This window comes from Myotis nattereri (assembly GCF_964212035.1).
Source record: "Myotis nattereri genome assembly, chromosome: X".
NCBI lineage: Eukaryota > Metazoa > Chordata > Mammalia > Chiroptera > Vespertilionidae > Myotis > Myotis nattereri.
In genome coordinates this window covers 107,768,022-107,912,200 of record NC_138078.1, presented here as the reverse complement: position 1 = coordinate 107,912,200, position 144,179 = coordinate 107,768,022, and positions in this window count along the sequence as shown.

Below are 144,179 nucleotides of genomic sequence, written 5' to 3'. Positions count from 1 at the left end.
TGTAAACTGAGGACGCCTTCTAATTTTATTGCTGAGAAAATTGAGGCAAAAAAATTAAGAGTGATTCTTTAAAAAATAATACCACTATATAGAGATAATACCACAAGAATAAAACCATGGTATCCTTACTCTTTGCCCAGTGAAGTTCATTGCATGGAGTACCTACTGTGGACAAGGTAATATATATACTTCTAAGCCATGAGCTTACTGTTTGTATGTGTGTGTCTAATCTTTATTGTTGAGATTATTATAGATGTCCCTCTTTTTTCCTCTCATAGCTCCCCTCCACCTGGTTCCCACTCCACCCTAGGCCCTCGCCACCCTATTGTCTGTGTCCATAAATGATGCATACATGCATATAAGATCTTTGTCTAATCTCTTCTTGCACCGCCCCACACCCCCCTTCCTCTGAGAATCATCAGTCTGTTCCATTTCCATGCCCCTGATTCTATTCCATTCACCAGTTTATTCTGTTCATCAGATTTTTCATTCATTTGATTTTTAGATACACTTGTTGATAGATATGTATTTGTTGTCACTTTTTTGTTCATAATTTTTATCTTTAACTTTTTTTTCTTCCTCTTCTTAAAGAATAACCTTCAGCATTTCATATAATACTGGTTTGATGGTAATGAACTCCTTTAGCTTTTTCTTATTTGTGAAGCTCTTTATCTGATTTCAATTCTTAATGATAGCTTTGCTGGGTAAAGTAATCTTGGTTATAAGTTCTTGCTATTATCGCTTTGAGTATTTCTTGCCACTCCCTTCTGGCCTGCATAGTTTCTGTTGAGAAATCAGCTGACAGTCGTATGGGCACTCCCATGTAGGTAACTGACTATTTTTCTCTTGCTGCTTTTAAGATTCTCTCTTTGTCTTTTGCCCTTGGCATTTTATTTTTTAAAAATTGTTTTATTGCTTAAAGTATTACAAAGAGTATTATATATGTCTCATTTTTTTTATCCCCTTGACCTTCCCCTAGCCTCCCATACCCCCCCGTGGCTTGTGTCCATTGGTTTTGCTTATATGCATGCATACAAGTCCTTTGGTTGATCTCTTACCCAGCCCCCAAGCCCTCCCCAGTCTTCCCGCTGTAGTTTGACAGTCTGTTCGATGTTGCTCTGCCTCTGTATCTGTTTTTGTTCATCAGTTTATAATGGTCTTAATTATCCATAAATGAGAGAGATCATGTGGTATTTTTCTTTCATTGACTGGCTTATTTCATTTAGCATAATGCTCTCCAGTTCCATCCATGCTGTTGCAAATGGTAAGAATTCCTTCTTTTTTACAGCAGCATAGTATTCCATCATGTAGATGTACCACAGTTTTCTAATCCATTCATCTGCAGATGAGCACTTAGGCTGTTTCCAGATATTAGCTATGGTAATTTGTGCTGCTATGAACATAGGGATGCATATATCCTTTCTGATTGGTGTTCTGTTTTCTTGGGATATATTCCTAGAAGAGGGATTACTGGGTCAAATGGGAGTTCCATTTTTAACTTTTTGAGGAAACTCCATACTGTCTTCCATAGTGGCTGCACCAGTCTGCATTCCCACCAGCAGTGCACAAGTGTTCCTTTTTCTCCACATCCTCTCCAGCACTTGTCGTTTGTTGATTTATTGATGATAGGCATTCTGACAGGTGTGAGATGGTACCACATTGCTGTTTTGATTTGCATCTCTCAGATGATTAATGACTTTGAGCATGTTTGCATATGTCTCTTGGCTGTCTGAATGGCCTCTTTCAAAAAGTGTGTATTTAGGTCCTTTGTCCATTTTTTGATTGGATTGTTTATCTTCCTTTTGTTAAGTTGTGTGAGTTCCCTATAAATGTTGGAGATTAAATCCTTATAGGTGATAACATTGACAAATATGTTCTCCCATGCAGTGGGCTTTCTTGTTGTTTTGTTGATGATTTATTTGATGTGCAGAAGCTTTTTGTTTTGATGTAGTCCCATTTGTTTATTTTCTCTTTAGTTTCCAATGCTCTAGTAGCTGTATCGGGGAAGAAATTGCTTTGGCATATGTCTGAGATTTTGTTGCCTTTGGATTCCTCTAGTATTTTTATGGTTTCCCATCTTACATTTAAGTCCTTTATCCATGTTGAGTTTATTTTTGTGTATGGTGTAAGTTGGTGGTCTAGTTTCATTTTTTTGCATGTATCTGTCCGATTTTCCCAACACCATTTATTGAAGAAACTGTCTTGACTCCATTGTATGTTCTTGCCTCCTTTGTCAAATATTAATTGAGCATATTGGTTCAGGTCGATTTCTGGGTCCTCTGTTCTATTCCATTGATCTATATGTCTGTTCTTATGCCAGTACCAGGCAGTTTTGAGAACAGTAGCTTTGTAATACAGCTTGATATCTGGTATTGAGATCCCACCTACTTTGTTCTTCTTTCTCAGGATTGCTGCAGCTATTCGGGGTCTTTTTTTATTCCAGATGAATTTTTGGAGAGTTCCTTCTAGGTCTGTGAAATATGCCATTGGTATTTTAATGGGAAGTGCTTTGAATTTATAGATTGCTTTGGGTAGTATGGACATTTTAATGATGTTGATTCTACCAATCCATGAACATTGTATATTCTTCCATCTGTTTATGCCTTCTTCTATTGCTTTTTTCAACGTCCTGTAGTTTTCTGAATAGAGGTCTTTTACCTCTTTAGTTAAGTTTATTCCTAGGTATCTTAATTTTTTTTGTGTGTGATGGTAAATAGGATTGTTTTTTTAGTCTCTCTTTCTGTAAGTTCACTATTGGTGTATAGAAATGCCATAGATTTCTTGGCATTAATTTTGTATCCTGCTACATTGCTGAGTTCATTTATTTAGTCTAATAGTTTTTTGATGGAGTCTTTGGGTTTTTTTATGTACAGTATCATGTCATCTGCAAATAAGGACAGTTTTACTTCTTCTTTTCCAATTTGGATGCCTTTTATTTCTTCTTCTTATCTAATTGCAATGGCTAATACTTCCAGTACTATGTTGAACAGGAGTGGTGTGAGGGGGCATCCCTGTCTTGTTCCTGTTCCTAGCGAAAATGGATTTAGTTTTTGCCCATTGAGTATGATGTTGGCTGTGAGTTTGTCATATATGGCTTTTATTATGTTGAGGTATGATCCTTCTATTCCCACCTTGCTGAGAGTTTTTATCAAAAATAGGTGTTGGATTTTGTCAAATGCTTTTTCTGTATCAATTGATATGACTATGTGGTTTTTTTTCTTTCAATTTGTTTATGTGATGTATCATTTTTATTGATTTGCGGATATTGTACCATCTTTGCATCCCTGGGATAAATCCTACTTGGTCATGCTGTATGATCTTTCTGATGTACTACTGGATCCAATTTGCTAAGATTTTGTTGAGGATTTTGGCATCTATGTTCATGAGGGATATTGGCCTGTAATCCTCTTTCATTGTGTTGTTTTTACCTGGTTTTGGTATTAGGGTGATGCTGGCTTCATAGAATGAGCTTGGAAGTATTCCTTCCCCTTGAATTTTTTGGAATAGTCTGAGGAGGATAGGTTTAAGTTCTTCCTTGAATGTTTGGTAAAACTCCCCTGTGAAGCCCTCTGGCCCCAGGCTTCTGTTTGCTGGAAGCTTTTTGATGACTGCTTCAATTTCTTCCATAGTTATTGGCCTATTGAGATTTCTAGATTCTTCCTGATTGAATTTTGGAATGTTATATTTTTCTAGGAATATGTCCATTTCCTCCAGGTTGTCTAGTTTGTTGGAGTAGAGATGTTCATAGTTTTTTTAAACAATCATTTGTATTTCTGTGGGGTCTGTTGTTATTTCGCCTCTATCATTTGTGATTTTGTTTATTTGGGTCCTTTCTCTTTGCTTCTTAGTGAGCCTGACTAGAGGTTCATCAATCTTTTTTATCCTTTCAAAGAACCAGCTCTTGGTTTTGTTGATTTTATGTAATTTTTTTGTCTCTATGTCATTTATTTCTGCTCTAATATTTATTATCTCCTTCATTCTGCTCACTCTGGGCTTTTCTTGTTGCTCTCTTTCTAATTCTTTGAGATGTAAAGTTAGATGATTTACTACCATTTTTTTCTTATTCTTTGAGGTAGGCCTGTAGAGCTATAAACTTCCCTCTCAGGACTGCTTTCATTGTGTCCCATAGGTTTCAAATTGTTGTGTTTTCATTGTCATTAGTTTCCAGGATGTTTTTAATTTCTTCTTTGATCTCTTTGGTAACCCAATCAATATTTAATAACATGCTATTCAGGTTCCAAATGTTTGAGTGTTTCAGGTTGTTTTTATTGTAGTTTATTTCTAATATTATGCCATTGTGGTCTGAGAAGATGCTTGGTATGATTTCAATCTTTTTGAATTTGGGGAGACTTTGCTTGTGACCCAATATGTGGTCTATTTTTGAAAATGTCCCATGTGTACTTGAGAAGAACTTATATCCCCTCCTGATTAAAAAAGCGGCACACCCAGGTGCCGAACCAGCCTGTTCTGTGCCTCTGCACCTCCTACCAGTCTCACTGTGCTTTCTTATTTACCTCTATAGTTGTAGTACTTCCACCCAGCCAGCTTCCCCATGGTTCTGGATGATAGTTGTTCTGTATTTTAGTTGTAATTTTGATGTGGTTGTGGGAGGCAGCAAGTACAGACAGTTACCTATGCCGCCATCTTGGTTCTCCCAGCTTACTGTTTAATGCAGTGGTTCTCAACCTTCCTAATGCTGTGACCCTTTAATACAGTTCCTCATGTTGTGGTGACCCCCCAACCATAAAATTATTTTCGTTGCTACTTCATAACTGTAATTTTGCTACTGTTATGAATCATAATGTAAATATCTGATATGCAGGATGTATTTTCATTGTTACAAATTGAACATAATTAAAGCATAGTGATTAATCACAAAAACAATATGTAATTATATATGTGTTTTCTGATTGTTTTAGGCAACCCCTGTGAAAGGGTCATTCGACCCCCAAAGGGTCACAACCCACAGGTTGAGAACCACTGGTTTAATGCTTTTGCATTTAAACATCTCATTTAAGTAGACTAAGACAACCTGTAGTAAGTGCCAGAATAGAGACATACACACATCCAGTGGTTCTCAAGTTTGGCTGCAAATTAGAATCACCTGGGAATCTTTTAAAAATTCTGATTTCTGGGCCTCGTCCTCGGGAAATTCTGTTTCTTTGTTACTAATGTTGTGGCCCCAAAGAAAGAGAATTTCCAGAGGACGAGGCCTAGAAATCAGGATTTTAAAAAGATTCCCAGGTGATTCTAATGTGCAGCCAAGTTTGAGAACCACTGCATTAGAAGAAGATGGAGACTATAATTCTGACTCAAGGAATCTGAGGAGGCTTGTGAAGAATATGGTGGTAGTATCTGGAGCTGGGACTTGAAGGGCTGATAGAAAGTGATAGATAAGCAGACCTGGTGAGAAGATATTCTATGAAACTAAGCCAGATGAACATATCATAAGCATAGTGCCCTGTTAATGAGCACTTAACTTTGTATTAGGTGCTGTCTTTGTGTTTTATTTAAATTATCTAATTTATTCCTCAGAGTAATCCTATTAAGTGAGTATCATTATTATCCCCATTTAAAGATAGGAAACTAAGGCTCAAAATAGGTTATTTGTCCAGTCTACATGGCTAATGAATGGTAGAATCTACAGCCTACAAACTTGTCTACATACTTATTCATTCACTTGGGTGATTGCATGTGGTATGGTGGGAGTTTGATATAGACTGAATTGTGTCCCTTCCAAATTCATATGTTGGGGCACTAACTTCCTATGTGACAGTATTTGGATATGAGGTCTTAGGAAGCTAATTAGGTTTAGATGAGATCATAAGGATGGAACTCTCATGATGGCATTAGTTCTCTATTTATATGAGAAGCTAGAGAGCATGTTCTCCCTTCCCCTCTCCCTCTTTCTTCTTCCCCTCTCTCTTCCTCACTCTCCCATATGAAGAAACAGCAAAAAGGCACCCAACTATAAGCCAGGAAGAGATCTCTCACTAGAAACTGACCATGCCGGTATCTTGAATTTCTAGCCTCTAAAGCAGTAAGGAAATAAATTTGTGTTGTTTAAACTGCCAAGTTTATGGCATTTTGTTATGGCAGCCTGAAATAACAAAGACAGATTTTTAGTCTTGTTAAAAACTTATGAGGTTAGCTAGAACCATATTGGAGGGCTTTGAATGTTATGTTAAGGATTTTGGACATTGTTCACTAGATCCCCAACACCAACTAAACTTTTCTGGGTTGGGGAAGTGTTATTTGATCAGATGCTACTATTTTGTATGCTCTTTGCATGAAACCAATAGAAAACATTGGAAATAGAATCCAGGTGTAAATAAAATCAAGTAGCAAACTCAGTGGAAGATGATTAATTCAGTGTGTAGGTGGAGAAGAGAAAAGTGTTGGCTCAATTTTCTAGGGAGGATTCATAGAAGAAATAGAATTTGGGGTGGGTTTAGATAGGGCTTGTAGGAAGGAAAAGAGGAAGGAACAAGATATTCCGGGAGAAGGGAATGATATGTAGAAAGGAGAAGGGAAATAAATGTAGAAAGGCCCAAAACAGGGAGAGAGTCTGGTGTTGTTTGTGGGACACAGTTCTGCTTAGCTGGATCACACTAAAGTATGAAGGAAGATACCAGAACATGGGCTGTAATTTCTACGTAGTGAATTGCCTCAAAGATGGAGCTATGGGCTACATGGTCATGTCACCTTTTTAAAAAGTAAAGAATGTCAGGCAGTCATAGTGCTTGAGCTCTGTATATTTATATAGGTGCTGAACACTGATTTCTGTGTAATCAGTACTCACTTGGTTGTATAAGGGATGCCTGCCCTTAAAGAACTTCTAATTTTGTTAGATCATATAGTCATGCTTTAAATGTAATATATGAAATTAATATATACAAACACAAGTAATGTATTTGAAACTAAGGACTAAATAACAAATGTACTAACTAATCTAAAACAGAGTTGGGAAAGAGAAAGGAAGATTAGAGAATAAAGTGAAGGTGTGCCCTTGAGCATGAGGGGGGACATTTCTTCCTCTGATCTGGGAGGGTAAGCAGTAAGGATGTGAAATGGGATAGATCAGCTAGAGGAGGTGACTTCTAAGATTGCTTCTATGGAAGAGAGAAGATTCCTTATAAATATAAATACTTTAAATATGTGCTTTATGGCATTTAAAGCTTCATTGAAATTTCTTCTTATTTGATTCTTAGGGGCAAAATTGGTTTATACATGATATTTTGCATGTAGACTTCATGTAAGTGGCACATTTTAGAAGTATTTCCATTGAGAGTTTGCAGTTACTGCTGTGTTTATGTACTTTTATTGGACATTTATTGAAACAAGTACCTTTATTTCCAGGTTGCTTTATTTTTTCTCTAGCACTTGAAATACCAGAGACATTATGACTAAATAATTTCTAGACTAAGAACTTTATTATTATTAAAATAAAGGCTGTTTCTCAAGTTCTTCCAGCATCTATCAACACAATATCCTTTGAAATCAATTGGACTTATGTAAGAAACACAGGACAGAGAACTAAGCATCTGGAATGGTTTGAGATTCCCTGCAAGTCTATATGTTGATGCTTTTTTTTTTTTTACAAAGAATATTTACATTTTAGAAGATAAAAATATTGGGGTATTCAGCAGAAAGAAAACAAAGCTGGCATGGATGAGTTACATGTATACATTTTCATATTCTTATCTATACCCATTATTAACTTATAAGTAATTTATTTAGTTCAGCTCTGTGCTATATTATTAAGAACTGTAAGAGGCTGAAAACAAACACAATATTTCCCCTGCATCATTAAGGAGTTTATAGTTAAAGATATACATAGCCCTATCTGGTTTGGCTCAGTGGATAGAGTGTCAGCTCTCAGACTGAATGGTCCCTATTCCAGTTCTATTCCAGTCAAGGGCACATGCCAGGGTTGCAGGCTTGATCTCCAGTAGGGGGTGTGCAGGAGGCAACCAATCAATGAGTCTGTCTCATCATTTATGTTTCTAACTCTCCCTCTCCTTTCCTCTCTGATATCAATAAAAAATACAGTGCGGCCTTGACTTATGAGTGTCCCGACTAACGAGTTTTTTGAGTACCAGTTGTCTCTCGGCTGATTTTTTGCATTGAGTTGATAGAGTAATTTGAGTTAACGAGCTCCTTAACGAGCTCCTTAATGAGCTCCATCTCAGAACGAATTAAACTCTTAAGTCAAGGCCCCACTGTATATATTTTTAAAAGATATACATATTCCTTAAATAAGACTCTATGTCATAAGACTGGTGCAATCTGGAGAGGGAGAAATCATTGAGGATGGGGTGGCAGATGGAAGCTTTGTAGAAGAAAAATTTGTGTTGAGATTTAGGAATGGGTAGAAGTTGAAAAATATGTGGAAATTAAAATGAGAAGGCCAATATAAGAAAATATGCAGAGGGCAGATTAATTGCGGCTTCTTCAGGGTTTAGTAAAGAGACCACATTTGCTACAGCAGAGGACTTGGGTAGAGGAGTGAGAGATGCCTTTGAAAAAGCCAATTGGGGCCAGCCTGAGGAGGGCCTTGTATGTCAGTCTAAGGAGATTGGACTTTATCCTTTAGGTAGTGGAGAGTCACAATACCATACTTTAGCCCCTTATCTTTCAGGCAGATATTAGACTAAAGATTAATTGTATCTTTATATATGTATCATATCACAGAGTACCAAGAGCTGATATTCAATGTTGCAGTATAAGTTCAGTAGGATCTTGAATCAAAAAGCATAGGGGATGGTACTTATGAGAAAAGGAATGAAAAAACATCATTAATATTCATACCCTGTCACAGTTGCACTTCATTTCTTTGTTCTATTCTTAATCTACTTTATTTTTTGCTATTAACTATACTATATAAAGGATTTTAATGAAAAGTTAGGACCATTGTGCACTTGGTATAAAATTTTCCAACATTTTAATCATTAAATGGAATCATTTGAATCCTCTTTAAATGGATCGGCTAAGAGAGAATTGTGCCTTTAAATTGTCATAGCAGGACGACTAGTACCAAATTGAGGGCAAATTAGGTGAATCGCTATTATAAAAAATCCAATCTATTCATGCGCACATTTTCTCTTTAAAATCAGTGAGGCAGTAGAGACTCCAGCAGAAATTCCTGGTGGTGTGATTGGGAGCCTGCTCAATGATTTCGTGTGCCAATAAGTTGAGTAAGGCTGTATCTACACAAGGCTGATTTCTCTGCTCTATGCAGAGGAAAACAGAACTTTGGCCCACCATCCATGTATTTCTGGACATTTCCAAAAGTTTGATACCAAGTAGGCATTATTTCTGCTGAATATTTTTTATTCCAGTTAGATGGTTGGCTTTGGGTAAACAAACTTCTTTTCACAATGATAAAATTTTCTATTCATAAGTTTCTTGTGGAATATTTTATATGAACTTCGTATATTGGTAGAAATATACCATTGTTAAAAAACTGCAGAAAATTGACTTTTCTTCCTCTCATTCCATCCCATTCTCTTTAAAATTCAACTGTCTATTAAATAGGCAATGATATATTATTCAATGGGAAAGGCACATGTATACCAAAGAACAACCCATTTTGTGGTCAGCTGACTAAGAAATTTATATCACTCTAGAAAACAGCCTACTCTCTACCTGACTAACTATAAAGCACAGCATTTGGGGGCTGTACTCCAAAAGTTGACAGACTGGCCACATGATATTCCCAAGAAGTGTTTATCTCTTTTTTTTAATAAAAACCACATAGAGAGTAAAGCCTGAGATGGGGGTCCTTAGAAATTCCTAAATCTGTGACTGTTATCTCCTTGTTCCTTCAACTTCTAGTGCCCAAGCTCTTCCTCTTTGCCTATGCAAATCCCACCCATCATTTAAGCTGCAGCTCAATGCCCCCTTTGGGAAGCTTTTTCTAGACTATATCAAAAGGAGAATATCTCATATTCCTCTGTACTGGCACCGTATTGGCAAACATTCATATGGCACTTATCACACATAGCCAAATTACGAGAGTAATTTGGTTATGTTTTATAAACTTCCAAAAGAGAAATTCCCAAAGGACAGAGACTATATCTCATCTATCTTTATATTTCCCCCACAGAACCTACACAGTGCCAGGCACATGGCAAGCCCTCAGAAAATATTAATTGTATCAATTCATTCATGATATGTGTTTAGCTATAGACTTTTAAGGAGGGAAATGACATCTTTAGGGTGTTATGCAAAGGCAACTCTTGTAAAGCCAATTTAATTACTCAGTTCAGGATTTCTATACTGAGTCCTACTGTTAATGGGTTTGAGGAAATATGCTTGAATTGAAGGGTCAATATTTGGAAGAACAAGGTAAATCTGACTTTGGGGTAGAAAATTTGTTACAAATTAATAAACATTGAGTCTAACTTTCATATCAGGTACTGTGTTAGTATTGGTAACAGAGAGACAAGGAAAACAGATTCCTGTCTTTAAGATGTTCACAGGAGCATCTGAGATCTTGATTCCTGGCAATTGTCATCAGTTTTGTCTCAAATAAATTTTAAAAAAATGTTCTACAGGTTTGGATGTTTCTTACACTGACAAGTATATTTGAGCAAACATTTATTGAACACCTGCTCAATAACAGGCACTGTGCCTGGCATTGAGGAGACATAACTTGTGAAATGGTTGGGGTGGAGCATGTGGGGCATAGCAAAACAATGTTTTCAGTATACAAATGTGCTAGAAGAGAACGGGGAAGATGGGGGGTGTGAGGGTCGGGAAGTGCTAGCCCAAAGTGGAACTTCCAGTCTAGAAGTTCAGAGAAGGCTGTCCTGAGGCCTGAGTCCAGTCTCAGAGGATGAATGGGAGTGCAAGCAAAACTGACAGAAGGATGTAAGGGGAAAAATGCTCATAGTTAATTAATGTAGACTTAGGGAAGGTGAGAAATATTAAGTAAGAAACAGAATGGAAAGCCACTCTACCTTACTGATACTGGTTAAACAATGGAGACAGCTAAAATGGGAGCAGATTCTTAAAGGCCCCATTTTATACCTTGCTGCTGCATGTTCTTGGCTACTTGTTTAAAAAATATTTTTTAAATTTATCTTTATTGTTGAAAGTATTATAGATGTCCTCCTATTTCCCCCATTGATCCCTTCTAGCCCATACCTGCCACCCACCTCAGGCCTTTACCACACTTTTGTCTGTATTCATCGGTTTTACATATATGCATATACTGGTAAGTTATTTGGTTGATCTCTTTCCACCCGCGCCCTCCCTCTGAGATTCAACAATCTGTTCCGTGCTTCTATGTCTCTGGTTCTATTTTGTTCAACAGTTTATTTTGTTCATTAGATTCACATATGAATGAGAACATGTGATACTTGTCTTTCTCTGACTGGCTTATTTTGCTTAGCATAATACTCTCCAGGTCCCTTTAGGCTGTTTCAAAGATTAAGAGATCCTTTTTTTTTTTTTTCTGCTTTTGATCATTCCAAAGGTACATTACAGAAGAGCAGGAAATGTCAACCACAGATGGCCTTTCTTGTCAGGAAAGTCACATTTTTCTCACTTGCTATGTCTTGGTACCTCTTCCTCCCATCCAGTGTAAGGCCAAGAATATGGTTAATAAATACTTTCAAACAATAAAAAGGACATTCATATGACATAGAAGGTCCAAAGAAAATATCAGGAGCCTATTTCTATTCTTGTCTTGAAACCTTCCTTTGACCTACACATACCACAACCTGGAGCACAAAGCTTCACATGGATACACACAAACACAGCCCGCATTTGCATGTACCCCCACACACTGACAAAATCATACATGCGCATGCACACAAACACATGTTTACACACTGGGAAAGCCTAGAATTCCACCACTGGCTTCTGCTGCTTTCTGTATTCCGTGGAGTTTGGATAAGGTTATTGTATGAAGTTGAGTTTAATGGCTCACTCCCCACCACCCCCCAATTAGCACCTTGCTTCTAGATTTGTGTCAGTTGTCCCTAGAAATCCCCATTCTTGGAGTCTGAACACTCATAGGAAAGACAGCCAAACAAAACAACCGATTCCCTTCACCTCTTCAACACTAAGTTCCTTTTTGTGGAGAGTTTTTGTTTTCTCTGTTTGTCTTTAATCATAGGGAAAATGAAAGGAACACAAGAACAAAATAGATGCACTGACACTGGCTTGCGAAAATGCAGATCTTTGTTCTTTTTATGCTTGATAGAGAACTGAGCCTAGGGTGTCTAACTGTTTCAGATTTTGAGTTTTTGCTTTATAGCTTTGGCCAAATTGCAATGATTGCATATCAAACTGACAGCCTAATATCCATTACTTTAGGGAGCATTCTGCATGACTATCAGGGGACAATTCATTTAGAATCCAATTCTCTGGTTAGGATAACTTTAACAATGGGAGTCACAAAGCACCTTTCACATGCCCAGGATTTACAGCAAGTGAGACTGGTGAATTTGACATGTTTTATGATGATCAATAATACAATTTAGATACTTGCTGTATTTCAAACACAGTGGAACAATATTAATTCAAACCATAAACAGCACTAAAGAAATTTAAATGTCAAAGTTTTTGAAATGAGACATGAATGGATCAGATTACTGTCTTCTCACATACCAAGCAGCATTTTAGCTATTTTTAATTAGAACAAACTAAAAATAGCTCTTTATCTTTATGAGCTAGAGATGTGGTTGACATTTTGCTAAACCTTTTTGAAAATATGAAGCTTATTAATAAGTTATGTTAATTGCTTAGGAAAAAAGAAATTAAATGCTCAGACTTTGAGCTGACCTAATTTAGAGGTCCAAGTCAAAGAGAAAGTTAATGGAAAGCAACTAGAATTGGAAAAACATGGGCTTTGTCACTCTGTAATAATCTCAACAATAAAGATTTTTTAAAATGCCATACAATGGGTAGCTTATAAACAAGAGACATTTATTTATCACACTTATGGAGGTTGGGAAGTCCAAGATCAAGGTGCTAGCAGGTTAAGGGTCTAGTGAGGGCCTACTTCTTGGGTCATAGACTGCTATCTTCTCACTGAGTGCTCATATGAAGGAAGTGGGTAAAGAAGCTCTCTGTGGTCTCCCTTATAAGGACACTAATCGCATCCATGAGGGCTCCACCCTCATGATCCAACTCAAAAGCCCCACCTGATTAGGTTTCCACATATGAATTTTGGGGGAACACAAATGTACACATACCATAGCACCACCAAACAGCTATGTAGTTTTGAGAGTCTCCTAACCTCTTTTTGCCTTAGCTTCCTTCTCTATGAAATAGTGATAGAGGATCTCAACCTCATGGGGCCATTGCTATAAATTGAGGAGATAATTCTTGTGGAAGTTCCCAGCACACTTCCTAGCACACAGCTCCCACTTTATTCAAGAAGTCAAGGGCAAATTCACCATTTTTAGAGGCTGAAGATCCTGCAGTCTGGGAATTAATGAGCTGGTGCACCAAAGATGGGACAGAACTAAGGTTGGAAACACAGACCTGGCAAATGATACTGGAGAATTCCCTAAAAAAGACCAAGTAACTGGGAGAAGACTGATTATAGGGTATTTCAGAAAAGAACACATATGACAAAGTATTCAACTGCAACTGTTGTGGGAAGTAGTCTTTAGGGAGCCTTTACTTAGAGTGTTAATATACGTAGGAAAGTGGCAGTATAAATCCCACAAGCATAAAGGTATGAAGGCTAATGGCCATATGCAATGTTAGGACATATTTCAGATACCTGGTAAGTCTAGGGACATATTTGAAAGGATCAGCCATTATTCATAAACATAATCAAGATAATCCAGTCATTACTCAAGTTCACAATGCTCAAGCACTTTAGCAATTATGTATAGAGACTCAAGAATTACTTTGCCCTGTCTGGCAGCTCAGTGGTTAGAGTGTTGGTCTGCACACTGAAGTGTCATGGGTTTGATTCCAGTCAAGGGCACGTACATGGGTTGCAGGTTTGATCCTGCTCTGGTTGGGGTACCTGTGGGAGGCAACCAATTGATGTGTCTCACATCAATGTTTCTCTCTCTCTCTCTCTCTCTCTCTCTCTCTCTCTCTCTTCCTCTCTCTTTCCCTCCCCCCACGTCTTTCTCCCCCAGCCCCCTCCCTCTCTTTCTAATGGAAAAATATCCTTAGATGAGGATTAACAACAACAACAAAAGAATCATGTTTCCTGTGTCTGGTACCTAATACTGTGTGAAAAGCAGGGAACAGGCCAGGATTGGGTGGTGAATGGATGAAATGGAACTAAGGATTTGTTCTTTGTTTCTCCACTAATACCAATAACAACCTGTAGCATTTAATGAGCAATGCTATATAGCAGGTGACCTTTCCAACAACATTTTGTGGAAGTTACTATTATAATACCCATATTCCATATTATAGGTTAGAAACCTGAGGCTTTGGGGTTTAAAGTGACTTAGCCAAATTCACAAAGCCAGTAAGCAGTCCACTTAAAAGTGAACCTAGTTGGACACTGTTCTTAATGACTACATCATGCTACTAATATACCATACCTCAAACAAAATCCATCTCTGTCATTGTGGAAATAAATCTTCATTTTTTTCTTCTTTTTCTCCTTCCTCTATTCTGCTCTTCTCAGTCTAAGCTTTCCTTAAGTTGGTTATTCTTTCTGTTAGTCTTCTCGCTTCTATCCCTAATCCAACCTATTGGGACAGACCTTGAAAGTATAATACTTTAAACTGTGCGACCTTGGGCTACAAACTTCTTCAAGTCCTTCCCTCATCCATAAACTTAATATAATATAACATAGTTCTTTTTTTGAGGATTATATACAACATGTACAAGTCCCCAGCATTTTGACAATACATGTGAAAGTCCTGAGAATTTTGTAGTAGTCATCAAATATATAGTCTCTCCACTCATTGATATCTTTCAAGGATTTGAATTCTAGCTCCATCACTTACCAACTAAGACCTAGGGCAAGTTGCTTAGCTCTTCTGTGCCTCAGTTCCCCAATCCATAAAATTGGAATAATAATAGCACCTACCACATAGGGTTGTTGTAAGATTAAAAGAGATGTAAAGTGTCTAATAGTGCCTTGCCAGAAAGTTTTCAGTAAATGTTAGCTCTTATTTTTAATATCCATAGGCATCCAGGGCATGCTAAATTCCTGAATATTCTTTACTCCCTCACTGTTCCTTAAGGGATACTGATGTATTAACTGTAATCACAAGTATAGCCTTCCTAAGCAAAATTCTATTCTATGACCCTAAATTTCTTCAACTATAAAATGGGAATAATTATAGCATCTCCTTCACTCTAATATTCATGAGGATTAGGTGCAATAAAACTTGTAAAGCACTTAGCAGTGTGTGGCATGGTAAATTTTCAATAAATGTTAGCTGCTATGATTATTCATCTGGCCAACACATGTTTATTAAGCAGTTTCTATACACCTGGTACTGTTGTAGGTACTAGGGATACAGTGGTGAACTCTAACATCATAGATATTACATTCTAATAGGGAATAGAGATGTAGTGCTAATTGCTATGAAGAAAAATGGGAAAAGATAGGATAGTCAGGTAACTACTGTCTGAGAAACTTGAAGGTATATAACATTGAAGTATGTTGATGAAGGGACAAAGAAAGAACTGGTTAGGCAGATCACAGTCTTTACCATTTGTGTGGGGTGCTGCATTTGAAGCTTACAATGGCATATAATAAAAAAAAGTCTGGGTAGTGCTGAGTACAACTTAGCCAACTGTAGCATCATTTGGCAGCAAGCCCCATTGACAATTAACCAGAGTCAGCAGTGAGGCAAAGAGAGATAATGTATTTTCTTTGTGAAAGTCTGAAGATGTATCAGACTCTAATTGTTTTTTTCTTGTTCTGGACAAACTTGTCCAAATATTCACATTTTTAAACCTCATAAAACTAGTTATTACCCTTTATTTGCCTCCAGAATGAGGACTAGATTGCTTCCTAGAGGTTTCATGAAATGTGTGGATGTTTATGGAACCTCATTTATTCTTTGCATAAAACATACTGATGGTGCTTTCAAAAAATGTAAGTAATAGCTAGCTAATAAACATCCTTATGCTGTAATGATGCCTGATGAGTGGTTGATTTGAAAATAACTAGTCTCTTATTTTAGCGATACTTTTCTATTCAACCTGACAAAAGCCGCCTTATTACTAAATATACTCTATGGATTCATGTAGAGTCATTAATTTCTGCCTTATATTAGAAGGGCTAAATACTTGTAGAGCAGCCCACTGTGTCAAAGAGATAACTGCAAGACCAGAAATATAGTTAAAGACACTCAAAATTTAAACTGGACTTGTATTTGATAGCTTCTTTGGGATTTTACAAGAGAAAAGTACTGACAATTTGGGGAGAGTGACAATGAGGATAAATGATTATCTTGATGACATTCAGTAGTAACAACTCAATTGGATCACTCTTTTACATCAAGCTTAACTATCATTCAGATAATGAGCGTTGAGTGGCTAAGGTGTCACTAAAGTGCCATTCAACCTCTCATATCTCAGGTATTTAAAATTCACCAAGAAAATCTCAGCATTTTGATAGAACAAGAAAGAATAGTGACATTGAGTTTGACATTTAAGGCAATTGAGTAACAAGGATACATTGACAGATGAACAGAACAGTATGATAACATTTCACTGGGAGGCAATATTAAGGCAGACTTGCAGGCAGTTAGACAAAAATCTTGTCAGATAACTGGGCCCCGGTTATTAGGAATTATGAATTAGGTCCTGAATCTCAGAAGAGGATCTAGAAATAATTATATTTTAAGTAACAAGATATGGCATATTTACAAAATGCCTATGCTGTGCCAGATACTGGACTAGACCCTTCTGAAATGTTAGCCTTTCCCTGTGGAAGCTCTCTACCCACAGGGAAAGGCAGATAAATAATTTAGTAAATTAAGTCCTATGATAGAACAGTACTGTGGAAACACATAAGAGTGAAGCTAAAGCAAAACTGGGGGCAAAATGGCTAAGCTGATGTCTGATGGGCAGGAATTAGTGAAGAAAAGGATAGGTAAGGGAGATCCAAAATTCTGGAGGTCTTGGCTTAATATCTAAGTGGTTTCAGGGTGGTGGTTACAAGGTGAACCATTCTGGGCTGGTGGTTATCTAAGTCTGTATGCACAGCTTTTCCTTGTCCTCAGATATTATGCCAACCATTTCTCTTTCTGTGAATGATCAAACCATTGTTTGCTTGTACTGACAACTTACTTGATGAACCTACTACCCATACTTTTAATTAAAATCAAATCAATCTCTAATTTCTCTCTTTTATGAATTTTTTCTCTCTTATCGTCCTATGATTTTGACAACTGAAGAGATTGGGAATATTACACTATAGAATAAACCACTTTGGGGTTTACCTGTTTTGTTTTTTCTTGTGGTGTCACTGAACTTGTTCCTTTATTCCTTATAATTCTAAAAACTTAAATTTAGAACTAATACTTATTGGATTCAGATTAAACATTTTTTCATAGGACTTTCTCATAGATGATGTAGTGTGTTGCATATCACATCACACTGAGAGACATACAACGTATGGTTGGCTCTGTATTAGTGAAAGAATCACTAATTAATGTGATGACTGGGTAAAGATGATGACTTCCTGCTTGCTCTATTGCAAAATTAACCTTTTCCTTTTTTCAGCTAGCAAATAATCCATGGGGGTGATAATTTGGAGCTATGTGAATATGGAGTTCCTCATCAACGTGTCACTTAAAGTTTTTATTTTCCTTAGTGGCCCTTGCCAAGTCCATGATTTTAATGACAGTTTCATTGCTATCGATTAACTTTTTGAAATCTTTACTTGGTTATGGAGTTTATGAACTTGCTGTATTAGGTTATATATGCATACAATTAAATAGTTTTTCCATTTAGCTGATAAGCCAACCATATCTTTTCATCACTATTGGTTGTACTAAATCCAGTGGTAATTGGTAAAGCTATAGTCATTAAGTGATTTTCAATAGGGTTGGTGTTACCTTTTGGGTATAGTTTTCAATAAGTGATGTTATTGAGATAGGGGTAGGAGAGGAAGCCAAAGTAATGAATTTCCAATTCTGGAAAAGTTTCTTATTCAAGGAATGTGGCAGGATAAACAATGTAGAAATTTTGGTCAGAATTAGACCAGCATGAGATTCATGCTTAGTCTGAGAGTGTGGCTAAGCCATGAGTCACAAACTGAAGTGCCTATAGAGACTGAGAAGTACAGTGAAGGAAGCAAGCCAGGTGTAAGGATTAAAAAGGATTGGTGATGTTTATGAAAGAAATAAAGTTCCTATGTCCTATCTAAATATAGCTTCTATTATTTAGCCTATGTTTATACTTACTAAGGTCAGAAACTAAGTGGATAGGTTGGGGGTTGGGCGTGCCTACATTATATAGAGAAGGGATTCATAACCCAGGAGCTAGATATTGCCTGATAACCAGGGATACTTATTAATCAACTCTGATTGTCAGCAAAGCCTGTTTTCTAATTTGATTTGAAGTTCTTTAAATGCAGGCATCTTATCTTTATATCTACAACTTCTTACACATTACCCTCTGTACACTAGGTCCTGAATAAAGGGACAGTTATGATAAAGATGGCGATGATTGTTTCTACCCAATCAAAATCAAGGTAAGTTATTTTATGTTCTCATCACAGATAATTAAGAATGATGAATTTTCCACATAGCATAAAGCACTACAAAGCTAATCTGGGAACTGATTTTTCCATTTAATGTTATTTTCAACAAAGCATTCATAAAATTCATGGCTGCAGCTGTTCCACATTATTATGTTCTCTCTTGCAATTTTTCTTAAATAAAAGCCATTCCTCATTTTTATGTTGTAATGTTTTAGAAAGTAATGAATGATTAAGGTAATCAGAAATACATGAAATTGGGGTAAGATACCTACATATATATTTTTAGTCATATTTGGAGAGTAGTACTTAAATGATAAGGCACTAACTCTATCAGAGAAATTTATATTGTATGACTGGTCCAGCTCCATTTTCTAGAAAAATAAGTTCTTAAATATGTACTATCTATCATCTGACTTCCAAAGTCACAAATCTAAATTAGATATGGGATTTTTTTATTGTTTCATTTTCTCCCAAGAGTTCTCTCCCTCTCTCTCTCTCTGCCAACTTAAGGACAAAAGGACATAAAAGGAGGAGTCTAAATATGTCTAAATATGTGTTCAAGGCAAATTATGTATTTACAAAGTTGGCTAGGAATGACTGGACAGTTTAAGAGGGGAGTTCATTAACCCAAAGAAGTGAATGTTTAATAATAACATTTTGGCAGAAAGATGTTTCATTAATAATGCCATTTACTAAATGTATTCTATGTTCTAAGTATTATAATAGGTAGTTTTAGTACCAAGTATCAGGTTATTGTCTCTAATTTTAAAAAAAACCTGGCAAGGAAAGTAGTATTAGCCCCCCATACAGAGGAGGAAACTGAGACTCATACAGTTTAAGTAAATTGTCCAGTGACAAACATCTAGTAAGTACTGGAACTGGGATTAGTACATTGGTCTTTAGCAAAGCTTACATTCTTGTTTTATTGCTTCCCATCACTGTTATATAACAGCCCTGAAAAAAAAATAAGGCACCTCTATCCATGTTATATAGTAACTAGAGGCCTGGTGTTCAAAAATTTGTGCACTCGGGCGGGGGGGGGGGGTCCCTCAGCCCGGCCTGTGCCCTCTCGCAGTCTGGGACCCCTCGGAGGATGTCCACCTGCTGGCTTAGGCCCACTCCCCAGGGGATTGGGCCTAAGCTGACAGTCAGACATCCCTCTGACAGACTGGGAGCCCTTGGGGGATGTCCACTTGCCAGCAGGGAGCAGCCCTAAGCTGCAATCAGACAACCTTAGCACCGCTGAGGAGGCAGGAGAGGCTCCTGCCACCACTGCTGTGCTGGCAGCTGTCAGCCTGGCTTGTGGCTGAGCAGAGCTCCCTCTGTGAGAGTGCACTGACCACCACGGGGAAGCTTCTGCATTGGGCATCTGGCCCCTGGTGGTCAGTGTGTGTCATAGTGACCAGTCATTCCCAGTTGTTCTGCTGTTAGGGTCAATTTGCATATTACCCTTTTATTATATAGGATAGAGGCCTGGTGCATGGGTGGGGACCAGCTGGTTTGCCCTGAAGGGTGTCCCAGATGAGGTTGGGGGTCCCGCTGGGATGCCTGGCCAGCCTGGGTGAGGGGTTGATGGGTGTTTGCAGGCTGGCCACACCTCCTTCAAGGTGGGGGTCCCCACTGGGATGCCTGGCCAGCCTGGGTGAGGGGATGATGGCTGTTTGCAAGCTGGCCAAACCCCCCAGCAGGGACACTCACCCCATGGGGGTGTGGCCAGCCTGAGTGAGGGGCTGAGGGCTGTTTTCAGGCTGCCCACAGCCCCTTTAGGGTGGGGGGGTCCTGCTGAGGTGCTTGGCCAACCTGGGTGAGGGGCTGATGGCTGTTTTCTGGCTGGCCATGCCCCCCAGTGACCCAGGCTCCCAGCCTCTCCTTTGTGGGCTGGAAGCAGGTATCTGGGATTTATTTATCTTCTAAAATTGAAACTTTGTAGCCTTGAGTGGAGCCCAGGGCCAGCCAGGGCAGGCGGAAAGCTTGGCTTCCTCCATCGCTGGGGGCAACCCAAGCCTCCTGCTGGCTCCAGCTCCATAGCCGCCACCATCTTAATTGGGTTAATTTGCATACTTGCTCCTGATTGGCTGGTGGGCATGGCTTGTGGATGTAACAGAGTGACAGAGTGATGGAGTGATGGTTAATTTGCATCTTTCTCTTTTATTAGTGTATATATTGCCCTAACTTTCAATCAAAATATATATGTTTTGCCTTGGGAATGGCATGGCATGTAAACATAATACCCTCAGATCCCAGTACTTTAATAAAGGAAAAGCAAAATCCTTGTTTTTTAATTGACTTTGGTTAGTTGACTAGATGATTCTCTATTTGTTGTTTTCATGGAGGGGTGGATTGAAGAGTAGGAGACTTAACCAATGTCCTGGGTCAAGAGGAATGTAGTTACCTTCAGTTCACAGGTACATGTGTGTGTGTTTTCCATTAACACCACAAAAATGCCTTCTCTTGAGTTCCTGCTGTTCTTGGACACTGCTAAGAAAGTTGTCTGCATTGACTGTCAGCTGGCCAGACAAACATCAGACCTGGTAGTACCTGGGTGGGATGCTGGTGGTTGTTTAAAAAATGTATAAGAGATACTAAGGACATGGACTGCTAGTTTAGCCCTTCCTTGTGTGTGGTTAACAGAATATGATTTCTTAGGTCAAGTATGGGCAGAATATTCCCATGAAACTCCTAGACAGTGGAATAATCATCTACATAGAAGCCCTTTGCAGTACAATTGTTATTTCTGTTCTGGTCTCCTCAGATCCTGCCTCCTCTCTCTATACCTCACTAACATCATCACTCATTATACCAATACCTTGCTCCACCTCCTCCCAGTTTAGGGATTTTCTTTTGGCTCTTAGAGGGTAGTCCTCACTTTCAAAAGCCCTGTTGATTATGTGCAAACTCCTGTCCATGCCTGGAGTTTTCTCTCTTTTTTTTCTAGGATCTCTAAAGACAAATCTAGATTTTGTTTCTACTTTCTGTCACATTCCTCACATGAAGCAGTGACCACAGAACCGCCTTGCTATTTGAAGCATGCATGTTTAATGGACTGGTGGTTCTGAATGACTGGAAGAAAGAAGCTATGGTTAACATTTCAAAATATTATACTACCACTTATCTATATTCTTACCTATATTGTGATAGGCTAAGCAGGCCTATCTTTCCTTGATCACATGAGCCTGCATTCTATGGTTCATGTAATTTTATTCAGGTTAATTCTGTGATACCCTCTCTAAACTATTGGTGGGAATATAAAATGATGAAGCTGCCGAAACCGGTTTGGCTCAGTGGATAGAGCATCGGCCTGCAGACTGAAAGGTCCCAGGTTCGATTCCGGTCAAGGGCATGTACCTGGGTTGCGGGCATATCCCCAGTGGGAGATGTGCAGGAGGCAGCTGATCAATGTTTCTCTCTCATCGATGTTTCTAACTCTCTATCTCTCTCCCTTCCTCTCTGTAAAAAATCAATAAAATATTTTTAAAATAAAATAAAATAAAATGATGAAGCTGCAATGGAAAACAGTATGGAAGCTCCTCAAAATATTAAAACAACCATGTGGTCCAGCAATCCCATTTCTAGGTATATATCAAAACTACTTGAAAACAGGATCTCAAAGAGATCTTAACACACCATTTTCATTGCAACATTATTCACAATTGCCAAGATATGGCAATAGCCTAAACATCCATCAACAGGTGAATGGGTAAAGAAAATGAACATGGAGAATAGGGTAGTGCAGTCCTGGGTGTGGGGGAGTAGGAGCTGAGGGGGGGGTGTAAAAAAGGGAGAAATGGGGGACATCTGTAATACTGTCAACAATAAAAATATACATTTAAAAAAACTCAAAAAATGTTCTACCTAGACAAGTAAATATGGATAAGTAATTTTTTTATAAGTTTCAGTTTTCTCATATATAAAAGAGAAATATAATAATGCCTTTAGAAAATTTGTCTAGTGAATATAATCCTATAAAATAAAAGCCTAATATGCTAAGTGTCTGACTGTTTGACTGTTTGACCAGTCACCATGATATGCACTGACCACCAGGTAGGTTAGCTTGCTGCTGGGATCTGGCTAATCGGGACTGGGTGAGACAGGCCGGACACGCCTGGAACCCTCCTGCAGTCCCTCTCTGGCCCCGATCATGCACCAGGTGGGGTTCCTTGGCCTGGCCTGCATCCTCTCACAATCCCGGACCCCTTGGGGGATGTCAGAGAGCTGATTTTGACCCTATCCCCGCAGGCCAAGGCCAAGGGCCCCCACCAGTGCATGAATCTGCGCACCAGGACTCTAGTTCTATATAAAATCTAAAATTAGAATTGATCTTAAATCAAGAAACAATCACCCCAAATAGCTAAACTTTCTACATTTTTAAAAGTAAATATTAAATAAAATTTGGGTTAAGAGCAATCCATTTAGTTTTAAAAGTTCATGATGTGAGATTAACGTGCTACAATAAAAGTTCATTTAAGTCTCACTCTTTGAAAAAAGAAAATGGGGTATATACACATAATGGAATATTATTTAGCCTTAAAAAGAAGGGCATTCCACATTATGCAACACATGGATGAACTTTGAGGACATTATGTTAAGTGAAACAAGGTCACCACAGAAGGACAAAGACATCATGATCCACTTATATAAAGTATCTGAAGGAGTCAAATTCTTAGAAACAGAGAGTAGAATGGTGGTTGCCAGGGTATGGGAGGAAGGAGTAAATAGGAAGTTGCTGTTCCATAGATATGAAGTTTCAGTTAAGCTAGATGAATAAAATCTACATATCTCTAGTATAGCATGGTGCCTATAATTAATAATAGTGTATTGTACACTTAAAAATCTGTTAAGAGCATGCATCTCATGTTAAGTGTTCTTTTTTTAAAAAAAAATATTTTATTGTTTTTTTACAGAGAGGAAGGGAGAGAGATAGAGAGTTAGAAACATCGATGAGAGAGAAACATTGATCAGCTGCCTCCTGCACATCTCCTACTAGGGATGTGCCCACAACCAAGGTACATTGCCTTGACCGGAATCGAACCTGGGACCTTTCAGTCCACAGGCCGACGCTCTATCCACTGAGCCAAACCGGTTTTGGTGTCATGTTAAGTGTTCTTACCACAGTAAAATAAAAATAAAAAATTAACATTATGCTGAGTGAAAGATGCCAGGCACAGAAAAGAGCACATTGTACAGTTTCATTTATATGAAGTTCTAAAACAAAGTAAACTAGTTTGTGGTGAAATCAGAACAATATTTCTCTTATTGGGGAGGGGTGATGAGGTTGGGACATCACAGAACTTTCTGGCTTGATAGCAATGTTCTATATTTTGATAGAGCTATAGGTTACACAGTTGTTTGCATTTTTCAAAGCTGACTGAAGTGTATACTTAAGATTAATACATTTTGGGATATGTAAATTACACTTCAAAAAAATAACCAGAACAATTATTTAGAGGATGACATTAACAGCTTAGTGTGAATTAATTTAATCATATAAAGCACATAAGGCTAAAAAACTTCTTATCCCGAGAAAGTCTCTTTTACAGCAGACCTGACAGATGATTTCCAGAGTCATCTTGGATATTTAAAGATTTTGAAAAGTCATTACCATAAGGTATATGTACACTATAAAATTGTATAACTGTAGTATATTCAATTTAATTTCATATATTCATATTTAAAATTATATTGGATATAAATAAAATAGTAAGTAATATTTACTGAGGGTTTGCCAAATACCAGACACTCTTCTAACAGCATAGATGAGTTTTGTCTGTTTTTGTACTTTTTATAAAATATGAAACCATATTGGAAAAGAAAAATTAATCTATCAAAAAGTACTAAAAATAATAATTGAATTTAGTGAGTTCACAGGCCTTAAGCTCAAATGAACAAAAATGAATTATACAAAACTGCTGGAGGCAAATTCCAGCAGGTCATAATTATGCAAGAAGTTCATTAGAAGGCTGATGAACCTTGGAGTTTAAGCAGGGCTGAAAATCTGAATATTATTACCTGCTGCTGAACAGGTAACCTGATAATCCTTTATTATTTACCAAACCTTACCTTTGATATGTATATCTGCTTTGCTAAAGGGCAAAATGTGTTAATAAAAAGCCATGGGTCTGGATATTCAGGGAACTTGGTCACTAGAGCTAAGTTTCTGTCTGGCTCCCCCAAAATGCCTTCCAAATTTATATTTCTTGTCTAGTCTCTATTCATTTATGCACAGCCCTTCTCCAGAGTCCTGAACCCTAGCTGCAGAAAGACTGCAGCACAAAACAGACAAATCAATGCTATTAGAAAAATACCTGACACTTTCCAAATATATCTTTCATTTCTTTTTCTTGTCTTATTGCATTCTCTATGACATCAAGTACAGAGTTGAATAGAAGTGCTAAGAGTGGATAGCCTTACATTCTGATTTTTGGGAAAACCATTTAGTATTTCACTAGTAAGTATGATGTTAGCTGTAGGTTTTTTTATAGATGTACTTTTAAAAATTATTTTCAAGGATTCTTCTTTCTTAACCTTCTTTTAATGTTTTTTTTTAATTTGATGAGAGAGAGAGAGAGAGAGAGAGAGAGAGAGAGAGAGAGAGAGAATTTGTTGTTCTGTTTATTTATGCATTCATTGGTTCCTTCTCATATGTGCCCTGACTGAGGATGGAACCCACAACCTTAGTGTATCCAGACAACACTATACCCAGTTAAGCTACCCGACCAGGTGATATCATTTACACAACAGCTCAGCCATTTGTAGATGTCTTTTCTAATGAGTATATTTTATTGTGTATGGATGTTACATTTCTGACAAATTCTTTTTCTGCATGTACTGAGATGGTCATATGATTTTTCTTCTTACTTTCTTCATACTGTGACTTAAATTGATTGATACACAAATATTGAACCAGCCTTGTAATTTTGGAATAAGCTCCATTTTATGATGACACATTATGCTTTTTATGAATAGCCAAATTCAGTTTTCTAGTACAGTTTTGTGCCAAATAATGATGTTTTAATCAACAATAGGCCACATATACGGCAGTAGTCCCATAAGATTATACTGGAGTTAAAAATTCCTATGGCTTAATGATGATGTAGTTGTCATAAGGCTGTAGAAGAATTCATTACTCATGTGTTTTTGGTGATGTAGGTATAAACAAATTTACTGTGCTGCCAGCTGTATAAAAGTGTAGTACATATGGTTATGTACAGTACATATTGCTTGATAATGATAATAAATGACTGTTACTGGTTTATATATATGCTATACAGTACTTTTCATTATTATTTTAGAGTGTACTCTTTCCTACTTATAAAAAAGTTTGCTATAAGACTATGTCATGCTATACCTGCATCAGCCTCATACATGCCATGCTTACACACCTCTTGATTGCATCTTTTTCTATTGTGCTTGATTTAGTTTCCTGTTGTTTTATACAGTAACATGGTATTCAGGCTTATAGCCTACTAGTGGCCTGGTGCATGAAATTCATGCACATTAAAAGGGGATTAATGAGCTGATTCTCACAGCCGGTTGGCCTGGAGGTCAAATCCCCCCCAGTGTTACCTACAACAATAAAGGCTTAACTACAGCAAGACTGTGCACAAAGACCACAAGGGGGTGCACCAAGAAAGCATAAAAAATGCGGAGACAAAGAAACAGGACACAAATGACAGAAATGGAGGAAAGCAAACTGCTGGATATAGAGTTCAAAACCACACTTTTAAGGTGTTTCAAGAACTATCTAGAAGCCGCCAATAAATTTAGTAAGGCCCTCTAAAAGAATGGTGAGGCCAATAAATGTAGTGAGATCCTCAAGAAATCTAGTGAGACCCTCAATGTTGTGATAAAGGACCAACTAGAAATTAAGCATACAGTGACTGAAATAAAGAATATTATACAGACTCCCAACAGCAGACTAGAGGATCACAAGAATCAAGTCAAAGATTTGAAATACAAAGAAGCAAAAAACACCCAACCAGAAAAACAAAATGAAAAAAGAATCCAAAAATACGAAGATAGTGTAAGGAGCCTCTGGGACAACTTCAAGCGTACCAACATCAGAATTATAGGGGTGCCAGAAGAGAGAGAGCAAGATACTGAAAACCTATTTGAAGAAATAATGACAGAAAACTTCCCCTACCTGGTGAAAGAAATAGACTTACAAGTCCAGGAAGTGCAGAGGACCTCATACAAAAGGAATCCAAAGAGGACCACACCAAGACACATCATCATTAAAATGCCAAGAGCAAAAGACAAAGAGAGAATCTTAAAATCAGCAAGAGAAAGAAACTCAGTTACCTACAAGGGAGTACCCATACGACTGTCAGCTGATTTCTCAACAGAAACTTTGCAGGCCAGAAGGGAGTGGCAAGAAATATTCAAAGTGATGAATGCCAAGAACCTACAACCAAGATTACTTTATCCAGCAAAGCTATCATTCAGAACTGAAGGTCAGATAAAGAGCTTCACAGATAAGGAAAAGCTAAAGGAGTTCATCACCACCAAACCAGGATTATATGAAATGCTGAAAGGTATCCTTTAAGAAGAGGAAGAAGAAGAAAAAGGTAAAGATACAAATTATGAACAACAAACATGCATCTATCAACAAGTGAATCTAAGAATCAAGTGAATCAATAATCTGATGAACAGAATGAACTGGTGATTATAATAGAATCAGGGGCATAGAAAGGGAATGGACTGACTATTCTTGGGGGGAAAAGGGGTGTGGGGGATACGGGAAGAGACTGGACAAAAATCGCGCACCTATGAATGAGGACAGTGGGTGGGGAGTAAGGGCAGAGGGTGGGGTGGGAACTGGGTGGAGGGGAGTTGTGGGGGGGGGGAAGAGGAACAAATGTAATAATCTGAACAATACATATTTAATTTAAAAAAGGGGGATTAATTACAGGAAATATTTTAATATTGCTATTTGCCCTTTTTCTATAATAGAAGTGTCAGAGATGAAATAATATTAGTAAAATGTATATGAAAATCTTCTTTCTGTCAGTCTAGGGCATGCCGCAGGACCCAGAGTCAACTCCCTGCCCACCTGCAGCACCTAAAAATTGCATGAGACCCAGACCCAGCTGGCCCCACCCCCATTGGGTGAGATCCAGGCCCGGCCAGCCCCACCCTTGTCAAGCCCTGCTGGGCAGGGGGTGCAGCCTCAGGTCCCCCGACCCAGCGCTGAGAGAGGGGTGCAGCCTCAGGTCCCCCAGCATACCCACAGGTTCCCTGGCCAGGCACCGGGGTTGGGGGCATAGCCTGAGATCTCTCTTCCCGGTGCCAGGGAAGGCAGTGTGGCCTGAGGTCCCCTGGCCCAGCACTGGGGTGGGGGCACACCTTGAGGTCCCCTGTCAAGCCCCACTGGGCAGAGGGTGTGGCCTGAGGTCCTCTAGCCTGGCGCTGGGGCAGGGGGCATGGCCTGAGGTCCCTGAGCCTGGGCCAGGGTGGGGGGCACACCTTGAGTTCCCCTGTCAAGCCCCACCAGGTGGGGGCATGGTCTGAGATCTCCATCAAGCCCCGCAGGATGGGGGGGGGGGAGGGTGCAGCCTTAGGTCCTCCTGCCTGGTGCTGGGAGGGGGGGTGCAGCCTCAGGTCCCCCATCAAACCCTGCCGGGGGGGGGGGCGCAGCCTCAGGGCCCCTGTCAAACCCTGCTAGGCGGGGGGTGCAGCCTGAGGTCACCCAGCTCAGCACTGGGGTGTGGGGTGCACCTTGAGGTCTCCCATCAAGCCCTACTGGGCGGGGGGTGTGGCCTGAGGTCCCCTGGCCTGGCGCTGGGACTGGAGTTGTGGCCTGATGTCCCCTATCAAGCCCCACTGGATGGGGAGCCCAGCGCCATGCAGCCTCAGGTCCCTGCTGATTGTTCGTCAAGGCTTGTTATGGGAACTCAGCCTCCACTGTGGGTGCATCCATCTTGGCTGTTATGGCATGATGGTCAATTTGCATATTAACTCTTTATTAGATAAGATGAGCAATAGGCTGTACATAGGGTTTAGGTGTGTAGAAGGCTAGACCATTTAGGTTTGTGTAAATGATATTGCCTAACAATGCATTTCTCAGAGTGTATCCCAGTGTTAATGGTGCATGACTGTACTTTTAAAGAACTTTTTCTATGCTCATGATAGCATTAATGAATAGGGCTTTTTGTAATAGCTTAGTCTAGTTTTAGTACATGGGTAAGGTGGGCCTCATAGAATGAATCAGGAAGCATTCCTTTATCTAGTCTCTGAGTATTTGTGTAAATTTGATAATACTTATTTTTAAATGTATCAAAAAACTCACCAGAGAAGCCATTTGGGCTTGAAGTATTCTTTGAGTAAATGTTTTCATTTATGAATTTAATTACTTTAATAGTTATGAGGTCATTCATTTTCTGTTTATTCTTGTATCAGTGTTCGTAATTGGTATCATGGAATTTGTCAGTTTCATCTGATTATTAAATTTACTGCTTAAAATTATTGCTAATATTGCCTAATCACCCTATTACTATCTGTAGGATTTTAGTAACATTCCCTTTTTATTTTATATTATAATTATATTCTTAATTTTGATTCATTTGAGGTTTGTATTTAAGCTTTGTTAATGTGAATTAAAAAAAAATAGCCCTTATTCTATGTCTCATTTAGTGCTCTTACTAAGGTGTGAACTTTTTAGGTCTCTTCTAAAAACTGCTGATGCTCTGAGGTCTCTACAATCCAGATCAGAGTTTAGCAAGCTATAACCCCTAGGTCAAATCAGCTCATGAACTGTTTTGAAACAGCTCGGTAGCTAAAAATTATGTTTACATTTTTATTTTCTTAAATATATTTTTATTGATTTCAGAGAGAGGAAAGGAGAGGGAGAGAGGGAAACATCAATGATGAGAATCATTGATTGGCTGCCTTCTGCATGCCTCCTACTGGGGATCAAGCCCACAACCCACATGTGCCCTGACCGAGAATTGAACCTTGACCTCCTGGTTCATGGGTCAATGCTCCACCGTGGAACCACACTGGCTGGGCTGCTTACATTTTTAAAGAGTAGTTTAAAAAACAAAGATTATGGGACAGACACCATATGTAACCCACAAAGCCTAAAGAGATATATTTATTATATATCTCTTTAATCAAAGTATTTGCTGCTCCCTGCCTAGCTGATGAGAACTAGAATCTTTTCAGTCATGTGTGCGCTCTGGGAATTATTCAGCTTACAACTTTTTCTAGAGGTGTTCTTTGATTAGCCTCACAGAGTGTTACTCTATATATGGATAACTTCCTATTCAGGCAAATACATAATGGGACTTATGTGCATATTTCTTGGACTCATATACTTGTTTCTTTCTTCTCAATGATTTCTATCCTGTACTGTCTATTCTTCCATATATAACACAGGGGTTTCACATTTTTGTCTGGTTTTCTAGTTTAACAGTAGGAAGACAAATCCAGTACTAGTTAGTGTCATAAACCAAAGTAAAAGACATCACCACACTAAACAAAGTTTTGATATATTTTATAAATTATTTTTCTATGTTTGTAGTGGGAGAAAAGCTTTTCAATTCAGATTGGTTTGCAAAATTGCTGGACAACCTCTAGTTTTGGAAGATTTTTTTTTTATTGACAGCAACAACAAAAATTTCTTTAGAACTATGGTATTTTAGGTGCTTTGTTGTATTATTTAATTTTCACTGCAACATTCTGAGGTTCAAAGAAGTTAATTTTTTCAGAGTCATGATTTTTGAATAGCAGAACTGGACTGAATCTAGCTTTATTTGATTCCAAAGAGTGAGTTCATATCCAGTTCTTTGTTATAAATTCCAAAACTTTTTTCAATTACAATTTACATTCAACATTATTATCCAGTTCTTAACCACTATACTCAACTGCTTCCCTGTAGCACACTGCAAAACAGCTGTATGTGGGAAGAATTATGGTAACAAGAAAAGGCAGTAAAGCAAGTGAATGCCATCCCCATGCTACCTATCTCATCTTATTGAAAATTTACCTTCCTTTAGAACAGGGGTCCTCAAACTTTTTAAACAAGGGGCCAGTTCACTGTCCCTCAGACGGTTGGAGGGCCGGACTATAGTTTAAAAAAAAACTAGTCGGCTGCTAAGCAACAGGCAGTGGCAGCAAAAACACCCGGCGGGCCGGATAAATGTTTTCGGCAGGCCACATGTGGCCCGCGGGCCATAGCTTGAGGACCCCTGCTTTAGAATATGGCTACGGATTCTTTTCAGCCTTCATTCTAAAAGACAATATCATTATAGAAAAATCAAATTCTGCAATAACAACATTAAGCTGGGGCACATCAATCTTCAATACCCAGTGATCCTCCAAATTTTCTTTTTTTTATTCCTTACCTGAGGATGTGTTTTTTATTCTCTCCAACCAGGGATCTAACCTGCAACCTGTGTTATGTTTCCTGACTGGGAACTGAATCCATAACCTTTTGGTGTTTGGGATTATGCTTCAACAAATTGAGCCATTCAGCCAGGGCGATTCTCCAAATTTTCATTGGCCACTAAAGTGTTATCCCACAGCAAGGAGGACAATTATTCTTCAGCAGTATAAGTGCTTTGGCTTTAGCACTGAGCTATTTTCTGGGCAAAGAGTTTTTGTGAAATAGCCATTGATCGTTACGGTGGTTTTTAGGAGCAGACAGTACCCCAAAAGCTTTCTTTCATTTATAGGATATAATGCAAGTGTTGTATGAACATAACCAGTTCTATAAGCTTCAATTCTCAGATCCTTTTAGTAATATGGAAAGGCATCACTAAAATATACAGTTGTTTTAGGTCCTGAAATTCCCTCATCCATCACTGTTTTGGTTTGTGAGTATAAACTCTTTGATGAAATTCAACCATTAGTGTTAATATTTAGCACATAAAAGTGTATCATATTAACAAAAATAATTTAGGATGTTAGTGGAAGGGCAAGGTTGGGGCAGAAAGCAATATAGCTGTAGTCTACAGTTTATTAAGAGATACATAGTATGTGGGCACAGGATTGAATGATTCTCTATGGATGGTAGATTTAGAAATGACTCTGGATTTTCTGAGTGGAAGACAATATACTATAGTATTTAAAAGCTGAGCTTTGGAATCAGGCAGTCCTGATTTAAGTTCCAGCTTTTCCATTTCCTAGGTATAGCTGCTGTGAACTCTGACTGTACTCACAAGCCATCTTAAAATGGCTGCATAAATTGCATTATATTTAATGTGTAATGCTTAAACTATTTCTGATTATCCAACCTAGAGAAAAATAGTGATACTACATCAACAAAGAATGAAAATTGGCAACAACAAATGATTTGGGTTATAGGCAAGATGGTAAAGGGACACATTCTGAATCAATATATAGTGGGAACAGTTGATATTTAAACTGGGTGTGGGTACCTACTGGACATAGTCAAAACAAGTTGTGGAGGAGACGTTTAATAATTGTAGATCCTTAGATAAGAAATGGGGTCATGATCAGGGTTAAGAAGCAGGGCAGGATTATGGGGAGGCAGGTTTCAATGGAAACTGATCTTTCCAATCAGAGACCAGGTAACTAAGGCCTTTCCTTCTAAAGTTGGCCTAGTCCTCACCAGCTCAGACATAGAAGCAGATGTTCTGAAAGGTCAGAGGCTATGTCCTCATCTACCTACCATTCCCACATGTTGTTATCTGAGGGTAGTGCTATGTTCTCTTTGGATATTGACTTCCTTTTCAGAGATTAGGATGTGAATTATTAGGAGGTTGTTATGCAGGTTTTGACAAATTCCTGTGTTTGGGTGTAGTAGGGAAGAAACATGATTACATGATAGAATTATGTTTTTGTTACACATCAAATGAAGAAGCTGGTTTTCTCTTTAATTAATTATGGTTTGACTAAGGTCTTATGGAGGGCATTAATGAATAAAAATAGTGATATTTTATTGTCAAAATATCTGAATGTCACATCCTTATATATATATTTCCAGGGACCAAATTCAGTCAAAGCATAAGCAGGCCCCCTGACTTAAGGAAATGAAAGTAAAAACAATTATAAATATTATTGGTTTCATATTGCTGCTGTAACAAATTGCTGCATGCTTGGTAGCTTAAAACAATTATTTTACATTTCTGGACGTCTCGACATGTCTCACTGGGCTCAAATCAAGGTGTCAGCAAAACTATGTTCCTTCTGGAGAATCTAGGGGGAAATCTGGGCCTTGCTTTTCCTTGGTTCATTGTCTTCTAGCAATCTCAGTACTTTAACCTCTGCTTCTGTTGTCATACCTCCTTCTCTGACTCTCCTGCTTCCCCCCCAACCCCTCGCCACACACACACACTCTTATAATGACTCTTGTGGTTATGCTGAACCCACTCAGATAATCCAGGATAATATCCACATCTCAAGATCCTTAGCTTAATCATACCCGCAAAGTCCCTTTTGTTATATAAGGTAACATATCCATAAATTATAGTTATTAGGACTTGGATATCTTGGGGATGGTCATCATTCTGCATACCACAAATAAATTTACTAATTAATTTTTCCTGTCACTATAGGCACACTCTAAAATGTTCTTTTTAAAGCAGATTTTTAGGGGGTTAAAATATTTTATTTTTTCAAATTTATTTTTATTGTTGAGAGTATTATGGATGTTCCCCATTTTCACCCCTTTTTCTCCCTCCACCTGGTTCCTGCCCCACCCCAGGCCTTCACCACACTGTTGTATGTGTCCCTGGTCTATGACTACGTGCACATAAGTTATTTGGTTAACCTTGTCCTGCCTCCCCTCCCTCTGAGACTTGTCAGTCTGTTCCATACTTCCATGATCAAGCAGATTTTAAGCTATATTTCACTATTTACTTTTATTGTAAATTCAGAAACATGTTCTCATAGAATATATATAGTATTAGAAAGAACTCCTAGGAATCCTAATATTTTTTACACAGACATCTTTCCCTTATCACTGCAATGCAGGTGCATTTGATTTTTCCATTTAAATCCTACAGGCACTTGGTCAAACAAATAGCCTAGACATGATCTTTTATCCTTCCTTCAAAAAGCACACACATATTACAATCATCCAGTTATATTCCAATGAAACTTGTTATGCTACCATTTCATGTGTTTAGAGGAACTCTAAATAATATCGGGATACTTTTAAAGACAAGGTAAATAGGCCCTCATTTGTCCAAGACAGTCAAGATGTTATTTTCTCTTCAGATATACTGGACCAGCTACCAATTAATGTTTTTGGATCCTAGTACATAAGTGATTTCCAAAAGGGTCCATCAGAGAATAAAAACATTAAGAGTGTCCTTTGTTAACCAAGGGCATCTGAGGTGCCATTAGACAAAAGCTTATGTATTGAAGGGATCTAGAATATGCTACAGTGGCAAAAGCATACTTTTGAGCAGAACACATTTGAGAATCCATAGCTGCAGGAAGAAATTTTTTCTGAACTCCCTTTATCTTCCTAAAAGCAAAGTCTCCCCAAAGAATTTAACTCCCATAAATCACCTGTCTGGGGGTTTCACAACCACGGAAGATTGACTCTTATCACTAAAGATGAGAAGTCAGCACAAGTCAGTACCTGGATAAAAAATCGCCTAAATAGACACTGTCATAAAATTATCATATCACCCATCCATTCTCCTAAGGGCCCATTTATTTTTCCTAAAAGCCATTTGTTCTCACAGAAGGGCCCCTCTGCCCCTCCTCTTCCCCTATTAAAAGATGGTATATGATCTCCAAATTCTAACTGCCTCCTTGAGTTACATTTCTTTGTGAACTCAACATGCATACATACATAATTAAATCTGTTTTTTTTTTCCTCTTTCTAATCCATCTTTTGTCAGATTAATTTACAGGTCTCCAATCACTGAACAAAAGAGAGTAGAGGAAAAGTTTTTCCTCCCTGACGATACCAGTTAATGGTTATAGGTATAGTCTTCACTGTGGTATTACAGCCATACAATTCCAATAACTTTTAAAAATATAATAGAAGAACTATAAGGTAAGGTATTTTATTCTGGCTCATTAAGAGTGAACATGAAAGATATACTCATTTTACCTTTATTATTAAGAGTTTATAGGCAGGATACATGAGTGTGAGGATATATACAGGTGCTCAAGGGTATACTTATTCTCAATGTCAGTGTTTACATAGCTAGGCTGTGCATTAGGGCTATTTGAAGTCTGAGCCTTTAGTATACAATTTCTATGTGTACCAAATACTATACCTAGAAATATTTATAATCTTATGAGTTAATTATCATCCAATTTGCGTCATTCTTACTAGGCAGTTTCAAATAAAATACAGGTATTTGGTCTTCTGTATGTCCAAGCCATATTTAGTTAGTTGCCCATTACCTTGGAACCAATCACTTATGACTAGACTAGGGTGACAGGGCCCATTTTTTTTTTAATCATGTGATCCGTGGCAATTTGATGCAGAAAGAACTGTTGCAAGAATGAGGCTAGTCCTGGCAGAGGATTAAAAGCTTCACAGGCTCTATTTTATTAAATTAAGTATCCTCAAAATGAGTTTGTACCCATTCAATGAATACTTATTGAAAATTTACAATGGCATTATACTGAGCCCTTGGTTACAGTGTTCTCATGGACTTCAGTCTATGTATTTGTCTAATCTCTGCATTCACAGAGTATCAAATACCAGGTGAAAATTATATATTCTGATACTTATTAGCTTTTATATCTTTGGCAAATCAATTTACTTCTTGGAGCCTTAATCCTTCATTGCTTAAATGTGGGCCAAGTTTGTGAAAGGGCTTATGAATTGCAAAATAACATGCAAATGTATTCTGTTAGTAATCTTCTGGACTCTCTTAACATTAACACCGTGTCTAAATGATGCAAACAATTCAGCCATGCTGAAGTTGACAAGGTATATTTGACCATCCTTGTGATTGACTGTAATAAATTTCATTTTATGCTTGCCGGTCTGTTTTGTGTGAGCAGCTTCAGTCCTAGAAGAAATATACACAAACACAGATTCAATGTTCAGAGAGTCTCTGAACATAAAAGTAAAAATGCAAGGTTATGTGAAAATCATGGTAATGAACAGTCTTAGGCACATTGTTTGAAATTCTTCGTGGGTAGCACCTTGAAATTCTTTGTGCATAGTACCTTAAAAAAAAAAAAAACACAACAGATTATTTCCAAAGGGAATAGACTTGAATGAGTGAATTAGAAATGTGATGAAAATTGGGGGAGAGGAAGACAAAAGTGGAAAAAGGAAAGGCTTGTATACTCTCAAAGGTTGCTCAGGGCTGCTTGAGAAAGAAGTAACAGGCAGAAGGTTGGAGTCCCAGAGAGGAAAAAAGCTATTTAGGTTAAGAAAATACTATTTTCTCCAGGTCCTTTATGTTCAAGGTAACTGTAAAAGATTTAACATAGATAATTAATACCTGTCCTGCTTTTACTCATTTTAAGAACAATGTTGGAGTATAAATAAATAAATGTAGAAATTAATACTTATACTCAATACTAGTAGCCTGGTGCATAAAATCCATGCACATTGAAAGGGAATTAATTAGAGGAACGTAATTTGGACTCACTATCTAATATCAATAATATGTGAGCATGAGGCAGTCCACGTTTGCCAAATAAATGGAATTTACAGATATCATTTAAAAAAGCATGCAGCTTAATATTAAAAACTCTGGCTACCAAGTCAGGTCTGTTTTCAACTTTTTGCCAGCGTTGTAAATTGTTTGCAATATCTGCCCATTTGGGGTTGCATGTCATGTTTATGAATAAATCGGGCTTGTCATACTTTGTTACAATTGCCATAGCATCCTGATATCGCTGCTGCATATTTCTGGGACTAACCTCAGAAGATGATGGAAGTATTATCATTTTACCAATTGGCACATTGTCCTTTTCAGATCTAGATTTGAGATAATCCATCAAACCACTATATTTTTCAACTCTCAACTTAGATTGGTTTGCTTTGATGAAATTTATTCGATTGGCCTCCATTTTTTAATATGAATCCACGATAAATTGTTGAGTTAATTTTCCTGCGTTTAAAATAGGATTGAATGTGTCTCGCACAGAGAGATGAAATCCATATACTGCATTTGTGTGACTCATGTCCTTACATTTTGTCTAGTATTATTGTCGATCACACTGTTGTCCCTGAGTCTTAATGCAATATCTGTTCTCCAGCCTTTTTCACCATGTGGAAAAAGAATAGGATACATCATCACATCTAATGTAGGAACAGGATATTGATTTGTTTCATTTTAGTGCTGCGGCCACCGTCACCTTCTGGGGTGCTTGACACCTGCATATGCAAATTAACCTCCATCTTTGTCAGATAATTTGCATAGTCACTCGGATTGGCTGGTGGGCGTGGCTGGTGGGTGTGGCTGGTGGACATGGCTTGAGTGTAGCTTGAGCGTAGCAGAGGGGTGGCTAATTTACATGTTTCTCTTTTATTATATAGGATAGTAGCTGAGGGATAAAAAAAGTAACACGGGACCAGAGAATTTAAAAAGAGCTTGAGACAGCTTGTTGGTGAGTAATGGTAAGCCAACATTTTAAGAACTAGGAATTACATTAAATTTTCCTTTCCTTTTCAATTTTTGCTTTAATACAGATATTTTGCAATTTATAAGTAAAAGTCAGTTAACCAGAAAATGCCATTGTCTTAATGAAACAAGACCATGTTTTTAAAAAAGGTGAAATCCATAGATACAAATAACAGTGAGGTGATGGCCAGAGGGAAGAGGGGGAAGGAGCTGGGAGGAGGAGGGCAAAGAGTGGGGGTATGGGGACATTGGCAATGATGTCAACAATAAAAATATGGTTTAAAAATTATTAGTTGCTTATCTGAAATTCAAATTATAAAGGGGAGCTTAGGGAAGAGTCTGACCAGAGTATATCCATTTATCTCCAATCCCTATGTCCCATGTAACTTTAATTTCCTCTGTCACACCAGAAAAGCTCCTATCCATAGCAAATTTTAAAGATCCTGAAGGACTCAGGACTACTTGCCCTACAATTCCATATTCTTTAATGGTTAAACTGTTCTAACCATTTCCCTAGGATATTTCATTAGGATAAAATATTAGCTGTTGAAAAGGTTTGAACTGTGTATTGTTTCATAGTTGGAGAGGTTTTCTTACTGATGGAGGTGAGCCCATGAGCTGATAGTAGCAGGTGAATCTTAGCCCTAATAATATTAATTCTGAGAATTAGAATATTTTAAATGGAATATACCATGGCAGGCTTAATAGCTGTATTGAAAGGATAGTGTCACCATAATAACATCCATTTTTAAGGCCTTTAGGAATAGATGACTAGATTATTAAGCCAGCCCATCTCCAAGGGAGTTCATTAACTCATTTAGGCCACAGGGTTGATTAGTAAATGACTGCTACGTTGCACTTACTCCCAACCAAGGCCTCAAAGAGTTACTGCATCTCTGAGAGCCCCCATGGGTAATTTATATACTGAAAGGATTTGACTGAGTAAGTACAATCTGATGCATTTTAATGGGATTTTATGAGCACCAAAGACCAACTTTTAGAAGAGCATTTGTGCTTTGTAGAGGTGGGATTGAGATATACACAATTTATAATTTCCATCTCTTTTTTTAGAAAAAGAACAAAATCATGTTACTTTGACCTTTTCAAGGAGTAATTTGTCTTGCAGGCTAATGTTATTTTACTCTGTTAAATGAATCCATAACAATTGAGAAAGAGGGAGAATGGGTAATCAGTCAAAATACGAAGTGTTGCAAATGGCAAATGCACAGACTGATTAAATTGGGAGACACTTCTCATGCTAAAATCTGCTAAATGGAGTTTTATAAACACACAACATTGCCCTACTTATATTGTAACCCTATTATGCCACTAATGGGAGAGAGTCACGTGGTGGTTTGCATATGTTTTACATTAGAAAGTATCTTTTAGACTTATCTGTACTAAAATTTCATCCTGGGTTTACTCCACTTAATAGCCTTAGAAGCATCATGTATTTCAAAAGTGATTCTTTACCCTTCATTAAACCTTTTATTCCAAGAAATAGTGTCTTGTGACATTTAGCGAGAGAGATGTTCTGATGATATTTAAATCCTAGACACAGATAGGATTAACAATGACATAATCTGAATGCATTTTATAATGAGTAAAATTAAATCAGCACTAAGAGAAGGGAAGTGTGTTGAGCAAAGATTTTTAGGGAGCTCAGGAAGGTTGTAATTTTCCATCACTAAGGTAATGGGTATAATATTAGTTTCATGAAAGTTAATTAACTCCCCTTATATCAGTGCTTATCAAAATCTGGTCCATTGACTACATGCATCAACATCACTTGGGGTACTAATTCAAAATGTAGATTCTAGAGGACTATCTCAAAGTTACTGAATCAAAATTTCTGAAATGAATTTCTTCATTTTTAACTAGCTCTTTGGGTTATTCTTTTGCACACTATTGTTTGAGAACCCCTATTCTAAAGGGCATCAGGGTATGCTGACAGAAAGTCTAATCAAACATTTTGGCTCAGAACAGTCACAGAAACACATTCATTCAAGGGTTGTAAGCTTGTTAAACCAACACTGAAGTTACCATAACTGAATGTTTGACAGGCCAAACAAGAAATGCCAACCATATACATAGCAACCATGTTTATGAAAAGATTTAACAGGAGATTGGGAGGAAAGTGAGATAAAATAGCTGGCCACTGGTCATTTGTATATGCACAGTTGAGACAGAGAGGGTAAAAAAAGTTAACATTCACTGAGAGAGTTTCCACACCCAGGAACAGAGGCACCTATCTAACTGAGCATGTGGATTTGGACATGATTTTATTCAACATAGGATGGCAGTGGTAAGAATGAGGAGTATAATAAGCAGAAATGCAGCAGTGCCACATGAGATGGGTGAGGGCTGAGCATACAAGTGCTTAGGTTGAATCAAGGTCCCTCTAATTCCATAGCCCATGCATATTAATATCATATTTATCAAGAAATAATAGTTTCATGCTACCAGTATTATCATCACTTGCAAGGTACCTGTCAGAACATAGATTTCTGAGTCTCAACTCACCAGACAAATTCAGACGATCTGGGATTTGAGTCTAGGAATCTGCATTTTGAGGATATTCAAATGATCCTGATGGACATAAAAGCTTATAATTGTGGTGAGATTAACTATCATAAGGTGAATGGTAGTACTCCCTTAGGACAGCAAAACTTACTTCTGGCATTGTATAAATTGTTTATGGCTGCTATGAAAAATTACTACAAACCTGTGGCTTAATACATCAATTTATTATCTGACATACCTTTAGATAAGAATTCTGACATGGGCCTCTCTGGGTACAAATCACGGTGTGTCAGCAGGGCTGTGTTCATTTCAGGAGGCTCCAGGTGAGACTCTCCTTTCTTGCTTTACCCAGCTTCTAGTGAAGCTACTCACTTTCCTTGGCTCATGGCTCGCTTCAATGCCAGCAACTTTAAGCTGAGTTCTCATGCTGCAATCTCTCTTGTTCTCTCTTCCAGTGTCACATATTCCTCTGAGTCTGATTCTTCTTCTGCCACCCTTTTCCACTTACAAGAACCTTGTGATTACATTGGGACCACTAGGATAATCTGGGATAATCTTATTTTAAAAAATATATTTTTATTGATTTCAGAGAGGAAAGGAGAGGGTGAGAGAGATAGAAGCATCATAATGAGAGAATCATTGATCGGTTGCCTCCTGCATCCCCCACACTGGGGATCAAGCCCATAACCTGGGCATATGCCCTGACTGGGAAACAAACTGTGACCTCCTGTTTCATAGGTTGACACTCAACCATTAAGCCACACCGGCTGGATGATAGTCTTATTTTAAGGTCAGCTAATTAGCAGCTCAATTCTATCTGTGAATATAATTTCCCTTTTGCATGTAAAGTAACACATGTTCTCAAGAAACCACAGATTCTAGAAGTTAGGAAATGGGCCTCTGTAGGAGTGGCTATTACTTTGTCTACCACAGACAAAGATAATTTATTCTTTCATTCAATATGCACCTATTGCCACTTAATGTATGCCAATCACTATGCAAAATGCTGGAGATATAAAGTTAATAAGGAAACCTTTGTCAATAATGAGTTTGCACTTTAGTGGTGAAGAGAAACATGTCATTAGTAGTTACAGTACAGTAAGTACTATGATCAAGGCATACAAATGTACAGTGGGAGCCCAAATAAGGAAATGATTTATTTTTCATAGGGAACTTGAAGGTTTCCCAGTGAAAATTAGCTTTTGAACTAGATTTTAAAAGATAATTAGATGTTCACAATGTGAATAAAAAAGGGCAATCTAATCAGAGAGAACAGCTTGTACAGTCTTGAAGTTAATGAAAGTTGATGGCTTGTCCAAGGAGTAACTAGTAGTTGGGTGTGGATAAAGCTCCAGTGGGGTGATGGTGTGTGAACTAGGTGTTGGCAGAAGAAGGAATTGGAGAAACATGGAGAAGCCACATCACAGAAGACCATTTTATCTGTTAAAGAGTTTGGACTTTATTCTATAGGCAATGGGAAACCATTGAGGCTTAAATGGTGAATGCCATACAAAATATGTGATACTGGGTGAAGAATGAATGCAGAGGGAAGAAAAACTGAAGACAAGAGAGAACAGTTAGAAAGGTAACAGTAATTGAAAGATATTGGAATCTGAACAAGAGTGTAACAGCGAGAGTGGAGAGCCAGGAATGGATTTGATGGACAGAAAGGAGGAAGAATTGACAGAACTTTTGAACTGTCTCAGGGAGGTAACAAGAGGGAGGGGAGTAAGGGTGGGAATTGAAAGAGACTTTAGAGTGCGGGGGGGGGAAATATGACCATTCTAGATAGAAGATAAAGTACAGTAGTTCCCTCTTATCCACTGAGGATATGTTCCCACACCCCTAGTGGATGCCTGAAACTGTGGATAGTACCAAACTTTATATATATTGTGTGTGTTTTTTTCTATACAAACATACATGCATGCATATATACACACACTTTATAGCTTCTCTTTGGCCTACCTGAATTTCCAGCTTCACTATTCTTGCACTTTGGGGCCATTATTAAGTAAAATAGGGTTATATGAACACAGCACTATGATATGGAGACAGTTGATATGAAAACCAAGATAGCTACTCAGTGACTATTGGCCAGGAAGCATATACACTGTGGATACACTGGAAAGAGGGATGATTCATGTCCCAGGTGGGACAGACAGGGCAGTGTGAGATTTTATCACATTACTCAGAACAGCAAGCAGTTTAAAACTGTTGAGTTTATTTTGGAAGCTTCTGTTTAATATTTTCAAACTTTTGTTAATCATAGATAACTGAAATCCTGGAAAGCAAAATTGTAGATAAATAGGGAACTATTTTAGCTGGTATCTGGAGAAGTGTGTAGAACATGGAATAAAATATCAAAATGTTAAAATCAAGAATGTACATATTTGATATGGGGAATGAAAAATGGTGACAAAAGCATACTTTGCCTCTCCCGAGTCAGTTCTCTGTTAAATTTCCAATTCTGGCACTTATTAGTTAGATGGACTTCGTGAGTTGTTAAACTTCTTTAAGCCTCAGTTTCCCCTGTGAAAATGGAGAAATAGTATGTATTCAAAATGCTCTGAGAATGAAATAAGGGAACATATGTAAAGCACCAAGCAGTGCACAAAATATAGTAGGGGCCTAAGAAATGCAACTTTCCTTGAGAAAATTTGAAAAGTAAAAGGAATTGGACTCCAGTTCACTGTAGGGAGATTGGGGAAACCTAGAGGGACTATGGCCCTAGCCGGACTATAAAATGGGACTCAGGTGCAGAAAACAAAGCAGATAATCTATCTGAATCAGGGAGCAAGGAATGAGGCAGAAAACTAGTTATCAGAATTGAAGTAACAGAGTATGTATGATAGATGATTTTGTTATATAAAACTAGTAGCCCACTGCATGAAATTTGTGCACATTAAAAAGGAATTTAGAGGAAATATTTTAATATTGCTATTTGCCCTTTCTCTATAATAGAAGTGTCAGAGATGAAAGAAAATTAGTAAAATGTATATGAAAATCTCCCTTCTGTCAGAGTCTGGGGTGCATCACAAGACCCAGAGTCAAGTCCCCGCCCACCCACACATGCCTCGAAACCACGCAAGACCCAGCCCCAGCCAGCCCCACCCCCATCAAGCCCCACAGGGTGAGGGGTGCAGCCTCAGGTCCCCCATCAAGCCCCACTGGGCAGGGGGTGCAGCCTCAGGTCCCCCATCAAGCACCACTGGGCAGGGGCACAGCATCTGGTCCCTCAGCCCCAGCACCAGGGCGGGGGGCACGGCCTCAGGTCCCCCAGCCCAGCCTCAGATTCCCCAGCCCCAGTGCTACGGTGTGAGGGCGCAATGACCATTTGCATATTAGCTCTTTATTATATAGGATTATATCTCAACAGAGCTGTTAAATACATAAAAAATAAAAGATTATGGGTAGATATAAAGCCAAGATGATTTTATGTACCACAAAAGTTGGTCTGAAACACCTTACCTTTATTCTTCTTAAGGTAAGGACCCATCCTAACTCCTAGATTGGGGCACTGTTTTTTTGGGGGGGAGTGGGGAATAGTCCCAGTTATGGAAGGAGGTACAGTAGTTTGAAGAGGTCTTGTCTAGATGGGTTTTGTGGTCCCATCAAGCTCCATAATTCCGTGATTCAACTTTAGTTGGAATATGTACATTGTGATGCAATTTAAGAGAAAAATTGCCTTTCTTACTTGTTCTAGCTTAGTTTGAGGGTCATAAAATATGGAAGAGATTGTATTTTTGTTTACCTGTTTAGTTTTGTTTGTTATAAATCAACTTGAGAATTAATGAAAGCATTAGAAACTCAACCCCCAAAATTTAGCCAGATACATGCACACAGTTTAGATATAATTTTAGGATGTTCAAAGGTCCTCTGAAACAAATTCATGGATTCTTATGGCCAGAGTTTACATAAAAAATTTTTCCATGCTCTGGCTGGGTAGCTCAGTTGGTTAGCATTGTCCCAGTACACCAAAGTTGCAGGTTCAATCTCCAGTCAGGGAGCATACAAGAAGTAACCAATGAATGAATAAATAAGTGGAACAACAAATTGATGTTTCTCTCTTTCTTCCTTTCTGCCTCTCTCTAAAATCAATTTTTTAAAAAAGAATCTTTGCTAAAGTAGTCAAAGGACATAACAAGGTAGTACTGTGTCAGCAATTTTTTGTATAACATTTTAATGAATCAAAAGAAGTACAAGATCTCAAAGTTGCATTCGATTAGTAATTGAACTTTTCCTAGAATACACTATTTTATTCTGGACTGCTTCATTCAAATGATATGTGGCAAATTTTAGAAGAATTTAAGCAAAAAACCATCAAAGGTATGAGATAGTAGCAGGGTAGGATGTATGAAAGGTGAAAGTGGAGCCTCAGAAAAGGGTATATAAAGCATTAAATAACAATTATTATATGCAACAGTACCTAGTATACATGATAGAGGATGCTTAAAGGTTATCTCTTCATATATTTCCTCACATACCTGCCATTATGTCTAAGATTTTGCCGTTAATAATGTTTCTTTCATTTTTATTATTATTATTTTCTAGTTTCCTTTTGCAAATTGCCCTGTGAAAGGTCAATTCTTAAGATGTTATTTCATAAAGTGATAGTCAGGAATTGGTTTGTCAGCTTCTCTCCAACTTAGCTATTCACTTGTCTTAATAGAAAGATGGTATATACATTGGTTATGAGCATGGTCTTAGGGGTCAGACAACCTGTGTCCCAATATTGGCTCTAATCTATAATAATAAAAGCATAATATGATAATTAGACTGGATGTCCTTCCAGATGAAGCCAGGGCTGAAGCCACAGGATTGAGGAAGCCACCGTGGATCCAGGCAGTCACTGCGGCTGCAAGGGAGGGATCCAGGCAGCTGCCACAGCTGCAAAGGCCTACTCTTGCACAAATTCCATGCATCAGGCCTCTTTTGTTTAATAAGTATACAACCTTGGGCAAGCTACTCAATCTCTGTGTGCCTATAAAGTTGGGGATAATAATAATAAAAGTGCCTTGTTGTGAAAATTAAATATGTTCATACTGGAGGCCCAGTGCATGAATCCATGGATCCCTTGGCTTGGCCTGCACCCTCTCGCAATCCAAGACCCTTCAGAGGATGTCAGAAAGCTGGTTTCAGCCTGATTCCTGCAGGCCAGGCCAAGGGACCCCATGGATGCATGAATCCGTGCACTGGGCTGGTTTTGGCCTGATCCCCACAGGCCAGGCTGAGGGACAACACTGGTGCATGAATCCATGCACCAGGCCTCTAGTATACATATAAGATCTTTGGTTAATCTTTTCCCGCCCTCCCCCTTACTACTTTCCCTCTGAGATTCATTAATCTGTTCCATGTTTCTATGCCTGTGGTTTTCAGTCCTGCACTGAGCGTCTGCCCCCTGGTGGTCAGTGCACATCATAGCTACTGGCTGGTCAGCCAGTCAGCTTGTCATTTAGGCTTTTATATATATAGATGTGTAAAACACTGAACACAAGTGAAGAACATTGTTGTTGATATGTACCATTGAATCAGCTCCTGTTCCTGCTGAACCTATGAATGAATGAAGTCCACAATGGTCTTCAACAGTCCTGCTCAGCTCATGTGGACTCATGCCTATTGCTTCTTTTATGAATTCAATCAACCTCATATTTCGTCTTCCTATTTCCTGCTGCCTTCTATTTTTCCAAGCATTACTGTCTTTTCCAAAGAGCTCTCTTCTCATGATATGCCTGAAATGGGACAATGAAGCTTTGTCATTTTTGCTTCCAGAGATGATTCAGACAATTTTATTTGGCACTCACTTGATCATCTTTCTGGTGGTCCAGGATATTCACAGAGCTCTCCTTCAATACCATATTTCAAATTAATCCTTTTTCCTCCTACTAGTCTTTTTCACTGTCCAACTTTCACATCCATACACAGTAATTGGGAATATGAGGGTGTGGATGATCTCTAATGACATATCTTCACTTTTTTTGATTTTTTTTTACTTCTTCTGTTGCTACCTTTCTGAGTCTTGGCCCCCTCTTAATTTCTTTTTTTTAAAAATATATTTTATTGATTTTTTACAGAGAGGAAGGGAGAGGGATAGAGAGTTAGAAACATCGATGAGAGAGAAACGTCAATAAGCTACCTCCTACACACTCCCTACTGGGGTTGTGCCCACAACCAAGGTACATGCCCTTGACTGGAATCAAACCTGGGACTCTTCAGTCCACAGGCCAACGCTCTATCCACTGAGCCAAACCAGTTAGGGCCCCTCTTAATTTCTTAGTTGCAGTCTCCATTTGAATTGATGACTGAATCAAGGTAAGCAAAATTTGTAACAATTTCAATATTTTTGTTGTTGGTGGCTAAAGTTGTGTATTATTTCTGTAGCCATGATTTTTGTGTACAAAATGTTCTATTGCAACCCTACGTTGGGACTTGTTCTTTCACTTTTATCAGAGGTTATTTCAAATCATTGCTACTTTCTGCCAGTATAATGGTATTACCTATATATCTTGAGTTACTGATATTTCTTCCACCGATTTTTTACAACTCCTCCTTCTGAGTCTAGTCCAGTTTTTTGTATGATATGTTCTGTGTACAGACTAAAACAATAGGGAGAGAATTATATATCACTAGAGGCCCGGTGCACAAAAATTTGTGCACTCGGGGGGGGTATGGGGGGTCCCTCAGCCCGGCCTGTGCCCTCTCGCAGTCTGGGACCCCTCGGGAGATAATGACCTGCTGGCTTAGGCCTGCTCCCGGGTGGCAGAGGGCAGGCCTAATCCCTAGGTGCAGCACCTGGTCGGGCTCAGAGCAGGGCCGATTGGGGAGTTGGGTGACGCCCCCTCTTATGCACAGAGCAGGGCGGATTGGGAGGATGCGATGCCACCCTCAGTCACGCTCAGGGTAGGGCCGATTGGGGGGTTGGGGCACCGCCCCCTGTCACACTCAAGGCAGGGTCTTTGGGGAGGTTGCTGCGCCACCCCCTGTCACGCTCAGAGCAGGGCCAATCAGGGGGTTGGGGCACTGCCCCCTGTCATGCACAGAGCCGCAGGATGATCAGGGGGTTGGGGAGCTCCCCCCTATCAGGCACAGAGCAGGGCTGATCAGGGTGTTGGGCGCCTTCCCCTGTCAGGAACAGAGCAGGGTGGATAGGGAGGTTGTGGCCCCGCACCCTGTCACACACAGAGCCGCAGGGTGATCAGGGGATTTGGGCGCTGCCCCCTGTCACACTGATCCTGGTGCCGGAAGTCCGCTCAGCTCCGCTGATCCCAGTGCTGGGAGGCATATTACCCTTTTACTATATATAATAGAGCCCTGGTGCATGGGTGGGGGATGGCTGGTTTGCCCTGAAGGGTGTCCTGGATCAGGGTGGGGGTCCCCACTGGGGTGCCTGGCCAGCCTGGGTGAGGGGATGATGGCTGTTTGCAGCTGGTCACACACCCTTTAGGGTAGGGGTCCCCACTGGGGTGCCTGGCCAGTCTGGGTGAGGGGCTGAGGGCTGAAGCTCCCAACTGCTCCTTTTTTTCTTTTTTCTTTTTTTATTTTGGGCCAGCTTTAGCTCTGGCTCCAGCTCTGAGGCTTCAGCTGCTGAAAGCAGGTATCTGGTTTGTTTGGGTTCTATAATCGAAACAATGTATAACTCCAGCTCTGAGATCCCGGATTCTGAAAGCTGGTTTCTGGGGTTTTGTTTAGCTTCTATATTTGTTACAATGTTTCTTAAACTGCAAGCTCAGAGACCGGCAAGGCAGGCTGGGAACGTTTGTTTCCTCCGTCACTGAAGCAAGCAAGCCTCATATTCAGTTTAAGCTGCCTGGCTTCCGGTCGCCATCTTGGCTGGCAGTTAATTTGCATATCACTCTGATTAGCCAATGGGAAGTGTAGCGGTAGTACGCTAATTACCATGTTTCTCTTTTATTAGATAGGATTGTCTGACAGCTTTGCTTTTAGGAAACCATTTTGTCGCTTCATAATCTATCCTGATCGTGGCTTCCTGTCCACAATACAGGTTATGCATCTGGATGACCAAGTGCTGAGACACACACATTTCTTTTAGAATCACCAATAGCTTTTCATGATCCATGTAGTCAAAGACTTTACTGTAGTCTATAAAACATAGACTAACCTTCTTCTGAAATAATTTGGAGTACTTCAGTATCCAAAAATGCTAGCAATTTGATATTATTTCTTGTTCCATATCAGGTAGAATCCTTTGTTGAATAATCATGAATATCACTTTACTTTTGTGGAAAATTAGAGAAATCATCCTATACTTACTGTACTCCTTGGCATTTCCCTTCTTGAAAATAGGGATTTATAATGAATGTTTCACCTGTAGGTCATTTTTTTGTGTTCCATATTTGTTGACATTTATTTGAATTTTGACAGGTTCAGTCTCTGTGCCTTGAAATAATTCTATCAGTATTGCATCTACCTGGCTGATTTAGTTCTTCCCAATACTTTCAGGAAAAATTTTACTTGGCTTTCTAGCATTACAGGTACATGTCATTTTTTGTCTCTTCTGTGTAGATTTTCAGTATACTGTTTCCAAATTCCCAGTATTTTCTTCTGTTCAGATAATGTGCTTCCATGTTGGTCGGTCAGCATTCTTAGTCCAGGCTTGAATTTCTATTTTATTTTTTTAATCTTCTGGTAGTGATTGCTTTTTTGTTGTTCTCTTTATAATAGATGTTATTACAATGTTAGCTGTTATTACTTTCTTTCAATAATAATTAGTTTTCCAACCTTATTTACTATTCTGACTGGAAGGAGTTGTGTATATTTTGTAAGGTCCTTGTGGCTTCCATGTGGCCCATTCTGGGGTGAACTGAACTCCCAAGGTAGCTTAGGAATTCTTCTCCCCAGACCCTCCTATTCATGATTAGAAAGACTATGGACCCACTGTGGAAATAAAGATAGAGATAAAATAGGGGAAAAGGAGGGGCAGAAAGCCTCATTCTTTAGTTTCCCTGGGGTCAGGGCCTCATCCCTCAGGAGGGCCAGATGCAGGAGATGGAAGCTCCAGCTGCTGGCTTTTTAAAATAAAGTTTTATTTTAATTTTTACTAGATTTAATTTTTTAACTTATTTTTTATTGTGAAAGACCAATTCCAACTCTGTAAAAAAAAAAGGTAAAAAAGAAGAAAAAAGAAAGACTATGGACTTTCCATCAATGAAGAACATTCCTGTGTTCTTTCCAAGGGTTAGCAAGTAGAAGAAACTTTTCCTATATAATCACCAGTTGTTCTCTTGCTTGCCACATTATTTGGTAAACCCATAGTTTCATCTTTCTGGGCATACCAAGCCTTTTACAGGATGGGATGGTGCTCTGCTAAAATTTAAAATTTTGCTTCTTCTGATTATAATAGCTGTTAATCACACACAACTCCTAAATCTAAGGCAACTCTAAGTAGCCTGTTACCTTTTTTAAAAAAAATAAATCTTTATTTTTCAGATTATTACAGTTGTTCCTATTCCCCCCCCCCATAGCTCCCCTCCACTCGGTTCCCACCCCATCCCATGCCCTTACCCCCTCCACTGTCCTCGTCCATAGGTGTAAGATTTTTGTCCAATCACTTCCCGCACCCCTACACCCCTTCCCTCTGAGAATTGTCAGTCCACTCCCTTTCTATGCCCCTAATTCTATTATATGCACCAGTTTATTCTGTTCATCAGATTTTTTATTCACTTGAGTTTTAGATTAACTTGTTGATAGATATGTATTTGTTGTCATTTTGTTGTTCATAATTTTTATCTTTATCTTTTTATTCTTCTTCCTCTTCTTAAAGAATAACCTTCAGCATGTCATATAATACTGGTTTGATGGTGATGAACTCCTTTAGCTTTTTCTTATCTGTGAAGCTCTTTTTCTGACCTTCAATTCTGAATGATAGCTTTTCTGGGCAGAGTAATCTTGGTTATAGGTTCTTGCTTTTCATCACTTTGAATATGTCTTGCCACTCCCTTCTGGCCTGCAAGGTTTCTGTTGAAAAATCAGCTGACGGTCGTATGGGTACTACCTTGTAGGTAACTAACTGTTTTTCTCTTGCTGCTTTTAAGATTTGCTCTTTGTCTTTTGCCCTTGGCATATTAATTATTATGTGTCTTTGTGTGGTCCTCTTTGGATTCCTTTTGTTTGGGGTTCTCTGCACTTCCTGGGCATGTAAGTCTATTTCTTTCACCAGGTAGGGGAAGTTTTCTGTCATTATTTCTTCAAATAGGTTTTCAATATCTTGCTCTCTCTCTTCTTCTGGCACCCCCATAATTCAGATGTTGGTACACTTATAGTTGTCCCAGAGGCTCCTTACACTATCTTCATATTTTTGAATTTTTTTTTCTTTGGGCTTTTCTGGTTGGGTGTTTTTTGCTTCTTCAAATTTCAAATCTTTGACTTGATTCTTGGGATCCTCTAGTCTGCTGTTGGATCTGTACATTATTCTTTATTTCAGTCAGTGTATGCTTAATTTCTGATTGGTCCTTTTTCACATCCTTGAGGGTCTCACTAAATTTCTAAGAAATTTCCAGAAGATTCTTGAGTAACCTTATAACTGTGGTTTTGAACTCTATATCCAGTAGTTTGCTGGCCTCCATTTCTGTCATTTGTGACATGTTTCTTTGTCTCCACATTTTGGCTGCTTCCCTGTGTACCAACTGATAGAGTGGCCTTGTGTGGTAGGTCTCCTATAGGGCTCAGTGGTTCAGCCTCCCCAATCACCTGAGGTGGACACACTTGGCGCACCCCTTTGTGGGATGTGTGCACAGTCTTGTTGTAGTTAAGTCTTGATTGCTATTGGTATCACCTGGAGGAATTGACCTCCAGGCCAATTGGCTGTGAGGACCAGCTATGTCTACAATGGAAGAACTGCTGTGCTGGAGACACCCTTATCGGGAAGGATTTTCTTCAGTGGGGTTTGGTACTCACTCAGTCTGCCCCTTGACTGTGTCACTTATAGATGTGAAGAGTTGTAATCTGGTATAGTCTCACACTGACCACTGGGTACACTGGCTCTTGTATATGCAAGGAGGTGCAAAGTCAGCCACTGCCTGGGGCCACCCAGCAGGAGCTACAGAGAGATTTGCAGATTCCTCCTCTTTGTTTGGGGTTTGGAAGTGCTCAGATGAGGCCCAGCTGTGAAGCAAGGCAGTCTGCTGCTGCCAGGGATTGGGCCTTCTTTTGGAATCTTTGGAGCTCTCTGACCCAGCTGCAGTTTGTTAGGTTTTAGGTTTCAAAAGGACAGGCCATTCATATGCAAAAGCTGCTGCATACAGATTGGGTAGGGTTGTAAATTGGGTGGGGCGGTCTCAGGGACTCTCAGGGTGGAGCAAACAGCAATTACTGCCAGTCAGTCCTGCACTGGAGAGGTTCTCGGGTCTCTGTGTCCTGTGCCTCCACCACCCCGTGCAGGAACAATGATCGCTGCAAGCACCTCAAAGAAAGCCACCCTTATGTTCCTGTCCCGATGCCAGACAGTCCAGTTTCTCCCAGTATGAATCTGGGTTCCCAGAGTCTCACCCAGAACTTGAGTTCAGAGCAATCAGGAGCTTGTATCTCCGCCCTCCCCCCCAATGAAAAAAAAAAACACGACAGCGCACCCAGTTGCCAGCCCATTTCATGTGCACCTCTGAACCTCGGCACCTCTGCACCTCCTACCAGTCTCAATGCTCTTTTTTCTTTCCTTCTAGTTATAGAACTTCCACTCAGCCATCTTTCCCATGGTTCTGGATGATATGATATTTGTTTTGTCCTTTAGTTGTAGTTTTGATGTGGTTGTGAGAGGCAGCAAGTACTGGTGTTTACCTATGCCGCCATCTTTGTTTCACCTGTTTATATTTTATGGAGAGATTTGTTGAGCTTTGTAAGTTGGGGACAAAATATATATCTCTTTTTTCATTGTCTTAGGCAAGTCTTTAATTTGAAAACAAGAAAACTAAACCTAAACCAGCTTAAACTTCATACTCATACTCTCTGTGCTTAATTTAAATTCCTAAGAGAGCCAGTGTCATTGGTTACTGGTCATCCAGAGAGTTAGCAACTCAAGTTGGGCATCTTCTGCTGTGGGTAGGTAGTGGAACTGTTTATATAAGCAAAATATATGTCCTGAAACAATGGCCTAAAAGGTGTAATGACTATGACTTTTGTCTATAACTAGGACATGTACAGTAAATCCTCACTTAATGTTGTCAATAGTTTCTGTGACTTTAAACGAAACAGCTTTTAATAATACCAATTTTACCACAGACTAATAGATATCAACAAAAGTTAAGTTCATAAGACATCTCATAAATATTATCCTAATATATAAAAAGCCAGGGTCCATCACGACCAAAACAACCAGAAAGACAACTGAACAGCTGGCTATGTGGGGCGACAAGGCCTGCAGGGGGTTTAGTGAGGGACGACCAAATGACTGGACAGCAGGCTGCATGGGGCGACCATGCTGGAAGGGGGGGCAGTTGGGGGCAACCAGGTTGGCAGGGGGGAAGTTAGGGGTGATCAGGTTGGTAGGGGGTGCAGTTAGGGGCAGTCAGGCAGACAAGTGAGCAGTTAGGAACCAGCAGTCCCAGATTGCGAGAGGGATGTCCAACTGCCAGTTTAGGCCCGATCCCCGGGATCAGTCCTAAACCGGCAGTTGGACATCCCCCAAGTGGTCCTGGATTGGAGAGGGTGCAGGCTTGGCTGAGGGGACACCTCCCCATGCACGAATTTCATGCACCCGGCCTCTAGTAATAAATAATGTTATTCGAGGACCTGCTATACAGGTAGTATTTATCTTCTAATGTGAGGCCCATAACCTAGCTCACAACTGGGCTACCTCTTCATGGATTAACTTTTCCTATTATCTATATATATAAAAGGCTAATATGCTAAGTGCCTGACCATCTGAGCAGTCACTATGATGCACACAGACCACCAAAGGGCGGACACTCAATGCAGGAGTGGCTGTGACATGCACTGGCTGTTTACAGAGAAATGGCACTAAGAGCCTGGTATCCACAAAACAACACTCAGCTTCCCCAAGTGGGGCATAGGTCCCACTACCACCCCAGAGCGACACCCCACCAAATTGCAGCCAATGCTGCTGAGACCCCATAGCACAAAATGCAGCCCACAGCCCAGCCCAGCCTGGAAATGGTGGCTGAGGGTGCAGGGTAATGATGTCATGTAGCAGTGACTGGCTTCCTCTCCCTAGCGACTACCCTCCTTGGAGTTTCTTCAGCCCAGGAACATGACTTGCTTTATAGCCAGGTAAAAACATTTTACACTTTAACCAAATGTCTGTGAAGCATTTTCCTGTGTCTCATCTCATTTGATCTTCACAGAAGTCCTGGAATAGGTAGATAGGAGACTCGGTGTAATCCTATTTTCTTTTCATTAGCTGGAAAACAGAGATTTAGAAAGCTTAGAAACTTGACCTGACTGAAAAGAAGTAAGAAATGGTGGACCTTGAAAATAACTTCAGGTTTTCTCACTGTGCAGAATATAGTCAAACACTGCTGCAGTTAAATATTTTACCCTTTGTTCTCGCTGTATGACCTACAATAATAATCTGCTTCATGTTGATACTTACTGCTGTGTTGCTGACAATTACTTGAAAGAGAAGTTGGGGTGCTTCACTGGGCTGGAAAAAGTTTAGCTACATCAGAAAGCAGGTCTAATTAAGCAAGTTTATTCTGTATATATAAAAGGCTAAGTTGATTCACGCATGTGCGATACATATAAAGCTCTTGCTGGTGCCAATCACATGTGTGTGTGTTGATCTGTCTTTGTCAATCGTGAATTTGGTTGACACTTCTATTATACAGAAAGGGCAAACAGTGTTATTAAAATATTTCTTCTAATCAACTTCCTTTCAATGTGCATGAATTCGTGCACTGGGCCACTAGTGATTTTATAATGCTCAAGGTTGATCAAGCCTTGTTATTATCATGTCAATGTTCCTCTTGACCTTGAAATTTCCCTGACCCTAGCTTATGTCTTTGGGTTCATTTTTTAATAAATAACCTGATGAATACATTCAAAGGTCTACAACCTCCAAGGAATATAACCCTCACCTAATGCCCTCCATCCATAGCCTGAAGAGCTGAAAATTATAAGGACTTGTTTAGAAAGCTGAGCAAATTTTCATTCCACCCTTCCTGCTGTTTAAGAACACCATCTTAGGCCAGGAGAAGCAGCAGTTGACAGTCCCATGTTCCCTCCCTGTTTAGAAAAAAAGTAGCTAGCAACAGCAACATTTCCTCCCTTTTCAAATTATAGATCTTTGACATAAAACAATAGGTTATCAACTCAAAAAATAGTTAGTGGCATAATAGAACATGTCTTGGGCCCTAACCGGTTTGGCTCAGTGGATAGAGTGTCAGCCTGCGGACTGAAGGGTCCCAGGTTCGATTCCAGTCAAGGGCATATACCTGGGTTGTGGGCACATCTCCAGTAGGGGGTGTGCAGGAGGCAGCTGATCAATGTTTCTCTCTCATCAATGTTTCTAACTCTCTAACCCTCTCCCTTTCTCTCTGTAAAAAATCAATAAAATATATTTAAAAAAGAAAAGAAAAGAAAATGTCTTGGAATGGGGGTCAGGAGACCTGGGTTATAATCCCAGGTTGAACCACCCCATGTTTATGACTTTTGGCTTCTATACAGAGAGCAGACCTGGTGATTTCCATAAGGCTACACTAATGTTTCATTATTTCTCAGAACCAGCTGGGTTGCTATGGTTGCTTTTAAGTTGCCTATGCAACATAAATATTTGCAAAAAATAATACGTTCTTCAGCCAGCATTTGCTACAATACTAGAAAGACTGCTTGCAGCAGAGCAATACTGGGATTCCCAAGATGAATGCTGTAATGTTGAGGTATGTGTAGTACTGGTTGTGCTAAAGGCATGCCAGAAGCTGACTTGGGGGAAGGTTTCACCCTCCATTTTCCTGAATGTGCTTCTTGGCACTCTGTTCGTCTTGGAAAATGAAGACTGGCAACTTGCCTGCCTCTTTATATTTTGTTTATTCTGCAAATGCCAAGAGAGCTATGAGGAAGATAGAACACACAATTAGATCCTAGAATATGTTCTTGGATTGAGGGATGAAAAGTCGAGTTTGGTTGTCCAGAGCATCTGCTTTCCTGCTACTTTGCTCACCTCTTTGGTGAAGAGATTCTTCTAAATGCTAACAGCCAGGTGGAAAGTTTTAGATGGCTCACATCTGGGCCAAAACTGAGCTATTCTTTAGAGGAAACTGTGAGCCTGATGGTTCAGCACTGGCCTATTTAGTAGTAGTAGTAGTAGTAGTAGTAGTAGTAGTAGTAGTAGTAGGCTAAGTGTTAGTATTTTACTATGACAGTTTCTACTCCCCCACCTTATTCATCCTTATCTGTTTGGTGATCTTTGTTTTGGACTTTAGGTTTGGTTGAAAGCATGATGGGTTATAGCATGGTGGAATAATTTGACACTGGGATTAAAGAGGCATAATTAGGTATGACTATAAACACTTGGTTTGTATTTAACTTCTTCATGCTACAGTGATTTCTACTAGTAAGTTCCATTGGATGCTCCTGTAGATGCTGGACCTCAGTCAGATCTCTGCCCAGTTACTCATTTGCTAATGTATTTGAAAGAAAAAGTTCCAATTCCAAGGGATTTAGTTATTTTTGTGTGTGCTCCATCTCTATTATAATAGTTAGTAACATTTAAAGTGCTATGTATGTAGCACTTTTTTTTGGCAATCAGTATGTATGTACTGAACATATAATAGCCCGATAAATCCTCCAAATAACACTCTTAGGGGGGGTATTGTCATTGGTTCCAATCTATAAATGAGGATACTGAGATGTAGAGAGATCAAGTAAAAATTTTTGTGGGGGTGAGTTTAGGGTTGGACGATTATGTTGCAGAACTGGGATTCAAATCCAGATCTGTTTAACCATATTCTTATTGACTTGCTCTATAGGACCTCACATTACATTATTATATTATATATAGTTTTAGAAATCATAATCATAATAGTTCTGGCTTATTAAGGTCAGAGGGGTAGGCCAGCAACTCACCTGAGTGTGAAAAATACATAGAGAACTTTGGCAAGATGTATGGATTATAAGAGTAATAAATAAAAGAAGGAATGATGAATACTAAAGTCCAAGACTCCAGGTTTAGTCAAAAGCCAAGGTGTTCCTGGTCACAAACAGTTCCATTTAAGTAAACAGACAGAAAATAGGTTCACTAATGGCAACATGCCATTTATTGAATAGCATAACATTGGACTCATAAAAACATTTAGAAATCACCTCCCCAAACTAACAACTCAGTACAAAATTGTTTAAAGCTGAAATACAAATTTTAAATAAGGATTTAAAGATCAACCTCAATCGTAAGTTAGACAATGCAATGTAAACAAAGAATGTTTATACCCTTTTAAATCCTTTTAGATTTATAGTGCTACTCAGTGTTGGAGAGAGTTTGGGGAAGTGGGTATTCTTTATTTTATTTTATTTTTATTTCAGAGAGGAAGGGAAAGGGAGAGAGAGATAGAAACATCAATGATGAAAGAGAATCATTGATCAGCTGCCTCCTGCATACCCTCTACTGGGCATTGGGCCCACAGCAGGCATGTGCCCTGACCAAGAATTGAACCATGAGATCCTGCCTCCTCTTTCTCAGGTTGATGCTCAACCACTGAGCCACAAAGGCCCAGCAGGAAGTGGATATTCTAATACAGCACTGATAGCAACATATATTGGCCATATTTTTCTAGGAGGAAATGTATGAAATCAACCTTAATTGAAAGGTAGATAATCCTTCATTCAGCTATTCTACTTCTAATACTTTATCCAACAAATATGCAAAGATCTATGTATAACCGTGCTCATTTCAATGTTGTTCATATACGGAAAACTTAGAAACCATTTAAAAGATTACTATAAATAAATTTTGTTAATCCATATGATAGTCATATGCAGCCCCTAAAATGATACATGACTATAGTTATTGGTATGGAAAGAGATTCAGGTTATAAAACCTTATGTATAGTAATCATTTCATCTTCACACATCTGTCTGTCCAGAGGATATAATTACAAAATCTTAGCTAATTATACCCAAGTAGTGGATATTCTTCTATTTATGTTTTACGTTTTTTTCTCTTGAAATTTTATAACAATTAACATCACTTTTATGATCAGAAACATGTAAAACTTTTACTCACTTAAAATTCTATATTAGAGCTTATCAGTGTTAGGGTGGGTCAAATTTTCCCAACAATGTCAGATAGGAACTTGGTGTCAGAGTATGTAATGGACATAGGTTGAAATGTACCTGACTATTTGGAGCTTATAGTAACAGCAACTGGAAAATAGTGTTGGCAGTATGTGTAGAACAAGGTAGATTGGTGGTTAGTTACCAGGACAATTGTGGGAGATTTAGAATCATCATTAGAGCACAGAACAAGACTATTCAAACATTTTGTGATACCAACTTTTTCTTTATTTTAATAATGTATGGTTCCCACTGATAATCTGTGCAAATGTACTGACTAAGCACTTTTATAGTCCTTTAAAATGACAGGGCAGTATCGACGGGAAGCCAATTTTGTGCCACAGGAGGAAGGATGGTCTTGAATGATCTGATACTTTGAAGCTTGAAACTTGCCCCTTATACCACAGTTGTCATTGGTTGTCTTTTTAAAAAATCTTTTCTCTTAAGTTTATATTAATTGAGAGAGAGAGAGAGAGAGAGAGAGAGAGAGAGAGAGGAAGAGAGAGAGAGAGAGAGATTTGTTATTCCACATATTTATGAACTCATTGGTTGATTCTTGTGTGTGACCTGACTTGAGTTTGAACCCACAATCTTGGAGTATTGGGAGGATGCTCTAACCAGCTGAGATACCTGGCCAGGGTTTGGCTCTCTTTTTTAAAACAACACTATTGGGTTGCAGTTTATGTACTATACATTCATCCATTTTAAATGTACAATTCAGTGACCTTTAGTACATTTAAAAAGTTGTGCAAGCACCCTCAAATCCAGGTTTAGATTTTATCTTCTCTTCCCCAAAATCCCGTATTTATTAGCAATAATTAATTCCCCATCTCCCTAGCTCTAGGCAGCTAATAATATACTTTTAAAAAATACTTTTTATTTTTAATTATAGTTGGCAAGCAACATCATATTACTTTCAGGTGCACAACATCATTATTAGACATGCATGTAACCTACAAAGTGATCACCCCAATAAGTCTGGTACCAATGTGATGATATCATACATAGTTTTTATAATATTATTGAGTGATCTACTTTTTGTTTCCATATATTTTTCCGTTCTGGACATTTCCTATAAACAGAAGCATATAATATGTGCTCTTTTGTGCCTAGCTCCTTTTATGTAGTATTAGGTTGTCGAGGTTCACCCATGTTGTAGTATGTACTGTGGGAAACTGTTTATTGCCTTCACTATCTGATAAGCATAGACAGAACCCCCGAAGGCTGGGTGCCTTTGAAGCCCTAGCAAAGGTCGGAGCTAGGCGCCACCTCTGTTTGTCCAGACAGTGGTAGCTGAAACTACTCCCCCATTTATTATTATGTAAATCCTTGCTGATGGGCTAGTCTGCCTGTTACTAGGGGGTCACCTGCCTAAGGGCTATGCTATGGGTGCATCCCAGATCAATAAAAGCTTGGTGATGCCTGAGCACGGGGGAAGTCCTTTGGGACTTGCCGCCTGGTCCCCTAATATTGAAAAATTATCTCGTGTCTTTTTCTCTCATTTGTTGTGCGTCTCCTCTTTCAGATACCGAACCCTACTCCACGCAGAACGTGGAGGGAGTCTTACTGGACATCTGGCGCCCGACGGGTAATCTGGAAGTGCAGGTCTCGCTGGAGCGAGAAAAGGAAGTTTTCACCGAAAAGGTGTGGAAAACTCACCGAAAAAAGGTAAGGGGAATTGTACCGCACGCAATACCCAGGATCAACTACAGAAGCCCGGGTCTGTAAGTAAACTGGGAACGTTTTCTTAATCAGGCTAACAAACGGGGCAGGATTTGGCTTTAAAAAAGTAGATTCGGCTTTAAAAAGGTATATTTGGCTTTTAAAAAAGTAAGAAACTTTATTATAGACTTTTAATTTGCATGCTTAAGGAGTTAAAATTTTAGAAGGTCATATCTTATAGTATTTGCATGTTATTATAGAACATAACCCTTGGTTTCTTGAAAAAGGTACATTAGATCTTAAAAGTTTGCCAAAAAGTTAATCAGAACTTGCCAAAAATTGTTTCCCCTTGTGGAGCATGGCATATCATTTTCTAGAGGCTTTAGGAGAGGTCAAGGAGGATGGATCTTCCCCCCCCCTGCACCCTTCACTCCTTAAGAGGAGCAGAAAGAAAAAAAAAATGGGAGGAATGGCCTTCATGGCTCCCTCCACCTCCATGTCCTAGTCCTGAAATGTTTAATTCTCCATTAATAGAATCACCTGTGCAAAAAGGCCAAATTATAAAGAAATTGGAATATTAAAGGTACTCTTTTAAATCAGGCTGAAAAAAAAAAAGAGTGCCATGGTCACATTAATGTGTTTTCTTATCTTAATTTGTATTTGGAATCTAAAATCTGTAATAAGAAATGAAACCCTGCTGCGGAATCCACCTCTGGTGTGGAGGGATTCAAAGGTGGCAGAAAAAGGCAGAGCTATAAGCTCTCCCACAATGAGATTACTTAATGTTTTATTTAAAAATTACTGGAGAACATCTTATGACAACCAAACTTTGGCTAAGATAACCTTGGGTGGTAGCCATGACTTTAGAAAGTGAAATAGGGAAAAACTTAAAATGTCTTTTTCAATTAAGCATGACTTTGGGAACAAATACACCATCTTTATCCTTTTTTTCCAGCTAATGACTTAAAGCTTTTACAAATTTATCAATGCATCCAGGATTTCTGTGCACATGTAAAAGGAAAAGGCCAGTTTAAAAACGAGTGCGCATAGTTTTGAGCTGAACTTGACCTTTTGCTGTGTACAGAATAAAAACCCGAGACTGTTTTGGCCTTAAAAATGGCGGAGATGAACCTGAGAAAGAAATGCAGGCTGGTTTCCCAAGGGGATTTAAAGTAGCTCTTTTGAAATTTCCCTCCCTGAGGCAAGTACCACCAGGAAGTTGATAGTCAAGTTTACATGTGAATAGCTATGATTTTCCTTCTTGACTTCCCCAGCAGGAAAATTGTGACCATTTTGAAATTTAGCAGCTATGCCAGGCTTATTGGCTGGAAACTTAAAACTTTTAAGTTAAAATCATCTAAAAGTATTGAGATTTATAATACTGAAATGTTGATCTGAGTATGCCTAGTATGAAGTCTAGATGATAGAAGTTAATCTATTAATTAAAAATACCTTATATTTTATTTGCAATGTATCCTTAAATGTAAAAGTATTGATTTAAAAAATGCTAAGTATTTAAGTTGCTACCTAAGATTTAAAGCTCTGAAAGTTTAAAGTGCAAATTGAATCGGGAGAAATTAATTAAATATCTAATGTATAACTTGTTTTTGAAAAAATAAAGTGTGTTTTCTCTTAAATGATTAGGAATTCAAAATATGTTACTTCTTGGTCTGATTTAAAAAAGAGGATTAATTTTGTGATCTCAACTGAAATTTTTAATACAAAAACCAGTTTAAATTTGATTGATATTCTTTAAGATAATTATAAAAGGTATAAACAGCTAATGGGATTTCTACTTGTCTACAATATAATGTTGGCCATCTATCTTTTAGGGGTTTTGGTTTGCTCTTTCAAAGAACAGTGTAGACAGCCGCCCCTTTGAGCTGCCTGACTTGGCAGCCGCCATGTTGGCCGCATGGCCTGCCGCTCCCCTGGCCGCCATATTGGAACAGCAAAGGCCCCTCCCTCTGACTTAGCCAATCACAGAAGGGATGTCTGCTCACTGAGGCAGGATGGGATTTCAGGGGTGGAGTTTTAAGGCGGAGTTTTACTACAGAAATGCCGATGGGGTAGAAAGTGTGCTTGCCTTGCCGATTTATTTAATACTATTTTTAAGAAGATATTTTTTAATGCTTAATAAATTAGCAATCATGGTCTTAATATAATTTCAGTGGTATGATAGACCAATGTTTTAAGCAGTTGGCTTTATAAGGGCCGACAATAGAGCTCGTATTTATTCAAAGGCTTGTAGATACATTTTTAAAAGATATCTTAAATTCTCAATACAACCACAGTTATACATATATCATAAACAAATTAAGAGTAATTGATTCCATGGTCAAGACTAGATCCTATTATGTTGAGAACTGTTTTTAAGTGTTGAAAATTTTTTAATTAAATATGTATTTGGAAGTTTTTCCCGAGTGCATTATTTTAAAATATAATATGCTTGGTTGCATAAGGAATTTCTGCCAAAAAAAAAGAAAAAATTGATTTATTAGTAGCAATGTCTTTCTGTAAACTAACAAAAGCACCATGCCACTGCATTTTAAATTAGGCTGGAGGTGGGGTAGCATTTGCACCTTTCATATCAGACATAAAACTTTACTAAATTTACTAATCTTTGTAAGCAATTGAATCCTAGTAAAGTAAAAATCTTCTAAAAAGTTACTGAAGGCTTCCCATGATCCCTCTGTATATGCAAATAAGCCAAAAGGGAATGCTGTTTAAAAATATTATTTTAAATTTAATAAAAAGGAGAAATTTTAATATTTTGAAGTATCTTCCACTAATATTTACAGGATAATATAATGATTTGCTGTTAAAATACCAAATCTGAAAATAAGTACAGTCACCATAAATGTTTAATGACTTTGACTTGGAATACATGGCCTTGTGGCACTATCAGTCAACATCCAAGAAGTCACCCTATAAGTTACTTGGTGTAAAAGAGAAAGATTTTTCTTTTTTAAGTTAAAATTCTCCAAGTATAATCCAGCAGGAAGAAGACAAACCAGACAACCAACAGTCCAGAGACCACCTGCGGCATGGTAAAGTGAAGTATGGTAACAATTAATTCAGGTAAAAACTATAAGTTTCATATGTCTTAGAAGGCACATTTTTCCTTTACCTGGGAAGGACAGCACAGCTATCTCAAGGTCAGGGGGCTCCAGTTAGCGTGTCAACTCTGTTCTGGAGACCCAAAACTGTAATTTAGATAACATGCCTAAGTTTAACCTAGGTTACCTAAGGACTCTAGATAATGTGTTTACCCAAAACTGTAATTTGGATAGCATGCTGTCTCTGCTTCTGTAAATTGCTTTTTTTTCCCCCCGCAAACTAGGGGGGTCATTCCAAACCTTGAGTTTAAAATTAAGTTGTCATGACCTAGAACAAAGAATATTCTTACATGGTATTATTCTACAAGTTTCATTAATAATTTTTGTTGCTTTACAACAGTATATTGTGCATTTATCCCAAACAAATTTACAAATGAATTTTAATGTTTTACATGAAGGGATTTATTCCCTTCCACTGTGTGGAGGGCCTCCTGGGGAAGGCATTTAAGCATTCTGTATTGACCTATCTTGACTTTTTTTTGCCAAGAGGAATCCAATTGCCTACAGCTGTTATCTGAGCTCTCTGTTCAAACTGGGATCATGAAAAGCTGGTACCATGGATCTGTCTCTTGCCCAATGGCGTAAGCTGGGCCCTCTCTGGAGAAGAAACCTGGGTTCCCTATGATCAATGCCGGGGCCCCACCAGCAGGCGAGGGGACCCAAAGGCAGTTCCTGGGCATGGAGGCCAGAGGGACAAAGGTTAACAAGGAGACTGAACTGAACCTCACATCACCCTACTTGGCCCAGAGATGGTTGGTAGTCAAAGACGGGTAAGACCCCACAGGCTGGGGCGACCTAAGACAGGCACAGCCGGGGGCCAGTAGGAGAAAACTTGGGGTGCAACAAAGGTGGGACACAGACCCCCCCCAATGGTGCACGGGCTTGAACACTTGCCCCTTCTGAGGAAGGTCTCCTGTCCCCATGGCTGCTTCTTGCTTCCCATGCCCAGCCCAGATCAGGAACCAAATAACAGAAGAGATTTGGTCCAGCTGAAATCAGAATCCAGATAAACGGAGGCTTGGCTAACAGACCCTATGTCTAAATCTAGCCTAACAACAGGAATGCTTGGGCCTTCACAAGAATGTAAAGTGATCCTTTTCATTAATATTTACAGTGTAAATTAAGATTATTGTTAAAATATTAAATTTGACAGCAAAATAGTTTTCAAATTAATTAAATTCAAGTTTTCAAATTAATTAAATTTGGCTATTTGAAATAAGTAATTATTCAAAAAGTATTAACAAAAATTTTCATTTCATGGTAAACATGCTATGAACCTAAAGCATGTTCAGGTTCATTTTTTTGCATGCAAAAAATTAATATTTAAAGCTATCTAGACTGCATTATAAAATTTCCAAGAAGTCTCCTAATTAAATCAAAAACAAGGGCGATAGTGGAAAAATATAGTGGAAGAATACCATGTAAGGAAATAGATCCTGTAACTAAATTACATTTAGAGAAAAAATTTTTTCGTTTATAATGCTAATAGTGAGACACCCAGAAAAAACACACATTATGCCAGAGTAAGCCAGGGAAAGATCATTTTAAAGAAAAGACCCCAAGTAAGGTTGTTTTTTTTTTTTTTCTTCCTTTAACCTTTGGTTGAGAATATGTTTGTATACTTTCAGAGAACAGCTATAAGACCATGTGGATTCCTGTAACAACGGATCACAGAAAGCCAGCCACAAAGACAGGAGAGACAGTTCAGAGATGGAGATGGTGAAGACGCCTTGCCATGCTAGCAGTCAGTAGCTGTGCGGCGCTGCAGGGTGCCCAGGACCAAACCAGAGAGGACCGGATCTGCATTTGTCCACCATCCAGAACCAGCATTTCATTGCTGGCATGTACACATGAACTGTCGGACATTGAAACTTGGACTCAGAACTGTTGGACATTGATTTTGGGACTTAAACATTTTTTTGTTCTTATATGTTTATTTCTGGTTTTTTAAGGAAAAAATAAGGGGGAGATGTGGGAAACTGTTTATTGCCTTCACTATCTGATAAGCATAGACAGAACCCCCGAAGGCTGGGTGCCTTTGAAGCCCTAGCAAAGGTCGGAGGTAGGCGCCACCTCTGTTTGTCCAGACAGTGGTAGCTGAAACTACTCCCCCATTTATTATTATGTAAATCCTTGCTGATGGGCTAGTCTGCTTGTTACTAGGGGGTCACCTGCCTAAGGGCTATGCTATGGTTGCATCCCAGATCAATAAAAGCTTGGTGATGCCTGAGCACGGGGGAAGTCCTTTGGGACTTGCTGCCTGGTCCCCTAATATTGCAAAATTATCTCGTGTCTTTTTCTCTCATTTGTTGTGCGTCTCCTCTTTCAGATACCGAACCCTACTCCACACAGAACTTGGAGGGAGTCTTACTCGACAATGTACCAGTACTTTGTTGCAAAGACTGTGTTTATAGCATTGAGAAAGAAAGCATGAATGATTGTTGCCTTCTCTCTACACAAAAGATAAAACATTTTCAAAAATCAAGAGTGTTGCAGAGTGGATACTAGAGACTGAAGATTTAGGACAAGAAATGACAGGCTTGTAAGAAAAGAAATCAAAGGACTTTACTTGTGAAATTGAACCCAATAAAGAGAAACATTTTAAGTATCTTTTTAAGGTTTCAGGAAGTAGAAAAACCAGGACAAAACTTTAATGCCTTGCTGAATATAATAAACGACTGCTTAAAATTAATGCAAAGTTTCAGAGGAGACACCATACTTGCTCAAGAGATTATTAAGAGGAGAAAGACATACCTTAGCTCTTCATCTTTAGTGGTTTCTCACTGAAAATCTTTTTTTAAGATAGTTGGATTATGGATGATATTAGGGGAAAACAATATCAGGACTGCTCAATCTCCAGAAAAATTCATCGGGTCCTATAAAGGAAAGCAGAAAAGTGGTAAGATCTAGCATCTTGAATTGAATAAGAATTCGTTGCATGGGGGGCAGGGTGAAATAGGTGAAAGTGGTCAACAGGCACAAACTTACAGTTATAAATAAGTCATAGAAATGTGCTATAAAGCATGGTGACTATACTTAATGATAATGTAGTATACATTTGAAAGTTGCAAAGAGAATAGACCTTAAAAGTTCTAAAACAAAAAAAAAAATTGGAACAATGTGTGGTGATCTCCTTGAACTAGAGTTAATGTGGGAATCATTTATAATTGACTAGAGGCCGGATGCACAAAAATTTGTGCACTGGAGGGGGGGGATCCCTCAGCCCGGCCTGTGCCCTCTCGCAGTCTGGGACCCCATGGGAGATAACGACCTGCTGGCTTAGGCCTGCTCCAGGGTGGCAGAGGTCAGGCCCAATCCCTAGGTGCAGCCCCTGGTCGGTCTCAGAGCAGGGCTGATTGGGGAGTTGGGGCGCCGCCCCCTGTCATGCACAGAGCAGGGCAGACTGGGAGGTTGCGATGGCACCATCAATCACGCTCATGGTACGGCCGATTGGGGGTTTGGGGCACCGCCCCCTGTCACGAACAGAGCAGGGCCGATCAAGGGGTTGGGGACCTCCACCCTGTCACGCACAGAGCAGGGCCCATCAGGGGGTTGAGGAGCTCCCCCCTGTCACTCACAGAGTAGGGCCGATAGTTTAGTTGGCGCACCCTCCCCTGTCACACACAGAGCAGGGCGGTTCAGGGGGTTGGGGCACCACCCTCTATCACCCACAGAGCAGGGCCGATCAGGGGTTTGGGGCACCACCACTGTCACACTCAGGGCAGGGCCGATGGGGAGGTTATGGCTCTACCCCATCACACACAGAGCAGAGCCCGTTTGGGGGTGGGGGGGTTGGGGCGCCGCCCCCTGTCACACTCAAGGCAGGGTCTATCAGGGGGTTGGGGCACTGCCCCCTGTCATGCACAGAGCCGCAGGATGATCAGGGGGTTGGGGAGCTCCCCCCTATCAGGCACAGAGCAGGGCTGATCAGGGGGTTGGGCGCCTTCCCCTGTCAGGAACAGAGCAGGGTGGATAGGGAGCTTGTGGCCCCGCACCCTGTCACACACAGAGCCGCAGGACAATCAGGGGGTTTGGATGCTGCCCCCTGTCATTCTGATCCTGGTGCCGGGAGGTCTCTCAGCTCTGCTGATCCCGGTGATGGGAGGCATATTACCCTTTTACTATATAGAATAGAGGCCTTGTGCGTGGGTGGGGGCCGGCTGGTTTGCCCTGAAGTGTGTCCTGGATCAGGGTGGGGGTCCCCACTGGGGTGCCTGGCCAGCCTGGGTGAGGGGATGATGGCTGTTTTCAGCTGGTCACACACCCTTCAGGGTGGGGGTCCCCACTGGGGTGCCTGGCCAGTCTGGGTGAGGGGCTGAGGGCTGTTTTCAGGCTGGGACTGAAGCTCCCAACTGCTCCTTTTTTTTTTTTTTTATTCTGGGCCAGCTTTTGCTCTGAGGCTTGGCTCCAGCTCTGAGGCCTCCGCCGTTGAAAGCAGGTATCTGGTTTGTTTAGGTTATATAATCAAAACTCTGTATCAACTCCAGCTCTGAGATCCCAGCCGGCTGAAAGCTGGTTTCTGGGGTTTTGTTTAGCTTCTATATTTGTTACAATGTTTCTTAAACTGCAAGCTCAGAGGCCGGCAAGGCAGGCGGGGAACGTTGCAGTCCTCCATCACTGAAGCAAGCAAGCCTCATGTTCAGTTTAAGCTGCCTGGCTGCCGGCCGCCATCTTGGCTGGCAGTTAATTTGCATATCGCCCTGATTAGCCCATGGGAAGGGTAGCGGTCGTATGTCAATTACCATGTTTCTCTTTTATTAGATAGGATACAAATGTCAAATAATTATGTTGTATATCTAAAATTATTATAATGTTATATTAATTATACCTCAATAAAAATACATGTGAAAGCCCAGCTAGTGTTGTCCAGTGGTTGAGTGTCCACCCATACACCAAAAGGTCACTGGTTTGATTCCCAGTCAGGGAACATGCCTGGGTTGCAGGCTCCATCTCTAGTGGGGGACTTGCAGGGACCAACTGATTGATGATGATGCTCCTCTCTCATCACTGTTTCTCTATCTCCCTCTCTCTTCCTCTCTCTTTCTAAAATCAATAAAAAGTATATATATATATGAAAGAAAAATATCTCCCTGTGATACCAGACACACTGATTATAAACAAGAGGTCCAGGAGAAATATTGGCCTATAGAACAAACTATATTAGATAAGAGACTGAATGATGTTTATGAAGGGAAAGAATGGAAAAATTTAGAGTACTGAGCTAATAAGAAATAAATCCTAAATGTCTGTGAAAATGTTATTGCTTTATTTGGTAGTGGTAAAAGATGATAAATATGTATAATATGTAAATAACGTTTCTAATTGAAATCTTACAACAACCAAACATGGTAATGACTGTGAAAGCAGTTTAAAAAGTAGAAAGCACTATGCAAATGTAGTTGCTGTTTTCATTAAGTTTTGTGCTTTAAATCCCAGATTATTCTCTCTGCATCAATGTATTCAAGCATTTTGCCTTATTTCTTGTCTTTCAAGGCAAAAAAATACACAAAAATAAAAAAAACACAAACTCATTGTATTTTGTGGCCTTTGGATTTTGATTTCTGCCACTGATATGTATTCTATATTGCTGATTCTTGTTGCTTATCCTTACTTGTGCCAGCCTTGCCTAGTCTCTTGGTTCTTCTCTATGGTTATCCCAATGGGCTGTGATTTTCACTTAGTCTAAACATTAGTGGCATGTTGACAATTGAAGAAAATGCAGTGGGTCATGTCCATCATGCCACTTCATGCTGTGTCTATTCAATTCTTTGCCTGCCTTTCTCAGCTCCTTGTTGTTCTTAGTGGTGATATCATTGCTTCACACATCCAGGCTTACAAACACTTGGAGTTCTTTATTCCTCTCCTTCATTTAATATATTTCTAAAGTACCTATACTGTGCAAAGATCAGCTGTGCTAAATCTTACAAGAATACAGCTCTTGCCATCAGGAGTTCAAAGTCAATGTAAAATAAGGATGCCTACAAAATCAATGATAATATAAAGGTTGATACATGATATAATAAAGTTACAAGAAAAGGACAAAAATAATTCTGACACTAATAATGAGAAAAGGTTTCACAGAAAAAGGGACATTTGACCTACATGTTTTCCCTTTTTTAAAAAAGGTATAAATTTCATATAGTAAGAGTCATCCTTATTAGTGTACAATTCAATCACCCCATAATTGCTTCTTGCTCTTTTATAATCAAACCTTCTGCATACTCCCAGCCTTGACCTGTTAGCTGTCACTATAGTGTGACACTTACAGAATATCATAACAATGAATCATGTATTATAACACATTTTTTTTACTTTGGTTTCTTTTATATAGCATAAAGCATTTAACATTGACCAATGTTGTTGAATGAAATAGTAATTCATTGTTATTTCCAAGTAATATTCCATTTTATGCATGTATTACAATTTGGAACTGGAGAGCATTATGCTAAGCAAAATAAGCCAAGAAGGGAAAGATAAATCCCACATGATCTCACTCATTTATGGAATATAATGAACAACATAAACTGGTGAACAAAACAGATCCAGAGACAGAGAAGGATCGATCAGACCATCAAACCTCAGAGGGAAGTTAGGGGAGGGTGGGGGAAAGGGGGAGAGATCAATCAAAGGACTTGCATACATGCATATAAGCCTAACCAATGGACACAGACACCAGGGGGGTGAGGGCATGAGTGGGGGGGTGGTGGAGGGATAAGTACACATATGTAATCCTATCTAATAAAAGACTAATATGCAAATTAACCATCGCTCCTTCACTCCATCACTCCCTCACTCCATCACAAAGGTGGGAGCTGCCACGGAGCTGGAGCAAGCAGGAGGCTTGGGTTGCCCCGGTGATGGAGGAGCCCCTGGCAACCGAGGCTCCCAGCCCCTCCTTGAGCAGAGGCCACGCCGGCTGGAAGCAGGTATCTGGGATTTATTTATCTTCTATAATTGAAACTTTGTAGCCTTGAGCAGAGCTCAGGGCTGGCCAGGGCAGGAAGGAAGCTTGGCTTCCTCCATTGCCGGGGCAACCCAAGTCTCCTGCTTGCTCCAGCTCCTGGCAACCGAAGCTTCCAGCAGGACCAATGCTACAAAGTTTCAATTATAGAAGTCAAATAAATCCCAGATGCCTGCTTCCAGCCCATGGGTGAGGCTAGCCTGCAAACAGCCCTGAGCCCATCACCCAGGCTGGGCAGGCACCCCAGTAGGGTCTCCCAACCCTGAAGGGGGTGTGGCCAGCCTGCAAACAGCCATCAGCCCCTCACCCAAGCTGCCCAGACACCCCAGTGGGCACCCCCACCCTGAAGGGGGTGTGGTCAGCCTGAAAATGGCCCTCTGCCCTCACCCACGCTGACCACACCCCCATGGGGTGAGGGTCCCCACTGGGGAGCTTGATCAGCCTGCAGACAGCCATCAGCCCCTAACCCAGGCTGGCCAGACACTCTAGTGGGGACCCCCACCCCAAAGAGGGTGTGGCCAGCCTGAAAATGGCCCTCAGCTCCTCACCCAGGCTGGCCAAGCACCCTAGTGGTACCCCCACCCTGATCCGGGACACCCTTCAGGGCAAACCAGCCGGCCCCGACATGGGCACCAGGCCTTTATCCTATATAATAATAGGGTAATATGCAAATTGACCCTAACAGCAGAATGACTGAGAATGAGGGGTCACTATGACACACACTGACCACCAGGGCCAGACGCTCAATGCAGGAGCTGCCCCTTGGTGGTCAGTGCGCTCCCACAAGGTGAGCTCTGCTCAGCCACAAGCCAGGCTGATGGCTGCCAGTACAGTGGTGGTGGTGGGAGCCTCTCCTGCCTCCTCATCAGTGCTAAGGATGTCCGACTGCAGCTTAGGCCTGCTCCCCACTGGCAAGTGGACATCCCCCGAGGGCTCCTGGGCTGCCAGAGAGATGTCTGACTGCCAGCTTAGGACCAATCCCCCGGGGAGCAGGCCTAAGCCAGTAGGTGGTCATCACCTGAGGGGTCCCAGACTGTGAGAAGGCACAAGCTGGGCTGAGAGACCCCCTGCTGAGTGCACAAATTTTTGTGCACCGGGCCTCAAATATATATATATATATATATATATATATATATATATATATATATATATATATATACCTCAGCAATCATTGCAACCGAACGGATGACCAAACGGGCACATGGGGTGACCAGGCCAGCAGGAGGGGTTAGTGAGGGCAACCAAACCACTGAGCAGCAGCCTGCATGGGACAACCAGGCTGGCAGGGGGTTTAATAAGGGGTGACCAAATGACTGAGTGGCAAGTTGTGTGGGGTGACCAGGCTGGCAGGGTAGGAGTTGGGGGTGACCAGGCCAGTGGGGGGTGCAGTGAGTTTGACCAGGCTGGCGGAGGGAACAGTTGGGGGCCACTAGGCCATCATGTAGGGCAGTAAGGGGCAACCAGGCCAGCAGGGGGGCAGTTAGGGGCATACAGGCTGGAGGGTGTGCATTTGGGGGCAACTAGGCCAGCAGGGGGGGCAGTTAGGGGTGATCAGGCAGGCAGGCAGGTGAGCAGTTAGGAAACAGTGGTCCCAGATTGTGAGAGGGATGTTTGACTGCTGGTTTAGGCCCAATCCCCAAGATCGAACATCCCCCGAGGGGTTCCAAATTGGAGAGGGTGCAGGCTGAGCTGAGGGGAACCCCCCCAATGCACAAATTTTGTGCACCAGGCCTCTAGTTATAAATAATTGCTGCAATGAACATATAAGTGCATATGTCTTTTTAGGTTTTTTTTTTATAAGTTTTTACTTTCCAAATTTCTTGGTTTTTTTTGTTTTGCTTTGTTTTTTAATTTTTTCCTCGATTAAGTTATTACATATGTGTCCTTATCCTCACATTACCCCCCTACACCTCCCCCACTCATGCCCTCACCCCACTGTTGTCTGTGTCCATTGGTTAGGCCTATATGCTTGCATACAAGTCCTTTGGTTGATCTCTCCCTCTTACCCCCACCCTCCCCTATTTTCCCTCTGAGGTTTGACAGTCTGATCGATGCTTCTCTGTCTCTGGATCTGTTTTCTTTCATCAGTTTCTGTTCATTATATTCCATAAATGAGTGAGATCATGTGATATTTATCTTTCTCTGACTGGCTTATTTCACTTAGCATAATGCTCTTCAGTTCCATCCGTGCTATTGCAAATGGTAAGAATTCCTTCTTTTTTACCAAAGCATAGTATTCCATCGTGTAGATGTACCACAGGTTTTTAATCCACTCATCTACTGATGGGCACTTAGGCTGTTTCCAAATCTTAGCTATGGTGAATTGTGCTGCTATGAACATAGGGATGCATATATTCTTTCTAATTGGTTCTAGGAATATATCCCAAGAAACTAGAAACACCAATTAGAAAGGATATGTCTTTTCAGTTTAGTGTTCTGTTGTTGTTTTTTTTAAATAAATACCCAGAAGTGGAATTGTTTTAAAGTATATTTTGTCTGGTATAAGTATTGCTACCACAGCCTTTTTGTTTGTTTATTTCCATTTATATGAAATATACTTTTCCATCCCTTTACTTTCAGTCTGTGTATATCTTTTGATCTGAAGTAAGTCTCTTATATACAGTATATATACAGGTCTTCTTTCGTTATCCATTCAACTACCATATGCCTTTTGATTAGAACATTTAATCCATTTTGTGCACTAGTCCTCTAGTATCTTAATAAAGAAAAAAAAAGACATTTAGGTTGTTTCTGCTTCAGGGTATATATGTTTTTATTTTAGGCAACATGGTTTTTAATTTCACTTTGGTAAAAATCTAAGAATGGGATTGCTGGTTATATGGTAAGTTTATGTTTATGGTTTTAAGAAAACTACCAAACTGGTTTTCTAGTAGTAATGCTCTGGTTGCTTTGCATCTCTGCTGATATTTGGAATTTATTTTTTTAGTTATACCATTCTATCATTATGGATTTGTGTATTCTGTACATTTCATGTAAATAAAATCGTGTGTCCTTTTGTGTTTGGTTTCCTCCATTCATTATAAATTTATTCAAGATTATTCCATGTTATATCACATATACATACTTTATTCCTTTTATTGCTTAATAATATTCCATTGCAAGGATTTACCAGCATTTGTTTATCCTTTCACTAGTTGATGGATATGTAGTTTGTTTACATTTGTTGGCTAATATGAATACTGCTGCTATAAAGATTTAAATATAAGTTTTGTGTGGACATGTTTTTTATTCTTCTGGAGGTATACATAGGAGTGGAATTGTTAGGTTATATGGTAACACAATACTTAACTTTTTGAGAAATATTGAGTTTTAAAGTTCTTTATTTGTACTAGATACAACTTATTTTTGAGATATGTGATTGCACATATTTTTGAGTTTATGGCTTCTCTTCATTACCATATTAGTGTTTTTTGAAGTTCTTTATTTTTTATGAATCATGTTTTCTTGTCATATTTAAGTAGTGTTTGCCTAATACAATGTTACTAAGATTTTATTTTATTTCCTAAAAGTGTCATAATTGTAGGTTTACATTTAGGTCTATAATCCATTTTCAGTTATTTACAATGTTAGGCATGGATCAAGTTCATTTTTTTGCATATGGATATCCAATTATATAAGCAGCATTGTCTTCATGCTTTGTCAAAAATCAGCTGGCAATATTTGTGTGGGTCTATTTCTTGATTCTATTCTGTCACAGTGATCTCTCTGTCTACACTTTTGCAATATCACACTCTGATTACTGAAGCCTTAATGAGGTAGAATGATTCCTCCAACTTTGTCATGCTTCAAAATTGTTTTGTGTATAGTAATTCCTTTCTTTTTTCATGTGATTTTTTAAAACCAACTTGTCCATGTCTACAAAAAAAAAAAAATCCTGCTGGGATTTGGAGTGTAATTGTGTTGGATCTATAGATTGGTTTTGGGAAACCAAACAATATAGAATTTTCCAATTTATCAGTGTGGTATGTCTCTATGTTTATTTAGTTCTTCTTTGACATTTTTCAACAATGTTTTCCAGGGTGTTTTTTTTCTCTCATACCCACAGATCTTGCACATATTTTCCTAGATTTATATCAAAATATCTTATGTTTTTGATGCTACTGTGCATTGCTAGATATAAAAACATAATTTATTTTTACATGTTAACCTAGTATCCTAAGACCTTACTAAACTCACTTATTAGTTCTGTTAACTATTTTATATTGTCTTTGAGGTTTTTTACATAAAATATTGTCATCTGTGAATAGTTTTATTTCTTCCTTTTAATCTGTGTGCCTTTCAGTACATTTTATTGCCTTTTCCAGTGGCTAGTACCACCAGAATGATGTTGGATAGGAGTGGCAAGAGTAAACCTTATTGCCTTGTTTCAGATATTTAGGGGAGGGTATTTAATCTCTTGCCATTAAATATGAAAGCTGTAGTTTTATAGTTGCCTCAGGTTATGCAAGTTCCCTTATAATACTACTTTTCTTAGAGTTTTTATCAGGAGTGGATGTTGGACTTTGCCAAATGCATTTTCTGAATTTATTGAGATTTAAGGTACATGTGAATAACCAAGATTTAAGGTACATGTGAATAATCATATTAAATTGAAGATTCTAATTTATTCAGTCTTGGATGGAGCCTGAAATTATGCATTTCTAATAAGATTTTAGATGGTGATGATGATGATTATGGACCACACTTTGAATAGCGTGAATCTAAAGTACATCCCTATGGCTTGAAGGGGTATACTGAAGGATGCTAAGAAAGGGTTGCAAAGAGAAATCTAGGGAATAAATTTTGTCATGAAGGCTAGTGAAGGAGAGTATCAAGAATGAGGGGGGAATGAACAGCTTTAAAAGCTTCAAGGTTAGGTATGTGAAAAATGAAATTAGTGTTGGCTTTATAGTAGAAGTTGTAATATTTATTCAGATAAATTTCTTATCTCTGCTTCACTTATCTCTTCTTCTGGAGAATTCTCTAGTTCTTTCATTTGGGGGTTGTTTCTTTGTCTCCACATTTTGGCTTTAGGTTTAGATTTGTGACTATGTATTAGGTAGATCAGGGGTGGGCAAACTTTTTGACTCGAGGGCCACAATGGGTTCTTAAACTGGACCGGAGGGCCAGAACAAAAGCATGAAAGCATGGATGGAGTGTTTGTGTGAACTAATATAAATTCAAAGTAAACATCATTACATAAAATATCACATATACATACTTTATTCCTTTTATTGCTTAATAATATTAAGCAATAAAGGGTACGGTCTTTTTTTTTTTTTTTTAGTTTTATTCATTTCAAATGGGCCGGATTTGGCCTGCGGGCCGTAGTTTGCCCACGGCTGAGGTAGATCCTCTACACCTCTCAATCTCTGGTGCAGGACAGTGTTAAAGGCTGTTTCTGACTAATTAGATCAGGCATAGACTAAAACCTCCAGAGACTGTCTCTGCCTATAGACTGATAGGATTCCAACTTGAATTGCCCCCAAGCAATCGTCCTCAGGTGTAGTGAGAGTTTTTTCAACAGGGTGGGGCAGTTGCTTCTGCCTGGAGGCTAATTGTTATTTTTAATCTCTTAAGTGGCCTCAGGGGAAGGTGTTTTCCAATAGGGTGTGTCAGACTGTCTTCCCCCCAGGCAAGGCGGATGTCTATGTGGGAAAGATGTCCTCTGCTGCATGAGGAAATGACTCAGCCCAGGAAACTTGGGGTGTCTGCCTTCTGAGCTCTATCAACCAAGTCCCTGGCCCTGGGTCCTGCTCTCACAGCTCCAGTCCACTTCCCCCTCCCTCTACCAGAGCACAAGGTGGGTGGCTCCACAGGGAATTTAGTGTGTTGGCCCTTTAAGAGGATGCCTGAATTTTTAGCTGTTACTCCATGGAACATAGCACCCTGCTGCTTTTCACAGCCAGATGCTATGTGGGTACCCTTCTCCATTTTGTTGTTCTCTGCTATGGAGCTCAGCTTCAGGATTACATCCCAGAGTTATTAGTGGTACTCCCCCCACCCCCCAGCTGAGATATCTCTCTGGGATTTCAGTTGCTATCTGTGGGTGCCCTACCAGCCCTTTTGTGCCTCTGCCCTTCCTGCCTTCCTCTATGAGATCTCCACTTTCAGTCCTTGGGTATCAGGGTTCTCTCCTGCGAGTTTTCAATAGATTATTCAGGAAGTTTTTCCGTATTTTAGTTGTAATTACAGTTTAGTCCTGGGAGCATGTCTGTGCAGCATCCACTTACTCTGCCACCATTTTTCAAAAGTTGTACTATTTATGTTTCATGTACATATTTGTGCTATTTAAAGTATCACATCATATTATAAAATGAAGCATCCCTCAAAGTCTGATTCCCAACTTTGAATTGTAAGGGTTCCAATAAGAAATAACACCACATGATCTGAATATAATAGGTGGGACAAAAAAGTAGGTTTACAGTTGTTTTTGTATGGAAAATAACATAATTAATAAATAATATTACAAGAATAAACTATGTGTTTTACATAGTCACAACTGTAAATCTACTTTTGGTACACCTTGTATTTGGTTCCTGAGTTTTGAGTAATGAGGGATATCTATCCTAACTCAAAAATTTATACTAAAGTGTTTGGTTCCTAAGTTTGTATAATAAGAGTTCAGATAGTTGAATACTTGTATTTGTTTATACATTTTCCCCTTACTAGCAGATGCTCCTTGAGAGTTAGAATTATGTATTTATTTGCCTTTGCATTCTCAACCTCTTGCATATCACCTGATATATAGTAGGTGCTCATTAAATATTCATTTAATTGTTGAAATGAGCCAAAAGGAGGAAGACAAGTTATAGACTACTGTCTCAAGGGGTTTAGTAGCAGAAGAAAATAGTATGATAATCTGATAGGTCGGGAGGATTCAGAGGTAAAGGAAGGTTTTCTTTTCTTTTTATATTATTTTGAATCTGTATAGATTTGTGGCTAATTGTAGGCAAAGAAGGAAGACCCAATAACTAGAAAGCAATTAAAGATACATGAGAGAATAAGAATTAGTAGAGCATGTTTCTTAGCAGATTAAATAGTGCAAGTATCTGGCTTAACTGTAAGGGGAAAGCATCACAATACTTTAATCTATTTTGCATTAAGTTATGTAGAATCTTCCTGCATCACAAAGCCATTGTCATAGCTATTATTTTTAGCAAACCTAATCTAGGAACTCATTGCTTTGTACCTGACCATATTATAATATGTCTTGTCTGTAAACTCATTCATTCAAATTCCCTTTGCATGTAACTAGTGGAACTCTCTCCCAAAATGTTTTCCAGAAACAATTCTTCTGGAGAACTCACATAGGGCTTCCCTTTTCTGATCTCTGATTTTATCCTGGCATGTAGACCCCTTCAGATGAGTGAGGATGTTGGGTTGTTACTGTTTTCTTCAGACCTAGGTTTCTTTACAGGATCCATAATCAAATATTAACATGTGACTCTTGATTCTATGGTTACATTGACATTTGATACACTAAATATTGTTCTTATAACTAAAATTATATGATGATAATACCTTATCTTTTCTAATCAAAGGACCTGGATTTCTGTCAAGGACATTTATTCTATATATGAAAAAAGAAAACTATTTCAAATGACTACCATTAGTGTGTAGCTCTCTGTGTGTTTTATGACATAGACATAATTTCTATTCGATATGAGTTTACTCTCATGTGTGGGCAAATTGATAGCTTACTGGGTACCTGTTTTTGCTCAGAGCAAAAATTTACTCAGATGAGAATATTTTGACAACTCTGCCTGTGTGTCCAGGAACTGCAATTAAAATGTAAAATGGAAAACTCTATATTTATGTGGAAATAATGTAGCTAGCCTGATTTCCCCACAAGGATTAACAAACATTAAGACCTTATATAGTATCCTATCTATTAAAGAGGGAATATGCTAATTGACCCTCACACCATTGCAAAGATGGCAGTGCCCACAGCCCGTCAGGAGGGAATATGCTAATTGACTGCCCCGCCTTCAAAGATGGCATTGTCCACAGCCACAAAATGGCCAGCAGGGGAGGGCAGTTGTGGGTGACCAGGACAGCAGGGGAGGGCAGTTGGGGGCGACCAGGCCTGCAGGGGAGGGCAGTTGGGGGCAATCAGGCCAGCAGGGGAGGGCAGTTGGGGGTGATAGAGCTGGCAGGGGAGCAGTTAGGCATCAATCAGGCTGTCAAGGGAGTGGTTAGGGCAGCTGTGGGCAAACTATGGCCCGCGGGCCGGATCTGGCCTGTTTGAAATGAATAAAACTAAAAAAAAAAGAAAAAGACCATACCCTTTTATGTAATGATGTTTACTTTGAATTTATATTAGTTCACACAAACAACACTCCATCCATGCTTTTGTTCCGGCCCTCCGGTCCAGTTTAAGAACCCATTGTGGCCCTTGAGTCAAAAAGTTTGCCCACCCCTGGGTTAGGGGATGATCAGGCTGGCAGGCAGAAGTGGTTAGGGACAATCAGACAGGCAGGCAGGTGAGCAGTTAGGAGCCAGCGGTCCTGGATCGGGCCTAAACTGGCAGTCAGACATCTCCCGAGGGGTTCCAGATTAGAGAGGGTGCAGGCTGGGCTGAGGGACATCCCCCCCCCAGTGCACGAATTTTGTGCACTGGGCCTCTAGCCCTATCTAATAAAAGAGTAATATGCATATTAACCATCACTCCACGACAAAGATGGCGGTGCCCATAGTGGCTGGGCAGGATGCTGCGGTGTCACGCCAGCACCGTGAGCCCAACAGGCAAGGTGGACCGCAGGCAGAACACAGCAGGGCCTGCTGGACAGTCGCCACTGCGACCAGGGAGCAGGCAATCGGGGCCTTCAGGCAGCACCCAGCAGGGCCTGCTGGCTGGTGGCAGTGGCAACTTGCGAGCAGGCAATCAGGTCCGCAGGCAGCACCCAGCAGGGCCTGCTGGACAATGGCAGTGGTGACCTGCGAGCAGGCAATTGGGTCCTCAGGCAGCACCCAGCAGGGCCTGCTGGGCATCCCCACAGTGATCGGGAAGCAGGCAAGCAGGGCGCAGGCAGCACCCAGTAGGGCCTGAATGCCCATCCTCATGGTGTGGAGCAGGCAGGTCCACAGAGAGCAGAGAACCACAGGGAGTAGGGCCAAGCTGTCAGTAGCACATCCCTTGAGGGCTCCCAAATTGGAGAGGGTGTAGGTCAGGCTGAGGGGCCTCCCACCCAACTTCGCCCCCCAGTGCACGAATTTTGTGCACCAGGCCTCTAGTCTACATATATAAAACCCTAATATGCAAATGGACTGAATGGTGGAACAACCAAACATCCAGTCGCTATGATGTGTGCTAGTGCACAAATTTTGTGCACCGGGCCTCTAGTCTCTCTATATAAAAACCTAATATGCAAATAGACTGAATGGTGGAACAATCAAACATCCAGATGCTATGATGTGTGCTGAGCACCAGGGGGCTGCCTGCAGACAGGGGACCGGGGGCCGCGGTGGGAGGGGCTTGGAGGGGGCATGGGGGATGGGCGGAGACCTGCCCCTATGCCCACCATAGCATCATGGCCCATAGTTCCTTTCAAGGTGCACAAATTTGTGCACTGGACCCCTAGTCTAATATATAAAATCATAGGTTGAAAAAATCATGATTATAGTCTACTTATCTCATTTGCAAATATTACAAACTAGGGGCCCAGTGCACGAATCCATGTACCTTGAGAAGAACTGTGGGCTGCAAGGCTGTGGTGAGCACAGGGGCAGGTCTTGGTCGGGTCTCAGCTCATCCTCCATGTTCCTGACTGGCCCCTCCCACCACAACCCCCATCAGTCCCCTGTCTGCCAGCAGCTCTGCTCTTGCTGCTGCCACTCCCATGCACTGATGGAGCCAGTCCTGCTCACACCCGCTGATGGTGCAGAGTGATTGGTGCCGGCGCCAGCAGCAGGTGAAAGCGGGGCCAGCGCCAGCAATGGGTGCAAGCAGTGGCTGCTGCCTCGATTGCCCCTCAAGACTAGGGGGAGGTGGAGAACCCCTCAGGAGAAATTGGGGCCGGCAGCCACCGCTCACACCTACTGATGGGCTGAGCAATTGGAGCTGCTGCTGGGTGCCAGCAGGGGGTGAAAGCGGGGCCAGCGCCAGCAGTGGGTGTGAGCAGTGGGCAGGACCATGGTGTGTGGGAGCAAAGAATTTTTAGTAATCGCCAGAGGTGTGCCCCGATGACAGCGATTGGCACCCCACATTGGCCTGGTACCCTCGCTCACCTGCTCCACCATCCTGCTGCAGCCGACACCTGCCATGTTCCATGCTCTGCCACCTGCTGCCAACACCCGCCATGTTCCGTGCACACCCCTGGAGGTCAGCACATGTCATAATGACCGGTTGTTCTGTCCTTCCACTGTTTGGTCTATTTGCATATTAGGGTTATATATATAGATGTTGTTTACTGAAATTGAGTTCCAACAAATGTTACACAGAATTATGATTTCTAGCTTGAAAATAAAACAGTTCAATTTAATTCTTAGGACTGTTTCAGTCAACATGTTATGACTTATTTATAACTCTAATAATACCCACACTTTCTCAAAATTCTGTTTATTGATACCCAAAAATATGCCTATCCCCAAATAATTAACAATTTTCAACAATTTTATTGTTTTTCTTTTGTGTTCAAGTTGATCAATACTGCTTTTATGTAATTCAGTGTAATTCCCATCTCCAATCTCATTTCTCAGTTATTTCATTTTTAAGATTCTGGTCACATAAAGGAGTACACACTGAATTTTATGGATGACCAAAGAAAACCAATCACTAGATATATTTTTTAAATCGACTCATCATTTGCATAGGTGTTTAGTGAACTTTAATATTTAAAAACGTGAACCTCAACTAATATAACTACTAAACTGTCATTATTTATGAAAGATGCCTTTACCTAGGAGCAATGAAATATCATTTGCACTAGCTGACAGGGAACACAAAGAAATCTGCCTTCCCAGGAAGTGTGGTGGTGTAGCAGCTTTACTCTGCAGAACTGAGGCTAGCTTAACAGGATTGATTATATTGACCATTTTATGTGTCAAGTGCCAAGAGATTGAACAGTTGATTTGATTTTATCTTCTTAATGGCCAAAAGGACCAGATGGCTTGATTGCAATGATGATCCTAACAACAAATACAATTGCAAAAACAGTTGAATAAATGGTGAGATTGTTAACACATCCAACATCTCAAAGAGATAGCTAATGTAAAAACCTCAAAGCCTGCTTTTCAGATTCAACTGGGGCCCTTAGTCTGATGGCTAGCTCAGATTTAGTATTGCAGTAGACAACTTTATTTGGGGGTACGTTCAAATTTTTCATAATGCAAATCAATATTCTAAAGGGTAGATTATTAAAGCAGCTGGAAAGAAAAACAACTAATTGCTAGTGCTCTTGAGAAGCCTTGAAAGCATGCCAAGCTAAAATGATGAGGGACCATGATATGAGTAATGTATCTATAATGAATTTATAGCACAAACATTATGACTCATAAGCTTGTCACAAAAGAGCAAGTTTCAAAAGAAGTCCTTGCAAATTGATACCTGTGTTCCTTTCTCCCTTGTATTCTGAGGTGAGATTTTTACCAAGTACTGGGAAACTTTGAAAATGAACATCAACAGTAAAAAACAGCAGCAATCTCTTCACCTCTTTCACCCAGCTTCCCACACTCCCGCCCCTCTAATAGCTATCAGTCTATTCTTTATCTATGATGAGTCTGTTTTATTTTGTTAGCTTATTTTGTTTATTGGATTCCACAATATGAGTGAAATTGTATGATACTTGTCTTTCTCAGATTAGCTTACTTCGCTTAGCATAATGCTCTCCAGAGATGAGTGGAAAAAGTAAAGGGATTAAGAAAAAAACATACTCATACAGACAACATCATGGTGATTAACAGGGGAAAAGGGGTTGATAGAGGTAGAAAAATGGTGATGGAAGGAGATGGTTAGACTATGGATGGTGAACACACAATACAATATACAGATGCATTATGGAATTGGACACCTGAAACCTATATGATTTTATTAACCAATGTCACCCCAATAAATTCAATAAAAAGGTGGTATTATGAAGCAAAGATTTATATACATTAAGCCTTAAGTATCCATCTAGTTCTATGATTTTTCACTTCATCTATGACCATGATAGCAATATCTACACATGTAGAATGAAATGGAGGATTGAAGCAATTATCAAAATGACTCTGGTTACAGCATTTCTTTTCTTTTTCTTTTTAATTTTTTTTATTGTTGACATTACAGATGTATCCCTTCCCACCCCCTTTGTCCACCTCCACCCAGACCTCTCCCTCTGGCCCTAACCACATTGTTGTATCTATCTATGGGTTTTGCATATACGGTATGTTCTTTGGCTATTCTCTTCACCTTCTTTCATCCTCAGTATTCAAAGTAAGGGGAGAGAGAGAGAGAGAGAGAGCAGCAACTCTATTTCTGGACCCATTTACCAAGAATATAAGCCTATAAGTTTTCTGTTCTTGAAATTTGAGGCTTAGACAAGAGAATGCAAAATTTGAGCAGATTTGTAAGAAATCTTTATTCTCAGGGCATGAATTTATCCACTCATTCAACAAATATTTATTGAGTGCCTATTAGGGGCTAAATGCAGTATATACAGTAATTATCTATATAGGCATACTCACTGGCAGGCATTAATTGAATAATCTCCAAAATATATTTGTAATGAAAAATTTCATATGAGCTCTTATAGAAAATGTCAGGATGTTATGAATAAATAATGAATCCTTTATTTTACATTGTTGATCTCCAAGAGAGTGACATTTAAGCTGACACCTGAAGGATGAGTAAGTTATTTACCAAGTAAAGCGATGTAGGGAGAGAAATGTCCCTAGGCATGTGTGAAGGCTTAAAAGAGAGAGGACCATGTGACAGGAGAGCAGAGAGGGCTGAAGGGGAGAATAGCTCAAGATAAACCTGGAGAAGTAAGCAGAGGCCAGGTCAGACAGGGTGTATTAGTTTGCTAGGACCACTAGGTGGCTTACCACAAAGTACCCCAAACTAGGTGGCTTAACAACTGAATTTTACTATCTCATAATTCTGGAAGCTAAAAGTACAAAATCAAGTTGTTGGTGGGATTGTTTCCTTCTGGGGGCTATAAGAGAAGAATCTCTTCCAGGCCTCTCTTCCTGGCCATCTTCTCCCTATGTCTCATCACATTGTCTCCCATCTATCTGTGTCCATGTGTTTAATTTTTTTTATAATGACACCAATCATATTAGATTAGGACCCACCCCAATAACCTCACTTTAACTTGATTATCTCTGTAAAGATGCTATCCACAAGTAGGGTCACATTCTGAGGTACTGGGGGTAAGGACTACACATATGGATTTGGGAGGGACAGAATTTAACAGTCTTGAAGGACATATTAGTATTTTAGACTCTTCTTGGATGCTTAGGGTTGCCATGGAAAATTTTAATTTTGATTGTAGGGGCTTATATTCATTTCCTATAGCTACTGTAACAAATGAGCACAACTTAGTGGCTTAAATCACACAAATTTATCAACCTGCACTCTGGCAAATAAAAAGTTCAAAATCAGTTCACCAGGATAAAATCAAAGCAGAGCCTTCCTTCTGGAGGCTCTAGGAGACAATCTCTATCCTTCCCTTTTCCAGCTTCTAGAGACCACCTGCATTCCTTGTCTCCTGATTCCTTCCGCCATTTTCAAAGCTACTTATGTAGCATCTGCTTGCCTCTCAGACATCAGCTCCAATCATTGCATTTTTTAAAATCTCTGACTCTGCCTCCCTCTTATACGAATCCTTGATTACATTGGAGCAAACTGTATAGTCCAGTATAATCTCCCCATCTCAAGATCCTTAAGTTAGCAAATGCATAGGTTACAGGAATTAAGATGTGGACGTGTGTGTGTGTGTGTGTGTGTGTGTGTGTGTGTGTGTGTGTGTGTTGGGGGATGCGCTATTCAGAATACCACAGGAGTAGAGAATAAAAGCAAAAAGGTAGTTATAAATTTTTATAGCAATATAAACAGGAGGTAATTGATGGTAACTAGGACTATGTAGCAATGGAGATGGAGAGAACTATTCACATTGCAGAATTATTTAGGAAAGAACATCAACTTGCTAATGAATTGGATGGGACAAGGAATGAGAGAGATGGGGTCAGTTGCAGTTGAGTTTATATCTAATATGCCTCCTGGTTATTCTGAATGTCATCTCTATATCATGGATTAGGAAATTAAAACTTGCATTTGGAAAATGCTCCTGCATATTTCTAAAAGTAGTCATTTTGCTTTTCAAAAGAAGCTTTGTGTCTAATGTTTATTTTGGCATAGGTAGAAATTTTATTTTTAACTTTTTGGAAGAGTTGTGTAAAACAGTTTGCTTAGATTTTGAAACCTTATGAATACATCATTTGAAAAGGCCTACTACATTTGCTATTTATCCCATTAAGTTTAAAAATGAATGAGAAAAAGGAAGCTACAAAATTAGAAAATGAAGTCAATTAGAAAATGAAAAATAGTTGAATGTTCAAAGTGCATCAAGAGTGACAGTTGAAATAATAAAAAGAATTTTCCTGAGCAGATGACCGAAACTTGCATATGCATCATAAGAAGTGAAGCTGAATTCTAACTGGAGGTTTTCAGAAAAGTTTAATGGAGAAGATGGACAGAGAAAGACCTGTTGAGAAGTTCCCTTGACTAATTCCTAGAGTCAGAAGTTCTGGGGACTAGTTAGGGACAAGAAAAGGAAAAACATAAAACTCAATGGGCATTCTTGGCCTAGAAAATTAGCACATTATAGGTGAACTCTGAGGCAAATTCACCCTATTAAAACAATCCCTACTTATTTTATGATGTTTGACATATCTCTAGGAACACACCCCATTCACTTAAAAATCATTTTAGGGAAAAAAAAATGATCAGCTTAAATGATGATTCTGATTTCCCAACAGCACTATCTGAAGAAAGCTGTTTTAGAATGAATTGTTGATTTATTCATTTTTTGCAAGTTATAAGCTGAATTTGGAATTAAATACACCCGTTGCATCAGGCACTTTCTATTTTGAACTATTTCTAATGCATTCTATAGTTTAATGTGGTCTTTTATGGTAGGATGTAATTGTTCTGAGTTGTCACTAGATGTCTTTCTTCATTAACTCGTTTGTCCCAAATGAAAAAGATATATTAGTGCTATGTTTGTTCCTTTTTTTGGTCTTATTTTAGTTATGGAGAACTAAAGTATCATACACTTCTATAGGTAAGCTTACTTGTATTAATCAAACAAACTGGGCCATCGCATCATCTTAATAGACTGAAACTTATCTAGGCAATACAGTGTAGTCAACACTTTGTCTCATTTGTTCTGCCTATGCTTAGTACAGCCCCAGTGATGGGCCTGCTCTTATTTTGTAATCTCTAAACAAACCATATAATATTTATCCTTTTATGTCCTGACTTTTTAGGACATTGTGATCTGAAATGGCAGCCTTAATAATTTACTAATCAAAGCACATTTGTTGTAATATATCTCAAAGATACACACGTTAATAGATGCCACCTGATATACTTAGTAGTTAGCTCTGGTTTCTAAGCCTACTCAGTGTTTGAAATTAGGTCACCAGAAAGAGGGAGTTTTTCCACAGATGCCATTTCTGATTTTGGAAGGGATTTGGAAGGGAAGCAGAAAGAATGAATATGTTAATGAATGAGACCTCATCTTTAATTCATAGGACAGTGCTTCAACCTATAAAAATAGGGGGCTGAATTAGAGCTCTGATAGAGATACCTGGAGAAAAATATCCCACACTTTTATTCCCAGGTCCTCCCACTCTAATACTTTTCCTAGCCCTTTCACCAAAAGGGCTAACACTCTGGTTATTATTTCATGAACTTATGAATGGGAGGGCCATAGTAATCCTCTTTAACAAGGGGGAAGACTAGTAGTAAGGATATAAAAACTGGAAGACAACAAAGCTGACTCCATTTGAAGTGTGGTGGATAACAGTCTATGACAGGGGTCCTCAAACTATGGCCCATGGGCCACATGCAAATACAAATATTGTATTTGTTCCCATTTTGTTTTTTTACTTCAAAATAAGATATGTGCAGTGTGCATAGGAAATTGTTCATAGTTGTTTTTTTTTTTTTAACTACAGTCTGGCCCTCCAACGGTCTGAGGGCAGTGAACTGGCCCCCTGTTTAAAAAGTTTGAGGACCCCTGGTCTATGATATAAGGAAAAGTCACATGATATGGTAGAAAGAGCATGGATTTTGGAGGTCTATTGATAGGTATTTGTTTTCTGCCTTTACCCATTTCTATCAATGTGATTTTATGTAAGTTATCTACACTAATAAAAGAGAAAAATGGTAATTGGCATACGGCGCTACCCTTTTCATTGGCTAATCAGGGCTATATGCAAATTAACTGCCAACTAAGATTGGCAGTTAACTGCCAACAAGATGGTGGTTAATTTGCATATGTAGGCACAATGCAGGGAGGGGAAAGGGAAAGCAGGAAGAAGCCCCCTGCCACTGACAGTGATCGGAAACCCAGGGGGAAGCTAAGAGCTGGGGGGCAGGGCAAAGGCGGCCCTGGGGCCGCCTTTGCCCTACCCCCCAGCCATGATTGGAGAATCAGGTGCCTTTGCCGCCCTGGGCCTAAAGTGGAGCCCACGATTGCGGGGCCGCTGCAGCTGCGGGTCCTGCTGCCCAGGCCGGACACCTAGGCCAGAGGCGTTAGGCCTGGGCAGGGGCGGAGCCTGCAACCGCGGGGAGCTGGGGGTCCCCTGCCCAGGCCTGACACCTCTGCCGGAGGCCTCAGGCCTGGTCAAGGGGCCGATCCGGTGATTGGTGATCGGAGGGTGATGAGGGTCAACTCCTCTGGCCAAGGCATCAGGCCTGGGTGGGGGGTTGGGGGTCCCCTGCCCAGGCCTGAAGCCTGGGCCAGAGGCCTCAGGCCTGGGCGGGGGCCAGAGCTATTGATCGGGGGGAGATGGGGGTCCCCTGTCCAAGCCTGACACCTGTGGCGGAGGCGTCAGGCCAGGGCAAGGAGCCGATCAGGCGATCGGAGGGTGATGGGGGTCTATGCCTCTGGCCGAGGCATCAGGCCTGGGCAAGGGGCAGAGCCAGCAATCGGAGGGGTCTGGAGGTCCCCTGCCCAGGCCTGATGCCTGGGCCAGAGGCATCAGGCCTGGGCTGGAGGCAGAACCAGTGATGGGGGGGAAATGAGGGTCCCCTGCCCAGGCCTGACACCTCTGACAGAGGCGTCAGGCCTGGGCAAGGGGCCGATCCTGCGATTGGAGGGTGATGGGGGTCAACGCCTGAGGGCTCCCAGTATGTGAGAGGGGGCAGGCTGGGCTGAGGGACACTCCTCCCACCCACACACCCAGTGCACAAATTTCGTGCACCAGGCCCCTAGTTTTATTTATATTAGCCTTAGTTTCCTCATGTATTAAATAGGGATAGTAATTCTATTGCCTATCAGGATAGCTATTCAGTAAATGATCCATATTATGCTAAAACTATTTGTCACTATAGGAAAGCCAAAGTTTAGATCAGAAAGAGGAAGAAAGCTACCTATACATTTTCCTTAGTTTTGTCTGTTGTGGTGCTACTAAGTATCATCTTATATTGCAGTCAACAATCTCTTGACTAATCTTGTCCATAACCTAGAGGTGGCAATGGTAGGAGTATAATGTGTTTGCAGCTCTTAACCTTATGATATATGCCTCTCTGTGGTTTAGACAAGCAACATAATAAATCATCCTCCATCCTCCAACCCCAGGTTCCTGTGGCTTGCTTACATGTTAAAATGGAAGGCACAGTTAAACATGTGAACATTTGATTGTGAGATGGATAATATCTATGATGCTTAATTTTATGTGTCAACTTAATTTGGTTAAGAGATGACCAGATATCTGTTAAAACATCACTTCATGTGTGTCTGAGAGGGTGCTTCTGGTAGAGAGCATTAATGTGAATCAGTAGACTGAGTAAACAAATCTGCCCTCCCCAATGTGGGTGGGCATCATACAATCTATTGAGGGCCCAAATAGAAAAAAGGGCAGTGAAAAAGTGAATCCCCATTCTCTTCTTGAGTGGGGGCTACCATTTTTCCTGCCCTCTGATATCAGAGCTTCCAGTTCTTGATTCTTTGGACTCACTCAGACTGAATTATACTACTGGCTTTCCTGCTTCTCCAGCTTGTAGAAGGGATGTTGTGGGACTTCTTGGCCTTCATAATCACGTGAGTCAGTTTCTACACTAAACCTCCATATACATATGTATGTGTGCATACATCTATATATACTCTATGTATATGTGTAGGTGTGTATACATCTATATATATATTATATGTATACTAGAAGCCCAGTGCACGAAACTGTGCATGAGCTGCGAGCCGCCACCAAGAGCCACCCCGCCCTGCTGCTGAGAGCCACGAGTCACCCACTTTTCGCAGCAGTACCTCCAGTCAGCATTGAGGACATTGGCAAGCTGGAGGAGGAACACATGGTGATCGTTCTAGTGAGAGACATTGCCTAACCCGGACCGCTTTTCCAGCTTCACATTTGTGTCACAAAAGCAGTTATTTTAAAATCTGATCCACTGCCTCAGTCCTATCCCCCTGGTTTGAATTTTCTGTGCTGGGAGCCGGGAGCCACCCCGCTCCACCCCACCACTGGAGTTGCAAGCCGCCCACCACTGCTCAAGGGCGGGGGGGGGGGGCGGGGTAAGGGACCGAAAGTTGCTCAATGCACCTCATGGTGACTGATGGTTTGGTCATTGCGGTCGTTAAGGACACTGGCTTTATATGAATATACATACATGTGAATATATATGCACATTCATATAAGTGGTTCAGTTTTTCAAAAAAACCTAATATCCAAATTAATAATAATTATTATAATTATGACAATGGCAACTAACAGTTATGACCATTTACTATGTTCAACACTTAATTCTCAGTACGTGACTTGCATAATCAGTTAATCATCACAAGAGTCTGATGAGACAGAGACTATTATTCTGATGTTAAGTCAAGCACATTAAGGCTCAGAGAGGTTAAGTCGCTTGCCAAAAGTCATTCAACTAGTAAATGTAAGAATTGGAATTTGAGCCCAAACTTGATGGACTCTCTAGGCTGAGTGGAACCCACTAAGCTATTTTAAATGATCCCCAATTGCTGTGAGACAAAAGTGAGACCATAATTGTGGTAGTGCTTTTAAAACCTAGAATTACTATCATAATGGAAGGGCATATTATTATCCAAATTATTAACTCAGCCTGTCACAGTTTATCCAGAAGCTTGGCAGCATGTAGAAAAAGCCTAAGGGTATAATGGACCTATTCCGAGTGGCAAAAACTTAAATGTAATATACGATAATTGGTGACATGTATTGCTTTTCAAAGCAATAAGCAAAGCTCAGAAGTCCAGGTTCCCAATGGCATACCTATATCTTTTAAGTAATGCCACCTGTTTTGCAAATCAGAGAGATTGCATAACTTCAGAACTTTGAGTTGTTCTCCAGCATCCAATTCTTTGAACAAATATTTGTTGAGCACATTTCCACTGTGCTATGCATTTTATGGAGCATCTCCTGTGTTCAGAGTATTCTTTTTCTGGAGAGAGCTTTGTGACTTATATTTGGAAACATGATTTGAGAAGCTTAGAGCAGAAAAACTGAGATAAAACTTGTTTCATCAAATGAAAATAATTATTTACCTGTATTCAGAGGTTTAGAGTAAGGGTTTTCATATTATACATATTAAAATCATCCAAGTAGCTTGTCTGGGTTTTACAACTGAGATTCAGAGTTAGCAGGTTTGGGATGGTAGTTTTAATAGCTCCCCAACTGTTTCTCATTGTCCAGTCAAAATGATTAAGCTACTAGTCTATATAGTACCTTATCTCATCCAAGTTTCCAGCTAATGAAGGAATACAATTTAAAAAAAAAAAGACTACCAGAAATTTAGCTTTAGGTCCAACTTCCCTGTTTCCTTTTCTCATTCCCTTTTATCCTTAAGGTCATCCCACCTCTTTTGAGTGCCTAAGTGTGGGCTCATAAGAAAAATATCCATACTCCAGGGAGTAAAGATTTGACTAATCAGATAGTAAAAACCTCAAATGGTTATAGAGGTCAGGTTGGTAATACCAATGAGTAAAGTAAGTCAAATGGAGACTGGTGAGCTACACACCCCATCTAAAGTGTGTGTGTGTGTGTGTGTGTGTGTGTGTGTGTGTGTGTGTGTGTATTCATACAGCTATGACTATATTCCATCCAATTGGTCTTTTACACTAAAGTTCTCAAAGTTTCATCCTTGGATTTGTAGCACCAACTAAGCATGTGTTAGAAACACAAATTTTCAAGCTGCCTCAGATCCACTAACAATCAGAATCTGGAGGGGAGTTGACAATAATTTATAGTCCAACAAGCCCTTCAGGAGATTATGATGTAAAGTTTTTAAAGAACTACTTTGTAGCAGTGAAGCCTCAATGAGGCCGGATCTAAATTTTCAAGAAAAGCTAGGAATCTGGCTTTCTTTTATTGAGCACCTTTAATTTGTGATATGCATGTTCATGGAGCTCAGATTATTCTGAACATCTATTTGGTTTCAAAGGTTAGCAACTAATTCAGTTTATTTTTGAATATACCCCATGATCCCAAGAAAACACATTTGTGGACAAGCCATTCAGTTGTCTCTATCCTACAAGAGATAGTTTTGAAATATCCTTCATATCATAGTGACATTTTCAAACCCACCCCTCAATATCCTGAGTAACCAATTAAACCATAAAATATGAAATAGGTAATTTAGACATAAGAACTCAAGCCTAGGATAAAAAAGCAAACAAAAAGGTTGTGAATTAAATCAGTATCTTTAGTTTAAATCCTGTAACTCCCAAACCAAATTTCTAAAGAGTTTCTCAATGGCTATTAATAAATTAAACAGATCTCTAGTGAAATCTTCTTGATTTTTTGCAAACTATTCCATATACCTGGAGAATAGTGAATGAACCTATTGTCTAACTGTAGTGTTTATAGCTCTCAGCTTAGTGCAGTCTACATATGAGGAAGTGTGTGTGTGTGTGTGTGTGTGTGTGTGTGTGTGTGTGTGTATTAGAAAGAGAAAGCAAGAGAGAGCAAGATTTACTTAGACTGTGTTCATAAAATGGTGGTTTTTGAAAGCTGTTGTATAGCACAGGGAAAGTTCAGTTTAAAATACACCATAAGATGATCAATCATCCCATTTTCCTAGAACTGAGCAAGTTCACCAGAAGGATAACTTTCTGTTTCAAAACGAGGACAAGTTGATTATCATAGTTTTAATGCTAATGTTTCTCTTGCATCACTTTGCTTTGGATGTGGAACAGAATGAAGCTTGGAGTTGGGTAGAAAATTAGCCTTATATTATTAAAAGCAATTTTATAACTGACTAAAATGAAAAGGCAAATGTTGTAGGAAGACACATTTTAGGCAGAAATAAGACTTTCAAATCAAGGTGCCCCTCTGAAGTTCTTAATATGAAATATAATGTCCTGGAAGCACACAGCATAGTGTTTACCCCAGAATAGAGTTTAGAACATGATCAAGTATAGGGGCAAATATTTAAAGCTATTGAATCATATTGTCTGAAAGTCAAATGGAGGTTAATGAATTACAAGGTAATCAAGTTGGGGTGATCAAGAACAAGCAGGAAATAGAGTACAAGGTAGACCAGAGTGAGTAATTTAGCAGAGATAGTAAGCAACAAGAGAATGTCTGAAGACTATTTTTGTGTGGTGGTAGGTGACTCTATGGTATAGGAGTAGGCCTTACAGATTAAAGGCACAAGGTGAGGAACTTGCTAGAACATCTGTGCTTGGTGGGGGGTTGTATTAAATGATCTCATACTCCCATTGAATTTTATTTTTTTAATTTTTTCTTTATTGATTAAGGTATTACATATGTATCCTTATATCTTTGAAATTCATATTGTTAAAACATAGATGCTTAACATGCTTATATTATTACTCTTTGACTCCATATATTTATTTCTAAATTTAGGATAAATCAAACATCATGCGATTAACATGAGGATTAAATTAAAGAAAATGATGTATTGTGAATCATTTAACACAGTGCCTGGCACATAATAGTTGTTTAGTAAATGATAATTATGGTTCTTAGGAAAATTCTTTTTTATTGAATTTGTTGAGGTGACATTGGTTCAGATGATGAAAATTCTTAAAATACATTTTCTTAAGTCCAGTATTTCTTGATAGTAAATTTTATTGTTTTAGTTTTTATAACTTACAAATTGTGGGGCTAAGTTTTTAAACTAGTGACATGTATCATAATAAACATGTTGCCAAATTATTGATGCTTGCCACAAATATTTCAATTCTCCTTATAATTGCTTTTTTGACATGACCTTAACAACAATGACCTTAATAACAGTAACTTTTTCTCTTCTCAATAATCTACATTTTCACTAAAGTTTGCATTGCTTTTCTAATTGGTTTGCATGACATTTGCTCTTATTGTGGATTTATTAGAGCAAATCTCTTTGGGCAATTGGGGATATAGCACTAAATCATATTAATGAAATGAACCCAAGTCATTGAACTTAAATCAGATGCTATCCAACCAAAAATTATGACATATGACTACCCTTAGATTTTATTACTTGTAATCTTTAGTAAGTCTGATTTGGAAATAATTTTAATAAATTAAAAGAATGTAATATTTTAGAGGGAAATAGAGTGTAATACAAGGTGATGAAATAGAATAGGTATTAAGTACATGAGTTTTTGTAGTAAGGCAGATTAGTTTAAATCTTGATTGCAATATTGTAGAATCTATGTGCAAGTTATGTATTGTAATTTTTCTCAGCCTCAGTTTCCTCATGTCTACAAGAGGAAAAATAATGCCTATCTCAGAGTGTTGTCAGTGAAGCTTAAATAAATGAAATGAGTCATAAACCATTTACCGTAGTAAAACATAACTGACACTTAATAAATAACTAAGTTCTTTCTACAACCACTGCTACTATTGTTAGTCATTTGAACATTATAAAACAACCTTAAAATCCTCATTTTGAAGAAAGGACTCAGATATATTCTTCTCTTTGAAACTGGTATTTTATCTGGTTGTAGGACGTATCTTGCATACTAATCTTTATACCTTATTTACTCTAGTCTATTGATCATGTAGGTAGGGGTGATATTAAAAATATTTTAAAAGCTAATACTATCTGAGCACCAACAATTCAGAACATATAACTGATCAATCAGAATGGGCACTGGCCCTAAGAATCTATTAGTGCCTTGCCAGTATATACTGGCTGACTGTCAACCTGCCTTTGGCATAGGTCGAAGTTATGAAAAAATTCATGGATATTTGAAATGCTAAAGTTGGCAGGATGACAAGGCCAAAGAAGGTTTGATCACAGGCTAGCTCACAGAGATAAAAGCCTAAAGTATATTGTGTTGGATTCTTCTTTACTAAAATCATTTGAGATGTATGGGGTTTCTGTTCCAGTTTTCCATCCATTAACCTTTTTGGTTGGGAGTATAACTTTGGTATAGAATGATTATGTTGCTTAGTGGGAACCTGATGTGAACATAGCATTCTTCACTCATTTATGCAATAGCAATAATATAGGCAATAGATTGGCTTAGGATTGAATGGAACATGCATTTCTCTATACCACCAAGCATCAACTTACTTATACTTCCAAAACCTTTTGGGCTTGAACTATATATGCTTAATTTAATTATAGCTTAATTTAGATATAGTGATGTCTAAGCCTGGTTTGACACTTCACACAACTCCAGACATTTAGGAACATTGGCCAGACTCTCTGATACAAATTAATTTTAATGATAAAAATATCTATAACATGTAGCACATTTGCTTGGGGAAGGAGAAAATGCTAGAAATCAAGCTATCAAAGGCAAATTTAAAAGGGCATTTTAGCTCCAAAAAGAATTAGAAATCACTGGTTGGGTTTTGGGGAGTAGAGGAATAAGAGTTAATCTCACTTGGTATTTTCAATACAGGACACCAATCTGTGTTTCAATAATGTCAAATAGTCAAAATGAAATAAAATATAAAGATATATTAAAATAATTACCTATTAGCCAGATAATTTTTGTACAAATATTAGGCACTCAAAATCAAACTTATTAGGATTCTTAGCAGATCAACATGGTGCCTTATAGACCATAGTAAGAAGCTTGATTTTTATTCCATGTGTGATTTAAACTGCTGGATAATTTTGAACCAAGATTTCTATATTAAAAATGGCTTGGAATGTTTAATATATAATTTAATTTAGAAAGGCAAAAAAGGCACCCTGGTATAAGATTTGAAAATGAGAGTGACCAGGGCTGGAAGAGGTGATGAATAGTAAAATTTAGTATTTATTTTGAAGGTGAAACCATTATCCTGGTAAATTTTATGTGGGTAGTGGGCAAAAGGAAAGAGCAAAATAAAAAAATAACTCCTCAATGTTTAATTTAAGCACCTAGGAAAATGATGATGCCATTTACTTAGTTGCGGAAGATGTGAGATGGGGTACGATTTTTCTGCTCTCACTTTCCAAACCTGTATTAACCTTATCTATTTTCTGCAATTCCACTTTTTGGATGGTAACACAATTAAATAATAATTCATCTCTGTTGATTTGATTAAACCCTATATATTCATCATCTTTTAACCACATAAAAGAGGTAGGAGTGGCTTCCCATAGGGAAAATAATAGGCATAAAGTGTTTTAAAACTAGTTGCCTAGAATATTAGAGAGTAAACTTTTTCTTTAAAAGGCTAACGTCAAAATTTTAGGTTTGTGACGTATCTGATCTCTTATTGTAACTATTCAACTCTACCTTTGTAGTATGAAAAATCCATCCTATATAATAAAGAGGGAATATGCAAATTGACCATTACTTTGCCACAGATGGTGGCACCTGCAGCAGAGGCGGGGTTTCTGTAACACAAGATGGCTGCACCCACAGCGGAGGCCCAGTTCCCATAATGAGCCTTAACGAGCAATCAGCAGGGACCTGAGGCTACACCTCCCCCCCACCCCCTGCCCCCGTGGGGCTTGATAGGGGACCTCAGGCCACGCCCCCCACCCTGGCGCCCGGTGGGGGGACCTCAGACTGCATCCCCCACCCAGAAAGACGTCATGGGGGACTTCAGACCACGCCCCCCCACCCAGCAGGGCTTGATAGAGGACCTCAGGCTGTGTCCCTTACCCAGTGGGGCTTGATGGGGGACCTGAGGTTGTGTCCCGCACCCGGCGATGCTTGATGGGGGACCTCAAGGTGCACCCCCCCACCCCGGTCTGGGCTGGGGGACCTCAGGCAGCAACCCCTGCCTCAGTGTCAGGCAAGGGGACCTGAGACTGCACCCCCCCCCAGTGGGGCTTGACAAGGGTGGGACCGGCCGGGTCTGGATCTAGCCCAATGGTGGGGGGGCAGCCGGGTCTTGGGGGTCTCGTGTGATTTTGAGTCACAGGTGTGTGGGCGGGGACTTGATTCTGGGTCCCATGGTGTGCCCCAGACTCTGACAGGAGGAATATTTTCATATACATTTTACTAATTTTCTTTCATCTCTGACATTTCTATTATAGACAAAGGGCAAATAGCAATATTAAAATATTTCCTCTAATTAATCCCCTTTTAATGTGCATGAATTTCATGCACTGGGCCACTAGTAGAAAATATAAAACAACTAGGTTTGTCTGTGTTCCAATAAAACATTATTTATAAAAATAGGCAATAAATTGAACTTGATCTATAGCCTATAGTTGGCCAACCCCTGTCTTGGAAGGTTGACAATAACCTTCTGATTAAAAAACCCAATGTAATATTTCATTCTTTTTATAGCCCAGTAATATCCCATTGTATTATTCTTTATCCAGTCATCTATTGATGGACATTTAGGTTACCTTCATCTTGGCTATTGTAAATAATCCTGCAATGAACATAGGGATGCATTTATCTTTTTAAAAAAGTGTTTTGGATTTTTTTCAGGTAAACACCCAGAAGAGGAATAAAATCTTACCATTTATGACAGCATGGATGGAACTAGAGGGTATTATGCTACATGAAATAAGTCAGACAGAGAAAGACAAATGTCATATTATTTTACTTAAATCTGGAATCTAAAAAACCAAATAAAGAAAACAGAAACAAATTCACAGATAGAACAAAGTAATGGTTGACAGATTGGAGGGCTGGGTGAAAAAGGTAAAGGTATTAGGAAGTACAAATTGGTATTTACAAAATAGTCACAAGGACATAAAAAATAGTATAGGGAGTATAGTCAATACCATCATAATAACTATGTATGGTGACAGGTGGGCACTAGATTTATCAGGGGATCACTTTGTGAGATATAAATATCTAACCATGATGCTGTACACCTGAAACTAATATAATATTGAATGTCAGCTATAATTGAAAAACAATTAAAATTAAAGTTGAAAAATAGGGGAAAACCAAGGTAATTTTCTTAGTGCTCATATTCCCTGAGCATGAAATTGGAAACAGCCCAATGCAATGTCACAGAAAAAAGGAACAACTATTAAAGCAGTGCTTCTTAATCTTATTTTTCAGATGCACAATGATTTCTTATTCTATCTTTAGTATATCTTCATCAACCAAGAAGATTTGTCAAGCTATGTTCCTCCAACTTCTACTCTTTTTCAACACTGGGATTTCATAAGATAACTTTAGGTGGCACAAGATAAACATTTAACATTTTTTACTAGTTATACTAGTTATAATAACACCTAAAATCCATGCTTTAGCAGACATTACTGCTTATTGTAATAGTAAGTAAAAAAAAAAGGAGTTGATTTGAAGAAAAAAATGATGCATAAAAGAAATTAGGGAAACTGTTAAAGAGCATTACTCTCAGTTGTTTGTACTATAATACCTATAGGTCTTTTGAATATGCTTTTCAAGTTATACATGGTTTCTTATTCCTTCTTTCATGCCACATACCCTCCCCAACCTAAATATTTCAGCCTACCTTTCTAGGAGCTTGGCTTCCCCATTCTCTCCACTTTGAGAATCAGTTAAGATAACAAAATATATTTCTTCTTAACTTTCTATTTTTTTGTTTTATTTATTTATTTTTAATAATTCTTTATTGTTGAAAGTATTAGGTTCCCTTACCCCCACATTGACCCCCTCCAGCCCACCTCCTCCCCCTGCCCCTCTATTTTTAATGGGTTAAGTGTACTTGACTGACTCTTGGCCTCCAAATCTTCAAGATGCTACATGGTACTTAACACCACCACTCTCTCATATTCACAGGACCAAGATAAAGCCAACAGCTCACAATCCTATATAATAAAAGCCTAATATGCTAAGTGTGCAGTCGACCAGTCAGCCATTCAACCAATCAAAGCATAATATGCTAAAGCCACTCAACCGCTCCCTATGACATGCACTAACCATCAGGGGACAGATGCTTCAACTGGTATGTTAGCTTGATGCTGATATCCGGCCGATTGAGACTGAGCAAGCTGTGCCAGATGTGCCCTGGAGCCCTCCCACAGTCCCTCCCTGGCTGGCCAACCTCCCATGTCTCTCCCCGGTACCAAATATGCACCAGTGGGGTCCCTTGGCCTGGCCTGCATCCTCTCGCAATCCAGGACCCCTCAGGGGATGTTGGAGAGCCACTTTTGGCCTAATCCCGAAGGCCAGGCCTAGAGACCCCACTGGTGCATGAATTCATGCACCAGGCCTCTAGTATAAGATAACTTTTCTGTGCTCTGTTTCTGCTAGTAGTACTACTGTCCTCTTTGACACTCAGATTGAGTACTTGGGTCACATCTTTAACTCTTTTTCCCCCTGGACCATTCTGAATAATTATTTTAGGCATTTCTATCATCCAATAACTCTTAAATCTTCTATTTCTGGTATAACAGTTATTCAATAACTTGTTATTGAAAAGATGTCAGGAGGGAGTGCCTCTTATTATTCTTCCACCCCCTGGCCTCTTCCTGTAAACAGTCCTATACACTACTACAGTAAACTTCCTAAAGCACAAGTCTGACATGTCACACTCAAGCACAACAAATCACTCTGTATCACCTTCTAAATGATGTCTTATGTAAGTAAGTAAGTAAGTAAGTAAGTAAGTAAGTAAGTAAGTAAGTAATATTGCATTCAATATCTTTGATAGTCTTCCATCTAATTATCAGTCGTTATATTCTAATTTTCTTTATATTCCATATGCTCCATGCTACCCAAGCACCCCAAGCAGCACCACAATTTTATTGTACATTTTCCCTCTGTGCCTTTTCATACTATTTCATCATTTAGGGAAGCCTTTTTACCTCTTCTAGCAAAAAAATCCTATCTGTTTTGAATGATTAAATAAATTATGTTATATCTATATAATAGAATACATTGTGGCTAATAACAAGATGGGCTATAAAGGATTATAAATTTAATAGACTGTCCCCTACATGCCAGACACTCAGCCAGGTGCTAAGAATACAGAACTTCATGAGTCAGACATAGTTGATGCCTGAGTGCTTAAATAGTAGGGTGATGCAGACATTTAACCTAGTCTAATGGTAAAGGGAAGTGTTTTGGAGGTAGCCATGCTTAAAACATGTCTAACACATGGAAAGAGTGGTTCTCAAACTTTTTCATCTTGGTACCCCTTTACATTATTAAAAATACACCAGGACTTCAAATATCTTTTGTTTATGTGGGATATACACACATACATACAAGGGTGGGAAAAAATAGGTTTGCAGTTGTATGTGAGAGTTTATTATTGTATTATTATTTATTAATTATTATTTATTTGTAGTACTACTCTAAAACTAATTTTGCCCACCCTTCTATATATACTGCATTAGAACTAAAAATGTTTAATAATTTAAAATTATAACAAACTTAACGTACACATACTTATGACATAACTATTTTCTGCATCCCAACTCCATTTTCTGCAACTCTTCATAATTAGTGAGAAGAGTAGCACTATTTTACATTTTTATTAATCTCTTTATTATTCAGCTTAATAGAAGGTAGCTGGATTTTCACATCTGCCTCTGAGTTTAATCTTTTGTGGTGTGTTGTTTTGATTAAGGAATATGAAAAGAATCCAGGATCACAGAGATATCTAGTTAGAAAATAGAGGAATATTTTAATAGCCATGTCAGACTATTGTGGATGTTCTTCTTTGACACTATACCAAAACTCAATAAGTGACAATTTCTCAAAGGTTAGTTGCAATATGGAATCTAAAACACTATCAATGAACTTTTCATACTGTTACATTAAAATTATTAGTTTACTTTTCTCTTTGAATGGATTCTTTAACTATGCATGATTTTGACCTTGTGGGTCCCATGGAAGGGGCGCTCAGATCCACAGAGACCTCTAATCACATTTTGTCAGCTAATAGAATAAAAGTTACTTTGATATTTGGGGGACAGCAAAGATAAAATAAATAGTCTAGTGGTTAGAAAAGCATAGGAAACCTCTGGGCATTGTGGTTCAATTGCTTGGATGTCATCTCCTGCACCAAGGGGTACTGGCACATGCCCAGGTTGCTAGCTTGATCCCTGGTAGGGAGTGTACAGGAGTTTGTCAAGCAATGTTTCTCTCTTTCCCTCCCCTACCCTCTTTCTAAAAATCTATTTTAAAAAAGAAAAGCATAGGAAAATACTTAGCTTATGATGTTACTGAATAATCAAGATATAAAATACACAGTAGGATCTCAACTCTTTTTTAAATTTATCTTTATTACTGAAAGTATTATAGATGTACCTTTTTTTATTTTCCATTGAATGCCTTGGCTCCGCACCCACCCCTCCTAGGGCTTCACCACACTAGTGTCTGACAAAGAATAACATCTCTAAGGAAATACTCTAAAATGTTAACAGCAGTTATTTACAAGGCATTTTATGTACTTTTTACATTTTCTTAAACTTTTATATTTTCAGCAATGAGCTGGATATTACTTTGAAAATTATAAAAAAATAAAGGGAAAATAAATCTTAAGTATCTCTTAAAATTCTGTTTTAAGTTATGTTCTTTATAAATACTTTTCCTATTCCCACCACTATCCAGAAGTAATCTGTCCTTGTTTAGTGCTTTCCTAACACTTAGTTTGCACTTTTCTGTTGGCACTTCAATCATTTTGTAGTGTATTATAGAAGCATTTGTACAAATTGTACCAATTGTATCCCCTGGAGGGTATGAACTGTTGTTTGTTTTCCTAGCATATTGCACAGTTCCTTATACTGTAAAAAGAGCTAAATATTTTTAATTAAACTGTATTGACATAAGTGTTTCAAGTATTTTAAATGATATTTAAATGTTTTACTAAATAACATATAAGTACTCTAAAAATTTTAGGAAAATAGAGAAAAGTATAGGTGAGATAGTAAAACATCATGATTAGCAGCAAAAGTTCTGCAATTCTATTGACTTAGCTTCAAATTCTGGATCTGTTAGGTGTTTATTACTATTTCCATGTGGCCATGGACAAGTCCCCTAATCATTGTGATTCCAAATTTCCCTATCTATGAAATGAAGATTATAATCATATTTCCTAGTGTTATTGTGAGGAAATAATGTACATTAAACCTCTGGTGTTTAGTAACACTTGATGAATAGCAGCTATTTATTATTATCATAGTTATTACTGTTATCTATATTCATTCATCCAAACATTCATTATACTGAATGCATTTTCTATTAGATTTAGAGTCACCGGTCATTTAATATTTCTCACTCTTAATCACCTTCGAAAGTGTGCACTGATGATTGAGTTGGTTTGACATGATCTGATAATTTCCAAATAAAAATGTATCTATAAAAAGTTTTAATTTCAAATTATGTGCTGTAATGTTATAAGCAATCAGAAGTGCTAACAAGAGATTCAGATAAACAAGTGAAGAATCTAATTAGCAGCAATGTTTTCATTAGAAGGCTAGAGCTTATATTGTGAGTTTTGTTACATTTGTTAATGACAGAGCTGCATGGCACATTCTGTATTTTAGCTTGGGGACCATGTCCTGGGGCTGCTATAGCAACTGATAAGAGTTTTATATCTGACTAACTAATGGACAACCAAATACATTTGTTCTTTGCCTCTTGTCATACAAAAATGAAAGAAAATATGCTTAACATATGAAAATGATACCATTGACCCTCTTTAAGGACCTGGGAGTTTTCCCAAGGTAGTCTTGGCCTGTTACGAGTCATCCAACCCTATCCTCTTGGAGTGCACTGGGAGCAGTAGGTAGGTTCTCATTGGAGGATTAGATTATTCATAGTCAATCAACATGCCTTCTTTTTATTTTTGGATACCCATACCAGTATTTACACTTCCAGAACCACACTAGCCATTCTGTAGAAGAAGAATGGGAGAGAGTGTTTTTCACTGACACATCTTATCTATATTAATAATAGACAAATATGTAAATTGACCATCCCTCTGCAATGCCCATAGCCAATCAGGAATGAGTATGCAAATTAACCCAAAAAAGATGGCAGTGCCCATAGTGTCCTATGACCGGAGAGGCAGCAGCAGAGAGCTACCAGCAGCAGTGGGCATGGTGGCTGGGCTTCTGGCTTGGGTGGGCTGTACCCCGGGCAGCTGGGGCCTGCGCTGAGGTAACCAGTGGTGAGGGCAACTGTGGGACACGTCTGAGGCTGGGGCACTGGGAGACGTCAGACTGCAGTCCAGGAGGTGAGGTGCTAGAGGACCTGGCCACTGCCTACCCGGCACTGAAGCCAGCTCCTACTAGATGTATCCTAGCCTAGGTGTGTGGGAAGTGGGTTCAGGGAACCTCTCCCTTTGCGGCATCCAGAGCCCGACTCAGAGAGGTGCAGCGGGGAAAGGCCACATTGGTTGATCAGGAGCATCAGACCCACCCTAGGCCGCTTCTCCTTGGGAATTTGGAGAAGACCCACTTCCAGTCCAGAGGCCAACGTGAACGTTGGGCATCTTTTGAAGAATGATTGTTTTCCTTGGGAATATGGATTGTCTGTAGAAGGCTGGGAAAGAACAAAATCTGTTACCAGTCCTCCTCCAAACAGACACCCTCTGGAGCTGAAAGCCTCAAGAGAGAGTGCTCTCACGCCACCATCTCTGGTCCTACCATCATCTGAGGCAGATCTGGTGAGTAGGAGGCCACTCTGCCTGTTGTCAGTCGAAGGGAGGCATGTCTGGGAGTAGTGAGAAGGGGCATCTTCTAAAAGAAGTTTCTCTGTCATTAACTGTTTCATAAATTTCTCAACTTTAGTAATAAGATATTTACTTTTTATATATTCAGAAGCAGGATATTTCCCACATGCTCCAATCGGTAGGATGAAGCCCCTTGTTCTACACTAGTCATAGCTGAAAAAAAGAGATGCCCATTAACCACATACCCTTCCCCCAAAACTTCAAAAAGTTGGGTCGACTTCCTTTCCAGGGAGCTGGGACTGATGTTGGGGTCCCAGATACACTGGACCTAGTCGCTGTGGAGGGATCTACCTGCTCAAATGACAGGGGAGGGATGAGACAGAGGATGTATTTGAGTTTTGTTCTGTTTTTCCAAAATTGCCTGTTACAAACACTTCTGCGGTAGTCCTCAATTGTACTTGAAGTACTGTATTTCCTCCATTTGTACACATACTCCTTTCTCCAAATTTTAACATTTTTGAAACCAGTATACATCTTAACAGAGAGGTTAAAAGGACTTGCTAGCTGCTAGGCGCATATATATATATATATATATATATATATATATATATATATAATGTAATATGCAAAGTGTCCCCTCGAGAGTTTGACCGCTATCTGCTATATATATATATATATATATATTTGATATGCAAAGTGTCCCCTCAGGAGTTTGACCAGGAGACCAGGAGTTCAATCGCTCGCTCGCTATGACATGTGCTGACCACCAGGAGGCGGTGTGGAACAAAGGAAGGCCCCACCCAGCTGCCAGAAGGCCCCGATTGGCCCTGATCACTGACTAGGCCTAGGGACCCTATCCGTGCATGAATTTCATTCACTGGGCCGCTAGTGAGATAATAAATCTGCTTCTCTTCCACAGATTGCTTGCCTACCTATACCTTGAGTTTGTGTGCACCCTGAGCCTAAACTTGTCCTTGAATATGCTTGTATCCAGGATTATTAGCCGTTGATTATCTCCCCTGGATCTGATGAGTGTCTTCCATTGTGGCACTTTGCCAGGCTCTTTCTAAGAACCTCAAATGAACCATGTGCCAAAATTACCTACTTATGAAACCCCTGTCCCAATCAAAATTCTCCTTTCCAGGCACAACTTATTCTAGTTGTGAATCAAGGGAAAGACATAGTTTTGAATTTATTTACTTTGATATGTCAGTGACTAACTGAGAGTTCCATATCCTCTCAGATAGCTTTCTTGGCTATAGATAACCTCATCCAACCAGTAAAAAGTGTGCTATGCATGTGTCAGATTTTTGTTATGGACTTGTATGCACCAATTCTTGAGGGTGAGAAAGACATATAAACAAGAAATTATTAAGATCATACAATGTGGTCCTTGGCAATTCTAGAGATAGATTACATTATAATAGAGACAAAGTATGTTACAGAGGAAGGGGACTTAAAAGAATATAATAGAACTATGTCTGGGAAGTAAGATTCAGCCAAATGAAGTGAAGATAAATGTCATATTAAGCAGAATAAATAGACTGAGGCAACAGGGTCTGAGAAACCCTTGCATTTAATGAAAACTACAAGAAATTCAGAGGTACAGATAGTGGCAAAGAATGAGACATGACAGAGGTCAGGTTATGGAAAGCTTGTTTGTGTCATTAAAATGTGAGCTTTGTTCTTAGGAGGATGGAAAATAATTGTAATCAAGAATATAGATGAAAAGGTTGCCTTTGTAGGAAATACCAAGTCTTCTGGATTTTGTGCTTCTGAAAACTCTATTAAAATCATGGTTTTCTCCATCAACCAGGCTAGTACTTCTTTCCAGGCCCTGGTGATTTCCTGAGACCACAGCCCACCCAAGTTGCTTCCAGTGGCTGCAGACTCTTCTAAAATATCCCAAAGGTTCAGAAACACAAAAAATAAGCAGCATCTGGCCTCAGTGTCCCATACTTATAGTTAAGCATCCCGAAGTCCAGCATGAGTGGCAACCATTTGCCAATCACTTTGAAGCTCATACCACGTAACCCTAGCCAGGGCACAGTGAGAGCTTGACCTTGGCCTGCCCCTCCCAAGAAGCCCCAGGACCAATTTATCTGGTGGCCAGCTTTAGACCATACCAGAGCACCTCCACAAATGATACACTCAAAAAGTAGACTCAGCAGGCACCAAGGCCCTGCTAAAGTGAATCCTGCTCCATAGTGTCAGACCCTGCACAATAGTTCCTCCACTGTAGTCACAGCCAGTCCTCACAACCAACCAGCCTGAGGATGAATCTCTTCCATTGATGTTCTAAGAGTAATCAAGGCTCAACTACAGTAGAAGAGTACACACAAGCCACACAAGGGACACACGTGGAACACCTGGTTCAGGTAAACATGGAGACAGGGACACTGCACCCCAGAGGGCACCTACTATATAAGGTTACTCTATCAAGTCTGTGAGATGTAAATACTGGGAGACAGAAAAATTGAGGAGGCAAAGAAACATGTTCTAAGTGAAAGAACTAAACAAAATTAAGACAAGCATTCTACCAGATGCAGAGTTCAAAACACTGGTTATAAGAATACTCAGTGATCTCAGTGAGAACTTCAACAGAGATAAAGGAAATAGAAAGCATAAAGAATAACTAACCAGGAATGAAGAATGCATTACAAGGAATCAACAGTAGAGTATGTGATGAAGATAATTAAATCAATGATTTTGAAGATATGAAAGCAAAAAACACCCAATCCAAACAGGAGAAATAAAATAGAATCCAAAAAAAAAGAGAATAGTTTATGGAAGTAGAGTTGTGCATAGTATTTTTTAGACAACTTGAAGACAACTTCAAGTATACCAATATTCACATAATTGGGGTGCCAAAAGGAGAAAAGAGAGATCAATAAATTGAAAACCTATTTGAAAACATAATGATGGAAAACTTTCCTAACCAGGTAAAGGAAAGTGACATACAAGTCCAAGAAATGAAAAAAGTCCCAAATAAGATGAATCCAAAGATGCCCACACCAAGACACATCATAATTAAAATGAAAAAGGTTAAAGACAGAGAGAAACTTATAAGCAGCTAGAGAAAATCATTTAGTTACCTACAAGTCATCTCTCACAGGACTGTCAGCTGATTTCTCAACAGAAACTGCAGCTCAGAAGGGATTGACAATAAATGTTCAAAATTATGAAAAGCAAGGACCTACAAAAAAGATTACCCAGCAAAGCTATAATTTAGAATCAAAGGAGATAAAGAGCTTCCCAGACAAGTAAAAGCTAAAGGAATTCACACTACCAAACCTGTATTACCAGAAATGTTAACTTTTCTTCTTTAAGAAGAAAATAAATAAATAAATGAATAAATAAATAAGCAATAGATACATATCTATCAACAATTACTTTAAAAGAAAATGGATTAAATGTTCTAATCAAAAGACATATGGTAGTTGAATGGATAACGAAAGAAGACCTGTATATATACTGTTTATAAGAGACTTATTTCAGATCAAAAGATATACACAGACTGAAAGTAAAGGTATAGAAAAATATATTTCATGAAAATGGAACTAAACAAACAAAAAAGCTGTGGTAGCAATACTTATATCAGACAAAATATACTTTAAAACAATTCCACTTCTGGGTATTTATTTAAAAAAACAACGGAACACTAAACTGAAAAAACATATCCTTTCTAATTGGTGTTTCTAGTTTCTTGGGATATATTCCTAGAACAATTAGAAAGGATATATGCATCCCTATGTTCATAGCAGCACAATTCACCATAGCTAAGATTTGGAAACAGCCTAAATGCCCATCAGTAGATGAGTGGATTAAAAACCTGTGGTACATCTACACAGTGGAATACTATGCTGTGGTAAAAAAGAAGGAATTCTTACCATTTGCAATAGCATGGATGGAACTGGAGAGCATTATGCTAAGTGAACTAAGCCAGTCAGAGAAAGATAAATATCACATGATCTCACTCATTTATGGAATATAATGAACAACATAAACTGATGAACAAAAACAGATCCAGAGAAGCATCGATCAGACTGTCAAACCTCAGAGGGAAAGTAGGGGAGGGTGGGGGTAAGGGGGAGAGATCAACCAAAGGACTTGTATGCAAGCATATAGGCCTAACCAATGGACACAGACAACAGGGGGTTGAGGGCATGAGTGGGGGAGATGGGGGTAATGTGAGGAAAAGGATACATATGTTATAACTTAATCGAGAAAAAAATTAAAATCAAAACAAACAAACAAAAAACACAAGAAATTTGGAAAGTAAAACCTTATAAAAAAAACCTAAAAAGACATATGCATCTATATGTTCATTTAAGCAGTTTTTTATAACTAAAGGCCTGGTTCACGAAATTTGTGCATGGGGGGGGGGGGTCCCCTCAGTTCAGCCTGCAACCTCTCCAATCCAGAACCCCTCGGGGGATGTCCGATCCTGGGGATTGGGCCTAAACCAGCAGTCAACCATCTCTCTCACAATCTGGGACCACTGGTTCTTAACTGCTCACCTGCCTGCCTGCCTGATCACCCTTAATTGCCCCCCTGCTGGCCTGGTCAATCCCAACTTCCACCCCTGCTGGCCTAGTTGCCCCCAACTGCCCCCCCTCCAGCCTGTATGCCCCTAAATGCCCCCCCCTGCCAGCCTGGTTGCCCCTTACTGCCCTACATGATGGCCTAGTGGCCCCCAACTGTTCCCTCCACCAGCCTGGTCACCCCTCACTGCACCCCTCACTGTCCTGGTCACCCCCAACTCCTACCCTGCCAGCCTGGTTGCCCCACACAACCTGCTGCTCAGTCGTTTGGTCACCACTCAATAAGCCCCCTTCTGGCCTAGTCACCCCATGCAACCTGTTCAGTCATCCATTCGGTTGCAATGGTTTCTGAGGCATATATATATTAGAGGCCCGGTGCACAAAAATTTGTGCACTCGGCATGGGGTTCCTCAGCCGGGCCTGTGCCCCCTCACAGTCTGGGACCCGTCGGGGAACGACCACCTACTGGCTTAGGCCAGCTCCCTGGGGGATTGGGCCTAAACTGGAAGGCAGACATCTCTCTGGCAGCCCGGGAGCCTGCGGGGGATGTCCACTTGCCAGCGGGGAGCAGCCCTAAGCTGCAGTTGGACATCCATAGCGCTGATGAGGAGGCGGGAGAGGCTCCCACTACCACCACTGTACTGGCAGCCGTCAGCCTAGCTTGTGGCTGAGCAGAGCTCCCCCTGTGGGAGAGCACTGCCCACCAAGGGGCAGCTCCTGCATTGAGTGTCTGCCCCCTGGTGGTCAGTGTGTGTGATAGTGACCAGTCATTCTCAGTTGTTCCGCTTTTAGGGTCAGTTTGCAGATTACCCTTCTATTATATAGGATAGAGGCCTGGTGCATGGGTGGGGGCCGGCTGGTTTGCCCTGAAGGGTGTCCCCAATCAGGGTGCAGGTCCCGCTGGGGTTCCTGGCCAGCCTGGGTGAGTGACTGATGGCTGTTTTCAGGCTGGCCACACCCCCTTCAGAGTGGGGAGTCCTGCTGGAGTGCCTGGCCAGACTGGTTGAGTGGCTGATGGCTGTTTGCCAGCTGGCCACACCCCGTTCAGGGAGGGGGTTCCTGCTGGGGTGCCTGGCCAGCCTGGGTGAGTGGCTGATGGCTTTTTGCAGGCTGGTCAAGCCCCCCAGCGGGGACCCTCACCCCATGAGGGTGTGGCCATCCTAGGTGAGGGGTTGATGGAATTTGTCTGGCCATGGTCCCCAGCCACCCAAGCTCCCAGTGGAGGCAGGCTGGAAGCAGGTATCTGGGATTTATTTATCTTCTATAATTGAAAATTTGTTGCCTTGAGTGGAGGCCACAGCTGGCCAGGGCATGCGGTAAACTTGGCCTTCTCCATCGCTGGGGCAACCAAGCCTCCAGCTTGCTCCAGCTCTGTGGCTGCCAGCGACCATGTTGGTTGGGTTAATTTGCATATAGTCACTGTGATTAGCTGATGGGTGTGGCTTGGGGCATAGTGGAGGTGAGGTCAATTTGCACGTTTCTCTTTTATTAGGTTAGATCTAGCTAAAATATGAAAGCAACCTAAGTGTCCAACAATAAATGAATGGAGAAAGTGTCCATCAATAGATGAATGAACACAATGGAGTATGATATAGCCATAAAAAAGAAAAAAATCTTGTCATATGCAACAACATAGTGGATCTTAGATGGAGGATATTATGCTCAAATGTTTATCTGATTCCATAGTTGCAGGCACCTTCAATTAACTTGCTTAGGTGAATAAATCAGACATAGAAAACAAATGCTAGATGATTTCACTTATGTATGGAATCTTAAAATCAAATTAAATGAACAAGCAGAACACAAATAGAGAAATCAATACAGAGAACACATTTTGATAGTTACAAGATGGGAGGTTTTTGGGGGGATGGGTGAAAAAAGGTGGAGGATTAAGAAATACAAACTGTTAGTTACAGAGTAGTCATGGGGTTATAAAGTACAGCATAGGGAATATAGTCAGTAATATTATAATATCTACTACAGGCCCAGTGCAGGAATTCATGCATGGGTGGAGTCCCTCAGCCTGGCCAGCGATCAAGGCCTATTAGGGGGCCAGCCAGCCGGACGGAGGGACTGTGGGAGGTTGGCCAGCCAGGGGGAGGAACCGCTGGAAGTTGGGCTGCCAGCCCCCCCAGTTGGGGCCTAGGAGGAGGGGCCGCAGGAGATTGGCTGTGGGAGTGCACGGACCACCCAGGGGCAGCTCCTGCTTTGAATGTCTGCCCCCTGGTGGTCAGTGTGTGTCATAGTGACTGGTCGACCAGTTGTTCCAGCTGTTCAATTGTAATGGTTGCTTAGGCTTTTATATATATACTAGAGGCCCGGTGCACAAAAATTTGTGCACTCGGGGGGGAGGGGAGAGGGGGTCTCTCAGCCGGGACTGTGCCCTCTTGCAGTCTGGGACCCCTCAGGAGATAATGACCTGCTGGCTTAGGCCCGCTCCCGGGTGGCAGAGGGCAGGCCCAATCCCTAGGTGCAGCACCTGGTCGGGCTCAGAGCAGGGCCGATTGGGGAGTTGGGGCATGGCCCCCTGTCATGCACAGAGCAGGGTGGACCGGGACATTGTGATGCCACCCCTAGTCACGCTCAGGGTAGGGCCGATTGGGGGGTTGGGGCACTGCCTCCTGTCACACTCAAGGCAGGGTTGATAGGGAGGTTGCGGCGCCACCCCCTGTCATGCACAGAGCAGGGCTGATCAGGGGGTTGGTAAGCTGCCCCCTATCATGCACAGAGCAGGGCCCATCAGGGGGGTTGGGGCTCCGTACCCTGTCACACACAGAGCAGGGCCGATCAGCGGGTTGAGGAGCTCCCCCCTGTCATGCACAGAGCAGGGCCCATCAGGGGGTTGAGTAGCTCCTACCCTGTCATGCACAGAGCAGGGCCCATAAGTGGGTTGGGGAGCTACCCCCTGTCACTCACAGAGCAGGGCCGATCAGGGGGTTGAGGAACTCCCCCCTGTCACTCACAGAGCAGGGCCGATAGGGGAGTCGGGGCACTGCCCCTTGTCACACACAGAGCTGCAGGGTGATCAGGGGGTTGGGGAGCTCACCCTATCAGGCACAGAGCAGGGCTGATCAGGGGGTTGGAGCACCTTCCTCTGTCACGAACAGAGCAGGGTGGATAGGGAGGTTGTGGCCCCGCCCCTTGTCACACACAGAGCTGCAGGGCGATCAGGGGGTTTGGGCACTGCCCCCTGTCACACTGATCCCAGTGCCGGGAGGCATATTACCCTTTTACTATATAGGATAGAGGCCTGGTGCATGGATGGGGCCAGCTGGTTTTCCCTGAAGGGTGTCCTGGATCAGGGTGGGGGTCCCCACTGTGGTGCCTGGCCAGCCTGGATGAGGGGATGATGGCTGTTTGCAGCTGGTCACACACCCTTCAGTGTGGGGTCCCCACTGGGGTGCCTGGCCAACCTGGGTGAGGCGATGATGGCTGTTTGCAGCTGGTCACACACCCTTCAGGGTGGGGGTTCCCACTGGGGTGCCTGGTCAGTCTGGCAGTCTGGGTGAGGGGCTGTGGGCTGTTTTCAGGCTGGTGGGTGACTGAAGCTCCCAACTGCTCCTTTTTTATTTATTTTTATTTTTTATTCTGGGCCAGCTTTAGCTCTGGCTCCAGCTCTGAGGCCTCTGCTGCTGAAAGCAGGTATCTGGTTTGTTTGGGTTCTATAATCGAAACAATGTATAACTCCAGCTCTGAGATTCCAGTGGGCTGAAAGCAGGTTTCTGGGGTTTTGTTTAGCTTCTATATTTGTAACAATGTTTCAAACGGCAAGCTCAGAGGCCGGCAAGGCAGGCAGGGAACATTGGTTTCCTCCGTCACTGAAGCAAGCAAGCCTCATGTTAGCTTCAAACTGCCTGGCTGCTGGCCGCCATCTTGGCTGGCAGTTAATTTGCATATCTCCCTGATTAGCCAATTGGAAGGGTAGCGGATATACACTAATTACCATGTTTCTCTTTTATTAGATAGGATACATATATAGATGTATGCTGTCATATGGTTACTAGATTTATCAGGGTGATCACTTCATAAGTATATAAATGTCTAATCACTGGGTTGTACACTTGAAACTAATAAAATATTTTATGTCAACTGTAGTTGAAAAAATGAAGTTATTTTGTTAAAGTTTTTATTGATTAAGTTATTACATATGTGTCCTTATCCCCACGTTACTCCCTATTCCCCCACTCATGAAGTTATTTTTTTAAAAAAAGAAAAATTGAGCTTCAAATCCCAATTCTGAAACTGACTTATTGTGTGACCGTGGACAAGTGTCATAACTGTAACTCCTTGGCATTCTCATCTGTAAACAGGTACTTATTTTACGTGTTTACATGTTGGTTATTAGAGGAATTAAATAAAATAATGCAGGTTTAATGCTTTTACATTTGTGCAGTCATCATAGGTATTTTATACTTTATATCTGTTTGAGGTCTTGTCATTTTTAAAATGTTATGTGTGTTATAGCTGGGGTTATTTTTTAATTTGGTGGAATACTATAAGCAAGTTTGTATCTCATTTGATATGTGTCACATAGTAAATACTGATATTCTGTTAATGCTAGCTTTAAAAGACGAAGAGCCCTGGTTAAAGGAGAAGATAAGTAGCATCTCACTTCTCTCTAAACCACATTATGGCTGGCTCTGATCAAGGCACCATTCCATGCCTAATGATAGTATGCCTTCATTTCAAGCAATTAAGAAAAGACTATTGCTGCCCTATACATAAACTTAAATATATAAAGTGATAGCAGTATGCAGACCATGGATGGTATTACTAATTTCATGGAGGCTAATCAGGCAGAAATTTCTCTTCTTATAACAGTGACTGAACAATACTTCCAGGTATAATTATGCAATCTCTGTGGTTTAATAATACAATTCCGGTATTAGAAAGAATTGTCCAAGCCTTGAAAATAGGCAAAAGAGAGTCATTTCCGAGGAGTGCTGGGAGATATGCAGTGGGTCCTCTAGGGTTTATCTGATTCCATAGTTGCAGGCACCTTCAATTAACTTGCTATATTACAGTTCTGTGGGAGTAGGTGTTACTTGTAGAAAACTGATAGCAATGAAAATCATTCTTGATCGTGGATATGCAAATGCATTTTGTATAGTAAAAATTCTGCCCTGTAGAAAAGATAATTTCAAACACTACATTTTATTGCTTTATAGAATATTACCAGTGTTGCAATTTTAAGTAAATTCATTTAAGCATTCCTGATTATCTCCCAAATTTTTACTTGAACTAATCTTAAAACCTTACTGCTTCCTTCAATATAATTAATGAATTCCACAAATAAAATCTTAAGCACATTTTTTATTTAAATAACAATTATGATTTAACTCTTTGAAAATTATAATTTAATGCCAGTTCTGCTTGTATTTTTCTAAAAATAATAAGGAAGAAAAAAACCAGTGCAAAAAAGAATTTAGTTTTTAATTACATATAAATACTAGCACATTGTACAAAATATATAAGAAAGTTCACTGCAGTATTGCTTGCAACAATGAAAAACTTGAAAGGACCTATGAGTTCATCAAGAGGAGACTAGTATATAAGATACATACTAGGGGAATACTGTGTACCCATTTAAATGATTGAAATATATATATATATATATATATATATATATATATATATATATATATATATTAGAGGGGCATGGTACACAAATTTGTGCATGGGTGGGGTCCCTCAACCTGGCCAGAGATGGGGGCCAATTGGGGCCGGCCGGCCAGGGGGAGGGACCTCAGGAGGTTGGCTGGCCGGTTGAGGGGAGGGACTGTGGAAGGTTGGGCATCCATGGGAGGTTGGCTGTGGGAGGGCATTGACCACCAGAGGGCAGCTCCTGCATTGAGTGTCTACCCCTTGGTGGTCAGTGCATGTCATAGCAACTGGGTTGATCATTCAGTCGCTTGGTCATTTGGTCATTTAGTCTTTCATATATAATGGATACAGACATGATATCATCACTAAGTTTTTGTTATATAAGAAAAGAAAGTTACAAAAGCTCAGAGTAACCAGAAGGAAGGAAATAATAAAGATCAGAGCAGTAATAAACAACATAGAGACCAAAAAAAATCAAAAAACAATATAAAAGATCAACAGAACCAAGAGCAGGTTCTATGAAAGAATAAGCAAGATTGATGAACCTCTATCCAGGCTCACCAAGAAACAAAGAGACAGGACCCAAATAAACAAAATCAGAAACGAAAGAGGTGAAATAACAACAGACCCCACAGTCATACAAAGGATTCTAAAAAAAATACTATGCACAACTCTACTCCAATAAACTGGACAAACTCGACGAAGTGGACATATTCCTAGAAAAATGCAAGCTTCCAAAACTCAATCAGGAAGAAACAAAAAAAAACTGAATAGGCCAATAACTATGATAAAAATGAAACAGTAATCAGAAAGCTTTCAGCAAACAAAAGCCCTGGACCAGATGGCTTCACAGGGGAGTTTTACCAAACATTCAAAGAAGAATTAAAACCAATCCTTCTCAGATTATTACAATAAATTCAAGAGTAAGGAACACTTTCAAGCTCTTTCTATGAATCTACCATTATCCTAATCACTAAACCAGATTAAGACAATACAAAGAAAGAGAATTACAGGCCAATAACCCTGATGAACAGAGATGCTAATATCCTCAACAAAATTCTAGTAAACTGAATCTAGAATTATATTAGAAAGATCATGCACCATGACCAAGTGGGGTTTATTCCAGTGATGCAAGGATGGTACAATATCTACAAATCAATAAACATGATACATCACATAAACAAATTGAAAGACAAAAATCACATAATCATATCAATTGATGCAGAAAAGGCATTTGACAAAATCCAACACTCATTCTTGATAAAAACTTTCAGCAAAGTGGGAATAGAGGATCATGCCTCAACATAATAAAAGCTTTATATGACAAACCTACAGCCAACATCGTACTCAATGGGCAAAAACTAAAAGCATTTTCGCTAAGAACAGGAACAAGACAGGGATGCCCTCTTTCACCACTCCTGTTTGACATAGTATGGGATGTTCAAGTCATAGCAATCAGACAAGGAGAAGAAATAAAAGGCATCCAAATTGGAAAAGAAGAAGTAAAATTGTCATTATTCGCAGATGACATGGTATTGTACATAGAAAACCCTAAAGACTCCATTAAAAAACTACTAGACTTAATAAATGAATTCATCAATGTAGCAGGATACAAAATTAACACCCAGAAATCTATGGCTTTTTTATTCACCATTAATGAAATCACAGAAAGAGAAACTAAAAAAAAAAATCCCATTTATCATTGCAACAACAAATAATTGTAGATACTTAGGAATAAATTTAACCAAGGAGGTAAAGGACCTGTACTCCGAAAATTACAGGATGCTGAAAAAAAGATAGAGGAAGACATATACAAATGGAAGAATATACCATGTTATGGATTGGTAGAATCAACATCATTAAAATGTCCGTAATAGCAAAAGCAATCTATAGATTCAATGCAATCCCCATTAAAATACCAATGGCATATTTCAAAAACCTAGAACACACTCGCCAAAAACTCTTCTGGAGTAAAAAAGATACCCCAGTTATCTGCAGCAATATTGAGAAAGAAGAACAATGTTGGAGGGATCACAGTATCAGACATCAAGCTATATTACAAAGCTACTGTTCTCAAAACTGCCTGGTGCTGGCACAAGAACAGACATAGACCAATAGAACAGAACAGAGAACCCAAAGATTGACCAAAGCTATTATGCTCAATTAATATTTGACAGAGACAATGGAGTCAAGACAGTCTCTTCAATAAATGGTGTTGGGAAAATTGGACAGAAACTTGCAAAAAAAATGAAACTAGACCACCAACTTACACAATACAAAAAATAAATTCAAAATGGATAAAGAACTTAAACGTAAGATGGGAAACCATAAAAATCTTAGAAGAAGCTATAGGCAGCAAAATAGCAGACATTTGTCATAGCACTATTTTTACCAATACAATACAGTTCTTAGGGCAATGGAAACTAAGGAGAAAATAAACAAATGGAACTACATCAAAATAAAAAGCTTCTGCACAGCAAAAGAAATCATCAACAAAACAATAAGAAAGCCCACTGCATGGGAGAACATATTGACCAATATTATCTCTGATAAGGATTTAATCTCCATTTACAGGGAACTCATATAACTTAACAAAAGGAAAATAAACAATCCATTCAAAAAATGGGAAAAGGACCTAAATAGACACTTTTTGAAAGAGGACATACACAAGGCCAAGAGACATATGAAAACATGCTCAAAGTCACTAATCATCCAAGAGATGCAAATCAAAACAATAATGAAGTACTATGTCACACCTGTCAGGATGGCTATCATTAACAAATCAATGAATGACAAGTGCTGGAGAGGATGGGGAGAAAAAGGAACCCTCTTGTACTTCTGGTGGGAATGCTGACTGGTGCAACCAACGCGGAGAACAGTATGGTGCTTCCTCCAAAACTTAAAAGTGGAACTCCCATTTGACCCAGTAATCTTGCTTCTAGAAATGTATACCGAGAAAACAGAAACACCAATCAAAAAGGATATATAAATCCCTATGTTCATAGCATCAAAATTTACAATAGCTAAGATTTGGAAACAGCCGAAGTGCCCATTAGCAGCTGAGTGGATTAGAAAACTGTGGTACATCTATACAATGGAATTCTACACTGCTGTATAAAAGAAGGCATTCTTACCATTTGCTACAGCATGGATGGAACTAGAGAGCATTATACTAAGCAAAATAAGCCAGTCAGTGAAAGATAAATACCACATGATCTCACTCATTTGTGAATTATAATGAACATAAACTGATGAACAAAAATAGAACCAGAGACATTGAAACATCGAACAGACTGTGCAGCATATGAGAGAAGGTGGGGTGTAAGAGGGTTAAGATCAACTAAAGGACTTGTATGCATGCATATGAGCAAAACCAATGGACACAGACAGTGGGGGGGTGCGAGGGTTTGTGCTTGGGAGAGGGGGTTTTGGGGAAGAGGTCAATGGGGGAAAAAAGGAGACTCATGTAATTCTTTAAACAATAAAGAATTTAAAAGAAAAGCAAGTTACATAACACTGTGAATTATAACCCTACGTAAAGTACAAAAACGAATTTGTATACAATATCCTATCTAATAAAAGAGTAACATGCAAATTGAACGTCACTCTAACACAAGATGGCTGCCCCCATGTAATCAAAGATGGCTGCCCCCATGTGGAGGCTAGATGGCCACCACAAGATGGCCAGCAGGGGAAGGCACTTGGGGAAGATCAGGCCTGCAGGGTAGGGCAGTTGGGGGCAACCAGGCCAGCAAGGGAGGGCAGCAAGAGAGGACCAGGCCTGCATCGGAGGGCAGTTGTGGGGGACCAGGCCAGCAGGGGGAGGGCAGTTGGGGGCAACCAGGCCTGCAGGGGAGGGCAGTTGGGGGCAACCAGGCCTGCAGGGGAGGGCAGTTGGGGGGAACCAGGCCTGCAGGGGAAGGCAGTTCAGGGCAACCAGGTCAGCAGGGGAGGGCACTTGGGGAGGGACCAGGCCAGCAGGGGGAGGCAGTTTGGGGGCAACCAGGCCAGCAGGGGAGGGCAGTTGGGAGGGACCAGGACAGCAGGAGAGGGCAGTTGGGGGCAACCAGGCCAGCAGGGGAGGGCAGTTTTGGGGGACCAGGCCAGTAGGGGAGGGCAGTTGGGGGAAACCAGGCCAGCAGGGGAGGGCAGTTGGGGGCAACCAGCCCTGCATGGGCGGGCAGCAAGAGAGGACCAGGACAGCAGGGGAAGGCAGTTGGGGGCAATGGGGCTGGCAAGGGAGCAGTTAGGGGGTGATCAGACTGGCAGGAAGAAGCAGTTAGGGGCAATCAGGCAGGCAGGCAAGCGAGCAGTTGGAAGCCAGCATTCCTGAATTGAGAGAGGGATGTCTGACTGCCCATTTAGGCCCGATCCCACACCGGGCAGTCGGACATACCTAAACGGGCATTCAGACATCCCTCTGACAGTGCTGGCCCCAATAGCTCTGTGCCATCAGCATGTGAGAGCAGGGCTGATGCTATAAGAGTGCGGGAGCAGAGTTGGTGAGAGCAGGGCTTCTGGCGGACAGGGGACCAGGGGCCATGGTGGGTGGGGCCAGGTGGGGGCTTGGAGGATGGGCTGAGTGCATCCCTTGTGCCCACTGCAGCCTCACAGCCCACAGTTCCTTTCAAGGTGCACAAATTCATCCACTGGGCCCCTATTAGCCAAATATATATATATATATATATATATATATATATATATATATATATATATATATAAAATTCTAAAACATGAATAAACTGGTAGTAATGGTTATCTCTGAGGTATAAGCTTCAGAAAGGATAAAGAGTCTTTCAATTTTTACTGTCCACATCCATGTTGATCATTTTAAAAACTAAAACTTGTGCATTTTGGTAATTTAAACAGCAAAAATAAAAGAAAGAAATGATCAACTAAGCAACAACAATTTTTAAAAAACACATAATTTTGAACCATAATTCAAGAATAAAATAAGTCCCCCTCAGTCAATATGGACAGACAAAATGTTTTAATAAGTAAATAAATGAAGGATGAGACAAATCATCCTTATAGAAGAATTCCAAAATGTAAGTGTGTGTATGTGTGTGCACACAAGTTCATGTGTGTTTGATAAACTCCCTTTCAGGAGGTAGAGCTTTATTTCCCTCCTGCTTTGAGTGTGGACCTAATGATTCAGTTCCAAAGAAAAGAGTGTGAAAAGGTAAAAATAATACCATTACAGTGGAGACATTTGGAAACTACTACTCCCTGTGGTAGACAGAATAATGGCACCCCTGCAGAGATGTCCATATCCTAATCTGTGGAATCTCTGAATATATTATTGTATTTTAAAAAGGGTAATTAAAGTTGCAGATGGACTTAAGGTTGACAATCAACTGGTCTTTGTATAGTAAGATTAATCTGGATTAACTGGCTGGGTCCAGTATAATCACAACAGTCTTTAAATAGAGAGGAGGAAAGCACATTAGCGTCAGAGACAGATGTGACTATAGAAACAGTGTCAGAGTAATGCAATGTGAGAACCACTTAGCCCCCAGTGGCTGACTGAAGATAGAAGAAAGAAGCAATGGATGGAACTGAGAGAGCATTATGCTAAGTGAAATAAGCCTGTCAGAGGAAGATAAATATCACATGATCTCATTTGTGGAATATAATGAACAACATAAACTGATGAAAAAAAAACACAAACCAGAAACAGAGAAGCATCGATCAGACCCTCAAACTCAGAGAGAAGGTAGGGGAGGGTGTGGGTAAGGGTGAAAGATCAACCAAAGGACTTGTATGCATGCACATAAGCCTAACCAATGGACATAGACAACAGGAGGGTGAGGGCAAGAGTGTGGGGGGTAATGGGGGATAAGCACACACATATAATACCTTAATCAATAAAGAAATTTAAAAAAGAAAAAAAAGAGGCAATGGACCAAGGAATACAAGTGGCCCCTAAAAGTTGGATAATGCAAGAAAATGGATTCTCCCGTAGATTCTCTAGAAAGAAATGCAGCCATGCCAACACCTTGTTTTTAGCTCAGTCAGATCTATATCAGACTTTTGAAGGTAAATGGGGAAAAATAGTATATGATAACAAGTTTGAATGAATTCTAAAATTCAACATTTTTAATCTCCCCCTACATGTTTTATGTTTTAGATGACATACTTTACATAGTTTATCTTGTATATGTTAACTAATCATTGTAGTTACATTTATTTTCACTACTTTTGTCTTTTAACCTTCATACTAGATTTATAAATAACCAATCCATTACCTTTACTATATATTTACCTTTACCAGTGAGATTTATATATTCATATGAGTTCTTGTTCCAATTAGAGCCTTTTCTTTTCAGTTTAAAGAAGTCCTTCTCACATTTCTTGAAAGTCCTGGTTTGTGGTGATGAACCCCTTTAGCTTTTGCTTGTCTAGAAAACTCTCTCTCCTCCCGTCTGAATGATAACTTTGTTGGGTGGATAATTGATTGGAAGTTTTCTTTTTAATTTCACTACTTTGAATGTATCAATTTCACCACTTTGAATGTATCATGTCATTCCCTTCTGGCCTGCAAAGTCTTTGCTGAAAACTCTGCTTATAATGTTATTAAGGTCCTCTTGTGCATAACAAGTTATTTTGCTCTTGCTGCTTTTAACATTCTCTCCTTGTCTTTAACTTTTAACATTTTAATTATTATGTATCTTGATGTGAGTCTATTTGGGACCATTGATTAGTTGCTTATGTGTTTGGCCTTGGAGCTGATGAGTATGAGGACACACACTCTTTAACAGCTGTCTCTCAGTTTTCTATAAACTTATGGGTGGTTGTGGATGTGAGCAATGTTGGTTTTCAAATCTAGATATTTGGGGGATTTGTCTCTCAGATACAAGTTTTAAAAGATAGGGTGACCCAGTAAAGGAAACCATCAACAAAATGAAAAGACAAACTAATAAATTTGAGAAGATGTTCACCAATGATACATTCATTAAGGGGTTAATATTGAAAAATATAAAGAACTCATAGACTATAACAAAAAATGATACACAATCTGATTTTAAAATGGACAGAGAACCTGAAGAGACATTTCTACAAAGAGGACAAACAGACATATGAAAAGATGCTCAACATCACTAATAACCAGAGAAATGCAAATTAAAACCACAATGAGATATCATTTCATACCTGTCAGAATGGCTATATCAAAAAATTCCACAAACAACATATGTTGGCAAGGATCATCCAGTAAGTTATGTGTGTCCAACTACTGTATACCTGAAACTAATACAATATTGAATGTCAACTGTAATTGAAAAATAAAAATTAAATCAGAAAATGTTTTAAATAAAGATAGGGTGCCCTATGTGGGGTTCAAACCTTTAACTTCTCAGAGAGAACCACTGGGTTTTGAGTTCCTTCCCAATTGTTGGTCACCAGGCCAAGGGTAGGGTTTATGGCATGACTGTCTCAGTTTTTCCTACCCTCTTTGATGAGGACTGTTTTCTTGTTTGTCTCATATAGGAGTAACTCAGCTAGATTTTAGGGGGTTTCTTCATAGGAAATTGTTACATATGTAGCTGTACATTTAGTGTTCTTGATAGGAGGTGAGTTAAGGACTTCCATACATCACCATCTTAAACTGGTAACCTCATCTTCCTGATGATAGCAATTCTTACAGGCATGAGGTGATACCTAATTGTGTTTTTGATTTTTATATACCTGATGATTAGGGACCTTGAGCATCTTTTAATCTACCTGTTGGGTATCTCCTTAGAAAACATCAATTTAGGTATTACAACAAATCTTTAATGGATTTTTTTTATATTGAGTTGTGTGTGTTATTTAAGTATTTTGTATATTGACCCTCAATTTGATATATGGTTTGTAAAATTTTTCTCCCTTTTAATTTTGTTAACTCTTTCTTTTGCTGTGCAGACATTTTTAAGTTTGATGTGGTCCCATTTGCTAACTTCTGTTTTTGCCAGTTGTGCTTTTGGTGTCATATTAAAAAAAACTCATTGCTAAGACCAATGTTGAGGAGCTTCTTCCCTACATTTTCTTCAAGGAGTTTTATGGTATCACACCTCATGTTTAAGTCTTAATCTATTCTGAGTTAATTTCTGTCAGTGGTATAAGATAGGGTTTCAGTTCTATTGTTCTGCATGTGTTTATCCATTTGTAAGGGTGTTGTAGGACACACTTCTTGAGGTTGCATTTGCATAGCCAGCAGATTGTTTGGGTTTTAAAAAGTGTTCCTATTTATAGGTAACGATGTATGTGAGGGGCCAGTGAAGATTGTGGAGGAGTTAAACCTCCTCGATCCTGTCACTACTTAGCATTCTCATATCTAACAAACAGAGCAAGAGAATTCTAAGGCTGGTTTAATTTTCTTTATTTCCTTTAACTTTCCTGAACTTTTAGTTCAAAATTCTTACTCTTTCATTTGCTTTACTTTATATTTTCGTGTCTAATCCATATTTCCCCCTCTTTATATTATCCTAATCAGGTATGATTTAATATTCAGATAAATAATTAACCTGCAATTCTTATGACTAAGTAAGTGGTAAACATAAGTATGTCCATGTACAGTGGAATTTCACACATGGTAAACTAATGATATAGAGATCATTATATCTTCATTATTATCTTATAAATGGAAAAACAAACAAACAATAAAACACCAAAGTCTCAGAGAAAAGTTAAGCAACTTGCCCAGGATCGTATATGGCAGAGCTCAAATGTGTCTATTTCTAAAATTCATGTATTTTGGCTACACAAAGCAGACTCCACACAGTAGGCACATTGTGGGAAAAAAACAGGCCTGATTTGACACAGTTCTTTGAGACAAAAAGACCAGTCAAGGGAAAAACAGTGATTGAAATCATGGGTAATTTTTCATTGTCTTGTTATAATGTCTTTTTTGTGTGCCTTGCATGAATGGGAAGGCCCAAAGCCCTTTTGTCTGTTCATTAACTAATTATCATCAATAGAAACCTTTTAAACCATGGCTAGCCATTCTGTCTCCTACTTCTTTATTTGTTCTGTTAAAAGCAGCATGATACTTAAAGTAATAGAAGAGGCAAAGACAATAGGAGACATTTCTTATAAAAAGTGAATCTTTAGTTTCTTTTATACTGATATCAATTCCCCCAGCAACCTCCTAGCACACTCACATTTATAGACATAGTCATACTGACTGTATCATACAATGCCCTTTCTCAAACCAGAGCACTTTAGAAAGTGTTTATTGGTTACACTGAGTTAGGCTAGGTTCTGATGCAGTATATATTTTGAATTATATGTATCCTCCATTCCTAAGGTCAGACCCTGTTTCAAATTACTAGTTCATCATTTTAATAGAGATTAATAAATAAAATTATGCTTAAGGATCTCATTAGCTGAAGACAAAGTTTGTGAAATTTTATTCCCCCAAAAAGATTTTCAAAGTACACCACTAATTTGAATTACTGAGTAACAAATTTTTCTGAAAATAAAATCAGAAAGTCTCCCCAATCACTATTTTGTCTTATCAATGTATTTAGTGATATACATATTTGTCAGTCCCAATGTGTGAAATAACTATATTCAATGCCAAATTTTCTCTTTTCTCGCTTTCTTTTACTTAATATATTAAATATTTATAAAAATTAATCTAGCATTTTATATTACCCCTTAGATGAAGTCTAATTTCATTAACTTTTGAACTTTATCGGTAGTGAAACTCCTTAATTTGGAACAAATTATGTATTCATTCTGCTAAATATGAGATAACATGGTAGTTGCATTCAAGAAAGAAATACAAGTAATCCTATATAATAAAAGCCTAATATGCTAAGTGTCTGGTCATCTGGTGAGCAGTTGACTGTTCAACCAATCAAATCATAATATGCTAATGAAATGCTCCCTATGACGTGCACTGACCACCACAGGGCAGACAGTTGACCAGTTGACCAATCGCTATGACATGTACTGACCACCAGGGGGCAGAAGCTCTGACCAGTAGGTTAGCTTGCTGCTGGGGTCTGGCCAATCCAGACTGAGTGAGATGGGCCAGACACACCCTGGAGCCCTCCCACAGTCCCTCCCCAGTTGGACAACCTTCCATGTCCCTTCCTGGCCAGCCAGCCCTGATCGCCCTGATCCAGACTGGGCAAGATGGGGCTGGACACACCCTGGAGCCCTTCCACAGTTCCTCCCAGGTCCCTCAGCCTGGCCTGTGCCCTCACAATCCGGGACCCCTTGGGGGATGTCCGAGAGTTGGTTTCGCCCAATCCCACAGGCCATTCCCCTTGGGAGGGTACCAGATGCAGGACTCACAGCTGGTGAGCTCTGCTGCAGCAGCGCAAGCCTCTCCCAATTGTGACTGATTGGGCATGAGCCTGGGGCAAAGCGTAGTGGGGCTGGAATATGCAGAAGAGGTAGGAGCTGCAGGAGGCATTGGACTGTGGGTTTCAGCCCGATCCCTACAGGCCACCCCTAGGGACCCCACCTGTGCACGAATTCATGCACCGGGCCTCTAGTAGATTTAAAAAAGTTAAAAAATTGCTCTGTGCATTTGTTTTAAAAGTAGAAGATGGAAAAAGAGACTCCTACTCCCAGGTTTATATGCATCCCTACAATTTAGATAAAACAATGTTTTGCCCTGCAGCTATGCCTACCCTGTGTCACGTTGTTCTGTAAATATTCAGTGATGACTGAGGAGTCTGTTCAGGCAAAATAGACAGTCTGTTGGCCAGAAACATAGCCTATACTAACATACTTGCCCAACAGCTCCAAATCACATCATTGGTTTTAAAGCCAAATAAAGGCTTTTCATACATATCTCAAAACAGATTAAATACTGGATATTTTTAGAAAGTTTTTCATCAGAATGAGAATAAGCAATGCTTCTTTATTTGCTGAATTTAATTATATATTAAAATATACAGTATCATCTCTTATTACGACTACTCAGGGCATGCAAAAGTGCAGGTTTCATCCTTACTTTTCAACATGTTTCAATGGAAGACAAGCAATGATATTTTCTCTTATACGTATCTGCCTTGGGGGGAGGCGGTATTTGAGCTCTGATAATTAAGGGCCTCGGGATTTAGTTATTAATTATATCATTAGAAAAGGAGACATTTTACTACTTATCTCAAATATGACAAATAAGTTGAGATCCGTACCAGTTTATTTAATAAGTTGTTATAAAAGCTCTATATTGTATCGTGTAATTAGCTAGTGCCCCTCCCCCGAGTCAATCACTAAACAGGTAGTGACTTACAAAATAACTCTAAATCCTAAATGGACATTTCATTGTTTTTTCTAATTTCAATGTAAATCAGATTATTTTTACTTTCTGCATTGTTCTGTCATATCCAGGGCAATATATGACAATAACTAATTCCATTTATATATGTGGTAAACACATTTCACTCATTACCTTATTTAATGTATACAACATTACCAAGAGTTTATAATTCCTATTTTTTTAAAATCTCTACTCATGATTTTTCCTTGTGAACACCAAATGGATAAATTGCTCTCAGGCTATTCCTGAATTCACTCAGCTTGTGTTTTTAAATCCTAGTTTGAGTTTGAAGCACTGAAATTAGACTAGGAGGGCCTGGTTCTTACCTAATGGGTGTGGGAAAAGTGTTACATCACTTGCCAAATGTCATTGGTCAAATGGAGTAATGTCCGGAAGAAAAAAATACAGTAAGCCTCTACCATTTCTGCATAGTGTAAAAATCATTTTACTTCCATATAAATGTAAAGGTCAATTAGTTAGGCAATAAAAAGTTTAAATGAAGAAAATATATGAGAAAAGGTAATTGAATAGATAAATTGAGAAAAAGCATAAGAATGGGTAATTTTAAATATGCTCTGATGAGCTCAGGCCCAATATAGATACTAAGAACAGCTTGAGTAGAGCTTAATATCTAAGAATAAACAGAAATAAGGAAATGTGTAAGAGGATCATGGAAAGAGAAAATGAAGAATCATTCAAGAACTACTACCCAGGGTTCTTTAATAGTGCCGCTGACTCATCTTGTTGGGCCCGAAGAATATTTGAAATGGCAAAGGCACATTTTCCAAGGATAAAGTATGGTATAGTGAAAAGATGATGGACTTTTGTGTTGGACATATTGGAGTGTGAACCTTCATTCCACCACTTCTAGCAGTGAAATTTTGAATAAATTACTTAAATGTTTTCATCTTGATTTCTGATCTTTGAATAGTCTTGATAGATATACAAAAGACAGATTCAATCCTGGATATATTTCTTTAAATATATATTTTATTGATTTTTTACAGACAGGAAGGGAGAGGGATAGAGAATTAGAAACATTGATAAGAGAGAAACATCGATCAGCTGCTTCCTGCACACTCCCTACTGGGGATGTGCCCGCAACCAAGGTGCGTGCCCTTGACTGGAATAGAACCTGGGACTTTTGAGTCTGCAGGCTGATGCTCTATCCACTGAGCTAAACCAGTTAGGGCTATCCTGGATATTTTTTGAACTTTATATGTGCTGAAACTCCTTAAAGCAGTGGTTCTCAACTTTGGCTGCACATTAGAATCACTTGGGAATGTTTTTAAAATCCTGATTTCTGGGCCTCATCCTCCGGAAATTCTGTTTCTTTGTTATGGGGTGAGGCCACAACATTAGTAACAAAGAAACAGAACTTCGGGAAGGTGAGGCCCAGAAATCAGGATTTTAAGAAGATTCCCAGGTGATTCTAATGTGCAGCCAAGGTTGAGAACCACTGCCTTAAAGAGTTGGAAACAATCCATCTGAGGATTGTTTAAGGACTATGTGAAATAACTTATGTACAGCCTTTAGTGCTATGCCTGGTACATAGTAGGCACCTGCTGCTCTTTCTGAGTTTGTAAAGTTTGCCTCACTATAGCGATTTTATATTCTGCCATCATATTCCTTCTAGAAATAAAATATTATAAGATAGAAATATTTACAAGAGTATTGGAATAAGCAATCAGGAAACTTGAGTTCTATAACTAGCTTGCATATTAGCATATTGCTGAGCCTTGGGCAAGTAGTTTACTCTCAAAGGTTCTTATGTTCTTATATAAAGAGTAGGGAAAAAAGTATGGTCACATTATTTCCAATAGGTTTCACAAACCTTATATTCTACTAGAGGCCCGTTGCATGAAGAGATTCGTGCAATAGGCCTCCTTCCCCTGGCTGCCAGCACCAGTTTTCCTCTGGCACCCGGGACCCAGGCCTTTGGTCCAGCCGCAGCAGAAAAGTCAAGCCTCTTCAGTCTTCAGTCTTCACTGGGATGGAGCCTTCAGTCTTTGTTCAGCGCCTACGTATGCAAATTAACTACCATCTTTGTTGGGTTAATTTGCATAATCATCCTGATTGGCTGGTGGGCATAGCAGAGTGACACCAATTTGTATGTTTCTCTTTAATTAGTGTAGATGATTCCTCAAAAAGGGGTAATTCTTATACATGAATTAATGATTAGACATAGTTAATTCATATCAGCTGAAACTAAGCTTTAAAGTGAACAATGTAACAAAATATTTTAACTGGATTAGAGTAATATTTAAAGGGTAAGATTATTGCATCACATAAATACTCTTCAAAAGTTAGAACTGAATTTTATATAAAACTTATTTTTTTCAGAAGTATAGAGCTCTCAGCCTAGTTAGAAGGAAACATTCATTATTGTGACTGTTCTTTTAGAAATTCATTTTGGGTTCACTTTTCATTATAGGATCCCTGCACAGTTTTCAAATATCATGAAGGCATAAACATGATTACAGCTTTCTCATTCTACAGATGAGTAACTAAACTATGATGCAGAGAAGTTAAATAAATTACCCAGTGCCCACCCATGAGGGATAAATTCTGATGCCACAAATTCCATTTTCCTGACTGCATTGCTCACCATTATTACCTGCTCCCAGATTCCTGAAAGACTCATTTGCTTTTGGTAAGCTCAGACATGTCATTTTCTCTTTCTACAGTGCTGCTTTTCAGGAGAAAGAGTATCTATAGTTCAAATTCAGCCCAAATAGCACCATCTCAAGGGAGAAGATTACTCGGACCAAACATGTTCACTACTTTACTTTTTAGTTGATAGTCTGGGGAGAAAATTGATCTTGTCAACCACTTAGCCTTTCTCAAAGTCCTACAGTAGTACTCTGCTAAATGGCATTCAGTTCATTTGGATGTGTTGAGTTTCCAGATCATAAACTCCTAAAGGGCATAGTCTATGATTATTTGGCTAATTTTCTATCACTTGTGACTCTGGATGCTTAATAAATACTATTTCATGGTAATGATGATGATGACAAGTTAATGCTCCTCAAAGTGTCAACCAACCAGTCAATTTAGTGAAAGTCAAACTGGTCACTTGATGTCATAAAAAAATCCAGTTACTTGATTGAATAAATTATTCAAATTGTAGCTGGTTACTTTTAAGGTTTTACAGACATAACAAACATTAAAATTGCTTCCATATTGAGAATAATTAAGAGAATTCTTCATAGCTATGCATTAGTAGTTAATTTTAACTAATCAACTAGAAACTATGAAAAAGCTGAGTAAAATTGCTGTTGAAATTATAAAATATAATCATATAGGCATGGGATCTTAATAACTTCCTTAAGATAGCCCTTCCAAGCCATGAATTTATGTTCTTATATTCTTAGCAGAGAAATTCACTGGATCAACTTCACTAATGATGGCCTAGTTCAATTAGCCCCCAAGCAGGAGGCTCCCAAATACCATTTATTGGCTTATATAACTTTCACTTCCATGTCTACATTAGGAAAATAAACTGGAAAAGTAAATTCATGGAAGACAGTAAACAATAAATACTGCCAGAAACAGAATCCAGAGGACTGTGCTTTGCAGTCAAGATGGTGGGGTAGGTAAATGCTTTGCTTGCTTCCTTCCAGTACCACATCAAAGTTACAATTAAATTATAGAAAAACCACCACTAAGAACCACATGAATATTATCTGGACAATAATCTTATAGAGAAGACACAAAGAAGCCATGACAAGACTCATCAGAAGGGTGGTGATGCAGAATGGGTAAGTCCCATACCCATGGTGTAGCAATAAACAATCAAGAGGGAGAGATTCAACATGGCAGCAGAGTAGGTGGAAGTTGCACTCACCTTCACACAGGACCAAATTGGAATTACAACTAAATTGTGAACAGTCAACCTGAATAACCAAATGAGACTAGCAGAACAGAATTCTCATAACCAAGGATTTACAGAAGTCACATTGAGACTATTGGTAAAAGAGCAGAGACATGAAAAAGGGCTTCCCCTCTTCCCACTGGTGGTGGCTGAGAATCTGGAGCAATATCTCTGCTGCAATGGTCCCCTTTGAGGAGCAAGGGATATCAACCCCACACAGGGAAGCCCAGAGCAACAGAGCCAGCAAGAGGAGCCCACATAACATTGGGCTGTGAAAATCAGCCAGGTTTCCATTGGCTAGGGAGAGACAGTAGTTTGCTAGAGAACCAGATGCCCTGTTAAAGGGCCAGCACACAAAATCTCATTCATGGTTATTCACTCTCCAGTGGTTCTCAACCTTCCTAATGCCGCTACCCTTTAATACAGTTCTCCATGTTGTGGTGACCCCCAACCATAAAATTATTTTCGTTGCTACTTCATAACTGTAATTTTGCTACTGTTATGAATCATAATGTAAGTATCTGATATGCTATATGTGTTTTCTGATGGTAACGACCCGCAGGTTGAGAGTCTAGACTCTGGTAGAGGGAAGGCAGCTCAGAAGGTTGTGTGGCTTTGGGGAGAAGGCTAAGACAATAGCCACCAAGGTCGTTGTGCTGAGTCCACAACCATGCCACCCACAGATGCCATCTTTCCAGGGATGAGCATTCCCCTCTATATGGCATCAGCTTAAAGTAATGAACTAGTCCCACCCTCTTGACACCACAGAAATACAAAGGATTGTAAGGAAATACTATGAACAAATATATGGCAACAAATTAGACAACCTGTAAGTAATGGATATAAATTATTAGGAACATATAATCTTCCAAAGCTAATGAAATCAAATCAGTAACTTAAAAACTCCAAACAAACAAAAGCCCTGTATCAGAGGGCTTCACAGGTGAATTTTACCAATCATTCAATGAAGAAGTAATACCTACCCTCTCAAACTATTCCAAAAAATTGAAGATGAGGGAAGCTCCCAAACTCATTTTATGAGGCTAGCATGACCTTAATACCAAAATCAGAAAAAGACACTGAAAAAAATCAGAGTCCCACCCATATCCCTGATGAACATCTATACAAAAATCCTCAACAAAATATTAGCAAACCAAATCCAGCAATACATTCAAATATACCATGGTCAAGTGGGATTTATTCCCAGAATTCAAGGTTCATTCAATATCTTCAAATCAATATGATGCACTATTTAAACAAAATGAAGGGTAAAAATTATGTGATCATATCAATAGATGCAGAAGCATTTGAGAAAATTCAACATCCATTTAGGAGAAAAACTCTCAGCAAAATGGGAATAGAAGGAACATACCTCAACATAACAAAGGCCATATATGACAAACCCATAGCTAGTATCATACTCAACACTGAAAAATAAGATGGATTAGTATTGTATAGTTGAATCTAAGGGAAAACAGTGTTTCAAGAAGGATTGATTGGGTTGTCAACATTGCTACTAAGAAATCAAAGAAAATTGGAATAGTAAAGTTTATTTAGAGACACTGTTGACCTTAGACACATCTGTTTTTATGGAGAAATGGAACAGAAAGCTAAATTGTAGTGGGTCAGTGGAAGGTAAAGAAATTGAGACCATGAATAAAATAAACTATAATTGGTTTTTAGAAAATAAAAACAATATATATATATATATATATATATATATATATATATATATATATAGGCAGAAATGACTAGCAGGGGTGGGCAAACTTTTTGACTCGAGGGCCACAATGGGTTCTTAAACTGGACCGGAAGGCCGGAACAAAAGCATGGATGGAGTGTTTGTGTGAACTAATATAAATTCAAAGTAAACATCATTACATAAAAGGGTACGGTCTTTTTTTTTTTTTTTTAGTTTTATTCATTTCAAATGGGCTGGATTCGGCCCACGGGCCGTAGTTTGCCCACGGCTGGACTAGAGGCTAAGAGGAGTTATAAAAAGCTACTTTTTAATTGAATACAAAATATTACATTTATAAGAGTGTTATACATGAGGTGGCTCATTAGTCAATTGTTAGATTTTCTAAAATTTTGAAACCAATGTTAAAAATAGTAATTTAAAAAACTTAAGTTGCCCTAGCCAGTTTGGCTCAGTGGAGAGAGTGTTGGCCCATGGAATGAAGGGTCCCAGGTTTGATTCCCGTCAAGGGCATGTGCCTTGGTTGCAGGCTTGATCCCCAGTGGGGGTTGTGCAGGAGGCAGCTGATCAATGTTTCTCTCTCATCGATGTTTCCAACTCTCTATCCCTCTCCCTTCCTCTCTGTAAAAATCAATAAAATGTATTAAAAAATAAAAAAATAAAAATAAAAAACTTAAGTAATATAAACTCATACTTAAGTAAATTATATTAAAACCAAAGACATAAAAACTCAGAACTCATCAATTCTTAATTAATTATATTTATCATTATGCATATATGAGGTCATTTATGTTGATTGTATCTTCATGGTGGGAATATTATATACAACTAGAGGCCCAAGCATGAAAATTCATGCACTCAGGAAGGGGTCCCTCAGCCTGGCCTGTATCTTCTCACAGTCCAGGAGCCCTCAGGTGAGGTCTGACTGACGGCTTAGGCCCACTCCCCATTGCCCTGCCACCACCACTGGTGGCCTCCCTCTGGAGGAGGTGACAAACAGGCCGATTGGGGGATGGTGCTGGCCAGCGAGTGGCCAGCCACACCCCCCCATCATCCTGCCACCACCCATCACTGCTTTCCCCTGATTGCAATCCCCTCCCTCTGCCCACTGGCACCTCCCTTGGCTGGCCTGGTGCCACCCAGTTGCCAGCCCCACCCCCTGCTGACTGGTCATTTTTCCATTTAGTTGATTTACATATTAGGCTTTTATTATCTAGGACTAGAGGCCTGGCTTGCACCCTCTCAGGAGGCGCAGGCCTAAGCCAGCAGACAGACATCGCGCTTGGGCTCCTTAGCATTGCTGTGGAGGCAGGAAAGGCTCCCGCCATTTCCGTTGCACTCACCAGCCATGAGCCCAGCTTCTGGCTGAGCAGCACTCCTCCTGTGGGAGTGCACTGACCACCAGAGGGCAGCTTCTATGTTGAGTGTCTGCCCCCTGGTAGTCAGTTCACATCATAGCAACAGGTTATCCTTCCGTTTGGTTGATTTGCATTTTAGGGTTTTATTATATAGGATGACTTACTACTGCACTGCACTTCTCAACTCTAAGTTCAGTGACATCATGACATCATTGGCCAAGAAGGAAGTATTCACACCCAGAAAGTGGCAAATATTATAAAGGCTTGATTTATTCATTTTCATGGTTGTTTTCTAGAAAGAACATAATAGAAAAAATCTTAATGCTGATTAAACTTAAAAATTGTGTCTGTGACCATTGTATTGTGAAGAGGACAAAAAACTGAAGAAAAGTTATGCCAATATTTAAAAAAAACAACTCTTAGGCTTTTTAAACAGAAAGTCATGTAACTGATGAATATGTTACATTTTGACATTGGTTTCTTTTATTTTTTTTTAGATCCTCACCGGAGGATATGTTTTTCTTGCTTTTTTTAGAGAGAGTTGGAGAGAGAGAGAGAGAGAGAGAGAGAGAGAGAGAGAGAGAGAAACATTGATTACTTGCCTCCCATATGGGCCAGAGCCAGTGTTCGGCAAACTGCGGCTCGGCAAACCGCAGCTCACGAGCCACATGTGGCACTTTGGCCCCTTGAGTGTGGCTCTTCCACAAAGTACCGACTTCTGCGCATGGGCCACGAAGTTTCAAGCGCACTGTACATGCACAACCGCATGTGGTATTTTGTGGAAGAGCCACACTCAAGGGGCCAAAGAACTGCATGTGGCTTGTGAGCCATGGTTTGTCAAACACAGGCGCCAGACGGGATCAAACCCGCAATAACCTCGGTATGTGCCCTGACCAGGAATCAAACTCACAACCTTTTGGTGTACAGAAGGATGCTCCAACAAACTGAGCCACCTGGCCAGGGCAACAGGTTCATTTCTTAACATTCATCTTTCTAAATAATGTAAATAAAAATGTCAGTTAATGTTCATGTTGGAACTAGTCATTTCTCAATTACAACCACAAATTGGCTATTAATATACAAGTTTAACAAAAACAATGTTAGCATTAAGTGAGAATAAATTAATTATATGAAATAGCATATTTTATTATTTGTTATTCAGTGCTATACGTAGTTTTTATTAATAAAATATATAATTATGCACATATGTGCATGTTGGTTATTAAACAGTTATCAGCACATTTAAATAAAATCATAAGAAAGATAATCAAATTTTTACAATTCTATACTTGAGTTACTATTATTTGTGAATGTGAAATGATCTTAAAGCATGGACAAGACAATGCAGGCCTGGGGCATCAGTCAGACGATATACAGAGATGGGCAAAAGGAGGTTTACAATTGTAATACAAATAAATAATATAAGAATAAACTGTTGTTTCATGTATTCACAATTGCAAACCTACTATTGCCTCCTGCTTGCTCCAGCTCTGTGGCCACAGCCAACTGAAAGCAGGTATCTGGGGTTTATTTATCTTCTATAATTGAAACTTTTTGCCTTCAGTGGAGCTCAGAGCCGGCTGTGGCAGGTGGGAAGCTTGGCTTCCTCCATCACTGGGCAACCAAGCCTCCTGCTCGCTCCAGCTTCATGGCTGCTGGCTGCCATCTTGGTTGGGTTAATTTGCATATAGTCGCTCTGATTGGCTGGTGGGCATGTATTATGGTGTAGCGAAGGTACGGTCAATTTGCATGTTTGTCTTTTATTAGTGTAGATTACCCTTTGATTGGTTGAATGGCTGACCAAACGACTGGACACTTAGCATATTAGGCTTTTATTATATAGGATGTTTTAATGAACATGTCAGTACAGATATCTCTTTAACATGTTGATTTCAATTTCTTTGAATATATACTCAGAAATAAAATTGCTGGATCATAATGTAGTTCTATTTAATTTGTTGAGGAATTTTCATTCTATTTTCCATAATGGCTGTACCAATTTACATTCCCACCAACATTTTGAAAATGTTCCCTTTTCTCCATATCTTTGCCAATACTTGTTTGTTTGTTTTTTTTAATAAAAGCCAAGAGGTGATATTATATTGTAACTTTGATTCGCATTTCCCTGATGATTAGTGATGTTGAGCACCTTCTTATATAGCTGTTGGCCATTTGTGAGTCTTCTTTGGAGAAATGTCTATTTGAGTCTTTTGCTCATTTAAAAAATTTGGTTTCTTGGGGGACTTTGCTACTGTTTGTATGAGTTTCATATACATTTGGATACTAATCCCTAGCATAATTATAGGGTATGTAAGCATTTACCACCATTCTGTAGATGACCTTTTCACTCTGTTTTTTGTTTCCTTTGCTGGAGAAACTTTTTAATTAGATGCCATCACACTTCACCTTTGTTGCTGTCACAGTTCTTTCTTCTTTTCTGAATTTTGACAATTTTATTTTAGTGTGTCTAGGTCTAGTTTCCTGTGGATTTGTCAACTTTATAGGCTTTACAGCTTCATGAATCTGGATGTCTATTTTCCTCCCAAGTTTGGAAAGTTTTCCACTATTATTTCTTTAAATAAGCTTTCTGGGTTTTTTCTTCTCTTCTCCTGCTAGGGACCCCCCCACCCCCATAAAACCCACAGGATTTTTTTTTTCATTTTCATTATTACTTTTTTATTTCTTACTATATAATTTCAAATTACAGGCAGTCTTAGGGTTATGTCAGATTTGATGTACGTCGTTTTGTGGTTATGTAGCCATCTCCCATTTATTTATTTAAAAAAAGTTCCATCATTTTGACATATGTACATATGTGCTTTATGTTTTTTTTTTTATTATTTATTTGCCACAAATAAAAGTCAGGAATTGCTATCTTTCTTTTAAACTTGTTTTTCCTGTTTCACTTCATTACTGCTGTGTATGTGCTCCATGTGAGTGATGTAGGTGCTTATGGAGGTGGGTTTCGACTTAACGGCGAAAATTGCATTACCTTGTGCTGTAGGAACAGATCTCTGATGTAACCCGAGTATCTACTGTACCTATTTTTCAAAGCTTAGTAATTTAAGATTTTCTTTATCTAAAAACATGTTAACACCCTAACCCAGGGGTGGGCAAACTTTTTGACTCGAAGGCCACAATGAGTTCTTAAACTGGACCGGAGGGCCGGAACAAAAGCATGGATGGAGTGTTTGTGTGAACTAATATAAATTCAAAGTAAACATCATTACATAAAAGGGTATGGTCTTTTTTTTTTTTTTTTTTAGTTTTATTCATTTCAAATGGGTCGGATCCGGCCCGCGGGCCGTAGTTTGCCCACGGCTGCAACCAGTTTGGCTCAGTGGATAGAGCATTGGCCTACGTACTGAAGGGTCCCAGGTTCGATTCTGGTCAAGGGCATGTACCTTGGTTGCGGGCACATCCCCAGTGGGAGGTGTGCAGGAGGCAGCTGGTCAATGTTTCTGTCTCATCGATGTTTCTAACTCTCTATCCCTCTCCCTTCCTCTCCATAAAAAATCAATAAAATATATTAAAAAATAAAAACATGTTAACAAATGTTAAAATGTTATACGTGCATTTTGAAAATTATAATATAAACATGAAACACAAAACTTCCTATGTTAAACACTGATTTCCTATGGTTGACTTGGATTTAGATACTGATATTTTATGTTTCATGAAAAGGAACTGTGAAAGTTGTGTCAATACGTATAGTTGTACTATTATCCCTCATACAAAATCTCATAAGCAGGTAAAGGAATAGAATTTTTGGTAGCATTGCATTAATAGGGGAAGATTGTGACAATATACTAGTAAACATTCATCATTACCATTAATAATGGTTCAATTATATAATAGAATACTATACAGCTACTAAAGTGGGTTATTTTATCTATATACACTGCTATGAAAAGTTATTGAAAATATATTATTAAGGAAATAAAACAAATGAATTGACAAAATGCATGCTATGATCCCGGCTGGGCATATAAACAAGATATATGAGACCCACTGCCACCATCAATGGATAGGTCATGATCAATGACTTCAGTAGGATTGGTACACTAGATAAGAATAAGGCAGGCCCTGTGTTTACTCTTTGTCTATGGAGCCAGATTACAACACAAAGCCAGGTTAGTTAAATACATATAAAACAGGCCCCAGAATGTTCTTGACATTCCCAGATGCCACTGACAAGAGCTCTATTTGAACACTGAAATAGAAATGTGGAAGGTGTGGCATATAATAAGGCCATTAAATCTTCCTATTTCCATTATAGAATGGCAGTTATTTGCCACAGAAGCATGTGGAAAGGTGAGGGAAAATCATAAATAGCTTCGTAAACTCACAAAAATGTATATTAATTTTCAAACCCTGCCAGCTTCCAACTTTACTACTGTTAGTGTGTAAAAATGAGAACAAATATAAATATTTCTGACATATTTTGACAAATTTTTCAGTGCATATAAGTTGGCAGTAAAATAGCATCCTAGAGAGCTTCAGTTATCATGGAGGCTGGATGTGATTTCTTATTCTAATTTAAAGTCTCATAGTAATATTAAAACTTGACCCCATCTCAACACTGATTTCACAGTCTTTTAATTAAATCCACTTTAAAGAAAGGACTTAGTTCCCCAACCATATGTATCACATATGGGGTTATGGAAATAATTATGCTCTTGATTTAATACAGTCTGTCTTTTTCTTGAACATTTTTGGTGAAAAACGTAGTTGGAGAGCTAATAGAAGGGAAGGAAAAGATGAGTATCCAGAGAAAGTAATAGTAAATATAGAAAAGGAGGCATAGTAATGAAAGTTATAGTTATGCACAGAGAGGAAGTACCTACTAGTAAAAAATTCTAGTTGAGAACATTTTAAAAATTGGTGCATAATAATTTGAGTTTCACAGAATGAATAGGTATCTTTTGCTTTATGCCATTTCAGTTAGGGTAGGCAGTCTCTAAAAGGAACCCTGTAATCACTTCTCCTTGGGTGTGGAGTAGAATCAATGACTTGTTTCTAACAAATAAAACACAGCAAAGGTTGTAAAAGTAATGGGAAGTACGTATCAAGGTTAGTTTACAAAAGACTCTGGCATCCATCTTGTTCTCTCTCTCTCTCTCTCTCTCTCTCTCTCTCTCTCTCTCTCTCTCCCTCTCCCTGCCATTGCTCTGGTGGGGAAGCCAGCTACCATGCTCTGAGTACTTTTGTGTAGAGGCCCAAGTGCCAAGGAACTGAGGAACCAATATTGCTGGCCAATGGCCAGAGAAGAACTAAACTGTGATCTAGAAATTTATATAACTACTAGAGGCCAGTACACGAATTTGTGCAAGGGTGGGGTCCCACAGGGTGGCCTGCGGGGATTGAGCTGAAACTGGCAGTCCAATGCCACCTGATGCTCCTGCCTGCCACTCTCACTCATCCTGGCCCCGCTGTGCCTGCCATGGTCTTGCACCCAATCAGTCCCAATTGGGAAAGGCTCACGCCACAGCAACGGCAATTGCCAGCTTTGAGCCCCATATTTGGTGCCTGTCACAAGGGGGTTTGGGGGAGCTGGGATGTGATTGGCCCTCCAGACGGACAGTGGGACACTCTTGCTGGCCTGGGATTCAGATCCATCCCACTGACATTTGTGAAGGTTGTCAGGATCCACCTGGTGGCCACTTTTATATTGTTTCTTCCTTGCAGAGCATCTAGGGAGGGGAAGTGGTGGCTGTGTCTGAGGCTGACTTTCAAGAGGACTGTGGTGCTGTTGGGATCATGCCAGCGGCACTGGTCTGTCGATGCCTGGACCATTCTCCAGAGATTGGACCTGCAGGGCTACTGAGGGAGTGAGTGGCTGGTGCTGGGTTGGTGGATCACAGGGATGGATTAGTCAGCTGAGTGGCGCTCCCACTGTGGGAGTGCACTGACCACCAGGGGGAAGCTCCTGCATTGAGAGTCTACCCCCTGGTGGTCAGTGCGTGTCATAACGACCCGTCAACTGGTCATTCAGTCGCTTAGGATTTTATATATATACTAGAGGCCCGGTGCAGAAAAATTTCTGTACTCGGTGGGGGGGCGTCCCTCAGCCCGGCCTGCGCCCTCTCGCAGTCTGGGACCCCTTGGGGATGTCCACCTGCTGGCTTAGTCCCACTCCCCGGGGGATCAGGCCTAAGCTGGCAGTCAGACATCCCTCTGGCAGCCCGGGAGCCCACGGGGGATGTCCACTTGCCAGCAGAGAGCAGACCTAAGCTGCAGTCGGACATCCTTAGTGCTGCTGAGGAGGAGGGAGAGGCTCCAACCACCACCACTGTGCTGGCAGTTGTCACCCTGGCTTGTGGCTGAGAAGAGCTCCCCCTGTGGGAGCTCACTGACCACCAGGGGGCAGCTCCTGCATTGAGCGTCTGGCCCCTGGTGGTCAGTGTGTGTCATAGTGACCAGTCATTCCCAGTCATTCTGCTGTTAGGGTCAATTTGCATATTACCCTTTGATTATATAGGATACAGGCCTGGTGCATGGGTGGGGGCCGGCTGGTTTGCCCTGAAGGGTGTCCTGGATCAGGGTGGTGGTCCTGCTGGGGTGCCTGGCCAGCCTGGGTGAGTGGCTGATGGCTGTTTGCAGTCTGGTCAAGCCCCCCAGTGGGGATCCTTACCCCATGGGGGTGTTGTCAGCCTGGCTGAGGGTCTGAGGGCATTTTGCAGGCTGGTCACACCCCCTTCAGGGTGGGGGTCCCCACTGGGGTGTCTGGCCAGCCTGCATGAGGGGCTGATGGCATTTTGCAGGCTGGCCACACCCCTTCAGGGTGGGGGGCCCTACTGGGGTGCCTGGCCAGCCTGGGTGAGGGGCTGATGGCTGTTTTCAGGTTGGCCAGGCCCACGGGCTGGAAGCAGGTATCTGGGATTTACTTACCTTCTATAATTGAAACTTTGTAGACTTGAACGTAGCTCAGGGCTGGCCAGGGCAGGTGGGAAGCTTGGCTTTCTCCATCGCTGGGGGAAACCCAAGCCTCCTGCTCGCTCCAGCTCCGTGGCCGCCACCATCTTTGTGATGGAGTGAGAGAGTGATGGTTAATTTGCATATTACTCTTTTAGTAGATAGAATATAGATAGTCTAAGATTACTTACTCTGTGAGATTAAAGTCTTGTACTCTTAACTATTGCTGTTGACTTATTACTCATGGGGAGCAATAGCAGTTATTACATGGTAGGGAGATTGTATTTATTATGCTGTTCCTTAAAAGATAGACTTGAGGATCACTTCATCCCTAAGGTGACAGAAGCAAAGTAATGCAGGGTGGCCTCTGCTATTTCACAACTTATTTTTTACTCTTTACTGAGTAATTTGGGGCATTGTTTAGTTCATCTTTAATTTTAAATTTAATTTTGTAAATGAAATTACAACATAAGATCAACTATGACTATAATTATATACTTTTTCACCTCATGGAATATTGAAAAAAACTATAATGAACATTATTTCTCATAAAGAAAAAAATCAAGGATTTCATTTTATATTTTCGACAAAGCATTTGATCAGAGGCAAGAACTTTAATTCTGGATTTTGAATGATCAATAGCAATGGCACTTCAGTTGGGAAATGCTCTTTTATTGTCTGATAGCCCTTCAAGTTATATAAAAGTATATCATCTTTAAACTTATGAAGATTTAGGAGAGGAAATGTATTTTTCTCTACTAGCTTTGATATATAATGTTACAGTTATAAGAAATTACTTTGTAATTTTATTGCAACACAGTAATCTATTTACTCAGACATTTCTAAGCTATTATTATAGCAAATTCAAAATAAACAGAGCCATGGTAGAGTAAGAAGGTATGAAACAGAGATTCAGGTACAAAGAATAAATTCAATGTTTCATGGGAGGATGTTGGTTTGGTATGCAATGAAAACACATTAGCACAGTAAAGAGGGGGTCATTATAAAGATGGACTTCTTTTTTCCAGCCCCAAAGGCAGAAATACAGTTCATGAGGTAGTAGAAACAAGAATTGAAAAGTCATCTGCAAACTATTTATTGTTTGCATTTCTCTTTTTTTGTGGCCTCATGGTCTTTTATCATTGCTTCTATTTAGCTTTTTAATTTTTTCTTTCTTTCAAAGTTCTTCTCTACACATGGCATAAAGGGGCTACCTCACAATGCTCAAGTTTTCTTTATGTTCCATAAGTAGAGTAAAATCATAATAGATCAAATAGATTTGCTATTAAACCACAATGACCAAGAAAGAATGGAAATCATAAAAGAGAATGATCTTTGGTATCTAGTCCTACAGTAACCTACCATTGAGACCACATGCATATATCTCCCCTTTATAGTTTCCCCCATTTCACAGGCATAAATCCATTCCCTATCTATACTACTGTAATGAAGGCTTTTTTCCACATCTAAGAGGCAGGTATTTGAATGTCTCAGTGACAAATAATATCATTGGAAATTAAGATAAAGGTTTTCATCTATAATAATAAAAGTGTAATATGCTAATTAGACCAGACAGCTGAACAACCTACTGGATGTCCTTCTGGACAACTTTCCAGATGAAGCCGTGGCTGTGAGAGCCGAGCCACTTGCACGAACTTCGTGCATTGGGCCTCTAGTAATAAAATAAAAACCAATGTCTTACTGAATAGAAGCATTGCTCTGAAATAGTTTTCATTAGCCCAGTGTTTCTGAAAATTTACAATAACCTGGAGGAATTGTTAAAATAAAAACTACTGAGCCCTATTCCCAGAGTTTCTGATTTAGCAAAAGAGTAGGGCATGAGATTTTGTACTTACAAGAGGTTTCCAGGGGACTTACTGTACGAACCACAAATATAGCAACATATTTATCATTATTAAGTTTGACTTAGTAAAATTGACTTTTGGTTTTTCTCATACCTAACTTAGTCAAAGGTACTCTTCTCTGCTATAATCAGGCAGACAGGTTGCCATTGATACATGAAGGCAGAAGACAGAAAGAGGTAATCATACAGAGCTTGTTTGGTTTTGTAAAATACTGACTTTTAATCCACTAAATAGCTGTCAATATTAGGCTATCTTGTGGTTCCTTTCTTAACTTACTGCTCTGTGTTTTGTTGATGCAAAAACAAGGACAAAGTAAACAGATAAAATCTGGCATAATAACATAAGATGTTTCAGAGTAGTAGATTGCTATATTCCACATAGCAATGTTACCACATAAGGATATTAAAATGGAAAGAATTAACACACCAGAGAGACAACTTAAACTTTTTTTTTAAGTTTTAAGGATAAACTAATTCACTACCTTCATTTCAGGAGAAAAATACCTTGTGAGAGATAAAGGATTTGAAATAAATCATACAAAATGTTTTAAAGTCATATTTTCACTGAAAGCATTGGTTTTGAAAAATCTCTTTCATATATAGTATGTCCTGATATCATGTATGCTAATATGCTCAAGTTCATAAAAGCTATATCCCTAGATACGTGACACTTTGCATTTATGAAAGCCCATAGAACTTTACAGCAAAAAGAGTGAACCTTAATGTATGTAAATTTAAAATAAATAATTTAGGAGGTCAGAAGAGCCCAGGATGGAATGCAGACTGTGAAAATACAATCTAACTGTATTACAAATGTATTTAACAGCCTCACTGAATGAAGAGGGGAGAATGATGCTGACAATAATAATTTTAGAAGTGAGTGAAAAGGGAAATGTACAGAAACACTGTATTTTAATTGATAAAATTATGATGAAAATACAGGTTAACAATTCTGAGACCACTATAAATGTTTCTTAGAATTGAACAATTAACTAAATAGATAGCAAATGGTGGGGGCCATGTTTCTTGCTGCTGGAGAGGGAGGTAACATACAAATAATGGGAGAAAATTAGAATAATTGTGTGGTAAAGGATTAGAGTGGAAAACATCAGTGTGAAGTCATCTTCAGTTGAATATAGATATAGATAGATGCATAAAGAAATATTTATACATATGTATTCAAACAGACCAGTATACAGATATTTCTTTGTTTGATCAACTGAGAGGGCATAGAATCAATGATACCGAGTAGCAAAGAGCATTTCAACACCCATATCTTGGTTTCTAATATTATTCTCTTTATAAAATGAACCAAGGCTCCTCGGAGAAAAGGCCAATTCAAGGATTCTGGCAAGTAATATATAAGATGAGCCTGGAGTATCTTGGAGTGCTAAAAATTAAGTAAATGCTCAAAGCATCAGAATGATGGGAGCATGTCACAGGTGCACATGAGCCACCTACAAGAGCTCTCAATGGTCAAAGCTGGAACAATTTGAGTAACAAAATAAAGTAGTATGAAATTACAAACCAAGGTATAAAATATATGAGTCTTTATTGATCTAAATCAATGATTGAATAAGTAAATAAATAAATGGGGGAGAAGAGACAAATCTCTTATGAAGAATAATTCCAAACAAATTACGTAGACACTCTGCCCTCAAAGTGGTGGAACATAATGTTGAACCCTTAAGTGTGGGCCTCATGGACAATAGATGAGCAAACAGTAAATTTACAGTGTAGAAAACTAACACTACATTAGCCAGATCAGTGATAAGATGTGGATAGCATGTACCCTTGATGTGATGTGATGAAAATGGCACTTTACATCTGTGATCTTCCTCCCCCAAAACTCATAACACAAAAAACAACCCCCACGTCCCAAACATCCCTGTTGGTAATCCTCAAAACTGTCAAAGTTATCCAAAGCAAGGAAAGTTTGAGAAACTATCACAGCCATTTTGCTTCCATCTAGGAGAGACTAGTTAGAAGTCTCAATTGTTTAACAAGTTTCCTTGCCTCAGAGATCAAAGTACGGCACAAGGCAGCTTCAAATCTCTGAGGAAATCAGTTGTTTTCAAGCTTTTACTCTTGCTAGATTTGACAAAGTTTGGGTCTCTCCTAAGACGTCAACCCATACCTGACAAATGAGAATTGCAACTTGCCTCCTGCTTCTCAGCTGTCTGCCACCCTGGCCACCAAATTAAACAACTTCAAAAAGAAAGCTATAAAAATACATTAAAATGGAATGACCTAATAATACTGAGTGAGCCTAAGAAAAATAACTTCAGGAGGTAATAATTGTGATCTGAATGAGAGCATGTCATGTGACTAAGAAAGGAACTGGTAGTAAAGAGAAACTACAAAGGTGAAGACTCAAGAAGGGAAGGAGTCGGGTAATGAAAGGAAAATGGCAATCATGTCTGTAGAGGCATCAGAAAGGATGCTAGATGAGATTAGAGAAGTAGGCAGTTGGGTCAAATGATATCTTATACTTCAGGGTTCATTGTTTGGCTTCATCTTTAGTGCAAATGGTAGTCATTTGAGGATTTTATGTACCAGAAAGATGTGATATAATGAAATTTTTTGTAACACCTTTTTACTGAAGCAACAAACATACTTTAAATAAATCTTGTATACAGATTAAAGAGCTAATTTGAGGATGACTATTCAAGTGTTTAAATGTTAAATGCCCTCTAACATCAACATCATAACTCTGAAACCTTTCTCTCTCTCTTTGCTTACAAAAGAAAAATAATTTTAATTGAACCATTGAAAAAATCACAGGTCATAGGTGGCCTATTGGCACAGATTGTTGTCCCTGCTCTTGGACTTCCTTTTGACACACTCAAAAGATTAAACAGTAGAGTGGAATGCAAAATACCTTCCTCTAAATGACCTTTTTTCTGCTCAGATATTTTATTTCCATTTTTATGACTAGGTTGCTGAGTACTACCAATGGTACAGAATTCTTAAAGAGAGGGAAAAATTACTCAAACATTTTTCCTGTTAAGATTTTGATATATTTTTTAACCTTTTGTTACACATTAGTTTCTTTTTAATATACAACTATGGGCCTGGTGCAGGAGATTTGTGCAATGAGGCGGGGGGGGGGGTCCCTCAGTCTGGCCTGCACCCTTTCAGTCTGAGACCCCTCAAGGGATGTCTGCTTGCCAGCTTACTAGTGTGCCCAATCGCCCCTCTCGCAGCCCAGGACCCCTCACTCCTTATTGCAGCTGGCAGTGGAGGTGGGAGAGGCTCCTGCCACTACTACTGTGCTCGCCAGCTGGAGTGCACTGACCACCACGGAGCAGCTCCTGTGTTGAGTGTCTGACCCCTGGTGGTCAGTGTGTGTCATAGCAACCAGTTGTTCTGCCATTCGGTCGATTTGCATATTACACTTTCATTATATAGGATTCATTACTGAAATATAACTCACATATTATAAAATTAACCCCTCTAAAATGTACAGTTCAGTGGTTTTTATTTTATTCACAAAGTGTGCACCTATCACTACTATCCAATTCTGGAACATTTTCATCACCCCCCATCAATCCTTTCATCACTCTCCCATCCTACCCTAGGAAACCACTAATCTACTTTCTGCCTGTAAAGATTTGTTTATTCTGGATATTTTATATAAATGTAATCATAAAAGTGTTGACTTTTGTGTTTGTCTTCTTTCACTTAGAATAATGTTTTTTTAGCTTCATCCATATTATAGCATGAATCAGTATTTAAATGCTTTTTATGATTAGATAATATTCCATGGTATGGATATACCACCTTTGTTTATCCATTCATCAGCTGATGAACATTTGAGTTGTTTCCACTTACTGGCTATTATGGATAATGCCGCTATAACCATTCATGTACAAATTTTTGTGTGGACATATACTATCCATTGTGTATATACCTAGCAGTATAATTGTTGGATTATGCTGTAACTCTGTTTATTGTTTAAGTAATTTCCAAACAGGTTTTGAAAAGCTGCACTTTTTATATTCCCACTATTAATGTATAAAGCTTCCGTTTCCTCTACATTCTTGCCAACAATTACAATTATCTGTTTCTTTGATTATAGCCATTCTGGTGAGTGGATTTGATTTGCATTTCCCTAAAGAGTAACACTATTGAGCATCTTTAAAGACTGTATGCCTATCAGCCAAGATATTTTTATTGCTTTGTGTAGTTTTTTTAAATTAGATAGGAAAAAAGTTATGAAAATACATTGGTACTATCTATTATTATATTTCCTGTTATGTTACCTTTTTGTGTGTTCTTTCATTTATTTATGGAAATTCATGTTATTATCTATGTTCCTTCATTTCATCCCAAAGAACTCCCTTTAGTATTTCTTGTAGGGCAGATATGATAATTAAAAATTTTCATAACTTTGGTTAGCCTATTATGTACCCTAATTATTATCTACCCCCTTAGGCAGCCACAATGTTCAACATTTACTCTGTTGATTTCAATAAAGGCTCCCAAAGGAAATGCCATTCATACTGCACAACCACAACTTATATTCTTCCTACTCATCCTATATATGTTCCTGAAAACATCAGATGGCAAGAAGATCTTCAGAATGACTATTTCAACCATTGGGTTGAAACAGCACTTACAAAAAAATAGATAAAGATGGTATGTATGGAATATAATTTAACTTCAAGAAGCTCAAATATTAATCATGTCTCACAAAATTAACTAGAGATATTTTTGATTCTTAATAAGAATTTAAAATCTTCCAAGACATGCCGAAACCATTGCTTATATAGAGATGAAAAATGTATGTCCCAGAGATATAATATTGCAAGTGCTTTCACACACACCCATAGCAACATGTATAAGAACTCTCAACAATCCAAAAAAGTGCCTGCCAGGAAGTGATTTGTTGTCACTCCAAGCTTAATATAAAATTTAAAATTGTAAGGTTCCAGAGGTACAACCTGAGGATAATTAAGAATATGTAGTGGTCAGAAAATGGCAGCCAAATAGGCAGGAGTATTGCACACCTCCTCCTAGGGCCAGGCCAGAAAAGCAAATAAAGTGGAGAGTATCCACCATGAATTAATAAATTAGACATAGCTGAGGAGATAATTTTCAATAAGGAAGGGAAGAGGATACCTAGAGTATGCTGCTTGTCAGCCATAACCCACTTGGAACCACCACCATGCCCTGCAGTGAGTGGCACAGTACTTCCGGGCAGGCTCCCAGACATATGCAGGGAGCATGCACTAGGCCTCCTCACCAGCCCGCCTGGACCAAGCATCCTAGGATCCAGCTCCAAGACCACACAGTGAGTGCAAGCCAAGGGGAATCCTGTGCTTCACCCTTGCCCCAGACCACAGTACAATGCTGCTAACCTGACCTGGAGCCACCCAGTACCCGCTCCACCCCCAGCCCCAGGACCTGCTGTCAGGGTGACCTGGAGCAACCCAGTGCACACTCCACTCTGGGCCACAGGAGAGAATGGATGGTGCAACCCAAAGCAACCAGCACCAGCTCCACCCTGGCCTCTGGGACAACCCGGCAGGGGAGAACCAATACAACCCACCCCCGCTCCACCTTTGCTGGAGAGGCGTGACCGAGAGCAACCCAGTGCATGCCTCAAACAGGGCCACAGCGGATCTCTGATTGTGCAACTCAGAGCAACCCACATCCATTCCACCCCAGCCCCCAGGACAGTGCTGCTGAGGCCATCCAAGCAACCCAGCATGCACCTCACTCAGAGCCACAGGAGAGTGCTAACTGTGACCCAGGGAAACCCACCCCTGCTCCACACTGGGGAGGGGTAAACTGGAACAACCCAGTGCACATCTCACTCCAGGCTACAAGGAAGTGAGGATTGTGTGACCCAGAGCAACTCCTGCCCACTTGACCCTAAGCCCAGAGGCATGTTGCTGGGGCAACCTGGAGTACCCAGCACGTGCCCCACTCAGGGCCACAGGAGAGAACTTCTGGGGCAACCGGGAGCAAGGCAGTGTGCCAAGCCAGGGCCCACAAGACTGCACTGCACGTTTTGTGTCAGAGGAACCTAGGGTGCCACCCTTCCATAGGTACCTGGGCTGCACAGCAAATTGCATGCCAAAGGGCTCTGGGTTCTCACAGTTGGTCGCACACCAGAGGAATTGTGCATGCACTCCCACCACCCTGCCAAGCATCTGAAGCAGACAAATGAGGGACCAGATCTATGGGAGAAGGGGATACAACTCAGAGCAGAAA